Source organism: Lepisma saccharinum, chromosome 7 (genome assembly GCF_977018435.1).
Source record: "Lepisma saccharinum chromosome 7, izLepSacc3.1, whole genome shotgun sequence".
NCBI classification, from domain to species: domain Eukaryota; kingdom Metazoa; phylum Arthropoda; class Insecta; order Zygentoma; family Lepismatidae; genus Lepisma; species Lepisma saccharinum.
In genome coordinates this window covers 22,220,052-22,341,909 of record NC_139235.1, presented here as the reverse complement: position 1 = coordinate 22,341,909, position 121,858 = coordinate 22,220,052, and the positions used below count along the sequence as shown (strand labels likewise).

Genomic DNA, 121,858 nt, shown 5'->3' with positions numbered 1-121,858 from the left:
GCATTTATGTGGCATCAACTTAGGTCTATTCCTGTTCTGTCAGTGTGGTGGAGTAGTGTAAGTCCCATGTTCAACACCTATGTAAGGCATGGATATATCTTGGTGTTTGTTCCCATCATCTTTTCTGTTTGTCCATCATTCATTGTTGCATTAACAAAAGAAGAAGAAATGCAATGTATAATAACCAAAATATAAATAAAGTTCTACCATAACTCATCCTACACATCCCTGAAAGAAGAAAGAAAATGGAAATTTGGAAACTGATGAAGTAGAACATTTTCTTTGAACTTTCAGGTGCTTTCTGCAGGGTGATCCATTGAAGTGTAGACTGCTGTGTCGGTGTTTGTGCTATCGGCAAGTGAAGCACTCACGACTGTTTGTCTGCATCGTAGAGTGTCGATGAAGCAAGCACGCAACAGTTTCCATAATTATTTTTATTACCAGATTCATAAAAGGTGTTCAAACTAGTCGCCTTGGATGCACACACATTTTTTGATACATCGTTATTAAGACCCACTAACGTAAGCTGGCAAGCGGGGGCTAGAAACTGTTTTTTTTTACGGTGATCCTGAAAGTAGACCTCAGATTATGAAGTGATAAGGATCCTTGTTTTGTATTGTGTGGCCTTTTTATTAGTCTGGCAACTGTGAAGTGATAGGGTGCTTGTTACGTATTGTGTTTTTTCTAGTGTATTCAACGGCAAAGTGTGTTATGGCTCAGCAAATATTTTCTACTGCACACGGTGTATTTATTTATGATTTATATGTGTTAACAACTCAATCGGCATGTGAAGTTGAGAGGCGATTTGAAACAAGATTCCTGGGTGTAAAAGTCCCAATCACTCTTTAATCTAGTTACGGAAACTTGCACGCTTGATTCACGAATAGTCTACAGTGCCAACAAAGGGCCGCGAATGCCTTGCTTGCAAATAGCACAAACACTGATACAGTGGTTTACACTTAAATGGATCTCTCTGCATTTCTTATTTGGTGAAGTGTTTTTAATAATAAAACTGGAATTTGAAACAGGATGATAATTCTGCATCAACACAATGACTTTTGTCAATTTATTTAAAATGCAGGCACTGGTTCCAAGGTCTTAATTCAAACCTAGTTAGTCTAGTTGGAAGTTCATTTCAACTTTTCTGGTAATTTAACTTCCTGCCTGTGCCAAAGTTGATCCAGATATAAATCTTTGTCCTTTTGAGAAATTCAACTCTAAAGTCGTAATTTGAATTAACCATTTTACCATTTTTTAAGGTGAGGTTATACCTTACACTCAAGTACTCTTAATTCTGACATCCAACTGATCCACGTAGAAGTCCATGAATGCCTAAATTATGTTGTCATGAAAAGACTGCATTTCGTTGATTTTCTACTTGGGGAAACTGACTGTTTTGAGGTTTTCTATCCCATAACATCAAAGTGGGAAAATAGTGGTTTTACAGAAATATTTTTTTATGTGCACAAGATAATATCTTTGGCCTTGTGCTGGAAATTATATTTTATTAATTATTTAATATAAACAGCACATTCTTGATACAAACAATAAGTTATGAAACTTCATTGCCTGTGGTAAGTGATTTATTTTTCAAGAAATAGATAATTAAAAGAAATAAGCAAACGGAAGCACCTGGTTAGGGAAGTTTGTGACCAAGTGAACTAATTGTGTGTGCTTATAGCATAACATCACATTGCATACAGTGGTGAATGTCTTAAAGCATGTGGTGATTAATACATTTTGTTTATCATTGATAAAGAGTATGTTTTCTTAATACAAGTTGGGACAAACTTCTTGTTCGCATCTTCAGACCGTACGGAAACAGAATGATGATTGAAATAGACAGAAGTGCGAGAGGTGTAATATTGAGCCTTTCTGGTGACACCCAAAGATCAACACCTCTTCCATGTAGCACACCCTGGACTTCATTTTGAAGACTAATGAGGCTCTGGCCAGTGGCGTGCCCAGGATTTTTGAAAGGGAAGGGTTACGTACACTTTTTCTGGTAGTCTGCTCTCATTTTGTCGTCATTTCTTACCTTTGACGTTCCTTTTTTTTTTAGGAATACTGGGTCAAAAGAAGGGGGGCTATAACCCCCACCAACTACTCCCCCCCTTGGGCATGCCAGCAGTATAATTCTCTGTGGGACTTGTGTTGTGGCCTGTGTATGTCATTCTTATTTCATTATTTGCACTTTTACACCATTTATCCTCATCTTCAGAAATAAATCAAAACCAATTCTGTGTTCAAGTAATTAGACATTAAGCCTTATACACGTATGTGGTGAACAAATAGAATTTCAGTACAAATTCAGATGTGCCATTTTGTGTTAAAAAAAAATATAACACCATTAAGCCTTGTTTCCATGATATGAAAAACTCAATCTGAGTAAGGCAGAAATTTATTTTATTATAAAACAAACTAAACGTAACATTTCAACCTTCTAGCAAGGTCTTCTTCAGACTCTGCACCAAGTACAAATGTAACAAGGTACAAAAACAGGATGATATATATACACAAACATTACTCACATCCAGACTAATAGAAAGTTGTTCTGGAACATTCTAGCAGGTGGCTTTCCCATGTCAACTGTACTTTCACCTAAAAGGATAAACATATTTTCTTCCATCTAGAATGTGTGTAATAAACAAAGAATGGAAGAAGGTGTTAGAAAGAGTGGAAAGGACAAGAGAGAAAGAGGAGAGAGGAAGAATGAAGGAAAAAGAGCGTGAGATAAAAGAGTCCAACCATATTCTAGATGGAAGAAATTATGTTTGGCCTTTTAGGTGAAAGTACAGTTAAGAAGGGAAAGCCACCTGCTAGAATGTTCCGGAACAACTTTCTAATAGTCGGGAGGGGAGTAATGTTTGTGTATATATATCGTCCTATTTTTGTACCTTGTTACATTTGTACTCGGTGCAGAGTCTGAAGAAGACCTTGCTAGAAGGTTGAAACGTTACGTTTAGTTTGTTTTATAATAAAATAAATTTCTGCATTGGTCAGCATATTCAGTTTTTTTTTAAAAAAATGTATAAAGTTAGATTATGATAACAATATTCTAATGCACATAGTTATTACGAATGATTGTATAAAGTTGTTACACATGATCATATTAGTGTACAAGTTTTGTTCTAGTTTAGTTGTAAAAATAAAAAATATATACATATATATACCTTTTTTGGAAGGGCCCATCACACATTTTTCAGTTGAAGTGAAATAACTTGATTACATCACATAGCATTGACAAATAAACTTGAAATTTAAGTGTCTCATTTTTCATTTTTTTCTCATGGTGGATAAAACCTTTTGCACTTCATGTTTTGTCAAAACAAATTGGGCTACCTTGTACGTTAGTATTAACAGTGATCAATGAATCATTTGTACAATGCGCATTGTATTTACCAAGTCTTGACTTTACTGTTCACAAACTTTGAAATTAACTCTGCAAGTATTCAATTCCAAATAACTGCATGGGAATATATATGTTTTAATGTATGTTAATCCAGTATGGCTTTGTCAGGAATGTATTTTACCATGTTTTTCAAATGTTGATATGTTTTTCCAGTCAATGAAGTGTATGATTTAGAAAAAAAGAGTTATGTACATTTTTAACCACTGCAGTATCTTCCAATGTCTTGTGAACCTGTTTTGTCAACCACCTTTTTTGTCCAGCTTGTAATTCAGTTCCACCTGGCCTCCCCGATGGTGCAGTGGTAGCTTCGTTCTCTTGTAATCGAGGGGTCCCGGGTACAATACCCTGTGGAGGCACATAGTGGTTCAGATCCCACTTCAAACTATAGGTCCAGTCCCAATTAGCCTTAATGTGCATAAAGTGGACTTTTAAAACATCAAATCAAATCTCGATTCCACCTTCCCTGAATTGATCCATCTTAATGGTCTTCCCACCATTTTTGACCCTTCAATACTTGTAAATAGAGGTTTATATACTGTATTAAGAACCTTTCTGTAGCTTTTTATTAAATTACTTATTATTATTACCACCCTGTTGACCAAGCACATTGAATGTATAACTGACGAACTCCACTTCGACATTCATTGTTCAAGTCATGACCAGGGCTTGCATATTTTTTTGCATTCATTCTGGCATCTGTTTCATCTTCATCATTTACAATTAACCCCGAATTCATGTCGCGACATACTGCTAACATGATCATCAATTGTATTATTTTTCTTTCATGTTTTTTTTATTATTAATTTTTGTTTCTTTCTTATTTCAACAAGGATTGGTTTCGCTGTATGAGCCAAACAGATATTTTGGTTTTCAGCTAGTAGTGCTAGAGTTCCATTAAGAATGTCAGGAATTTGGACGTGCAAAAGTCACCAACTCGCCCTGAAGAAATGAGGAATTTACAAAATGTTGCAAGAAACCATAAGGAGCACCATGACACTGAGGGAATACCATCGGATGTTTCAAAACGATACAGGCATGACAACTAAGTTTTAAGTATATGTGTAATATTTTTTTACTTTGAAAAAAGCCTTTTGCATTCTTAAATCATCCCAGAACAATTGTGCCAACCAGTTTTAAATGTTTAATAGAAACAATTGTGTATTTTTTATTATTTTCGTCACCAATATTTCGAGTACATTGCTTGGCTTGTCATCTCAGGATGCAAATTGTATGCATTACTCCAATATTCATGAGTATTTTCAAGTCTTTGGTAAATTGCTTTTTAACCTTGAGCAGCCGGGAGCCTATCCTGCCTGTTAGCCTCTTCAGACGGGAACTTTTCACGCATCCATTTTTCAAAGTGTACAAAAACTGTACAAAGAGAACTAATCATCGTAGAAATGAAATCCCTGTTTTATTTTTGCGGAATGAAAGGACTCTTAGCAAAGGTTACATTTATAAATTTTACCTCCAAATAATGAAAGTTAAAGAAGGAAAATTTTATTAAAAAAATCACATTTGGTACCTTCTCTCCCCCATGGTGCCACAATAGACTTAAAGTGAATAGGAGAATATAGTCTGTAGCTGTGGTATTTTCATACAATCGTGCCAAGTTGCATTGAAAATAGGTGGATATTTCTTGGGAAAAATATGGCCCAGACTGTTGGCTGCATGCTGCAATATGTGTGATGATATGGGGGAGGGGTGAATCAGAAAATATTTCGTTAGTAATTCATTTATTTTAGCTGGTTCCATCCAAGCCATTTTTGCTACTAGGTGTAACATGTTTAGTCAGTCAGATGAAGAAAAGGAAGAAGAGTTGTAATAAAATACATTATGGGGAATTATGACATGATCTGGAGGGAGGGGGTACCATTATGGCATCCCTAACTTATGAACCATGGAGCCAAAAAGCTTTAATTTATAATTTTGGTAGCAAAAATATTGCATTCAATAGTAAGAAAATAATATTTATTATTTATGAAAAGTTACTTTTCAAAAAATAAGGCTGCACGATGGTTTAACTATACTTCAAATAACCTGTCAGATATCAGTCAGTCAGTTGTAATGGGTAAAATCATGTTTCGAATCAGGCATGTATCTAGAAATATGTTTCGGGGAGGGTCCGAACCAAGTGTCTCAGGAATAATAATAATAATGTTTAAATTAAAATAATTATATTAAATCAAATTAATACTAATTACAATACATAAATTAATATTATATTATTATTACATGATTAGGTAAAAAGACTGTAGCTATAATAATAGATATAACAACGTATATTCATTACGTAGCTTACCTGTAGTTAAAATCGGAATAATTTACATAAAAACAAGTGCCCTGGCAATGAAATTAATGTCAAATAAATGAATAATTGAATATTTATCGAATAACTTGGAGAAAAGTAAGTTTCTGTGATTAAAACAAGTTCAGAGGAAATTAATAACCATTGATTATGCAACAAACGCTAATATTTTCAGTACTTGGTAAGTCTTTAGGGGGTTCCGGACTCGTGGACCCCTCCTAAGTACGTCCTTCCTGTACTTCAAAGCCGTATGATCCCAATATAATCCATGTCTTCCAATAAGTTCAGAGGAAATTATACAACAAATGATAAACGAGTATATTTTCATTATTTAATTTTTGTACTTAATAAATGTCTCGGGTGTGTGTGTGGGGGTGGGGTCCGGACCCCCTAAATACGTCCTTCCTGTTTTTCAAAGCTCTATGATCCCAATATAATCCTTGTCTTCCTATAACTTCAGAGAAAATTATACAACAGCTAAACGAATATATTTTTCATTATTTAATTTTAATACTTGATAAATCTTTCGTGGGGGTCCGGACCCCTTGGGCCCCCCTAAATACGTCCTTGTTTCGAATGTATTATTCTGCTTGAATATCTATCTTAAAAAAGGAAGAAAATTGGATATAAAAAATAAAATTAGAAATATTTTATGAAAGCACAGAACCCCGTGTACTAAATGAAGATCAGGTGCTTTATTTCTTTTCCCGGCGGAATGTTGTTAATTTCTTGCTTGCCGATAATTTGTAAAAGTTGCATTAATTGTACAAATAAAGCAACTTGCGTCTCCTAGATAATGCTGATGGACGAAGAGCTTGTGCAAAACCTCAATAGATGGCAGCTCGAGTTCGAATGAATACCTTGCCGCCAAATGGATGGTTGGGCGTCGGCTCGCTGCCATGCCGGCGATATACGAAAGAACGCCAGCTTATAAAATGTGTCTTTAACTTTGTCAAAAAATTTTAATGTGTCACTTCAGTTCGTATACATTAAATTTTTTATGAAAATAAATTTGTAGTTTATTCTAAAAGACTATATAATTGCACATTTCCTCTCATCGAAACTACAGACATCTAAATATGTGAGGTTGACTATCACTATTCAATGAGTATTCATTAATAAAGTCAGCGAATTTCACCACCCACTGCATGCAACTTTTCGGGGGAGGGAGGGAACATAATGAAGCAGACGAGAAAAATATGTAATGTTCATGCTTTCAATGTATAATTAGTGTCAACACCCGGTTCTTAATTAGTCGCCAGACTTCCTGTATTCGGCTGTTTGTTCTTGTGTCGTCTGTCTGATGAAAATTTGTATTAGTCATTAAACTATATGTCACTGTTGTCAGTTAGTGTTCTATTAAAGTTGGTTAATATAACCTGGTTGTGTGTAATCTGTGTTGGTAAAGGATGAATATGGTAACTTTATCCTTAACGTACTATATCATATCGACTCGGTTTATATTTGTTACTAGTAGTCTACTTATTGAAATTAAATATTTCATCTGAAGGCTAAAACACTGTTTTGTTATACATTTTCAATCTTCTCATCATCTGATTTTTTTAACGTTTTCGAATTGTTTCTCTTTTTAAAAAAATCGTATTATCTTGAAAGTAAGGATTTGAACATATCAGCATGTTATACATTGCTTATCTATATATGGAAAGTATTGTGTGTGATTTATCGTTGTAAAAATCCAAGTTACTGCCTGTGATGTGTCGATTATCAATCAATTTTTGCAGCTTATTTTTTTTTGTACGGATGCATTTCAGTACAAGGAAAACATTACCAATTTATAAGTGCCTACAATAAGCAGTACGTCACATGGTTACTTCTTTTGATTGACAAGTTCACGGGAGGGAATTCGTAGGTGAAACTGGAGTACACGTGAAAGGCCGCTAGTGTAGTAGAGCATTCATTGAGAATCTCGCTCTTTGTGTTAGTTGAAAAATACCTTTTCCGAACGTTTTATGTTGCAATTTCAGATGTCAATACTTGAGAAAATGTAAATTATGCCATTGTACCGATATTCATTAGCGAAGTGCTTAACGGATATAAGAAATAATAAAGTTCTTGCATGTACGGTACGATTCGTTTCCAAATTCTCCTTGCCGGGAAACCTGCGTAAAGGGGACACAGCTGGCAGATGTGTATCTGCAGCTTCCCGCGCGTCGGCCGCCTTACCAGATACGCGTTGTTCATCACTCGACAAAAATATAGTCCGCCATTATTGAGAAAATAGTACTGGAAATACCAAAATTAGTAAATTATGACACTCAATTACGTTTCGTACACATATTTTGGGGACACATCATACACAAGACGCTTTTGAACGTGAAAGAACATGTTTCGTGAAACCCTACCTTCGCGGAAGGATATGATGTACGTGGTCCAACTGTTCAGCTGTTTCCCGCCAAAGAACGCCATTACGAAACGCTTGGAGGGGTTGTATGTGTGATTCGCCCGGACAATTGAACTTTAAAAAGTGTTAAATTTGTGTGTTTTAACGAGGTTGGTAACCTTGCGTTAGTAGTACTGATAGAGAAGATATGTCAGTATTTAGTAGAAGTGGAGAGAAGCGTCGTATAGAAGAATTACAACACCAGGATCAGGAAGTTATCGGAAGCTTGTGCAGGTAAGCGAACTAACCGCCGCATGACGCTACAACTGCGAGTGTTTTTTTCTGTGTGTGTGTGTGTGTGGAAAATGTGTACGTTTGTGGGGAACTTGTAAGGTTTTACGTTGAGTACTGGTGTGATTTCCTGTGTGTCGAGGTGATAACAAGTGTACAGATCTGAGTTAGAAGTGAGTATTGATTCAACGTTTGGAGAATAAAGCGCAGTTTTGTTTTTGGTGAGCCGGTGGGAGGTGCCCCGTCGAAAGTAGCCACACAGCCGGGGTGGGTCAGCTGTTCGCTCGCGCCATGTTGACATTTATACACGGTCACATGTTTTGATTGTGACTAAATGCGATACTTTGGTGCACGATAGTGCATAGGATGAGTCAGTAGATAAACATTGGGTGATGAATAAGTCCCATGGCAACCGAATCGCCACGATAGTTGGGTTTTAGCTTGGCGTTTTATTGTTCTCGAAATGTTGAACCACGTGGCTCAATGTTCGCATCTTATCATTTCGTATCTTACATAATATGTTTCGTAGGCTTTTTAATTTGAAATATCCGTGTGATACTGTGTTCATGGTGGAATACATAGTGTGCAGTGGATATTATACCGTTTTGAATCAGCTCTGACGTTAGATAAATTTAAACTGGTAAAGGATTCGAGCGCACACCATTGTTTTTAGAGCGTTGATGGGGTTGGGATATGGAAACCGAAAAGCGGTTACAGTTGGTTAAAAATGTAAAGAAGGTAGTTTTGTTTTTGCTTTTCCGATGTTGTGATGCGGCGATAAAATAGGTACCGTAGAAGAGATTTTTTTTGCAAGGATCCCTTTTAAATCGTAGCTGTGGATAACGTGTTTTGGTCTAGATGTTTTAGATGAGGATTGCAGAGTATGCTAGTTACTTATTGCATCTCTTTTGTCGAGAACTATAATGTGTGCATTTTTATTAGTTAATGCTTGCTTGCGTTGTATCATGCATTTTCCGAGACGGGATGATTATTCGAAAAGTGATAACAAAACGAACTATATAGTAGAAGAAAGTTGTAAAAATCTTAGTGCCATCCTTCGGGTGATCATATTATTCGAAAATTAGACGTAGGGTTTGGTGCGTGTATTCATTCAGGTACGCCCGTTGATTCACCGGCTTGTGATGCCTACGTCAGCGCCACGCCTTTATTGCTATGGCTACGATTGTATAGATGCCGAGACTTGTAATGTCGAGTGAATTTTTTTTTGGGCAGGTTATGCTTGTATAATTCAACACGAGACAACGAAGTAGATGGGATGTTTACTCAAATTATCCCAACTGCGGGGTTGCTTTAGGCATATTTTCTTGAGTGGGGTGGGGAACAGCATTCAACGTCTCCTTACTTCGAACACTGCACATACTTTAGTTGATGTTCGCTACATTGGCATGATTGAACTTTGCTTATATATTTTTAAAAATGTGTTGTGGACTTCCTTCACGAACTTTAAATCCCATATGGTAGTTGCACTTGGATGATTTGGCTTTTGAGGTTTTTGTTTGGAAATTTTTTTTTTTTGACAGCTATTGCTATTTTACAGTGAAGCATTGCATAGCAAGTCATAGTATATTAAACTGTGTTGATCTTGTGCAGTGATGAAAGACAATATTTTCATGATTAAATGCCATTTGTGCCTAAAATTAATAACAACTTGAGATTTGGTTTTTCACTGGTCATTATAATACTGCTGTGGGGCAGTGTAAGGTATCTGAAATGGTGTTTGAGTAATCTCGGTTGCAAGTAAAACTGCCCTGTCTGAGACATGAGCCTTTCCAAATGTTTTTTTATCTTATCCGTCCCCACGTTATTAGTTATTTTGATGATATGACCATATGCAGTCAGTCCTTGCTGTGCTTGCATGTATTCACAGTGACGCATATATGTAGATAAAACTTGCCTGACAGTTGTTGCATTGGTAATGCTAATGACTCTGGCTTGGATTTTATGTATATATAGCAAAATATGTAATGTAATATTTTCATAGCCTTTGGTCATTTCCTTACTTCTTATTCAATTTTTTAGGTTTCTGACAGTAAAGTAATTATTCGAAATTAATTTGTCAAATTTTTAATTATTACAAGTTACTTTGCTCCGAACTGAAATAATGAAATTATAATGAGCTTAAAGCTTCGTGATCATATTAAATTGGAAATGTGGATGGCAAACATTTTTGTGTACAGTCCAGTAGCCTGATCTGGCTTCATGCGACATGCATCGAAATTTCCACATTATGTAAGAATATTCTCGTTGAATGATACAACGATAAGCACACCACAATCAGATAAAAATTACAGAATATTTGGGAAAATGGTATCTTCAATTTTTCTTGTACACATATGTCTGCTCAATGAAAGCCAGAGAAGTGGACCAAATACCACATTATGCACGAACATATGTAGTATGATATTCCTACATATTATTCCTTATGTAATATGCCAGCATTTGTTTTTAGACTACATAACGAAGGGGAAAATATGTAATATGATAAGAAATTGGACCCTAGTAACGAATTAACAGGATTGTAATAAAAAAAATTGTAGGGTAGTTCGTTTGTGTATATTTGCTGAAACTTTAACTGTAATTGTTTTCTAAGTTTGTGTAAACAAATTAGTTGCGAGATGTACGGGAGATTTCATTGACTTCACTGTGTCAGACTCTAGGCTTGCAATTCAATCAAGTTTTGAAGAACACAATAGTCACAAGTGACTGTACACAGAAATGTGGATTTTGGAGGTCTGCGAACTAGGACATTCTAACAGCAGCATTAATCAATCAAATTATGATTGTTTTATTTTCGTTATTTTTTTCCATGCATTCAGGCTTTATCATTTTTTTTTTATTTGTTAACAAGTACCAGGTACTTTGTAATTCTGCAATTCATTATGCATATTTTTAATCACTCTCTTGTTTAGAATCAGGGTTTGATACCTGGTGGAGGCACATAGGTATTCAGATCCCACTTGAAACTGTAGGTCCAGTCGCGGTTAACCTTACTGTGCATAAGTGTAGCAGATATGTTTAAACACGCCTAATAATATTGCGTACATATGTATGTTGAAAGGGTCTCTTAGCTTCAGTTTATTTGTATTTTCTGCGAGCTACAATTCTAAATGATGCTAAATGTCTACAACATTTATCAATATTAGTTGAGTAGGATTTACCTGTGACCATATTGTCATTCATTACCCCAATTCTCATCGTGTGATACTCGATATTCTTGGGAAATTTTCCACTTTGTGTTGGCCATTTGACGAAATTAGAGTATTTGTTCTAGATCGAGGTGTCTTACTAGCATCTGGCGATTAATTCTGAGCATCCGTTCATTCATTCATGAGAGTCGATCCATTGCATACCTAAGCCTTTCAGCCTGAAATCTTTTCTTATTTTCTTCCTAACCATTCCGCCGGGGGATCTTTCTTCCAGCCAGGTTTGGGGCATTGAATCTTGGCAGTCTGGTTTTCAATGGAATAAAGCTTCCCCTCCAGGATTCAGTTTTTTTCCCCGTCTTCTTTTCTCGTCTGGACTTGAAGGAAAGGATGGGGGAGGGGAATTCAGGTGTGGATGAGTGTCGTGTTCAATGGAAGAGTACGGCAGGGTAGGTCCGTCCGCCCGAGAGGAAAAAAGGATCAAACAAGACAGAAACTCGCCCGTTAACGGACAGACGGTCGGCTTTGGTAGATAGGAAACTACTTTCGTGTTGGAATGCTGATCATGTTTGAAATTCCATGGCAGAAATTGCACGGGATTGTTCATATTCTGTTTCCCGATTATCGTGGCTTATTTCCTTGGGTTAATACGTAAACAGGGTTTGCGCCAACATGCGTATTTTGCGCGGAATTTTGACGTGCACCAGTAGAAAATAAAAAGGTACATAACACGTTTTTTTCAGTATGCTCTTAGTGTGAGTAGTTGCAATATTTCGCTCAGACTGTATAGTCTAAGATAAGGTTAATATTTTCGATTTGACCTTGATGTAAGTGAAAGTAGGTGCAAGAACCTCATCATGAAGGTTATTGGCCACTAAATTATGCATCATTCATCCTCATCGTCGGGGTTGGCACAAAGAAACGCGCTGCAAAGTTTTCCTAGCGCACAAAACACTGTTTTTGTCGTTCAACTGAATAAACGGCACAAGTTGAGTTCCTCTTGGGAGCGAGTAGATGATCCTAACGTCAGTTTGCGAGGGAAAGGAACTTCTTATCTGCCAACTGGATAACGCGTGATATAACCCGATGAGTGCTGCACTTTGTTTACATGTGATCTGTCTTTGCTGCGTCAGCTGCATCCTTCCCTGTTTGCAATTTATTTGTTAATCATGATCACATGTACAGTCAACCGCAAATATAATTGTAGGCGAATTGCCCACCACTATCTTCCTTACTTTTTTATTCTACATCCTGTGTTGTTTTAAGGAATAAAAGTACGTTTGTTCGAAGCAGGCATTGCCCTCTGTTTATTGATGTCATTATTTCAATTAATTATATCACTTTGTGTAATACAGACCAAATGAAGAACATGATGGACAATTCGTCTACTGATTTGCTGTTGGGTGTACATCGCACTTAATTCGAGAATTTAAACAAAATCTCAAGTTTCGCTGCACATCATCATTTGATAGTCCGATGCGATTTTAACATTATAAGAATTCGCTCATTATAAAAGACCCACGTAGAGAAACTGTGATGGAACAGAATATACTAAGGATGAAACCATGAAAATAGTTTTACTGACCTCTTTTGCACTGTCATTGCAGTATTCTAAAGGGGTAACTTTTCCGAAGACACTCAAATGTCAACCCCCTTTTCACCTACGTCTAGCGAGGCTTGGGCGTCTGGACACACCCAGTATAATCTTCTGTGGGGTCCGTGTTGGTGTTGTCCTAACATATTTCTGATCCATCTCATCTTATCACCAGTCACCCCATCTTCAAAGTAGGGCTTCCACGATGGCGTAGTGGTAACGTAGTCGCCTTGTAATGAAGGGGTCCCGGGTTTGATACCCAGTGGAGACACAGTGGTTCGGATCCCATTAAACTGTAGGTCCAGTCCTGATTAGCCGTCTGTGCATAAAGCAAACTTATAAGAAACTCATCCTCAAACTGGCAGAAAAGGGCAGTAAAATAAACTAAATCAATCACATTTCATTCTATCGTGTTCGCTTCATGGAATAAACTACGTATATCCGTTATTGAAGAGGAAAATAAGTTTTAGATGACGGGAGCGTGGAAGTTAAAAAGTTGTGATTTCTCTTTAGTAACGTACTCTTTGTCTAGGAATTGAATAAAATAAGGCAAGACTCACGTGTCTACCGACGATTTCTCAGATCGGTCAGTGATGAACACGTGCGCCAACCAACAAGTACAATTTCACGATAGTGATGAACACGTGCGCCAACCAACAAGTACAATTTCACGATAGGTTAACCATTAGTTGGGCCGATCCCGGCGGGTACATTGTTAAGAATGAGTCGTTGCTATGGCCACGCCCAGTCAGTGTAGTAGGATTCCAGACGATCACGTAGGAATGCAGCTTTGGTGCAGGTCGTAGGCGGTCGATCCGGCGCTAGGCTCACTTCGCACCAATTGTGGAGAGCACTGCCTCTTATGGCGTGGAACTTGTCCATGAATCACCGAGCGGCGCACTTGTACCTGGCCGCAGGGGGTGCATTGTTTTTTTTATAACTGTACCGTACATACGTTGTGCACCAAGGTTGTTGCATAATGGTTCTTTCCTACCCTTTTTAAAAGTCTGCTTCGTCTTCATGTCCTAGCTTATGTATTTTGTTTTTCCAGCAGTACTTGTAAAGAACTGCTATTGCGTGAGCCGGCCTATCTGGCGAGTGGTTAGCATAGCACACAGCGAAGCCAGGGGTCAGCAACATATATTCTAAGCCAGCTGGACTATCTGTGAATCCCTAATCCCAAACTAAAATAGATTAGGAAATTTTCATAAAATTGTTTATTTCGGCAAATTCTCCATGACCATTTTTTCTCCTGCATCCTACATGTTTTTACGGAATGGACAGCAGCTGTGCGGTTTTGTTTTATATTTTAAGTGAACACGGTGATGGAAAGTTTGCTTGCTAATATTTATGCATCCTACTTCGTAATGAACTGCTCAGTTTTTTCCTGTGTGCAATATATTTGTACAATATGTATCAATATTGCACTGTTTATGTAACCCACTGCTAATTCTTTGCGGTGCATGAATATTACCAGACAATTTTGTCGATCGTTATGTTCATGTACTTTGCTTTGCCGAATGCAATGTGTCACAGTGTTACTTCTTCGAAAAATGTTCGTTGTAAGAGAAAAATTAATTAAAATAGTACAGGGTAACTTTGCATTCAATCATACTTGATTAATTTTGTATTTTATTTCTCGCCTGACAACGCGAGCCTTTATCAGTCATGACCAAATGTATGATATACAGGGGGGGGGGGAAACTACAGTTCATTCATAAGTGAAAGTCGCGGCGGTCTGTTCGTAAGACGTTTCGCTGCACACGGTAGATCTGGTTTCGATTCTCGGACCTCATCCAATTCATGCGTACCAGGGAGGGGACGATCGGAGCCTGGTGGTGGTCGCATCAACTCGAGTAGAGTTTTACTCCAGACCCGTCGTATGTGGTTTTTGGCACGGTGGTATGCACATGCGATAAGTTTTAATATTTAACCGTTCTCTTGTGAAAACGAACCGTAGCCGTATCGTTATTTATTTTTTTATATTAGGTCGTCATGCGGCTCGAATATATCATCGGGTATTTTTCTGTGTTCCGTAATTCGTAACGATAATGTGGATAGCGACAGTTGCTCGCCAGAAACTGCAGGTATTTGTCGGAAACGTGCGTAAGCCGGTAGTGTTTGGTTGCGGGTTTGTACTTTCCCTCAGTTGATGTGAGATTCTAAAGTCCGCATTTCCCTATCAGCTGTGTTGTGCAATCCTTCATGCCTGCTTTGCTAGTCTGATAGCGGCTATAACTGACTGATTTCGGAGCCTTGGGAGTCTCGGTATCTGCCTCTCGTTGGCCTTCCTAAGTTATCGACACCCGAGCAGCTGGGACTTGGCGGGCGGCCAAGCGTCTGGGGCACCGTGCTCATGGACGAAAGCGAGGACATTTCGTGTTGAATGTTTTGTCACATCGGGTGCGTTCGATCCTGCTATCAGTGTACTTGTGCAAAATTGTCAGTCGCTCACTTATTGACTTTATTTTTAAATTCTCTTGTATATTTGTCGCTTTTCTGTCATTTGGGGGGGGGGGGTCTCCCTGGTGGCGCAATGGTAGCGTCGTCGCCTTGTAATCCAGGTGTCCCGGGTTCGATACCCGGTGGAGGCACATAGGGGTTCGGATCCCACTTTAAACTGTAGGACCAGTCCCCATTAGTCTTACTGTGCAAAAAGTAGACTTACAACCCCAAGTCAATCTGTTACTTTTGGTTAATCGCGACAATGCTGGTTAGATGAAATTGTAGGGGTACTCAAAATTACCTTCTGCAAGGTCTTAAATGTTGCTTTTAAGTCCATTTTATGCACAGGAAGCTAAATAATCAGGTTTGGACCTGTGAGATCCGAACTACTATATGCCTCCGCCGGGTATCGAACCCGGGACCTCTTAATTACAAGGCGACGGCGTTACCACTACGGCGTCGGGAGGCCCAAAAAGGCATTTTTTATGCAATGGAGCACTATCAGACTCCGAATATGATGAAACGTATTTAAGACAATGGAGCCACAATTTTAATACATGAATAGCAAAGGGCATATAGCCTAAAATCTCTCCCTAACTATTGACTTTCAATAAGGTTACACCCCTGGCATGATTTTTTTTTTTTGTACTCATCCCCATCTTCGCAAATTAGCCAAGAGGCACAAAACGCGAAGTAAAATAAACTAAATCAAATCAAATGATTTTTTTTGTAACAAAAAGTGAAAGTACTTACTTTCTCGATTGAAATCTGTGCAGATACCGGAATACAGTATTTAATAGCAATGTTCATTCTGAAGATCCGTGGTATATGACTTGTCAAGCCCTGAAAACACTTCCCAAATTACGTCTCTTGGCTACACGTTTGTAGAACACATGATTGAAACCTGATTACTGAAATCAATAGTGAGTAATTTGTTACACTCTTTAACGTAGAATCACAAAAAAATGTAATTACTTGTGAAATGGATGTTGGTAATTATTAGCAGGATTTTTTGTGTGCTAAAAACTTCAGAAATTGGGACTAGGAAAAGTAAAAAAAGGCACGGTATAATCTCCGCATTACCAACCATTATATGTTGACGAGTGTAGAACTTCCAACTAAGACGATATCGAATAATAAATCATATATTTGTGCACATCTTTGTTTAGTTATCAGAATAAAACCGATCTTTTCCAACCTCTCATTGCATATCAACATCATGGTAGACATTTTGTCTATTCTTACATTTGTCAAAAGTATTGATGTCGGTGGTTGTACCGTAGGATCCATAAATATTACGAGGAAAGTTGCCCATGGCAGTGTTCATTCATATTGTTTCACTTAGTGTAAGGTTCAAGATTTTAAAAAAGAATATCCCAAAATTGTAGAATGCTCATGCACTCGCACAGTTTCATTCCATTAAAAGGTAAGATTTACGAAAAAATAATGCACATAGTGTTGGACAATTTGCGTGTTGTTATTTATGCAGCCGACTGTGCATAGGTTAAGCAGTTGTTTCTTTGTGTTATTATTATAATAGGCGTGGTAGTCGGAAGTTCCTAGGTTTGTGTTCTGCATGCACGTTGGTAATTGGTTTACTGGGTAACTGGATATGTTGATGTTTCAGGTATCAATTAACCATCATCATGATAGCGTTTTGTTGTTATCGTTGTTTGTGGATAATCTGCATATTTATTTCACACAGTAAAACGATTAATTTCACGTCTGCTTCTGCCACTACCACCGTGCCATAGCTCATAAAGCTGTATATGGAAGATCATACATTCCAGTGTAACATACCGGTTCTCGATCAGCTGGAGTTCCTCAAGGTCACCCTGGTGCAGAAAAAAAGACACAAATGGAAACGACGCCTCCATACTGAACGTGTGCGTCAGGTCATGCTGTCCTTTTTTCCTCCTGACGGAACAGCTGGATACGCTGGCGCGTTCGGCTGCCGAGAAGCATGTTCCGCCGACATCCTTGCACCAGACGATCCCAATATAGACACACTCGGAGAAACCCTTCGAGATACGGGAGGATCGTCCTACTCGACGCCCATGGTCGAGCCTTATTTTGCTTCGTGCCATGCTGACAGATATTCTGGGACCGTTCCAGACGCTATCGAGCCGATGTACTTCTCGCGACACTTTCTCTCGTGGAAAGGACACGCCCAGTTCGTACCTTATGTCAAATTGCTCAAAGCAACATTGGGGACGACGTTTGATAGAGGTGGTGGACAGGCACCAAGGACGTATTGAGGGGGGTGTCGTACCCCCCAAAAGACGTACTAATTACAAAAAATAACTAATATTAAATAATGAAAATATACTTGTTCTTTAATCGAGGGTTCCGCCAAACTTATCGGAAAGCAAGGGATTATAATTGTATTGTAATCATACTGCTTTTAATGACAGTGGCAAAGTAGATTTATGTTAGATTTATTACTACTTACAGCATAACATTCATAAAGTATCACCAGGAACTTTCGTCAACCGGATCTAACAACCTTTTTTTACATTTAATAAGTATTAAATTCTCTATTTGACATTAATTTCCTTGCCAGAACATTTTTTTGTACAAATTTTGCCGACCTTAATTACACGTAAACTATATAATGGATACGTGCTGTGATATCACTATACTTATACCTATTCATGTAATATTAATTAATTTGAATATTTTAGTTAATTTAATATAATTATTATTTTTGTTTAAACATTATTATTATTACTATTATTTTGAGACACTTGGTTCGGACACCCCCCCCCCCCCCGGAACATATCCAGGCACGTATCTAGAAATATATTTGGGGGGTGTCCGACCAAGTGTCTCAATATAATAATTTCAATAATATTAATTGAATATGCAAATTAATTAGTATTATTACTTGAACAGGTACAAATAAGGTATAGGAATACAGATATAACAGCACGTATCCATTAGCGTACGTGTACTTATGTAGATAAGATCGCAAAAATTTATATACAAACAACTGCCCTGGCAAAGAAATTAATGTCGAATAGAAAAAAAAATATTGAATAACAAAAAAGAAGTTTGATTCAATTCATGAAGAATAAAGTTCCTCATTAATATTTTATGCATATTATCATAAATAGTAGTGTGCACAAATCTTTGGCGGAGGATATAAATAACCATAGATTATATAACAAAGGCTAAAACAATTACATTTTCATTATTTAATTTTAATACTTTGTAAGTCTTTCGGGGAGTCCGGATCCCCTGGACCCCTTAAATACATCCTTGGTGGTGGGTTTACTCTTGAAGGGTGCCTTCACACCGAGTTATTTTTCATTGTAATTTTCATTTTGCTGAAACGTGCTTTTTATTGTTTGTTGAATATTTATCACTGGAGCCCGGATTCTTACGTATTTAACACCTAGTCACACGAAAACTTAAAATTTCGCCAACCTCCGTGGCGGAGTGGTTATAACACCGTGCTATGACATTAGGGATCCTGGGTTCGAATCCCGGCCTGGGTATGGATGTTATTTGTGAGCGTCCCTTCGTCATATCATCACTCATCTTCATCTTTCTGATTGTGTAGTGGTAAATTTGTCACCTTGTAATCAAGAGGTCCCGGGTTCGATGGGAGCACATGACAGTGATTTGGATCCCACTTTAAGCTGTAGGTCCAGTCCCGATTAGCCTTTCTGTGCATAAAGTGGCTTAAAACAACAATTCAATTAATCTTATTTCTGATTAGCCCAAATTGGCAGAAAAGCAACGTAAAACAAACCAAATCAACCAGAGAACTTGTACATATCGTCATTGCTATGGTTGCACAAGTCGTGACGATTAACCACCTCTCATTTTGAACTCTCCGGCAGATGACAGGGCGATCGACTAAACAAATAATTGTGTCATTACTGATATTCTGGTCAGAAGGAATTAGGTAGTTTGGTTTCTGCGTCGAATCAGAATTTATTGTAGGTATTGTACACCAAGTAACAATGCTAATGATATTGGTTTCCTTAATTAATTGTGTAATCCCATCAAACGTGGCTGACTGTTCCCATAACTGCATTTCAAGTAATGTATTAGTTGGGAACGATTTGGGTAGGTGGCACTAGTGAACTGTTTACATGGTAATATTTCATGTATCCTATTTACTAGATAGGTAAATTGGATTCCAGACATCGTCCGATATATTCCTCTTTGGATTAATTCTCCTGTACGAGTTGACATTCGAAACATTAAAACTTCCTCATGTTGTTTTGTAATTTGTCACCAAATTAGATGCGAGGTACACGGTTTTCATTCCATAAGAATTTTTCTTTTTTGTCAGATCATTTATCTAAGCAGTTGTTTTACACTTGCATGCCCCAAAGTTTTTTTGTTTGCGTAACTGACGAGGTTAGGGACAGTGCAGCCAACAAAATCGCATGTAAAAATCTAATTAAAGAAGCGTTGTTATAATCCAGATTTTCTAGAAGTTTTATTTTTACATTTTTAAAAGTCCTGTGGCAATTTGGGTTCCCTTTAGTTCGTTGCACGAGAAAAGAATTGATCATTATCTTACATCCAGTTGATGGCAACCAATAAATTAAATACTATTGGTTGTGTTTTTCAAGAAGAATCGCTAATCATATTCGAATTACGATTAACATTCTGCATAGTTTAAACTTTTCTGAAAGTGTATGTAGTTGATTACTTGAAATAAGCATATTGTATCAACGCAAAGAAAAGCCTAAATTAGTCGATTAATTTTGAATGATTTCCCGCCACTAGCTACTATTTTAGTCGATGTTGACAATTTAAATTTTTTCACACGAAGAATTTAGAAGATCCTTTTTCGCTCGGCACTTGCCATAAATGTCATCGCCACCTACCGTTACATATCCTCCAAAATCAGCGACTTATCTCTACAGTTGGCTACCATGATTAGGGACTGACTGACTGGCTTCTAAACAGCTGACTACTACTCCTTTGAAATGCGTATCACCTTCATGTTACAAGTACCATTCGCTTGGCATGCTGGGAGCAGCGTTGGCGTATTCGTGGGCGGCTTCCTTATCGTAGGCTGCAGATATGTGTGGCGCCAGATTGACGCCTCAGGTGTTCAGTGTTTGTTGCGATAACTCCACCGAAGGTCTGGCACGTGATCACGTACAGTTTGTTTTGCCTTTGAAATGCTCTGCGGTTCTTTCCCGTACGACAAACGTTTGTTATTGCAGAATATCAGCAGAACTTCCTTTACTCTTCACAGTTTGCCACGAACATTTAATGACGGACTGTTTGTAATCTGGTGATGTAGTGCTAAATGTGTTTCGCCTTGTAATCAAGTTGTGCTGGGTTCGATTCCTGCTTGAGACACGTAGCACATTGGTTCGGATCCCACATTAAACTTTAGTTCCAGTCCCTATTAGTCAAATGATCATATAGTGTAGTTATGGCAAGCGTTTCGGCTGCCACAAAATGTAATGTCCGAATAACTTTAAGAAATGAGTGGATGCCCGAAGATATTTTTGACCTTATTTACATTTTTGAAGAAAAGGAAATGTCATGCTTCAAAAAAGATAATTTGTGTATTCCACCATTGCTTTGTATTCAGTATAGGCAGCCTTATTTTTAAACTATTTCCGGACTGTTGCTAATGTTTGTGACATTCACAATGTCACGAAAAATACAAACTGCTCTTTTCCGATATATAATTCAACGTTAGTTATCGTGTACAGTGGGATCCATGAGTATTACCTTGCAAATTGTCCATCACCATGTTCGTGCAATTTATTTGACCCAATAACAGCTTCAAGAATTAAAAGAAAACTCAAAACAAGCTGTTGACAACTTCTTCACCAGCATACATAAAAATTCATCGCTGAAAAACACACAGGATGTAAGAGAAAAAATAATGAAAATAGTCATGGACAATTTGCACGATAATACTCATGGATCCCACTGTACATAAATGGTGCAAAGATCAATTTAAGTTTGTGGGCAACACATATAGATGGATTGCAGAATTTAAATCTAAAGTCCCTTGGTTCAATTCATACACACTCCCACGGCAAGTCATAGTTTTTATTAATAGATTAAGAACAGGACACGTACGTACACCAGCACATTTAGCAAAAATAAAAATTAAAACTCAAGAAAATTGTAAATGTGGCAATAATAATCCTGATGCTCAACATTTAATTCTAGAATGTCCAATCTATTCAGATCAACAAATCATACTCTACAAAGGTTTTCAACGTTTAAAAATTCCATTTCCAATATCACTATCATCCATTTTAACAGATTTATCCCCTTCATTAATATGGATGCTGTATGCATATTCTCGAAAATGTAGACTTGAAATATAAAGTGATTTTTAAGAAACAGCAAAATGGACAAAAAAAAGTGAATTATTTATAATAATTGTTATATATTTGTGATTCCGATTAATTTGTGAGACTAACTGCCAACTTTAGAAGAAAACATTAAAAGAAATAAAAAAAAACAATAACGATGTCCAAAGTCGACAAGATAATGCTGACAGGGACAAAAAAAAAGAAGAAGAAGAAGAAGAACCACTGTACATTTTCGCCTTTCGCCTTGATCGTTTCTGATACTCGATGCCAGTGTATTATCTTCGAGTACAGAAACCTTGGTCAGGTCTTGTTGATTTCGAATGTGTTTTGTTATTGACACTGTCGAGGAAATGGATTTATTGTGACTAGGTAAGTTAAAGTTCATTCTGTGTGTAATAATATAAATAGAATTGTATACAAGTTGATGAATGTCACAATTTTTGTGCCCCGATTAGAAATGTACAAAAGGTATCAGTATTTTGTAGCAAATATATTTCTCTTCAAGCACCATCATTTCCCAGCCCAAGGGGCAGTTATAGTTTGAGAATTAAAAGAATTTGAAAATGAAGTGAATGTTGGATGTTGTAATTTATATTGGGACGAAATAGTATTTGTCGTTAGTACACATGCCAAGGAACATAAGTAACACACTTTTCACTCCATATTTTTGTAACGTTTATTATGTATAAATAGTTATTTTGTACGTTATCTATGTTGACAGCAAAGTTCTTCTCTCCCCTCTAGAGTAACTTAATGCTTTGGGATCTTAGGATATATTTACATTGATAGTTTGAACGTTTCGACGTGGCAGAGTGCATATAAAGTGCTCGCTCACTAAAGGCCCTTGGTTCGAACACCAGTCTGTCATTGGTTTCACCTAATCCGAGTGTAAGGGGTGACCCTGTTACCAAGACGCCAAAATGTCAACCTCTCGACCATGTAGCACACCTTGCACTGAAATTTGCAGACTAGCGAGGCACTGCCAGTTGGGCTCGTGTTATGTCGTAGTATTGTACCAGGTATGAAATTGGTGGTAAAATCAAAATGCACCGAGCATCAGAACTGTGGGTTACTGGTACTGTGATTTAGAGGGGAGAACTACTGGTAGCATAAGCCAACCTCTGACCCAGTGACGTGCCAAGGCGGGGATACATATCCCCCGCCCCCCTATGCACCAGTATTCTTAAAAAAAGAAAGAAAGAACGTCAAAAGCAGGAAAATGTAGCAAACTGAGGGCTGGCTACTAAGAAAAGTATGCGTAAGTACGTACCTCGTTTCGTAAAACCTGAGCATGCCACTTATTTGACCAATGGAAATATATACAAGTTTGAACATAAAATTACAGAATTAAGTTTCAGAACGTATGTAGCGATGTTACTTTGTCGCCTTTAATAATTTTGAATTGTTGCAAATGTTAAATATCCAAACTCCACAAGAGAGACATAGACAGGCTGACCAAATATTTCTACATAAAATAGTGAATGGCAACCTCAGAAGTGACCACCTTCTTCAGGAAATTCACTTTCGTGTGCCTGCCCGTTCAACAAGAAGCACTCAACTTTTTGCCTCTCAGAAGCCGAGATTGTGTCTCATCCAGCGCTCTCTGTTCCATAGACTGCCCAGTGAATATAATAATCTAGGAAGCCAAATAGAAATTTTTGAAAATCTGGACAGTTTTAGAAGAAAGTTAGCAAAAAAATATGTAAGTCTTTTAACCACATGTGATTTTTTTTTATGTTATTATTTTTGATGTATTATGTTATTATTTTTTTTGTCCTTATGTTCTATAAAAACGTTCCAATGTAAAATGGCTAACGCTGTATTTGGAATCTTCTATTAAATAAATAAATAAATAAAATTCTGAAAACTTGAATATGAAGTCTTTGTTAGTGTGGGCGGCAACTTTTTGGTTGATGATCTGCGCATAAAATATATATTTATCTGACAGTCTGTCGACTCGACGATTTTGTGCAGAGCGCACTCAACGTGACACAAATGGTAGCAGATTTAGATAGATGCACGCTACGAGGAAGTGTCGGTGAAGATAACATCCCTGCGGAAGAAGCTTAGCAGCGGCAACACTGTAGCCTGGGGAAGGGCTGCATTTCGGCCACTCCTTCAATCATCCTACGAGGAGGACCGACAGCTTGCAGGAAGTCGTAGTAAGTGACTCGAATTACTTCACAGACCAGCTGCGCCGGCTTCCCGCGCGTCTTCCTCTCACATGTCGAGCCTCCCATGCTGTTTCCCGGCATGCAGTGCGGCAGCACCAGCTCCATCTACGTCAAAAATGGAATAATAATTTTTCACCAAGTGATTCCTTGAAGAAGGCGCGCAATATTCTTCAGGAAAGATCTACTTCCAAGATTACAGTTGTCGTTGTGCACATCACATTTTAGTTTTCTTTTTAATGTTTATTTGCAGTAAGGTTGCGCCTAACGGTTCAGTCATGAGCGACGCTGGAGAATGATCATCATAAAAGATGATATAATAAAACACTTCATTTTTTCAAAGTTGGCATTACGTGCAAATTACCCTTTATTTTACATGAAAGAAGTACAATATAGGGAATAAATAATACGTCGTGTGAGAACCAGATGGACTTACCTTCAATTTATCAAGTTTACAGCAGAGGAAACAGTGTATTCTTAGAAATATGTCCCAACCAAAGACGTAATTAGGAGGGTCCAGGGGTTCAGACCCCCCCGAATGACTTACCAAGTAGTAAAAGTATTATATATATATATATATATATATATATATATATATATATATATATATATATATATATCAAAATATAATTGTTTAGCATTTGTTATATAATCGATGGTTATTTCCGCTGAACTTACTGGAAGGCAAGGAATTTGGCTCATACGGCTTTGAAGGGTCCCCAAGATTTATGGACACTAATGATAATATCCATAAAATATTAATATGGAACTTTACTTTTCGTTAATTTGATCTAACTACCTTTTTTGCTATTCAATAAATATTCAATTATTTTTCTATTTGACATTAAATTCCTTGCCAAGCAAATCTTGGCCACTTAACTACACGTAAGCTAGATAATGAATACTTGTTGTTATATTTCTATTCTTTTACTTTCTTCTACATATTCATGTAATAATAATACAGTATTAATTAATTAGCGTCAAATAAAGTGCACAAACATGGGGATGGACAATTTGCACGGTAATACTCATGGATCCCACTGTACACCCAACAGTAAAAGACATAGTTGGCGAATTACCGATCACTATTTTCACTTTTTTTCCCGTAATGTGGTGATCTTGAATTGAAATAAAAACGTCAATGAGCAGACAACAATATCTGTTTAACATCAACATAATTCCATACTTTAAAACAACAGACGATGTGGAATAAAATATAATAAATATAGTGATGGACAATTTGCCTACTATTATCTCTGCCATCGGCTGTACGTGGCCATTCCTTTTGTCTTATCAAACCCTTCCCTCAGTCGAACCTATCATTTAATCTGCTGACATAGGATTGGAAGGATTCTGATCATCCTTGTCGCAATAGCCTAAAGAAAGAAAAGCAAAATGCAATTAAAAATGAAATCATGTCTATCCTGAACTTAGTAAATAGTGTGGGGTCTGCTTTAGAGTAGTATTTTGACAACGTGTTCGATTGACGTATTATCATATTACCTATTCTGTTGAGCTGGAATGTGTTGGCAAGGCCTGGCGTAAATGTAGACCCGCATCGCTGTTTACATGAAAAGAAAAAGTCTCGTAGAATACCTTTTCCCTTCCGCATTGCTCTTCCTGTTATATTTGGAAATTGACCACAGCGTGGCGCCACTTGCATTGTCTGTGCACGAGTTATTTTGGTCGCAAAATGTTTTCATCGTGTGTTTTGACGCGTGTCGCATCACCTTTGAATTGCATGTTAGCGTTGTGTAGGTAAGGGGAAAGTGAGCGAGGGGGCGCGTGTGTTGTGACCTCGTTATTGCTGCCCCCCTCCCAAACCCCCTTCTTTATGCCAGTGCACGCAAACCCACACATACACAGGCCTGGTTCGATGGCTTCCTTGTTATGCGCCGTTGTCAACAATAAAGGACAGTCACCATGATCGATATATTCCACCCGAAGCGGCCTCGAACGGCTTATTAACACAGGTAGGTCACTCAGCGCTTTATTTATATTTTGTAGGTCGCTTTCCTGCCTGGCGCGTGGTGTGGCCATCCTCGTGGAATCTGAAAGATAAACTCGGCGAAGGCGGGGAGGGGTTTGTTTTCCCCGAGTCTGCTATCCGCAAGGACTCGCTGCTATATCCCCTCCGTTTGTTTTTAGATTTTGCTCCAACGAGCGTGGAAATGAGAACTTTTCGTTTTTCCTATTATTTCTCCCGCTCCTCCCCACTGAATTCTCTATTTGCTGCGGCTGCATAAATGTTTCCAACTCATGGCACATCGAGTAACGCGACTTAATAACCCATATAAATAAATACGAAAAGCGTCGTGTAGAATGGGATACTTAAATACTACCATGCAAGTTGCTCTGTCCACTTTATGCACAGAAAGGCCAATCAGAACTTGACCTACAGATCAAAGTGGGATCTGAACCACTGTGCCATGTGCTTCCGGCGGGTGTCGAACCGGGAGCCCTCTTTACGTGTGTGCAAGGAATGGACTGCTCCTTCGGAGTTTTGTTTCAGTACGGTGGACGCACAAGTATAGTTTGCCGAATTGCCCATTACTATTGCCATTAAGCTTTTTCTTGGATCCCAAGTGTTTTTAAGAAACGGATTTTTGCGTATGCTTGTACAGAGGTGTCAGTACTTATTTAGTATTTTGTTTCAATTCTTGAAACACTTGTTGCGTAAACTAAAGTGAATTAACATGGAGATAGACAATTTGCTTGGTAATACTTATGCACCCCACTGTACATCCATTGCATTGATCATTATGTAAACGCTGATAACTTTAATCAGTAGCCGTTTCTTTGTGCATTCATTGTACCTGAACTTATGTCATCTTTCATTTTGCCCGTGCAGACGAATATGCTGACCTCAGGTAGCAACTTCTTCCATGTTGCTACAAAACGCTTCTCTTGCCCTGAGCGTGGATCCGCCTCGCCCATTGATGCCACCTTATGGTGGGAATTGTCGTGACAGCCATGTTCAGTTTTCTTTCTTAGTGCCTTTATCACCTGCTCACTTTCATTATCAGCAAGGTTCTATCTGGAAGCATTTCCGTTCCCAGATAAGGTTTCAAGAATCACTCGGCAAATATATTAATGATACATCACAATTGAAGGTGCAAATCTCAATTAATGCAGATAAGTAGAGACTAGCGAGTACATATGCTACTTTATTTACATGGTAATTGATAAAGCAATTTGCGAAATAAAATGTTAGGGAGATAGTTAACTATAGTATTTTTTTAGCTCAGATCTGTCGCATTTGATTATACACGAAAATGAACCCTCTTGACACAAAGGGCGAGATGAACTTTTTGTCCATAGATTATCATATTAAATGATTACAAGTTCTTAATCCCAATTTGTATTCCACTGTTGCTCATATAATTTTCCTGGTTATTTCTGGACCATGGTATTGATCTTATATACATTTTGATGACGGACACTTTCTGTAGAAAATGGTTGGAATTGACTGGTGGAAATATATTTATTCAACCGTATTCAGATTCTTCACAGATAAGTTTGACTTAGATGTTTGTACAGTGTCATGAAAGTACACTAATTAGACTAGGTAGGAAGTGTTGTAAAAATCTTACATAAGCAGTTCCTTGTGTTTGCCATGACCTCACTGTACTTTTTAAGACCTTTCAAGCTAGCTAACGTCGTCATCTGCCTGAGTAGGCCAGTGTGTGATCCGAGAACTAAACGACTTTCATCTGTGGCAATTCCAAAGACAAACTTTGTTCTGTCAGCAAGAGCGCAAGTAACTAGTTAGGATGTATATTGTGGCAAGAAAGATATAATAACCATGCTCTTTTTACAAGCATGGTGACTCAAAGAAGTGACGATTTCTGCTCGGTTAGCTAGTTTGGTGCCCTTGGCATTGCTTGCATCCGCTGCTGTGGCATGTTGTGCTGAAAATGGATTTATCCGCCAGCAAATCGCGGCAGCGTTTTCTCTCCGGAACTTGTCAGCATTCTCAAGTTTGTGAACTTGAAGCATGCGTGTCGACGAAGGAATTCGATGGCGTTGCACGCCTCTGTACATTACATAATGCACATGTGGGCTTGCAGCGAAGGTCAAGGTTTTGTTAGTAGTTGTCGCTAAAATGCATGCCAAAGCTTTTGTGTGACGCGGTGAAATCGTCCGACATTTATTTCAATACTTTTTTGTAACTCGTAATACCCGAGCTCTTTTTCTTGAAGATTACGTAGGTCCTTGAGAATGTGTTCAGCCCATGTATGTTGTATGATAAGAGTATTGTAGGGTGTGTAAATATTAACAGGTATATTCTTCGTTTTAATTCCCCCTCCCCTTACGTCCAATGTGCTTTTAAAGAATGGATTTTTTGACCGATATTGTTGCAGTTTGTCAACTATATAGTTCGTGGACTGTCAATTTTGGGAACTCGCAACTTCCGTGTATATTTATGCATTCCTCTGTACACAATTTTTTTGCTATTACGCTACACTGCAGGAAGTACTGCAATAAAGAAAATAAGCAAGATGTTTACGAATCGGATACGAAAACTCTTCTTTAAATCAGTAGTCATGGATAATTGAGCAAAAGTTGATTTGATAAAATAAGGGTATCTTCATGTGACGTAAATTCCGAATGTATTTATCTTACATATTCCACCTTGGTTTACAATTGAACGTTTGTTTGCATGCAAGGGTTTCTAAATGATTGCATTGGGATATCTGCAACAATCTACAGCACGGCGTCGCAATTAAACGTGTACTGAAAGCTGAGACTATGGTTAAGATTCGTCTGTTACACCACCATCTGCTTCCTGCCCAGTGTACTCCACTCGCGGCTGAGTCAGCTGTTCGCCACGTTGGAGTGAGTCACCCAGTTGTAGGGCCTTGAGCGGGAGACCAGTGGGGGACCGTTGCTACAACAGGAGGGAGGGGACCGAATGATGCGTTATCAGGGAGCGAGAGAGAAAAAATCGTTTCCCCCCACAGTGCCTCCCATCAACCCACACGTCTGGGGGATTACACAACCAGACGCAATGTTGTGAGCGCGTAGGCAGAGACGCATTTGAAACGAATGTGTTCGCGGCGTTAGTTCTGGAGGTTTTATTGTGCGCTTGTTGAAGTGTTTTTCGTGTGTTGGGAGTAAAAAAAACAAGAAGGTAAGTTAGGTCGTTACTGCTGCACGTGCATTTTATTGATACTATGAAGGTTGCGCGTTTCTGTCTACCCCAGTTCTTCAAAACTAGGTCACAACGGAGAATTTAGTATTGTTTACGTGTAGTACTAATCGATTATGTGCTGCTTCTGGGTGCATCGATGTTGTTGTTAGCTTCGTTCCGTCTGCATATAAGAGTTCCTCTGAAAGTTGTGAAATTTTGTTCAGCGGTTGTGTTTTGGTCACACCCACTCCACTCTAGCGCTGACGCTACTAACCTCTCAGCTGAACGAAAATAGAAGCATCGATTGTTAACCTGGGGGTCGCGAGTCCTCTAGATGTCCGCTCGGGGGTTCCACGCGAGGTTGAATTTTTACAATTTACCTATTTTGGACATGTTATACTGCTTCCAAGAGATAAAAAACGTGCCTTTATTGTTTTTAATAACGTTATTGTTTACAGTACGAAACTTCTCAATGTAAAATACACATTAGCATGCAATGTTAATTGAATATTATCCATTGCGGCTTTTAACTGTACGTATTCTAACACTATGTCCAGCATCGAATCTTCCGCGTATTTAAAGGGGGAAACAGTTGTCTGTCGCAAGCACAAGGACAACTGTCCTGCTGCCGTCTGGTTTGCCTACCGGCCTTGAACTTCAACAACAAAAATTTTGTTTCATCTTACAGACCAGTCTCCTTACTCTCTCCTTCTGTCCATCATCTGTGAAAAAGTAATCAAAGACAGACTGTACAAATTTGTTTCTCCGTACTTAAGCTCTAAGCAACATGGTTTTCTTCCTGGTAGCTCCTGTCTTACAAACCTGTCTGTTTTACTCTCACATGCTATGGAATGCATTTCAAATAATTCACAATTAGATGTAATATACTTTGATCTGGCCAAAGCCTTTGATACTGTTAGTCATCGTCTTCTGATTCACAAATTATGCAATAGATTCAACATTCATGGCAAATTTCTCACCCTTCTCACAGACTACGTTAGCGATCGCCAACAACGTGTTTTTCTTCCAGGAACTGTTTCTAACTTTCTTCCTGTCCTCTCTGGAGTTCCACAGGGTAGTGTTCTAGGACCTCTCTTGTTCATATTATTCGTCGATAACCTTGCCGACCATCTCACAGCTTCCTCTAGCAATTACCTTCTTTTCGCAGATGACTGTAAAATTTTCAGGGAAATCTCCACTTCCGACGATACTCATCTTCTTCAGAATGACATAGCAACATTTACTTCCTGGTGCCTGACATGGGACCTTACATTACATCCTGACAAGTGTACTACTCTCACTATCTCTCTCAAGAAGAATCTGTTAAAGTCATCTTACTCCATCTCTGGCAATAACATCAAAGCAGTATCCTCTCACAAAGACCTAGGCATTGTTTTCGACCAAAAGCTCCCATTTGAGGAACATATTTTATGCACCACAAAAAAGGCCATGCGTCTCTTAGGTTTACTCTACCGTTTCACTGAAATTAGTGACATCTCAGCCCTCACTTTGTACTTCACATCATTCATCTCCCCAATAATAGAATACTGCTCTCCCGTCTGGTCCATGGCATGTCCCACTCACCTCTCCAGATTCGATTCAGTCTTTCACTTCTTCCTAGCTATAGTCCGTCACAGGGTTCCCTCATTACGCAATTTTTCATCTCCGCATCTCTTGTCTTTTCTAAACTTACAAACTGCTTATCAGCGACGTTTGCAGAATGATTTCAGTTACTTATACAAAATTGTGAATGGCAAAATCCGCTGCAACACACTCCTTGAGGAATTCCACTTTAGAGTACCTATGCGCACAACTCGCAATACAAGGTTATTTTATACTAAAAAACCTAGACTAGAAATTCAAAAAAGATCTCTCTTTTATAGACTTGCAGCACAATACAATGATCTCCCCTCAAGTATTGATATATTTTCCTCCGAGTTTGCCTTTCGGTCTTCTATCAGAAGAAATACTTGTAATTAATATCACATAGTGCCATCTCTTACTTATTTTTTTGTTCATTTGCTATTCACTTTTATGTTGTTTTGTTACTCTTAATTATTTCTTATTTATTTTTATTTATTTCTTTTATTTTATTTTTTATTTTTATGCTTATTATAATTATTGCTTTCTCATTGTTGACAATTTCAGTGTAAAATGGCCACCTGTGCTGTATCTGAAATTTTCTCAAATAAATAAATAAATAAATAAAAGTGTATGAGCTTGAGTGTTCTGTGTTTTGAAGCAAAAGTGTGTTGGCATGGTGCAAGTTTGTCCTCGTAAGCAGATATAAAGTTGATGTTGACATAAACGGTTTTCTGTTTCTCAAATCTCACATGTCACTTCGCTGATTATGTGTGATCTGTTGATGTTCCTGTTGGAAGTAGAACCAAATTATTTTAAAATTAAAATGTCGTTAGGTGGATGTCATAATATTGTGCCAGACCAAATAGTGTCAATAGGATATTTAACTAATAATCTTACTAAAGTGGAACTAAGTTGTGTTCTAATTCGGTTCTTTGAGAATTTGAAAATCTCTCTTACTCGTTTTATGGGCAATTGCTTCGATTGAGTTCACATATTTATTAACTTTAGAACAGTAGGTTTTTCTGTTTTTATGTGCTGGGATACAAATGAAATTTTCAGAAATGCTTCCAGATCAGACTCTTGAAAATCTTACAGCGTTACGTGTGAGACGTTTCACACAAAATTTAAGGTTCTAGACATGTGATTGGATTACAATATTCGTAATGAACTAATTTCATAGAATTATGGATTACTTTGTGTGTGTGCTAGCAAATGAGAAAAATTTGAGTATGGTGACACACTGTGAATTCATGAAAATCATTAACGAAAATGTGTTACGTGTGTGTGACTTCATTTGTCTGTGAAGCATACAGGCTACAGATGCTAATAATTTTTGTTGATCAAATGTGAAAATTATATTCATTCACAAACATTTAAACCTTAATGCAAATAATAATTTTCAGATTAATTAATTTTGTTACATACATGGATTAGGACCCCTTCTGTCTCGAAATATCTTCGCTTTAAGCAGCAACAATAAGGCTGATTTTACCTATTCACTTTTCAGATTGAGCAACAGGCCCATATCCCCGAAAAGCCAAATGGAGCAGGAGAAAAGAATCAGGCGGGAGATCGCAAACTCCAACGAGCGACGGCGAATGCAGAGCATCAACGCGGGATTTCAGTCCCTGCGCACTCTTTTGCCTCACCATGAAGGCGAGAAGCTCAGCAAGGTGAGTACCAAAGCATTTTAATAGTGAACCGAATGCCCTCTTTGCTTGTTGCTGGATGCCTCTAAGCTTGGTCAAAATCCTTCAAATGTCATTGCCGATCGTTGAGAACAGTTTATTAGTTCGTCAACCAAGACCTTATTTACAGGTGGGTCAAGCACTGGTATCAAGTAGCCATTGGTTGAAGGGAAATGACGTCAGGAATGGTCAGAGCTAATGGAACGAGATAGAAACATAGTTTGTACCCGGTCGAACTTTCCGGGCTGATGCACTTACAGGGCAGGGTGTCTACCACAATAACAAATCCCAAATTCTGGACCTTTCTTTACTTTTTCTTAACATTTATTTAATCGCCCCCTACTTAGGGAAGTTAAGAAAATATTTTTTTTTTATTCAATGAAAACCCCTACCACAAGGGAAAAATGAAGCTGTACTTTAAAGAGAGATTTAGACTTGCTTATTAATGCATGTAAAAATTAATGCGTTAGACTTCATCCTGGATGGGGAATGGCCGCATTACTTTATTTAATATTTTTACAAAACTTCACGCATGCAATAATGTAATTCTTAAGATACAAAATGAGTAAATCTTGACCACAGCTCAATACAATTTTAGATTTCCAAATATGTATTCAATTTTAACAAATCCAAGTACAGGTACATAACAATGTAAATTCACTATAATGTTAAATATAGCAAGAATTCTTGACCACCAGCACAATTTCTTGACTTCCTTGACTGGTAGACTTAGCCAAAAATGAATTAAATAACTTATTTCTCTTTTAACAGAAGGCAGTTCTAAAACATTTTCATTAAAATTATGCTGAAGATATTGTTAAATTTTAAACTCCTAGTTGTCTTTAACTGATATGTCAGTCTGTCAAATCAGGAGTTATCGAGAATTTTTTTCCTCTGGGAGGGAGGAAGGAACAAGGGTAAATTTAGCGCCGCAATTGCCATGAATTTAGTTGGTGCCAGGAATTGCATTTGGTTAAATCGCTCAAATTCTTGTTGAAAAGCGCGTGTATCGGTTTTTCTTGTGCACTCCTCCTGTTTACATAAAATCGCACACTTTATAGTGTTGAACAGCTGTGCCACTTTATGTGAACAGGAGTGTACAACGATGTAGTTCAAAACGAGGGCTTCTTGAGTTACTAACAGTGGAAAAATGTGACTTCATTCAGAATACGTTGTTCTTGCTATCGTAGCGTCACGTGCAATAGGTTTTACGTTTTGGCGGGAGCATTATAATCCTTCAAGGATTGTCGCGTGCGCCACCATCTCATCTAGAAAATAGGACGCGAAGCTGAAAATGACAGGTGGTGTTTTTCGCTCCACCTGTAATCTTTTATTTCCTGTAAATCCGACGTTGCCACGTCAACTTCTCTGTGGCGGCACCACGTTGCTTGTGCCGGCGAGGTAGACAGCTGGCATGAGTCAGCTCCTGTAGGTAGGTTACGTCTCCCAATCGATAACTTCCCGGGAAGAGGAAATCCATTGGCGAATTGGTGACTCGATTGACTGGTTGTTCTCATCGGCGATCAGTTGTCACGATAGCTGAGCTGTTTTCCTTGGCTGCATTGCTGATGGTCATGTCATGCCCTTTTCTGCGAAACAGGCGAGGGGTATAACCAAAAATGCTTAGATGCTAGTCACAGTTAACGATACGGAATATTACTACTGCAGTTGATTTGCTTTTATTTTTGCATGTGAACTAACATTTTCATGTCATGATTGAAGTTTTTAGATCCATTTGTAACTAATACTAGGATACAGTATGATTTCTGGGAACTGAAATGAATATGGATTTGCCCATGCACGTATCATTTGATTCTCGCTCTTTTTCCACTTCCTGTGGCTCTATCTTTGCTTCTCTTTTTAATTTTCTTTCTCTAGTTTCTTTGTATATTTTCCCTTTCTCTCTCTCTCTCTCTCTCTCTCTCTCTCTCTCTCTCTCTCTCTCTCTCTCTCTCTCTCTCTCTCTCTCTCTCTCCCCCCTTGTACTTTTCTTGCCTGTATATTCCCTTTCTCTCTCTTTCCTTGTACTTTTCTTTCGCTTTTTCCTTCCTTGCCCCTCTTTATTTCCTTGTATCTTTCTTGCACTCTCGCTCTTTCCGTGTTTCCTTTCTCACTCTTTATCTCCCCTCACTTTTTCTGTCTCTGTCTCTTTCATGTTGAAACGGAAGGTAAGATCACAAAGAATAGACATGTTTCATATATAAACTTTATTTCCTCAACGTTTTGGTACAGTGGAGTGCATTTATTCTCCTGCAGGCCCGTTGTTACAGACTTGTTGATAAAACAAACACACAGAAGTTCATACAACTTGCATCTTAACCTGTTAAGAACTTTTGCTATTTGACTTATACGAGGGTGGTTCAATAATTATTGTCCCTGACATATAAGCAGTATTATTTTTCCACAAAGTCCCCCTTCACAGTAAGGCACTTCTTCCACCTATGCTGTAAAGCCACTATGCCACCTTCAAAGAATGTCTGTGGCTGAGCCGTGAGCCATTCTTCCGCAGCGTCCATAACAGCAGCATTTGAGGGAAAATGCGTCCCCTTGAGGTGCTCCTTCACCTTCGGGAACAAATGAGTCACTAAGGGCGAGGTCGGGTGAGTAGGGAGGGTGTTATCGTGGTGAAACAGCACTTTTCGCCGCAACCACGCCGTTTCTCCTTGATTGCTTCGCGTAACTTAGGGATTAGAGCTGCATAATAGTCCCCAGTAACAGTGTGTCCCACCAGGTAGTCAATAAGGAGCACACCCTTCGCATCCCAAAAAATTGTGGCCATAACCTTGCGTGCTGATGCTTGCACCCTGAATTTGCGGAGGGGGGAGGTGAATTGCTGTGCCGCCACTCCATACTCTGTCGTTTGGACTCGGGATCATAGTGGTGGAGCCATGTCTCATCCACTGTCACAAATCTATCACAGAACTGCTTCAGGTCTGCCCCCATCAGCTCCAAACCAGCCCTTGAACATTGAACTCGTGTCTTTCTGTTGTTCACGGGATAACATTATGGGGACTCATCGCGCTGACACCTTTCTGAATCCCAAGTGTTGATGCACAATGGTTTCCACTGAGCCTACAGAGATGTGCATGATGTCTGCTAACTGTTGCACCGTGATTCTTCTGTCAGCCTTAATCATGTCATGCGCAGCATCAATGTTTTCTGGGGTGGATGCTGTTGTTGGAGGACCAGCACCAGGGGCCTGTTGACAGCTTTCCCTGCCGCAACGGAAATCGCGGCACCCTGTTTTTACCACCTGGTAGGTAGGAGCCCCATCACCCAATACACTGACCATGTCCTCATGAATCTCCTTTGGGCTTAGCCCCTTTTTCTGGAGGTACTTGATGACAGCTCGTTATTCGGTTTTCTCCATTTTTCAAACTAAGTGCCACCTCTCACACCTAAAACGAGAAAAACAAATTTACTATAGCACCTACAGTTCTGAAATTTTGCATATAGGCATCTAAGACATTAGGCTACAATATCCCCATCATTCATTGCAATTCATATACTTTAAGTATGCCGGGGACAATAATTATTAAATCGCCCTCGTACTATCTCCTGTCTTGTCGCCAAGGGAATATTATTAATATTACAGGAATTTTAGGGTATTTTAACGATCCCATGGATATTTCTGCAGACTGTACACTCTAGTTCACATAAAGTCGCAATTTATATAACGTTTAACGATTAAAATATATGCCACTTTATGAAGGAAGGAAAGTACACTTTTTCTCTGCATTTATAGAACTACCAACAACATATCGTTCGTTACCCAACCCGTATAACTTTTTTTCTTTTCTAAAGTTGAAATTAATGTTGAATTGTGTTTGGAGGATAAAGTGGATGAGACCTCCAGACACTCAGGATTTCTGTTATCTCACCTGTTTTCTTATTTTTATTGGGTATATTACACACATTATACAGGGTGTCATTTTAATGGCGCCCAGGGACCACAGATTCGTATAGAGGACATCAAAACAAACAACTTTTCTCAGTAATATTTTTCTCGTTCGTCGATTCGACGCTACAGCTGTTCCAAAAATACCATTTTGCCGCCTAGATGCTGGCAACCCAACAAACCCAACACAACATTTTATCGTATCTGTTACGTAATTTCCTGCGACGAGCAAGGAACACCCAAATTTTGTGAAAATTACAAACTACAAACCACATTATTAGCTGTAAAACGAAGCGAGAAAGCGTCCAGTAGACCGAACATCATAGCCTACCAGCCAGAAGATCAGCAGTCATCTCGGGGGAAGGGGGAAGTGAACCAACGATATGAGAAATTTTAAAAAAAGGTACTCACAATGAAGTGTCAATATCGGATTTTATCTCAGCCTACATGTCAAATATCAACAACAAATAATTTTATTGGATTTACAGCTTACATGTCAATGTGGCTGTTTATGCCCAGCTACATGTCAATTATATCGTTGCACGGTTGATATCTACAGGTTTGTGTCCAGATGCCATGTGGTACTTTTGTGCTGATAACGAAAGTATCCTAGGTTCACTTTGTTAAATTACGGCTAAAACACCTACAACCACAGTAACAATCTAATTATGAATCAGTAGCGAATATACTGCCCTGTTCACAGTTGGAAACAATTACATGTGTATCCGGTGCATAGATATACACAGTCGTTGGGGAGTTTGTATTACTACTACTTATATCCCTGTATTTTAAACCATACTTGTCACTTGCCTCATAATGCCCTGAATATACATTATATTATGTGTTGCTTACCTTTGGAATTTTGAGTTCTTTCATTTCTATTTTGTCATCTGTTCAGTGTGTCACAGAGAACTAGTATCAGAAGGAAGAAGTGGATAGACTGCATTGTAGATGTCAACTTGGTAACTAGATTTGCAAATATTTGACATGAAAGCCGAGACAAAATGCGATATGACCACTTCCACTTGAATTCTATTTTCATTCTACCATTTTTCGTATCGTTTGTCTACTTCCTGTTAGGTTACAGAACGTGTTTTGTCGTTTTGTTTTACGGTACATTATGTGGCTGATTGTAGCTGTCATTGTTCACAATGAGTGTTCCTGGCAACCCTGGAATACATCGCTTCACGACGGGATATGACGTCACAAATGCAATCAAATGTGTGTGGTTGCCAGTATTCAGGCGGCAAAACGGGCTTTTTTGAACAACTGTAGCGCCGAAACGATGCACCAACGAGAAAAATGTTACTGAGAAAAGTTGTTTGTTTTGATGTATTCTATACGTTTCCGTGGTCCGTGGGCACCATTAAAATGAAACCCTGTATAGGTATATGTATACAAACGTATGTTCATTTATCTAATCAAGTGTCGACTAGTATTTTTGTCCATGGTACAGCGATTAAAATATAGAAATTAGTGCAATGATGCGATAGCAAGTAATAATCAGATTTGTAATTTACGAGGAAGGGATGTACCTTTGCCTGTGGAGCTTTGTTATATAATCTAGACCGGTTGTACTAAGTCTTGATTGGGCAGTACATTTCGCTGGTTTCAAATGGCCGTAATTGACTTGCAATTGATAACAAATAAAGTGCAGTTGGTATTGGAATATAATAAAGAAAATCTTCGTTAGATCTAAAAAGTAGTGTAAAATACAGGAGCCGTCCTTTCCTATTCTACTGTTTAATTCAAAGAATAAATGGTTCCAGAGTTTTCAAAATTTCAGAAATTATTATTATTTTTGCTTGACTAAAATTTTCCCATAACTTTTGTGTGTAAAAGTTAGTAACAATATGGAATGTTAATTCTTCTTTCTGCTATTCAGAACTGATTCAGTTGGCTGATACCCCCTAAAAGAATAATTGTGACGACGCCAACAGTGCTGATTTACTTCGCACAGTTTGGAAATTTCGTACAAAATTGGGTGGAGTGAGGTTGCTTTCAATAGCTTCTTCGATGCTCCGATTGGAAGGGGCGGTGGGGAATGAGCCCAGAATTCCTAAACCAATTTGCGACGTGGTATATTGCCGTGGCCATAGGTGATGATCCGACCTTGACCTGACTGGAAGCGAAGGTAAGGTTTACGAGTTTGAGAAAGTGGGGGGAGCGGGGGATGCTGCTGCTGCATCTACAGAATGGGTTGTCGACCCGGCGGAGCTTTTCAGGGTTGGAGGGGGTTTTCCTGCAGTCGCGGGTCGATAGCATCGGGAGCGGAAGGCTCCCCCCACCACTTTTTTTTCTCCTTAAATAAGCACTGGGTTGGTAGGGCTCGCTGGCTGGGTTTTGATAGGGGAGGACCGTCTGGGGATCTCAGACGAGCTGGTTGCCATGGCGACGGTTGGCGCAGTCTGCAGGATCAACGCCCCGCCACGACCACTGTCGCTCTGGGTGGATTTCGCGGTCGTCAAGCAATGGCTGGATCCAGGATGTTTCGCAGTCACCGCATGAATCAGGGGGGGAAAGGTAAAATATGTTCCGAGTATCACGAAAATGTCACTTGTGCCACTCGTGAATACATGGTATCCCTGATTTTGGCAGTACCGAGACGGTCTTGTAAACATTGAGATGAGACCAAGACCATTATACAAGGATTCCTTTCCAGAGAGGGCTGAAAGTGTAAAGGCAGATATTACATAGCTGCGTTGTCAGGTGGGAACAAGATACACAGTCAAATACGTCGTGATTACCATTTTTAACCTTCCTTTTAAAATTTTGTTCAAAAACAAAATTGATAATCTGAGATAATTTTAAGGGTATTTGCATTTACCGTTTTCATTCGAAAATTTTTGATTCTCAAGATTTCTGGAAGGGTTGTAGCCCCACCAATTTCCCCCTGCTTACGGCAGTTATTCAGTATTATTGAGAAATTTACCGAACTTCCTTTACTACACAACTTCTTCAGACATACTTAGCGGTTGTCTGCGTGATTGATTTATGTGTAAGTCGTATATTTTGTTTATAATAAATGCAAAGTCAATGTATTATTGGCAAATGTGTACCTGTATGTATGTGGTTGCATACATTTAGGATGAAATTTCTATGTTTTGTAGCCCCGAGACGAAAGCAGAGAGACAGTTTTTCCTTCATGATCAGTGTGCCAAAAGTTGTTCGATGACACGCTGTTGATTACTAGACCGAGACATGCATTCACAACTCCAGGCTCACCCAGCCTGAGTTCCATTCCCCGAGATATTGTATTTCAGGTGGGAACAGAGACTTCCTAGTATCGTCTCGTGTGGATACCATCCCCATACCTTATCCATTGCACGAATAAAGTTAATTACACAATATATTTGGTATTATTTTCCCCATGAATACACTGGTCGTAGTTGTGCAACTTTTAACACAAGGTCCCACCACTTAAGTATAGCAGCTACGTTGAGTGTTGCGGCTTCATCGCATGCAGTGTATTCCTACACGTAAGATGGCCTGCATAGCTACAACCAGTAGCATTTCTCCTAAGCCAAGTGTATTTATTTACACCGACTTGTTCTTAGAGCGGACAGACAATAGTCTTGGCCAATCGCGACACGAATCCAAGGTATAGAGCGACCACAAGGAAAAAAAAAACTTGAACGAAAACTCCCCGTTCAGCTCGGGCAATACGGAAACATGATCCACTCTCCCCCTACCCTCCTCGCGGGAGTACGGTGCACAGGAGTCGCGGATCTGCGAAGGTTTCTTTGCTTCTTTCGGCCTCCCGATGGCGGAACGTGGGGTCCGATACCCGGTGGAGCCACATTTCACGGTGGTTAGGATTGCACTTTGAACAGTATGGCCAGTCCCGATGAGCCTATGTGTGCATAAAGTGGACTCAAAACAACTCGAAGCAGCTTGCTCTGAGTTTCGTTTCAATTCTTGACCCTCTCATTCCATAAAGCCAATAGAATAGACATGGTGATGGACAGTTTGCTTGATAATACTTATGCATCCCACTATACTATCAGGCGCAGAATGTCTTAATAGGAATGTCGACTGGTGTGTGTAGTGGAACCACAAGCAAAACAACCTGCTCAGACCCGCGACTCCTGTGTACCGTACTCCCGCGAGGAGGGGAGGGGGAGAGTGGACCATGCTTCCTTGTGGCCCGAGCTGAACGGAAGAAGGGAAAGCTACGCGGGGACTTTTCGTCCAAGGTTTTTTCCCTTGTGCTCGCTCTATAATATGAAACTATTTTTGGGAGGGTACATGACCTTCCGTTTTATGGAACGTACTTAGTGTCCATCAGGTTTATTAAACCCTGAATTTCGCGCGGATCTCCTCTCCCCCCTACATTTACCTCTAAGGCATCAAAAGAAGGCATAAAAAAATCGTGCAATGGCTTTCAACGTCGTAAACCGGATGATGGCGGTGTTAACCAACTGCGCGCCGCCCTCCCCCCAACCTGCCAAGTAATGCAAAGGGGGAGGAGGTAATGCTTGCTTCGTTATTGTGGTTTCTTACAGCCAGGTCACGTGATCGGTAGGTGCTAAAAGAGATGTTGACGTGGTAGAGTACTTGCAAACTTCTGGGTTGTGTGTTGTTGGTGCCTGCGTGGCATCAACGATGTCATTTCGTGATTACAGTTTCTTCTCCTTCCTTCGCTTACGATTCTGGTAAAATAGCCCTTGAAATTTATTGATTTTTGATTATTTTTTTTACTTCGCTTTTCTGCCTATTTTGGCTAATCGCGAAGATGAGGTTGAGTGATGAAATGATGAAATAGATTAAAGCAGGGGTGCCCACAGGGGTGTTTCATGAAGCGCCTGCGTTATGGTAATTTTGGGGCGACAAAATTTTATACCAATTCTATATATCTTGACACAAAAATGGGGGGGGAGTAGTTTCGTTTGACTGACTTGTTATTGATTTTTAGTTTTGATTATTGTTCATCAGTTTTTCTTCCTGCCTGTGGGTGATCGCGCCGATAGGGTTAAAATGAAACACCACCTCTTTTGCCTTTAAAATCGGTTTGGATGGTGGTGAGGAGGGGCGTGCTGTTCGCATTAATACAAGGTTAGTCGAGTAGACAAACTATGAAGAATAAGGTTCAGTACACTAACAATGGCCGTGAGCCTGAGTATTTTTGTACGTTTTATGTTAGCAAACATGAAAGTGAGCCTAAAGCATATTATATTGTACTTGCAATCCGCCACTAGGCTTCAAGTATACCAGACGACGAGGCGAATTATACCCGAACAATAAACTTGTCAAGTTTAGTTCTGCGACACTAATATTTCAACTAGATTTTGAAATGTACAAGTATGTTCATGATACAATTATCAATATCGTCAGTGTAATCGATGACAACACATCTGGCTTTGTGAAACTGGTAGAAGTATTACCAAGTAAATTTTCCCATCAGAATGTTTATTTTGTTTCTTTTGACGCAATGAGAACTGAAACAAAACACCAGAGTTGTTAAAGGTCCAGGAGCCCATAAATTCTAAAGGGTTGAGTTGGGTTCCGCTGCAGGAGTGGAACCTTTTTTCTCACAATTTAAGTTCGGTCCAAGTTGGGTATTGTTTCATTGCAAAAGGTTCCTGGACCGTATTTAAATTGATCTGGTAAAAAGGTTCCTGGACCGAATTGGAATACAGATAAAAGGCTTCGTTACGGTCCATAACCCATTTACGCTTCCTGATTTTCTCTCCTGGACCGGAAATGAATTTATTTAAAATTTCCTGTACCTTTAACAACCTCTGCATCGTCATATGTAAAATCCATCAGTGTGCAAGACAAAAAATAATTAAATATAATCGTGTACAATTTCCCGTGCAATAATCTTGAAATGTAGAACTTTTATTATCTGGATAGATTGCTTCGGCTAGACACGCTGCACTGCTGACACGTAAGCTACTACTGGTAGCAGCTAATCTGGTTCGCCCAACGCTGCCAGTCAGCTGATAGCTGGGGGAGTGTCTAGCTGCAAGCACTACGGTGCCACGTTGTTGTTAGGGGGGAATGAGCAGGCTACGTGTCGCGTCTCACAAACGCGCCGGGCAGGGAAGGTATTTTTAATCCCACTTTCCTTGGAGGGTTTGGCTCGGCGGTGGAATGGACGCTTGGCGCGGCTTCAAGAACTGAAAATAGTCCGGATCACGCCCCAGACGGGGGATTTAAAAATAAAACGCCGGCTGGTATTCTTTTTCCGTGGTGTTGGGTTACGGTTTCCCGTTCCGGATGGGAAGGAAAGTCCGCACGTCCGACATCTTGAATCACGTCGTGCGGAATATCGTTTCGTGTCAAGGTCATTCCTTGTTTTTTTTCACTATTGTTGTTGCATACTTGGCTGGAACTGGTTGATGCGACACTAAAAAATACACGAGCTAAAACATCCGTAGTGATTTAACAATACATGCAGCCAATGGCGTGCCCAGGATTTTCGAAAGGGAGGGGGTTACGTAGACTTTTTCTGTTAGCCTACATTTTGCCATATTTTCCTACTTTTGTGATGTTCTTTTTTTTAGTAGTACTGGACCAAAGGGGTGGGTTTGACCCCACCAAACCCCCCTCTTGGCACGCCACTGGATGGAGCAATCTTAGCAATAGTTGGAACACTATGAAGAAGAACACAGTACACCATAGAAAAATTGTTCTCGCGTGTCCTATGCTTCAAAATCTTTAGTTTTGGGAAAAAACACGGAAGGATCTTCCCATGATATTCACCGAAAACACTAGATAACGTCATCGCATAGATTTCCTTTCCTATAAATAACCCCGCCTGAATGTATATAACTTGGTTTTGTGCAAGGGGATTTTGGAATTGATATCTCAACAGAGTAGAAAGGAGAAATGTCTTATAAATACATATACGTTTTTCTGTTATGATTATATTTGCACAATATTTGTTAAAAATTATTATCGCTCCACATCTCGTTTTGCTTTGACAGTTTTTGCCAGGGGAATGAAAAGTTTTGCTAATGCATTTTAATAATATCTATCTAAGTCCTTAATAATCAGTACGAGGCAATAGATTTTGATTTGCTTTATTTTACTTCGCTTTTTGTGCCACCTTTGGCTAATTTGCGAAGATGGGGATGAGTGGTGATATGATTAAATTGATGAATGGACACCCACAAATATCCATGCCCATGTCAGGATTCAAACCCGGGACCCCTAGCGCCGTAGCGCGATGTGCTAACCACTCCGCCACAGGGGCCGGCTTTATGAGGCAATAGAACTTGCTGCAATAAGTTAGTAAGTAAAAGTTTTGTTTGTAGCTATACAAATCAAGGTTCAAGAAATGAAAACAAGTAGCGCGGATACTTGTTTCAGAAAATAGGTGTAATTTTTACCCTTGAAAGATTCAATTACATACATTGACTCGTGTTTTCAAAATAAGTATGCATTTACAGTAATGAGTACTCGCTTGAGTTGAGAGGGTAATTCACATATATAAACATTTCATGCTTACCACTTTTCCTGTGCACACATCGTGCAAAGGTTAAAGAGTAATTGTGATAGTGTGGGAAGACATGTTTGTGCGTAACAGTAGTTGGAGGAAAGTGAAATGAAACCGCTATACATTGGTATAAACGACGGCGGGAAGGCCAAGCGTACGTTTCCACGACCGGTTAACTAAAAGGCGACCGTAGTTAGAATCTTACGACGTAATATGCCACAAGGTTTCGTCTACCACAGTCTTTTTCTTCAAGGTCGTACAGGGCGATGTACGTACGATACACACCTCCATTTTCTTCAGCCTGCCAAGCCTCCACCTCTCCTCGCGCGTACGTAAGCGTGACGTCACGGACTCCTCTGACTTTCGTTTGTTTTAGTGTAGATAAGACCTTGTTTATCGTCAGATTTGTGGTGAATGTTGAGTCTGTAATGGTGCCTCTCAATATACTTCATCAGACGTGATCACCTTACATAACACGAATGTAATGCTTTGTGGCGTTAGAAGATACTGCTATATTCCAGGACTGCAACTTTTCGCTAATCGCAACGATGATGATGCATAATGATCAGATGCAATTGATGAAAGTATGCAAACAAAGAAATGTCCAGGCCAGGATTCGAATCCAGAACCTACCGTGACTACGTATTTTCCTATTTGAATACACCTGTCCGATATCCTGGTCTACAAAAGTTAAAACAAAAGTTAACTTTAAGCGAAATATCACGGGACTGGAGGGATATAAATACAAGAAGTTCACGGGACTGGAGGGATATAAATACAAGAAGTTCACAAACACTTAAGGCCACCTGTGAAAAAAAAAGTTAAATATGCTATGATACAGGGTGTCCACAAAGTCCTGCTACCGTTACAATGAAACCTAACTCCTAAACCATATGAGATAAAGACATGCAGTGTTTTGCTACGTGTTCTACAACTCTGAGTTTTATTTACAATTACAACACTTGCACCTGCGCCCTGGTAGTTACCCTCAGGACGTCGAGACGATATTCGATCTCCATGCATACACGCTGCAGCATCAACCTGTTCGAGAACTTCTGCAATCCGTGTACGAAATGTGACAAGATCTAGAACAGGGGTTTCGTAGACACGATCCTTGACGTACCCCCAAAGGAAAAAAATCAATGGGTAATATCAGGGGAGCGCGGTGGCCAGGAGATTGGTCCATCGCGGCCAATCCATCTCCAGGGGGAATGTCTATCCAAAAGGTCCCTCATATCTAGAGGCCAATGAGGAGGCGCCCCATCTTGCTGGAAGATTATGTTTGGCTGCAGTTCCAACACCTGAGGGAGTAGGTATTCATGAATCATGTCGTAGTAATTAATTAGCCCCTGTAACCGTGTCCTCAGCAAAGATATTGGGACCGATTATCATGCATAAGAGCACACCAAATGTTCAGTTTTGGGATAGCTGAAACATGTTCACGAATGACGTGAGGATTTTCAGAACCCCATATCCGAACGTTATGGTGGTTAACATGTCCAGACACATGGAAAGTGGGTTCATCAGAGAACATCACCCTTTGCTGTCGTCATTGTCGCTCACAACATAATCTGCAAAAAAAACAATAAAAATTAAAATAATAATAATAAAATACCACTACTTATTAAAACTTTGAGAGCTGTAGAACACGTTGCAAAAAACCGCATGTCTTTATCTCATATAGTTTAGGAGCTATGTTTCATTGTAATGGTAGCAGGACTGTGTGGACACCCTGTAGTTCTTAAAGAGGGCACATGCCTGTTTATTTTATTAGACAGCTTGGCGGAGTGATTATCACAGCGCGCTACGGTGCCAGGAGTCTCGGGTTCGAATCCCGGCCTGGGCGTGGGTGTTCTTTGTGTATGTGTGTGTGTGTGTGTGTGTTCCTTCATCATATCGTCATTCATCGTCTTCGCGATTAGCCTAAAGTAGCAGAAAAGCGAAGTAATATAAACCCAATCAATCAATAATTTATTAGATAGTTCTGTTGCATATTTCGATTAATAGTTAAACAGTTCGTGTTTATTGGTGAATGTTAAAGTTGTTAAAAAAAAAGAATCTAGAGAATGTTGCTTGCAATTCTAGTTAAGAGATTTAGTTTTTGTAAACCACTTATGTGAAACTACCACATCAACTTATGACTTGATGAGTGTATCAATGTTTGGCGAATCGTCGTGATCAACTTGAGACGCAAAGTTTACTCAACTCCATTCTGTTAGAAAAGAAGATAATTAGCTTGTTACATAACTGATAAGGGCATGAAAGTAATTCGCTGCTCAGCGTTGATAATGATAAACATTGCTAGGCTACGCTTTGCTTGAGGACATTTGTTCCCGTTTATGTTTATTTATTGATAAGATGCCCATTAGCCAGTGTCGCCTGTCTTGACTAAACGACTACTTGAATGCAGCAGCCATCATGCGTATTGTACGAAACGTCCAGAATCATGGGCGTCGCCAGAAATTTTCCTAGGGGGTGTAGAATCGAAGTAGTCAAAGGTGGTTCATTTTTAAAAGTATTGCATAATCTGTATTTTAAATTATTATGTTGTTAATAATAATAATCATAATATTAGTAGCAGTTTTAGTTTAGTTTTTAGCATCCAATACATTCATTATATGAATAATATAGTACTTCTTACAACCAAGATTACATAATAGTTACTTCTAACATTAGTAGCAGCAACAAACGCAGTAGTATAAGAAATTTCGGAACGTGTGAAAGTCACAAATTAGCAGAGTTTCAGTGTTGCAAATTATGGAAGTTTCGTACCAAATTCGATATCTCAAGACCATTTTTAAACAATGACGCAAAATGAAGTGCTTCGTTTATAAATTGCCATAAATTGGAAAAGTAAATGAAAATTTCCAATAAATCACTGCATAAGGAAGAAAATGGTAGAAACTGAACGACGTTGTATGAAGAATGTGATTTGGACAAATTACTTGGAAGCACAATCTCGAATTTGATTTTCTCAGTTTCGATAGAAATTATTTTACAATGATGATATAAACAGTATCAAACAGGTAAATATTATTAACATAATAATTTTGAGATCGAGGCAGTCATTGCAGCTTCTACGATTCAAATTATCCATAAATACGTTAACTTACGTTCGATTCCGAAAAATTATAATCAAAATACTATGGCCTCCCCGATGGCGTAGTGGTAACGTCGCCGCCTTGTAATCAAGGGGTCCCGGGTTCGATACCAGGTGGAGGCACAAGTGTCCCACTTTAAACTGTAGTCCCTGTACCGATTAGCCTTTCTATGCATAAAGTGGACTTAAAACAACGTCTTATCCCGTATGCTGTGTTCGTAAATTTTCTTGTGCTTTATGTTGGAGTTTTCTCACAAACTTTCACAAAACGCTCGAGTTCCGGATTGACTTGGTTCGTCATCCACGGCATGACGTCACATAATTGTGCTGCTTGAGCATCAGGACGGTCTCACCTGTACAAACTCCGCCTTGACCGGCACGAATTCATTTTACTGCTTCGAAAGGCTGTAAAAACAAAACAGGAATCTACGAGAAGTTCTAATACGTACGTTCATGGTTCTTGTGTTTGCAGCTAAACGTGCAGTTTGTGCAGGTCGTCACGATAAGAACGAAGGACGAGGATAAGTAGTAATGCTGTGTGCACCCGGAAACACCAAACCAAATCACGCGAAGATATTATCGGTGCATTTTGCAACATCCCCGCGCCATTCTTTTCTTCTCTGATAGTGTGCGTGGTGGGAAACAGGGTCTTTGCATGTTGAACTTTGCTCGTGTAGAACATTGAGAGACTTTATGGATTGTGTTGGTTTGTTAACTTGACGATTTGAAACCCATATTGAGCAGTTTTCCCTTCGCGGTATTAATAACTAACTTATTGCGACGTAATTGTTCTTTGAGATTTTTGATAAAGAACAGATTATATAATTTACCATGATTTTTAACGGGCCAATTGTACGTGGTGTGCCTAAATTCATTGGGTATTTCAATGAGTGCAGGTCGTAATTGTAAAGTTTTAATTCGACACCGATATCCATGAATGAATGTGGCCTCCCGATAGCGTAGTGATAACCACCTCGCCTTGTAATCGCCACAGAGTTCGATAACCGGTGGAGGGACATAGGGATGTCAGGGTGCCTGCCAGTCAAGAATGTCAAGAAATCAACAGGTAGGTCAAGAAAGTCCAGAAATTATGCTTGTCAAGAATTTTTGCTTTTTGTACAGTTAGTGAATTTATATTGTTATATATGTGTACTGGGTTTTGATAAAATTGAATATTTGATAATCTAAAATTGCATTGAGTGGTGGTTAAGATTTGTTCATTTGTTTCTTAAGAATTAAATTCTTGTATGCATGAAATTTTGTAAAAATATTGAAGTAATGCGGCCATTTCTTATCCAGGATGAGGTCAGAAGGATTAATTTTTACAGGCATTACTAATAAAGCAAGTCTAGATCACTTGTTAAAGTACAGCTTCAGTTTTCATCTTAACTGACCTTGCAGTAGGGGTTTTTCATTAAAAATATATATTTTCTTAAGAAGGAAAGAAAGGTCAAGGATTTTGGTTTTGTTATTTTGGTAGACACCCTGGATTCGTATCCCACTTTAAATTGTAGGTCCAGTCACGGTTAGCCTTTCTGTGCATAAAGTGGACTTAATCAAAGCAAGTCATGAATGAATGCAAGGACGTGTATTGCAGTCTAATGTAACCCCACATGGCCGGCGTCCTTGACAAGAAACACACTCCATCGTTTAATCGTGGCTCCAATGGTAGACTAGTAAGCTTCGGCGTTCCCCTGATACGATCACGTGATGTCATTAGACCCTTACGTTAGTAAACTTAGGATGTGTGAATTAACATACAAAGATATAAAATGGGTTTATGTCGGATGACTGAGGTTCCCCATTCTTGATGACACCTTCCTACATGTTCGTCTTTCGAGGAAGGTTTTGTTCACTTATTCACGAGCAAACATTTAAATGCATAATTTGCATTGAAGTGAATAGTGATGGTGTGTAACTGGTAAAGTTATCCTTATTTTGTGCTAAAGTTACAAGTTGACAACTCGGCACAAAGTACAATATATTTAGTAAACTTCATCTTGTGCTTTTTAAAAGTACTCGGTAGTGTATACTTACAGAGAAATTTTCGTAAATGTGTGAAAAATCAGCGAAATCACGTTCTCACTAAATAAGAATTACATTTATCAGTATAATTTCGTCAAAGTTTTATGAAATAATTTTGTGTATGTATGAAACTTAAATGGTTTAAAAGCCCAGTTAGCAAGAAGACAAGGCGAACGAATAATGCAATGAAGGTTTCAAAAAACTAATATTATTGTTTGTATTGAATTAAGAGCTCCCGCGTAGCCACTTGAGAGACCTTGACAATGAAGCGGCCGTTGCCCTACGTAGTTTGTACGGTGATGGCTACGTGGATGTAGTGTGCGTACATTGAAAATCCATTCACCGATCTCACGGTAGAAACGCTTGTAGTAGAACACACTGTCCACTGCGAATGAAAGTCGCACGCGTATAGTATCAGCCTACGCTAACGTAGGTTTGCAACACTGTGTCTCCCTTTCCCTCCATTTCGCCTCGTTCCGCTGTCTTCCCTCGCGGTTCCTGGCAGACAACCAGTTTCGATTTTTCAATAATTTTGGTGACGTTTAATGGTTGCTATAGCGACGTTATCGACCGCACCGCATTGTGAGGGGCCCCCTCGGAAGTTCTTGCGAACTCGGCTCAGCTTCGTGTGGCGTAATCGAGAATGCATTAACGGTGGTTTCAAGGCGACGGTGCCCGAACGATTTGAGATGCTTCCCGATCGGACCTTGCGTGCTAATTTTGTCTTGACTGCTGCCATAATCGAAGCTCGGTACGGGCAATTTTCACTTTTTTTTATTTTTTTTAATCTTCCTTCCCGCTTTGCTCTGCGTTTTCCTTCGTTTTTCGCGTGGCAAGCGTTATGAGGTCAGGGGCACCGTGCTCCCCGTCCTTTTACCACACAATGTTGGAGGAACCGTGGTAGCAGCGTTGCCACCTTCCCGGAAGAGTTACCCTCGTGTTGTAAATTGTGCAAGGACAGGGCGAAATGTGTGAATCCTGTATATAATCTCCTGATAAACATGCAGCTCAGTTGCGCCCTGAGACCTTCTGTAAACAAACACTCACCGATTCGATGTATCACTGAACACGGAGACCTTCCCTACCTTACGTAATGAATCCTGTAACAACGCTGGATTTTCGTGTGGATTATTTTATTTCCGAGTTTGCAATGCTTTCTGCGTGCACGTGGTTTTGTTTACAGAAGGTCTCAGGGTTGGTGATTTGAACTTTAGTGAGGGTCACAAAATCCGGATTTCAAATTATCCTATATCCACTTTCGGTTGAAACAGATAATCTGGATATCTGAATGTCGAGATAATCAGAATGGAACAGATTTGATGAACGATTTGTAGTTAATCCGTACAGTTAAGTACGAAAATGACGAATAAAAGGATATGTTGATAGCCTGGATAAACAATAAAACTGACCAAATAATGCTTACATTCGGATATCCGCACATTTCGGATAATTCAGACAATCCGGATGTCGGAATATTTAAAATCCGGATTTGGCCGTCCCTAAACTATACGCGACTCCGTTCACTGTACAGTATATGAATGGATCCCACCCTCTCGTTAGATTTCGAATTAGTGTTGTCCACGAGACGAGACTTTGGCCTGTCTCGTCTCGTGGAATTGCTGTCTCGTCTCGAAAATATTCCTTTGTCTTATGACACATGGTCAATCTCGTCTCGTCTAGAATTTTTAAAAGCCTGTCCCGTCTCGTCCCGTGGGCAACACTATTTCGAATCTTAACTGAGTTTGGCTCAATTGTGCTAAGGTTGGCACCACTGATCGGTGGGTAGATGTTCTGCAAACGCATGCTCGGGGCGGTTTGACTACTCGATGCTGTTTTACGCCAAACCTTGACCCCTTTACAGGTTGTTACGTTGCATGAGCTGTTTTACGGTTCGCTGAAACCAATTTTCAGAATAACTGAAACTGTAATTTGTTTTTCATTGTTCGCCCTCCCCCCCCCCTTTTTTTCATGCTGGGTATTAGTGGTGTTTATCCAGAATTGGCTCCCTCGATTTTTATTGGGTGCTGCTCGCACTGACCTAGAAATTCAGGAAATTTTGTGAAAACGTTCAAATGGGAAATTATCATCTCTTTATTTGACTCAACATAAATGTTTGTGTTTTCGCTGTGTTGTGCAGTCACGTCGTCGCCTTGTAATCAAGGGGTCCCGGGTTTGATACCCTGTGGAGGCACGTAGCACTGTGGTTCGGATCCCACTTTAAACTGTAGGCCTAGTGTAGATTAGCCTTTCTGTGCATAAAGTGGATGGACTTCACAATTCAAACAAAACACTCTGTTACACCTGCTCATAAATGAGATTTGTGTTTCGTCAACAACCAGCAATCAACCATAGTGAGTCTGATGCAAATGAGAATGTGCTCTTGTTACCATACTTTTAAAATAGCAAATGTCAGAGAATTTGTCAGATGCGGAGAAACTCCCGATTTAGTTTACCGGTAGGGAAAGGTGTCGACAGCTTTTTTTTTTTTTCTTTTTTTTTTCCCCCAGAACAACTAGTCTACTACCTTCGGTCATCTCCTTTCCTCTCTCTCGCACTGGCTGGGTGGTTAATGTTCGACAAGAAAGAGTCCGGGTGTCACCTCATCCTCCTCCGTATCGAACACGCTAAAAATGATATAACTGCAATACATTTCTCACTTACGATGTTTTGCAATGGAATTTTATAAAAAATGAGGAAATTTTGCAACATTCATTCTGCTGTCCACACTTTACAGTCTGCACAGCGACTATACGGCAAGCATTTGAGAGCTGACTTTGTGTTTTGTCGCCGGGTGAAGCATAATTATAGGAATAGGTTGATGGGCTACTGTCATGGTTTGGAACTTTTACTTTTCCATCTCGATGCGACCATCGATTACCGCACGATTTAAAAAAAAAAACGCATCGCCTCGTTTTCGCGCCACTGCAAGGAGGAGGCGGAGGGAGGAGCGTACACCTCGTCTTCCAGAGAGAAGCAATTTCCGAGCTTTTTCGTACACCGAGCAGAGAACGAGAGAGAGAGGGGGGAGATCTCATTTGTTTCCATGGCTACCGCCCATCTTTACCTTCCTCACGTTCCCGTTGCCGTGGTAACCGTCGTCGCTCGCGAGAAAAACGGGTTGGAGAGGGAGCCCCTGTGTGGGAGTATGACCTTTACAAGCTGGGAGGGATGCTTCGTGGACCAGACGCAGACCTCGGCCGGCCGGGCACCGCATCGATCGGATCACGTGACGTCGGGGTACCCCCCTTCCCCCTCTCCTCCCCCGATCCCGAATCTGCCCCCCTCTCCCCCCGCAGTCTGGAGGTCGAGGAACCTATTCGCGAGCTGCTGCAAGGACATCTTCCACAGATGAGCCGGGGGGAGGGAAGGGCCGCCGCTTTTCGCTGGTGCGTGAATGTGGCAGTGAAGTCTCCCAAGCCTGCGTTTCATACGCAAGCTGTTCAGTCGACAATTTAGAACTATACTTGCAAAAGGTACCTGCCATTGGTTATGGTAGAAACTCGATGAGAAATTCAGCATTCGTCGTTGCACTAGCAAACTCGTCCTCTGATCCAGGCTCGATTTTTCGCATGGTTTCTAGAATAGCGCATCTCCCGTGTGTGCGAAAACATTACGTAAATGCATTTATTACTCTGAATGTCTTCCTGTGTAGAATCCATTTTCACTGACAAATCTCTGAAACAGTTGTTTTCTGCATTTTCCTGACACAAACGATTCGTTTACAGGCAATAGTTTCCGTGTCCGAATTGATGCGTTCTAAAAGTACGAAGACGTCTCATTTCTTTGTTGTTCTTATGAAATTGTGCAATCTTGAGGCTTGTTGTACTTGAACGAATGTTACGAAATCTCGCGCGTTTCGCTTTTTTTACACGCAAGTTTAGCACAAGCTGACCCCCCTCAACCCAACCTAGTCAAAACGCATGTCATTGCTATGGCAACCCTGCAAGAAAGCTTTCATCCACGCTCAGTGCTGTGCCTTGGTTTAGATTGAGCGGCATTAGTAGGCTACTTGACCGTAGACCACAACGCAGATCCTTGACCATGGTTCTCGTAATTGTGCTGAAATGTCGTAAAAGTATTGTCATATTTGACTAATCGCGACGGTTAGGGTAAAAGGTGATTACATATGATATATAACGGGACAATTGGACACAGAAAACAAGCGCTCCAGAGGATAGTAGGTGGGTTCAGACGCCAGAGCCTCGTTTACCTGCAAGAACCAGAGTTTCCAAGTTGTGCTACATGGAGAAAATGTCATCCCTATAATTGTGCTCATCAGTGGTGAACAAATGTGTTAAGCAATCTTGTGGAATGTATAATTTCGCCTACCAATGATGACGTCACATCTGTGCGCAGGCTCTGTTGTAAAAAATGGGTATTGCCCACAGTGCCGTACGCGCGCAACCAGACGACTCGCAGGGGAGATTGCGGGCCGCAGACATCCTCTCGGGAGAAACCCGATCAATACAAGTCGCTAGTTGTACTATATAAATGGCCAGATTTACGGCAGCCATAAGAATACGCGCGGTTGACGTAAAATTGGCGCCAGCCTTTGACTCGTAGCGTAATACGCTCGGAGTCCCCGAGTCAGGAATTGTTTGAGTTTCTTTTAGAGGTCGCTGTAAGTGTGTTTTTCTATTGCCGTGAGTTTTTTTTTCTTCAAACAACTGCCTGAAATTACTTCTCTTACCTCTCCATTTTAGGCGGTAAAGATATCTTTCTTATTCTCTTGCTTTGGTACGTGCGGTGTCCCCCAGTTAAATATATATCCCTTGTTCGAACTCTGATTCTTCGATTTGACTCACCTATGAAACTTGCTTGGATAGGCATGTAGCCACGGAGCTAGTGTCAGTCTTAGAGTACTTCCGCTTTGTATTCAATGCATCTCCGGGTTCGAAACGCGATGAGATTATTCTGAACCACTGTCCGAAAGTCTCGCTCCGCTTTCCTTTTTATTAGTTGGCGTCGCTTTTCTTCCACTTTGACTAACGGCACTTTTGGAAATTATCGTAAAGGGACCTTCGCTAAGGAACGCGTAGGCTTCCCTAACCCAGAACCTTCAGTCATTAGTTAAAATGCGTTCGGCAGCAGGCTGTTTGTTTCGTTCGAGAATTTATCTACATGAGAAACATTGCCTATATCAAATTGCCTCTACATAAGTGTAACATTACATCTTTGTACCCCTTATTTCGATAAGAAGCCTAGAACGTGGCAGACCTTCTCATTCATGCCAAATTCTTATCTTTCTCCGTGTAGTGGTCCGCCCTTGTCCTATTTCGTAAATGGCCAGGGCGGAACTCGAGCCTGGTGACTGTGGTAAGCCGATTGCTCATCGAGGCGTCTTCAGTTACATATAAAAACACTTATTGTATTGGTGTCTACAGGCCTATTTGAACATTTACTTTAGCACACCTGTAAAAGTCGGGGAAATGATTATCACAATGAGCTGGAACCTCGGCGTGCAAACGTCCCCTCCCCCGTCATATATTTTTCAGAACCCGAAACCACACAGGGGAAGGGGCTGAATGAATTTGGTCACTCCTTTTTTGTCCACAAAGGGATGAGCGAGGAAGTTACTTCTCGACCATTTCCTCTTTTCTTTTCCCCGTCCTCCGCAGTTCTCGGTTTCCTGGCCGTATCGATGACTTGAACGAATCTGGCGCCAACCGTTTGGGCCTTCATTCTCGCGGGTGACACCCCAGCTGTTTGTAGTACGTAGCGACCGACGGGAAGGGGCTGATCCAAAAATGGTAATGAACCGAAGCTCGCGAGCGTAGCCGCCGGGCGTGGACGGACATTTCTCTTTTTTCCTTCCTGGAACGGCCCTCGTCCGTTTCGTTTCGCCTGATGAATGAATTCGAAGGGAGAAGACTGGAATGAAGATGATAAAAAAAGAGGAAAAAAGAATGGTATGTGTGTCCCATCGCTTCCCCCTCCCCTTTTCTCCCTCCGATGTAACCGTTTCCGGTCTCCGTGAATAAAAATATTCATCCCGTGTGGGTTTTGCTTCCATCCTATGTTCGCACCGTGACTCATAAAACTTCAATTCCCGCCGAAACACAAAATTTACTTTTTGGCATCCCACTTGGAACAACTTGTCCCAACTAGGGAAAGTCACAAAATCCGGATTTCAAATTATCCGTTTCCGGTGCAACGGATAATCCGATTATCCGCACAATAAGGATAATTCGATAAAGAAAATGCTGAGAATCCGTAAGGAAGAAATGCGAATATGACCCAAAAATAAATTAAGTGCGGAGAACCCGTAAAATGGATAAACGATAAAATTACCCGGATAATGTACACACGAATATTTCTGATAATCCGGTTATCAGAATATCCGGTATCCGGATATTTTATCCAGACTTGGCAGTCCGAGTCATGAGCGCCTTCAAACTTGCGGTTCCCAAACTGTGGTCCGGAAAAGATTGGATAGAAAGATAAATGTGGCAAGATCACAAAATTGCGAATTTGTACGACCCTGAACTGTACACACATTATTAAAATTTAGCTCCTGCAGCGCGATGTAGAGCAGTGTAGATAGCAAGACCGAAGTCCATGCCATGCGTCACCTTAGCCAGGGTTGATGCAGGGTGGCTACTCACCTGGAATTATGCGTTAATTCTGCTTGAATTTTTCTCTGTAGAGATCCCAATTTCATTGAATTTATACATATATACTGAGGCAAGTTTTTCACAGTTTAGCTTTTATTTTTATCGAGGAAGGAAAAGCAAAATAAAATAAAAGAGAATTCTCTCAATGCGTTTGCTTCGTTAGTGTCCTTCGCAGAACAAGCTACAATTGTATCTGACAGACGGAAGATTATTACAAAATAAAATATCTTGAAGTTGATTAGGTAAATTTGAAATTCTTTTACAAGTAACAATTTTTCATAGATTACTATATCCCGTAACATTTGTGACTTGTGTTCTTAAGATGTGTTTCTAGTCTGTGTATGTGAAATAGCAAACTCCGCACCTTAAATTAAATACACATACCGCTCAATTCAATTGAATTAGAATTTTTTGATACAAAGGAATCGCACAGACCATTTATATTGTTAATGTATTTGTGTGTGGATGGTGAGATATTGTAATACCTAAGTTGGAAATAGAAAAAACACCTGCTTGTGCATTTGAATTTTTGGAAAGTTTGCCTTGGGAAAACCGGGAATTATACTTAAATTTTATCATGGTCCTAGAGTGGCCACCCTGTGATGTGTTATGGCTTTCAACGGAGAAAATAAGTTTAGTTGATAATTTAAGCCATCTAGAATCCGTACAGTGACCCATTTGTTTTTTGATGCTATAATTGATCGACAAACATCGTGAAAATCACAGTTAAAAACTGAAAAAATCCATATACGTCACTCTGGCATAAGGGTGACAACACTGCTCCATGACTAATAAACAGAAAAAGTATTTGGTTGTGATTCGTGTAAATTTTTTATGGGTTGTAATATTGTGCACAGAATGTGAACGCAAAATGATTGTACAGTGGAAACATAACATTTCCAGACAAATCAATGAAGTCTTCTCTTAAATCGTACGTGTTTTTAAGGAATATGATTGTACTGGTGCTTCTGCAGAGGTTGTCAGTTGCTACATTGCCGATTTGATTCAATTCTTGGTAATCGCCTTTCTTGGAACAGAGAGAATGGACATGGCGAAAGACAACACAATTCGAAGAAATTTCACCATCAGTGAGTAGAACGGGCGTTACATTGTACGTACAGTAACGTACAGGCTGGGTTGTAACAACACAATAAAAAGTCAAATAGTTCGTTACAACCCAGAACTGTCCGTGACTGTACAAAGGAATAGAAACGATGACTTTGAATGCAATCCATACTCTTGAACCTTTTGCAAACGCGCTGTATAAAGTTGAATATCTGCTTCAGCTGTGTAGCTGCGAACATGTTGACTTCTTTTTACTAATGGAAGCGTCGCTTGGGAAGAATAAAGAAGTGAAAATGATGCTAAACGAACACTACTCGTTCTACCTCCCACATTCCGAAGAACCTGTTTTGGCCTCTACGCCGGCGAGCTGTTACCAAATGGGGGCAGCACTGTTGCGTGTTTGTCTTCTGGCGGTATGCTTTTAGATTCGTTCCCTTCGCATCTTAAGTATGCGTCCAGGTGTAGGGTGGATTATCAGGCTCTTCACTGGGAAGTTCTTTCTTTTAAAACTGAATATTTTTTTCATTTTGCTTTCCTCCGTACATTACAGAACTTGTCCACATTTCAGGAACGCAAGCGTTAGTCGATGCTTCCTTGTAATAATTCATAGATTAGCATGGATGGTAAACCTGAGGCTCTTGGGCGTACGATAGGGCCTTTCATTGACAACTCTCCGCCAGATGGCAGGTCAGTCGATTAAACGAATCATGATACTGAATGCTAATATCCAACACTGTCTTTAAATAGAATTGGTAAGATTATTAGTTTCTTATCGGGTCAGAAGTGTGTTACTGTAATTTTTACACCAAATAACGCGTGTAAATAAAAAAAATGCTCTGTTTAATTGCTGTCGTTAAAAGTTTTGGGCAAGAGAGTTTCCATTGGAATACTTGGTAACCAGGGGTTTGGAACGATTCGATAGGAGGCTCATACTTAAAGATTACATTTACTAGATCTAAGTTTATTCTTGTGTTAGGGGATTTTTGTTTGACGTAAGTTGGACACTCGCAAATTTGGATTGAGCAACAACTCTAATGTACCTTTTTATTCAAAGTAAGGTTGTGCAAGGATAAGTTTACACGTAAATTGGAAATTAATAGCTTGAAAGTATTAAAATTATGAACATTTTGGAAATTTCACTCCTGTCCAAACTAGCCTTTGCTTATTCTGAAATATTAATAAGACATCTACTTTCCTTGAACATAAAAGCTTAACCAGTGAAGGTACGACCGATATATAAATTAAAGGGTATCTCAGCAATATTTTAGTTTTTAAAACTATTAAAATAACTACTTAATTTTTTGTATAAAGATAAATTTATTACCAAAAGAAAGCTTAAACATTAAATTTTTATTTGTGGAAAAGAGTATTGGACAAATGGTGACTGTTCATGTTTTCACATTCAATTATTCTTGAACTAAAGTTTTCGATCACTCGACGAAGCATTGCACGAGGAATAGCATTGATTCCGTCTGTAATTCTTTGCTTCAATTTTGTTCGCTCTTGATGACCTTGGACGTTCCGGTGGTTTACTCGTCATAGTGCGTCCAGTGTTTTCAAACTTTCTCACCCAATATTTAATTAAATTTGCGCTTGGGACGTCTCTCATTCCTGCCAGGTTATGATGATGCCGGTACAAACGACGCACAAATACAAAAAGAACTTCGCTGCCCGTAAAGCCCTCCATGGCAACTAAATATTAACAATGTTGCCAAACATTTGCGATCTAGCTCATTTCTCCGTAATGTGCGAATTGCCCCAGAGGGCAGATTCAAAAACGATAATATTTCTGATACACCCTTTATATATAATTATTATGTGTTTGATCAATACTCGACTGGGATTTCATGAGTCGTGCTGACTTGACGTTCTCTGTTCAGTATTTACGACACGATTTCAATTCACGCAAAGGAATTTGAAAGTTTGGCGAGGGAAGTAACGAAAAGTAAGCCTTATGGAGGTAACCCTTACGGCTACTCTTACCGGGCATGTACCAAGTACTTGCGTTAACTTGTTTCTGCACTTCAGTGAGGGACACGTGGACGAGGATAATGCACCGCGGATGGTCACTTTGCATAAAGGTCAGGTATGAATATCTTTCACGCTTTGTGAGTCCGCTACGGGATTCGGCGAACGTGCTACGAGTTCAAGGCCCCAGCGGGACATTTTGTTCGTTCCACCATCTCCTCATCCTCACCTCTGTATGGAAAGAGTCAGGTGCTTTATGTGTAACTGTATCTCGTTTCGAATGACAGTGTTGATAATGTCAATTGTAAATGTTGTAGAATATCTCCATTTTCGTTGTTACCTTCATGCCCGCCTAATCTCAATTCATCATTTCTCTTCTAATTTAGTGACTAATTTAGGACCTTTCTCGAGATACCCAAATGTCAACCCCCGACCCACGTAGTACACCCTGGACAAAATTTGCAGACTAACGAGGGTCTGGCGTCTGGACACTCAGTCAGCATAATCCTCTGTGCGACTCGTGTGCTGTCCATGTGTTTGTGTGTTCCTCCATCTCATCGAAATCCCCATTCATCCTCATCTTCGCGATTAGCCAAAAGTAGCAGAAAAGCGAAATAAAAAATCAGTAGTAAACTGTTAAGCGAACAGCATTGTGCATAGAAGTAAGGTAAAAATATTTAAAAATTATGTGATTACTTGTTTTTAAACAGCTCGGTCAGAAAATAGATCCTAGAATAGTAGTGGTTCTCGGCTTCTTTTCATCTCCCGGCGATCATAACAATGAGCTGTTCCAACAGTTTAGATTTTTTTATTTATTCCTTTATCTATTATTTGGGAGTACTCATAAGTATGCACGTTAGTGTTGCTCACGGGACGGGACATGTCCCGTCTCGTCTGTTGTCTCGTTTCGAGACGGGACAAGCCTTTTGAAATTCGAGACGGGACGAGACGGAATGCCTTTCTCGTCTCGTTTTCGAGACGGGACGGGACGGCTTTTGAAAAGTCTCGTCTCGTCTCGAATGTCTCGAAAAAATGAAAGCAAAATATTTGATCAGTTGCAAATACTTGTTTGCTTGGAATAAAGTATTTCAATTAGAAACGTTGATAAGCGTGTTTTAAGTCAAAATTGAATACCTGAACTTATTTTCTATACTCTTTCGAATCACAACGTTCTCCCCATTTTTTTCAATTTATTCCAGGTTAATAACTTTGTTACGATAGTACTCCAGATACTAATACAATTCTGAATAACATCAAGTAAAAGGGCAGGTAGAGAAGGTGGAAGGAAGGATCAAAACATCGTGGAGTGTCTGAGTCCGAGATTTATCTTGTATAAATAGTCTCAGCTTTATAGGTTGGAAAGATAAACGGACCGACGAATAGGGTTTATTATTATTATTTAATTTTTACATCAAAGGATGTACAGAAGTGAATGTTATTAGGATGTAGGAAAAACATTGTGGGAAACATGGCAGTACAAATTGATAAGGAGTTGTTGGGAAAGTTATTAAGGAGTCCAAGATATAAGGAAGACTAAGAGAAGGAGATAATTAGGGACAAATAATCTTGCATTATCCCACTCCGAACAGCTGAGAGCTAAAGAGGAGGAGAAAATACGGGAAATATGGAAATAACTAATTTGGTGATTTTAGTGTTTACAGGGAACCATGACCAGATTTTACCACATGATTATTTGCACGGGTTGCGAAATTATTAGAATGTTATGGAAATTTCGGAAATGTCTTTGTTCAGAAAATTCTTGTTGTTTCCCTCAGGCAATCTACAGGTGGTTGGATTCGATTTCTTTACGTCCGTTTGAAGATTATTTCCAATGCTTTTTTATTTCTTTATTTCTTATTTAAGGAGAATACTATTCCTTGGATTGTAATAACGAAATACCGAGTCTGATATAGAATAGATTTCAAATGAAGAAGAGCACAGAGTTCTGTATAATCGCCGTAGAAGGAAACGTTGTTCTACGAGGGGACTCCCCGATGGTGCAGTGTTAGCGTCGTCGCCTTGTAATCAAGGGGTCCCGGGTGTGATACCCGGTGAAGGCACATAGTGATTTGAATCCCACTTTAAACTGTGGGTCCAGTCCCGATTAGCCTTTCTGTAAATCAGATGAAGGAATGTGTAGCTGTTATTTTAATTCTGTGAATTTAGCCTTCAAAACAAATTTCACAAAGTAGTTTTATCAAATTTCAGAGGGAAGCTGACAGCAATGTCAGGGTGGCGGGAACCTGTTTATGGCCAGGGTGTATTCCGAGACTATTTTTCGCCGTTCCCCACTGACAGAGGTTTCGCTTTGAACAATGGACACCGTTGCTTCAGGGGGCAATCACCAAACATAGGGGCGAGGTTGACCTGCAGGAGCGGGTAACTGCCATAAATCCAGGCCTGAAGTAGGAAGAAAGGTTGATGCAAGGGAGGGCAATAAAAATTCTGTAATTTGGTTTGCTTGCTGAGGAAGTTTTGCAGGAAAAACTGAAAAGGAAAACAGCAGACTTTGAATGAAAGAGGGACAGTGAACACAAGTGCTTTGTATTATTCGCCGACACACAAGCTTCCATTTCGAAGGTGAGGCTATCAGCAGCGAAGTTAAAAGAGGGTTGGAAGCAGTGACGACGCCAGAGGAGGCAGAGAGACGCCCCATGTCAGACACTTCGCCACCCCCCTCCCGGGCCCTCCAACTGAAGTTAATTAAATATCGAATAATAAGAGAGTTCATTTATAAGAGTATGACGATTTTCACCTTTTCAAAGTGGTGTATTCTGCATGATATCACTCTCCTGCTTATAATACCAACTTGATTAACAAATATTAATTTGTTTAGTATATATATAGCTACGTGTATGTGACTTTCGTTCAAGATTCGAGCGCCGACCTGGGCATAGGTGATTTCTCATTCATTTATGTCCTGTAATAGCCGAGATTAACCTAAGTTTTAACCAGCCATTTTCATAGTGCTCGGAAGTTCGACATTCAGAAGGTCTAGTGGAAAACACTTGAAGACTTCCAAAAGGTATAGCAGTAATGAAAAAGAGCACTCACTTATGTACGATGCATAGACAGTTGTATGGAAGCGAGAAAAAACACAAGGTAGATTTCATAAGATACCTAGCAATCAGTAACCAACAAACTGCATTTTTAATATTAATGTCCTCGTGATTAACGAACCTTATTTATTCTCATCACGCAATGGGTAAACTATTTGGAGCTTTATCCCACTTTCCGGAAAAAATTTGTTTCTGCTACTTTTGACTTTTGTTGGCATGATATCCCGGATCACTTTTACGAGACGAGAGGAGACAGAACCCTTCGAGACGGGACAAACGAATATTTTCGAGACAAGACAGCATTTTCACGAGACGGGACGGGACAGACCAAAGTCTCGTCTCGTGGGCAACACTAATGCACGTACAGGTGGGTGGTTTCATGTCACGACAGGATTTGTCACAGTCGCCATTTCCGCAGCCAATTTTGTTTGTCGTGTGCAAAGAAATATCGTGAGCTTCTGTTTGAATAACCGGGTCCTGCACAATATACCATCGTAAACTAGGTTCAAATTTCCCGCCCACCCGCTGGAATTCCGTATGCTTACAAGAACTGGCTGACCTCTATCATGGCTCGAAGCCACAATGCAACAGTTTGTGACGTAGGTGAAACGCACCTATTGGTTAAAAAAAAAATAATTCAAGAGTAATTCATCCTAAACCGATGACAGAGAATGTCCCTTTACAATTTCACCTTGAATTGTGCGTAGTGACGTAGAGGTTATGTTCGTTTTATTGGGCGTGGTCTTTAAGAAGTGAATGAAAGTTACGGTCACCGTTACTTCGATGAAGTACGCCTTCATCTATCGTAGAAGTCCTTGAGTAACCACGCACAAGACTGTGTAAAATGCCCTGACAGGATGAACATTGTGTCTCAAGTACGTTTCCCTGCGCGTCTTAAAAAAAGATATCCGCTTCCTCTCGCCTATTGAGAATAACCTGATGATTGTCTTAGTGGCTAGGAACTGATCATTGTTCGTCAAGGAAGCCTTCAACATGACTACGCCAGAAGCCAAACAGTTTCCTGGAAATGGGCATTTATGTATCGCACGTCTTCAGGACAGGAATTGTTGGGAGACGTCCACTGGTACATTGAGCAACACCTCGCATGACTCTGCTTTCAAGAGAAGAAAGATTACTTCAAATGTAACGTACTTGCAGTGTAACAAAAAACACTTTGCATTGGAACTGCAAGAATTATACTGTTGAAAAAAGCAATGAAGTGTTTGCGGACTCACAAATAGCATCGTTTTATCTACCTTTTATCTGATCTATTCATAATTTTATGGCAAAACTTAAAATTTCCATCTGATAATATACGGTATAACGGTCAAATATTGAGTGACAAGTAATTAATCTAATTGCCCGTTAGTAGGAATTAATTGCAATTGGTAATATTAATATCCGTCGCGAATACAGGTGTCTAGCGAACTGTCTTAGCCAGCACTAGCTTGCTCAACCACCGTTTTTCGCCCGAATTCGGATTTACATGCATTCTTATGGGAATATCAAGAAAAATGCAACTTCTAAACCAATGGACCGAATTGGATGAGATTTTAACCAGCGGAAGACCACATCATGAAAGTACTGATTCCAAGATTTGAGCCTAATCAGAACAGAAATACGGGAGTTATGATTTATTAAAGATTCATCGCTGGATTGAATAGAAGACGGAACCCTACTGAGTTGGCCTCTCTGAACGTGTCGAATACAAAAGAGGAAGAGTTAGCCTAATCTCTGCGCGAGGGGTTGCTACCAGAGGTTAAGGACCGGAGTGAGCATTGACGAGGATAGGAGGACAACGGTCAAAGCACCAGAAACAATAAACAAGCACCTGATCATAGAGGGTAGCGCGTCACTACGTTCAAATCTGGAATAAAAGGGATGATTTGGAATAGCGAGACACAGTTTTGCCTAGAATCGCCACCGGAGTGTGAGCTACGCGCGACCTAGCTGCGAGGTCTGGATTTGTTTTCCTCGAGTGAGTGTTTTAGAGCCATGGAGTAGAGCAAAGTAGAACCAGGGGGTCCTTCTCCCCCTCGCCGTCAACGCATCCGTGCACATACGTGTGGTTATGTGAGAATAACGCCAGACACGTCCACCCGTGTCAATCGTCCGAAACAACGTCCAAAGTAGTGAAAGTTAATAACATTTGATATCCATGTGAAACTGCGAATGGCTAATCGCGTATGTTCGTCTCATCGCCCAAGTCACGTATCTGTACTTACGAGTGACCGCGACGAACTGACCAATTATTGCGCAAGTTGTCGTATGGAGTCGACAGTGAACGTGTACCGTCCTGGCCGTCCCTGCGAAGTGCACGAGTGAAGCCAGGATCCGATGATGCCAGATGGAGCTGCCGACTGATCCACTTTCGCCAACCAGGATAACCGTGAAGTGCAACACTGGAGTGCGGATGTCTTCCAGAACTGTAGGACCACTTTCACCCAACCCAGGTCAGAGGGAATGCAGCGAAGGTAAGATCCAACCATGCGCGTGTGTGAGAGAGATGACGACTATCTACCGCGAATCTGCGTAAATCAAATCATTGCATAACTTAAATCAGTGCTATGGCATCCCTAGACATCTGTATTCCGGCGGACAATCAATGTTAAAGATCAGAGTTTATGTTAACAACAAACAATAGCTCATTGAAATATATTTATACCTTCAGAAAAGATAGAAGGGGTTCGCACAAGGAACAATTATTCACTTGATACTTAAAATCCTAAACGGTAAATTGTAATAGGCAATGTAGCCAAGACATAGCAAGAGTATGGTCAAAGTAGTAATTAATCTAACCTTTGTAATTGTCATATTGTCGCCATATGCCATGGAATGAGAGTATGAATGTGAGGTCGAGTGAAAGAGGGCAAGATGTACTGTCTATTTATATGTGCTTTAATATATGTGTATATTCAGAAACACCGTAGTATTATGTAACGTCATTTCAGGTATTTAAAATCAAATCCTCGTAGGTTTATTCTCGGTAACTCCGACTGTTAGGCACTTATCCTGACCGTATTATAATTCATGTAATGTTTAATTCGCCCAGCAGGTGAGGCGAGCGATTCTTCGTTGTTGCGTTGCTAAGCTCAGCTTAGTTGAGTTAGTCCAGTTGAGTTAATTGAGTTAGTTAGTTATTAAATTAGCAGCCCGTAACAACGGAGTAAAGAAATATGGCTGGAGGGAGAATTGTGAGCCGGAAGTACTTGTACAAGCTTGCGTGAGGTTAGCCCAGAACATTTAAATCACCATGAGGGAGTTGCACACATGTAATAAATGCAATTTGTCAAGAAATTGCGGCCTGTTCTGGCGTATAACCACTTCTGGAAGTTACAATGAGGAGGTACACCCAACCGCAAAAGTTATAGTAGGCGAATTGTCCATTATCATTTTTATTATATTTCTTCCACAGAGTGATGATCATGAATGGAAGTGAAAACGTCAATAAGCAGAAGACATCATGTACTTCGCATCCACAGAATTCCATTCATTCAAACAACACTGGATGATACAATAAACAAAAATGAAAAAAGCGATGGACAATTTGCCTACTCTTATCTTTGCCGTTGGCTGTACGTCTACAGTTTCTCTTGGTAATATTTCTCTGTGAAGACAGAACATAGATCAATCGGCAGTCTTTCGCTTTTACAATGTTTTGCACCGAGACTAAGTGCATTATAAACTTTACACGGCATAAAACCAGACTATGGAAAACATGACGTTTGACACCCTAACAATGGCGTCGTATTCGTGGAAAGTAGCAAACAAATTTAGCCCTTGCACATGGATCGAAACCTCGAGGCTCTGTTGCACAATCTTATCATTGCGAACATTCCGCCAGGTGGCAGATCAGTCGATTAAATGGATCATTTTTAAATACTACTATCCAGTAATCCAATTCCGTTAAAGTGAATTGGCAAGGTTAGTTTCTGTATCGAATTATAAATATATTGTATTTTGCACTAAATGCCCTGGTCAAGTAGAGAATTAGTTTCATGAATTGGGTCAAACAAATAAATCGGTGGGTAGCACCAGTCAACGTCTAGCATGCACAAAATTGTGTACCAGATGGGGAGTTTGACATCTTCAGCTTATTCTTAGCGTAAATACGGAACAGATTACAAGCAAGGTACAGTTCTGATCTAACAGAGGAAGCAAAATCGGCAAGAACTAGGCGTTTTGACCACGCAATCCTTGAGGAACACTTTGCGTAATATTCTTCATTCATGGGGTGCCCTTCTTCGTGACGTAACAACATAGTGGGTCCTTGCTGGTTCTCGCAAATTGCATGCTTCCGGCCCAGACGAGATCAAGGGGATCCGCCAAGCTGTCTTGGTCTTGTGCCGTGGCCTGGTAATTCTTGGCCAACGTTGCAAGAGACGTAGAGTTGGCAGAAGTTGTCTTCACAAGAAAGAGCACTTTCTTTCCTTCGCAGGCTGTGTTTACTATCCGGGAGAATTGTCCCATTTAAAACAGCATATGATTGTGAAGAGACGGGTGTTGTCAAGAATTCGTGGGTCTATAATCCACAACACACACTTTTTTTTTCATGTAAATGCTTGAATTCGCATTTTTTTATAAATGCTTGAATTCGCATTTTTTATGAATGCTTGAATTCGCATTTTTTCAATTAGATAGGGCTTGAATTGTGAATTAGGAAAGTAATTGTCAGTATGCAATTATTGTAAAAAAAAATAGTACCTTTGGGTAACTGCCAAGGACGTATTTAAGGGCGTCCAGGGGTCCGGACACCATCACCACCATACTTGTTGAGCATGTGTTGTATAATCGATAGTTATTTATTTCTACCGACCTTATTGGAAGACAAGGATTATAATGGGATCATATTGCCTGTCAAAGAAGATTTATGCACTACCACTTAAGTTATGATATATTTCTGAGATACTTGGTTCGGAACCCCCCGCGAAATATATTTCTAGATACGTGGTAACTGCTTATACAGTCACAACTACAATAATGATGATTTACATATCATCATATTATTCGTCAATTTCACAAGTATTTCTTTTATGATTCTTTTTACACCTTAGGCAGTACAGTAATATGATTTTTTTGGTATTGGGTTGATCCTCAAGTTAGCAGACTATAATTTTGTGCTCAGTCTCATATTTCTGAAGAATGTTCGTTTATCTACGCAAATATCACAAAAGATCTAACATTTTCATGGTGGGATGGTATAGTTTGATCTTCACATAGAAACGAAACATATAAAAAAGAAAATAACTTTTTTTAATGGTGATTACCTAGCCTGGTTGTAAATTTGTAATATTTACACTTTTCATTGTAATGTATATGGGGTCAATTTAATCGCACTAATGCAACTAATACTTTTCACAAAATTGAATCAATGGGCAATGTTTTAATGAACATAGTTATGTCCCAAGGAGACTTACAAGTTGTGACACCTTAAATTTGTTTGATTTCCATAGAAAAAGAACTTTGGTAAGCCAAAATGTGGTAAAATACAAAATTGAAGACCATGGGAAAACAACTGCACCAAGTTGCCAGTAACGTTTATCCCTCTTAGATCTTAGTGCTCGTAAGTACATCTGCGGTTGGGACAGCCATTTCTTTATATAAAAAAGTGACGCTTACTTGATGTCCTTGGTAGGTCATACGCCTGAAGGAGCGAAGTCGGGAGAGTGACTCTTGGCATTCTAAGCAGCGGACACTTTTATCCCTCCTCCAGTTTCCCACCAACCATTGATGGTAGGTCGCGGGAAATTTTGCTCGGCGGAGGGAAATGTCGGATGAATGTTGAACGAGTGGGTAATTTCAATCCTACCTTCACGTGTCGCGTGCTTTGCTTGTAAAAGTAAATCGCGCGTATTGATATATTTGCAACATAATTAGTGGTTTATTTTTAAGCTTTTCGCCGGAATTATTCGTAGATATTAAATGTATGCCGGTTGAAATTGTAATGATTAATATTTCAATTAAAGCATTTGTTTCGGTTCTATTTCATATGCTTTGGCGTAGCTAGTTAGAATAGTTGCAATCTTTTTAATAAGCGAATAAACAGTCACCAGTTATTTTCTCCAAGCTGGTAGAATAAGGAACGAATTATGTAATACGCCTTTTACTTTTAAAAAAATGGCATACGTAGTAAATTATCAACCGTTCGCTAATTGGGGTGAATTTTTGCCTTGTGTGAAGCTAAGCAAAAACAGGTGAAATATTTTAAGTTTTATATCAATATAGAATTGTCTTAATTTACGTTGAGGGCCTATCCAATGGCATAGTGGCAACGTTGTCACCCTTTAATCAAGGAGCCCCTATTTCGATCCCCGGTGGAGGCACATAGTGGTTCGGATCCCACTTTAATCTGTGGGTCCAGTCTTGATTAACCTATCTGAGCATGAAGTGGACTTGAAACACTTTAAAAAAATAATAAACGATATGAGTTAACCTTAATTGGAATTAAATACTCGAAAACGTTCATTTTCTGCAGCTCCGTGAAGGCCTCCAACCTACGTTGCACAAAAATTCCAGAACACGCACAAAAAAGCGTGGGACATTCATATCTGTTCTGACGGGAATTACTGCGGCATGTAGTTGCCACCACTGCATCGAACAGCAAGCTTCGTAGCCGGGTCGGGGAGTGAGGCAGCAGGATGGAACAGCCCGGGTGAATGAGCGAGGCGACGTGAGGGAATGTTCAGTGGGCGGGAAAGAACGTTTTCGTGTGGAATGCATCGCCGGCAGCACAAGAGGGGCCAACCAGGGTGGGAAAAAGGATTTTTTCCCCTCCCTCAAAGCGTTCCGACATTGAAAAGTGTAAGTCCTTTCAGGTCACCCAGCCGACACAGGATATGTGTTGTGTATGCGTGAACATGTGCTTGTCAAATATAAGCTGTTCCAGTTGTGATGATGAAGTGGGGATTTAATTCGTTCTGGAAGTAGGGTTCCATTGAAAATTGTCCAAGGCTAAGACAAAAAAAGATGCATGAAATATTTTTCACCACAGCCGAGCAGAAATCAAACAAGGAGCTCACTTATTACAAGATAATAGCTTTAACTCATTCGATATCGGCCATGTCTTTCAAAAAAGTAGTCTGCATGACGGAAATTTCTCAACCGTAATGCACAGACTACAAAATAAATACTCAAAACTTTACAAATAAATAACATTTTTTTTCTTTAATAAGAAATAATTTTCGCACCGTACCCTGTCTAGTCTAGTCTTGTCCTGTTCCATCTCTTTTTTTATCAGTATTGCATAGGTTATTCTTTCCACCTTGTTTAGTTTTCTCACTGCTTGGGTTTTTAATTTTAGACAACCTGGTCATTATTGGTCTGTGAATATTCCCCCTCTCCCACTGTTAAACATAAATGTACTGCTGTGTGCAGATAATCCGTAGTTCCATAATCACGGTGTCTACCAGTCAGCAAATTTGTATTTTTTTATTTATTTATTTTTTTTTTTTTTTGAAATATCACGGAAATTACTGCATTTCTCGAAAAATCAAGATTTTTTGTGTATCAGTGTACTAAAAGTCGGTTTTTGAACAGAGAGCAATTCATTTTAAATTCGTTATGGACAAACTGTGCTTCAGTTTTGTATACTATGCATTATTAGTAGTCATAGGAGGAATTGCATATTAAATATTCGGGGAAACGGGGTCATGTTTGAACTATTTTCAAGTCTAGAACTACTACAGTAAGTGGCTATTGATATTTGCCACCTTCTTGTTGCAATTTATTACTAAATTTGACCATAATTATGTATGCTATAAAATTATGATTTTTTATCTATAAAAAGAATTCTTACTTTTCCATTAGAAAGTTACGTGGAAAGTAACACGTAATAGCTCACCCTGATCTAAGTCATTTTTTTTTCAGGTTCCCTTCTTGTTACTACTAAATATTCTAATAAAATGAACTTTGTGTGGAATTCTAAGTCTAGTGTTTAGCTACAATACAAGTGACCTTCTTGCACACATCCATAAATACATGAATTGCCGTAATGACTTAGTCTAGAAAATTTTGGTTCATGGTCTGGAAAGTCAGGGATTGTTTTTCCTCAAAATTGTAGACACTGTTAATATCTTAGTATTGTAGTGAAATGTTGAGATTTATTGCATATAAATTTTGACGTGCGTCGATAGCCTTGTCGAAGCAAAAATTCATCCAACCGAACATAGTCAGTCAATGGTTTTTCATATTAGATGCTTAATTATGTGCGGCCATAATTAATTTTAAAAACCTAGGCCATAAACCACGCGTGCCTTGTGTCCTTGACCCGCGAGGAGGCACGGTGTTTCTCCACCAGGTCGTTGGTGGCGCTAGTGAACAACTCTGCAGTCACTGAGCGAGATTCGCATCGTGTCCTGTGTGAAGGTCACACAAGAACCACGCCGATGCCAAATCTCACGCCCACGCCGGAGTACGTACCCAGGGGAACTTCCTATTGTAATGGAATACGGCGGGAGTTAAAAATAAAAGCTGTCATTATGCTCGTTTCGGCCCACTCGCGGCACGCAAGCGGGCATTTGCTTGAATGACTCGGGCGGTTAATTGATCTGTTGTAACGGCGCGGGATACGCGTGTTTTGTTTTCTCGGTAGACTTCGCAGTTTCACTTTCGTTGTGGACAGAAAGATGAATGCATAAAGGTGGAATAATTATAGGTGGTGAACAAATGACGAAATGATGCTAAATTCTTAAGTACAAATTTGTAGTATATATTAGTGTACATAACATGTATCAAGAACAAGCAACGAAAATGCCATCTTGCAAATTGGAAAGAGTAATTTTAACACGTTGTAGACAAGTTTCTGAAACCAGTGATTGACTAACCTATATGTAATCAACTTCGAATTATGACGCCAATTTTGTCGAGAGGGTCTTCCTAGAGGAGCGGTCGCAACGCTATTGCCTTTTATCGAAGGGGCCCCGAGTTCGATGCTCTGTAAAGTCACACAATGGTTCGGATCTGAACTGTAGGTCCAGTCCCGATTAGCCTATCTGTCGAGAGGTGCGAATGTTACTTGACCTATTTAATGTGCCTCAGTGTCTCAAGAAACAATTAAACTTTATTAAATATTTACAGCATTATTTCCGACGTTGATTCATATCACAAAATAACTCTTCGACCGTGTCCGTGAATTACTCTTAAATCAAAATTCGTCCAATGTTTTCATTTAGAATTAAACACTGTCTATTTCAATTTGATGTACAGTAACATTGCACTACTTACTACCTATATGTGTAAAAGGGAAAAACAAGGTTTATGAATCTATGTTTTCAACACGTCTGCATCTTTCTATGATTATAATGTACATCAATCTTCAATGTATTGCCGTTGTTAGGTTACACCGAAATATACATGGTCAAAAGATCTTCTTCATAACTGGTATGCTGCCTTGTGCATCGGCATTCATTCTACTATAATTTATCTCCCACGCACAGAATTCTAGTTACGCAAAGAAAAACCACGCCTGTGCGTACTCGTCTGTTTTGTTTACATTCCACCCCCGTCATTGACCACACGCAAGCGAATCCATCTCCTGCAGAGTCTGAAGCATGTAGGGGTAACGGGCTTTAAAAAAACAACACTCCTTCATCGCCATCCTGCGCTACATGCATGTAGGGCTGTGGGACGGACGCCACGGGTGCTGACTTGACAACGCCGCTCGAGGCGAGGCAGCTGATCGCATCGCATCGCACAGGATGCGGGCAGGTGAAAGAACCCTTGTCCTTCTGGGAGTGTCCTGCGCAGCGGCAATTAAATCGCTTCAACCGAAACGACTTGAGGAAAACCTTGTTATATTCAAGGGGAGAGCAGTTCCAAGACCCCGTTAAAAGATTTTTCAAGCGGCGTCCATACTTTTTTACTCCCACTGGTTATGTTATGGTAATGTGCGAAGTTGAAAAGTCGGCAAGACATATATATCCCGTGGCCTGGTTTAATAGTAGAGAAGGTAAGTGACGCACCCCCCCGGGGTACCAAATTGTTAGCGCCAGTGTTCGAAAAGGAAATTTTCACGAAACAGAACGTTTTACTTTTCCCCCGATGACTACAGCGACGAGATTAACGAGTAGTAAAACGACGTGCTGTATTAAAATTAATAATAGTTAATATTTACATAAATATCACTAACTTACTCTCTACTCTTCTTAAACCCGAAGGTTTATGGCTACAGCAACACAAACCTTCCATCTCTTCCTATCGTGCGCAAGATCAATCCAATCTTTTCCAACCTTACCGATTTCCGTTAGGTCCATCTCAACGTTAACCCTCCATCTTTGTCTTGGCAACAAGAATACTGTAATTTCTTCTTTTAGGTCCAATTTTTTTTTAAGGATTTTATTTTCAAATACTCTTAATTGCATAAATATCAAATAATGCAAAATACATTGGACACGAGGCTTCTAGAATTTATTCTTTTTAAAATTTAAACAGGTGGAAATAGTGAATAATAGTCAGCTCGCCCAAAAGGGAAAAATTTTCTATTTTATAATGTAGATATTTTTAATACTCTGTCCGGATCCGGAACGCCGCCCGGATCCATTTCGAACCTTGGTTAGCGCTCTCGCCTTTGGTGCGAGCTGTTCCGGGTTCGATTCTTGGTGGAATCCTCCAAAAATTTCGGCGTTGACCCAGCCTTGTGAGGAGAATTAGGGAGCTACTTGAAAATAAGAAATTGCGGGCCCCGGTCTCGAAAGATAGAAAACTGGCTATGGGACTCGGAATGCGCTGACCACGCGTCACCCAATGAAAGCAGCTTGGGCAGGCTGTGACCCTTACAGGGCTGTTGCACCATGGAGTCCTCTCCCCTACCAGTCTTTATATCACACCCATGCAGAGACCCAATAGTTTCTGTGATTTTACCCTCAGTGGCATGTGTATTTTTGTTGGTAAAAAGGTTACCACATTGCTCATTCTCCTTGTTCTATGCGATGCGAAGCTCGGTAATTGGAAGAAATATAATTTCCCTTACGGGTGCGTTACGTCCTCTTTCACTCATATTTAAGCCACGGATTCAGCTTCAGTGGTTCTCACGCTGAATATTTTACACCTGCCACTTTTTGTTTCATTGCGAGCTGTTCCGGAAGGTCATATGCGATCCACAAAAGCCAAACCACTCTCTCCTGCTTTTCTTCATCCTTTCTAGCCAACTTTATAAGAGTTCTGGCAACATTGCTTGGCAGATGAGAACTGTCAAAGTGCATTTCGATATTTTAACTCTCGAATGTCTTCCCCAGAACAAAACCTTATTGGTACAAATGAAGTGGTGCTTGCTTCTCTCTTGCACATGAAATACATTGATGTTATCATGTCTATGTTGTATTGTAAAGTAGCGGATTACTTTTAATGACTTACCAGTTCTGATAGGTCCACATTTGCTTTTTACTGTACCAATAAATAGCAACCTATTGTATCGCGTTATAGTAGAAATGGATTACTTTTTCTCGGGCGCACACATTCACATAAGAATATGAACAGAACGCCAGCCCACCTCTGCACCAGCATCAGTACAGTTTCTTTCATTCCTTGCAAACACGTAGGATGTAATGGAAATAACTTAGAACAACCTGCCTGGCAACATTTATGCTTCCCACTATACCACGAGTTTTTTTTTTTTCAGCATAAAGAGTTCATTATCATTCGTTTACTTAAAATACATAATATTCAATGAGGATCATAATAATACAAGTTCCCAGCAGCGATATTATTTTCATTTTTCACGATGAGAATTGCTGGCAGTTAGAATCTTCTATTTTTTTAGTCCTCGGCAGGGTACGTGAATCAAGTGACATAGTTGGGTGGAAAAGTTGTAACTTCGTTCGTCCCATTCTGCGAAAACTTAGCTGGTTGTGCATCTTGACTTTTCCCTTCGACTTTCCACCGAACAAGGCAAGAATTGGAAAATAATAAAGGTGGCCTGTTATTGTCTGCTCGCATTACAATATGCGATTTGACGTTTTCATGTGATGTGATTAATATTCCCTCTGTACTGATGAATAATGTCGGGTACCTACCTACATGTTTAAAACGTAAAGGGTCGCGCACCCGTGTGACACGTGAATATTATACATACAGTTGGACGTTCAAAATTAAGTTGATTTAGTTTATTTCTCTTTAGTGGCTTATCGAGAAGATGAGGATGAATGATGATGAGATAATTAATAAGATACAATCACGAACACATAAGGACAGCACACAACACGGGTCCCATGGAGTCCAGACGCCAGAACCTCGCTAGTCTGCAAAATGCAGTCCATGGTGTAGGATAACATCATTTGCCCGAAACAGGGAAGGGGACGCCAAATTTATTCTCGCCCTACCGAGCGCCAAAACCTCGAGTTATGGCTCTGCAAGGCCCTGACAGCATGATCTGAGAAAATGACTGTTCCCATCGTCGCTAATACAAAAGGCGTAATTTCGTGCAGACCTGAGCCGCTACTAATAAACTTCCCGCCCACGCCTGGAAGTGGCAGTACCCGCTTGAAGGTCAAACGGCGGACATTGTTGACTCACAGCTCCGCTCGTGGTGGGTGTTGGAAGCTCTCGGGATTGTGGTGAGCGTGGGTGGAAGAGGGAGCGCGCTGGGATACTCTCCATCCAGGTCACGTGATTTTCCCGCGCTTCGGCCCAATCGAGCGGAAGTTGTGACGTCACGTCGCGCCGGCTTCTGGTCGATTTGGTAATGGCGTCTTGAATAAGGTGACGTCACGGTGAAATTTTGGGAGGGGTTGTCTTGTCTCTTCTCTGCATCCGCATTGAGGAAAGGGTACTCAAGATCGTGAATTTTTATCACCTCGTGATGGCGTACTTGAAATGAGACTGCACTATTTGTTCCCAGGGGATAAATGGTGACATTGAAACACGTTATCCCTCCCTTTCCCCGTACAAGGTTTCTGTTGCCCTTTCTGACTCTAGGATAGCGTGTCGTGGGAGAAAATCTTCAGCGTAAATTACTTCCTTTTCTGATTATGATCTACGACGAACCTCTTCTTGGTGGTTTTTACCAAGATAATTGTTCGAAAACACAACCTAACCACTAATAAGTAGTAACTTGCTTAAAATTATAGGATTTTTATTGTTTAGACTAAGACGGATACACAAAAGGTAAAGTTAATGAACGGTACTGAACGAACATTGGCTGACGGTGCACTCCATTTAACACATGAACTTCCAAGAAGGTGTGCTTATGTGTAGTCTCGACTGTAAAACATCGTAGCGATAGTTGACCCCAATTTTTATAGCTCCTTGCTGCAGTGAAATTTTGAACATTTTATTGCAATCCTAACAATTTATTTTAAATTCACCATCTCTGCACGTTGTGAATGAAATTTGAAGTTTAACCTGTAACCGAGAAATTGGATGTCAACTTGTTTACATCGCCTCTCTGCAGGATGAATAAAAGGAAGTCGCATAGTCCATCCGGTGTCTCGACTAGCGGTTGAGCACAGAAGACAAGAGCTCTTTCATGACGCATATCTCTCACGCTACGTACACAAAAGGCATGTTCTTCCTGTCGTAATGTTGTCATGACGACGGAGTGCCTCACACACTTCCAAGGGCTTGTTCCCATCGCCTTGATCCCGTGTGACCGACGGCAACTAGGTGTGGTGCTCTCGACCTGATGAAGAAAAACACTGTGAGAATGCAAACTCGAAGCTTCTTACATGAGAATATCCTGTCACTGGAGATTAAAGTTCAGTGTTATGCAACTACTCGTTGATGCAAGGGAATTCTTAAACTATGGCTAGACACGTGCGACAATTTGTACCAACTTGCAGCAAACCGAAAACTAATTCACGCATTGGAAAGTAAACATTCCATTCGGACATTGCAATCGGTGCGCCGCCACCGTTGAAAAGCAAAAGTAACAAGTTCAAGATGCCAGCAAGATGGGTCACAGTAATTATATACTAACCTGTCATGGAAAAACATGTCTTCTCGAGTGGACCAAGGTAAGTGAATACATCAAGACTGGCCCGTTAGGATATTCCATAGACCTCGCTTGGAGAAGAATAATTTGGTTGTAACAGTTTTATAATATTGATTTCGCCACAAACTTAACTTGCATTGCATTGTATCGTTCTTGTGTAATTTCTTGGATCTACATCACACGGAAATTCTCTTTAACACAAAATGTGTTCACCAAGGACGTATTTAGGGAGGGTGCAGGTCCGCCCCCCCCCGAAAGACTTACCAAGTACTAAAATAAAACAAAGAAAATTTACTTTCTAGCATTTGTTGTACTATAATCCATTGTTATTTATTTCCAATGAACTTGGAAGACGAGGGTTATTAATATTGGGATCATACTGCTTTGAAGAACAGTGCCAAAAGAAGATTTATGCACACTGCTACTTACGAAAATATGCATAAAATATTAATTAATCAGGAACATCCGTTTTTATATATAAATTTAACGATCTTCAGTACACGTAAACTAGATAATGAAGATGCAATATTAATACATTTACCTATTTTAATTAATATTTAATTTTATATTATTATTTCTGGGACACTTGGTTCGGACCCCCCCCCCCAAATATATTTGTAGATACGCGCCTGGTGTTCAACTAAGGATGGTACCGAAGCGGCCTTATAATGCAAAAATCGAGACTTCTGTACGATATTGGAAATTTTAAATAAAATCAAATTTACTTTTCTATGCAACTTCTTCAGAAACAATGAGGGGATATCTACCTGGTTATTTATACTAAGGCACATGTTTTGTTTATTGTAATTGCAGTCACTCCATGGAAGTGACAAACGGAAGAATGAGTTGCGTCGTTGCATATAGACCCTACAAGTCTCGTCTCTATACCATTCCTACTCCCACTAAATATCCTTCCACCTTGTCGAATGATGGTCTTGATTCGTTGACATCAATGGATGTTTTCAGTTTGTTTTGATTATTTGTGGGGAGTCTGTTTAAAGTGACGGGGATCGACCCATTCCTCCACATTACCAATCGTTGGTAGGTTAGAAAGATGTTGCGTAATATGGGTCCGATAATTTGTTGTTCACAGTGGGGCAGAAAATCTTTACATCTTTGGATCTAATAAGAGAACGAAGATACGAGAGAAACGCCTGTGTCTCTGTTATAGCCATCAATGTATTTTTTTTCCATCCAGAATTTCGTCTCGTCCCGGTTGGGTCTCCCGACATAATCCAGCGCCATTGGAAATGAATGAAGCCAGCGCCCACCCGGTGGGATGGTTATTTACCGCCGCAGTTACCATTGCGTCCAAATCCCCCTCGCCCGCCTACCCTCCCTCTTTGGCCGTGACCTACCCTCAGAGCGCAAGACCGCGTCGACATTTTAAATTCCCGTTCGCTGGGGCAACAACCTTCACCTCGGAAGGGTTGATGGGATCTGAAGATAGATGCACGCACCATTTCATCGAAGGCGAGGGGGGGGATCTACAGATGCCGTACACTTCTCTAACGGTACCACCCCAGCAGTACCCGGGAAGGCTCAGGATGGGGTGGGTACACAGGACGAGTTGCAAGCAAAGATTTGAACTATAAAAAAATAGTGTTGTCCCATGAAGGGAAATCCAGGCAGAATTTTCGTTTAAAATGTCACGAAAATATCAAGATTAAAAGTAAAAGGATGTTCAAGGACAATAATAAAAGTTAAGCTGGTTGAAGTGTGAAATGCATTTTCTATTATTTCACCTCATAATGCAGTTTCATCTTTCAAAATTACTTTACTAACCTCAAATTTTCATATTTTGTATTATTTTCTTGCGAAGCGTAAAATATGCTATAAGTAATCTTCATTATTCCCTTATTATTCTCGTCCATGCAATAAACTTAATTAATGTTTTCTTTGTCAGTAGAGATAGTTGATTAATCTTTCATGATAGCTCGTTCTAGAATGCAGAATGTGGTGGTAATTTTGGCGTTTACAAATCGGTGCATCTAAAATGAGAAATTGATGTACCCGGATGAGGTTAGGATGGGACACATTCCCCCACTATTTGCAGAAAATGTCATTGGAAGGATACAAGACTTGTTTTTTGCAAATGTAGAGTAATATCAAGCAGAACGTTGGCTATGTGTTATTAGGAATGGAATTCTCGTGGTGTTGGAACAAATTCACGTGGGACTTCGGGACCAAAGTATAAAACAGTTTGAATGTCGAATTTGCTGTTATCTTAGGTTAGGTAATGCAACCATCATCCACTTACGAACTTCTAAAATATGTATATTTGCTTTGCCCGTAAATCTCGCATCTCCAAATAAAGATGCTATATTGTGTTCTGCTTTTTTTTTTTTTTTTTTTTTTTTTTTTTTTTTTTTAAGTGCACTTCATGCACAGATTGGCTGGGCTAATCGAGACTGGACGTACCCTTTGAAATGGGATCCAAATCACTTGTGTGCTTGTCAGTACGCCATCGGGAGACCCTATTAGCGTTTGTTCTTCTTTAAATCCCTATAAACCAAGTTGTGAAAGTAGATTTGCATATTATTATAGTTGATATCGACGGTACTTTGCAGTCTCTGCTCACGAGAGGAAGGATTGATTCTGCTTGAGTTAAAATTAGCCCGGTATTTTTTTTAATTCTTCGTTTCAAAAGGAAGATGAAAAAGAGTGAGAAAACTTGCATCCGGTGCTGACCGCCATGAATGCCTTGCAGCAAGACGCTGTTAGTAGTACGTCGTAAAGTCGAGCTGTTGCCGCCAAAAATCGTTTTTGTGCCTCCCCTCACCCCCCTTTGCCCATCTGGCTGAGAACGAAAACAATGGCGTTTGTTCTGCGAATGTTGTTTTTTCCCAGCGTGCCTCAGGAGCGCGGCGGTGGAATGTCCGCGACCCTGAAACCCAGGGGTGTCCAATAGGTGTAGTCGGTGCTCTCTCGCGTGAGACTTCGGGAAAGGTATTCTGTTGTGCTCGAGGCGACGAAGGTTACGCCGCTGGAGGAAGAGAAGGCGGAGGGAGCGGGGGGGGGTCGACCATGGCTCAAGCTCTGATCGTTCCGTTACATGGACGCAGAGGGGTTTGCTTGCCGCTACAATTTACATTTTTTACACCAATATATCGCGCGCTGGTTTCCGAGCCACAACACACATTCTTCATTCATCATTATCCATCGTTACGTTGGCGATTCGGAGCTACAGAAGTTGCTGTGAGATATATATATATTGTGCAGGCTTTTCTGCTTTCGTGTAATGTTTCTGATCGATCTGCACGTGCAATAAGCGCATCTTGGTATTTTCTCCGTACAGTGTTGCCTACTGCATTAGAGAAATTTCCCTACGCCAAGCAACGATCGAAAAAAATCTCTGGCGACCAACACATCACAAATAGTAATTATAATATTTTATTTTAATCATCTGAACAGATTTGGCGCCGTTTAAAAAATGTACTGAATATTAGCAAGCCTCCATGGTGGAATGAATGACTCGGCCAGCATTACTGGGTTAGAATCCTGTGCATGTGTCATTGTGTTCGTTCCATCATCTATTTCAACTATTTGTCATATGTCCTCATTGTCACGTAAACCCTGGTAGGAGTAAAAGAGAACAAAATGCTGCAAGACAAAACCACGGAAAGTAACAACTTGTAATCCATCGTATAAATAGCTAGTCTACTGTTCCACGGTATACATGTAAAATCATTGTGAACTGATATATAAATTACTTTGAAGCACATGGTCGGTAAACATTGGTCTGTTCTCGAACTATGTTAACATTTTTTAAATATATTAATAGCTTTAATCATTTTTCGATCTAACTGAAAAAGTTTGTCGGTAACTCAACTTTGACTGAACAGTTTATTTCATAGATAACGTTAAAATAGCACAGTACGTTTTTACTATGCCAACCCTTACAACAACAGCCTACTTTCGTTCATATCTACCCGTACGGAATAACTTCCAAGGGCAGTCACAACGTTCCTATTTACTGCAGTGTGTGCAGACAGCAGCGTGGTTTCGCACGTGTGCGGTTGGCAACCCTGATTCTTACAGACGTGGCAACATTGCTCCGTGCAACGAGGTCGGCTGCAGGGTTGGATACACAGAATAAGGTCGAGCGTGGACTATTTTTGGGCATGCGCAGTAAGTAGCCGTCGCACGGGATGGAGTCGGCTTGGCTTTCCATTTCCATGAAACAAGGTTTCTCCCAGTGTAAACCACGTGGCCAGGCATCTATTTTGAATGAAGCCCGATCGTCGACTTTTATTCTCGCCGTCGGTCGCATCTCGTAACTCGAATTACATAAGCTGGGAAGGTGGTCTAATTTTCTGTAACCACACGTTTCTACCTTCTTGGTACTCCGTTGTTGAAGGATTTTTTTTTTTATTTTTTTTTTAATACCAGTAAGAATCTTGTCCCTGGCCGTTTTCTCGCTGCGTATGCATAGAATGGCGTGCCCTGCACAAATATTGCCTAGCATCACCGAAGAAGTACTTAGGGGCTCTAGGACCCCCCTCCAGAAAGATTTGCCGTGTACTCAAATTTAATAATGAAAATATACTTGTTTAGCATTTGTTGTATCATCTATGAATACGTATTTTTTTTGTCTCCGAACTTACTGAAAGGCAAGGATTATATTTGGTTCACACGGCTTTGAATGACCGGACGAAAGATTTATGCATACTGCTACTTATGATAATATGCATAAAATATTAATCAGGAACTTTACTTTTCGTCAACTGGATCTAACATTCTCTTTTTGTTATTCAATAAATATTCAATTATATATCTATTTGACAGTAATTTAGCTGCCTAGCGCTTTGTTTCTGTACAATTTTTTGGCGATCTTAACCACACGTAATGCCGTCTTTTTACCTATTCATCCAATAATAATAATACAATATTAATTTAACATTTTAATTAAAACATTTATTATATTATTATGAGACACTTGATTCGCACTAGATACGTGCCTGTCCATCACTACGGTAATTCACTTCCCTTTATATTAAGCCGTTCAATATAATCGTTCCAATGTAAAATGGCTAACGCTGTATTTGGAATCTTCTATTAAATAAATATATAAATAGATGCAACAATTGAAAGAGAACCCCAACGCAGTAGCTACAGTAGTAGATTTCTGCAGAAGCATCAGTAACATCCCATTCCTTATAAACACGCATGAAGTGAGGAAGAAGAGATTGAAATTCTTGATGGGCAATTTGCCTCAGTATGTTATGCGACCTACTGCACTATGTTTTTTATTTGACAAGTTAAATTTAAATAATATTGATTGTACTACACCCTGTTGTAGAGCTTCCGCGTAGCATGAAGTTAGCGTTTTCACCTTTGTGTGAACTCTTCTTTTGTTGAGTATATAAGCGCAGTTATTTATTAATTATACCTAATAATTACAAAAATTACCATCATTAATAAAAGATAACCAATTATTACATGAATGTGACAACTAATTTTTCATACTTTGTCTATTTAGACGCAGTTATATATTAATTATAATAATTACAAATCATTACCAGCCAATTGTATGTACACTGTCACTGACATGAGTGTCTTCAATAACATGCATCCGAAAGGGGTGCCTGATAGGCCCACCAAGTGAATTTGGCCGGTACGTTACATATTATATTTTTATGAACAAGAGTAATACAGAAATATCGGAACACCTTAGGAAACCGTGTAATTGAGCAGATTATGGGGTGATATTGCCCGGAAAAGTTCTTTTAAGAGTAAGTAATGAGCAGGGAACTGATTTATATGTAAATACGTACATATTTACGTATACAGGTGAAATCAGTTATATTTTGTATTATCTTTGCGCATCATGACATGCAGACTCGAAAAATTCAGTTTTTGTTTTACATGTTATTTCCATGTTCCAGAAAATTTCTCAACATATACTCCATATTCGCGCAATAACTACATGTCCCTGCGTGACCGACTGAGCTGGGTTAATTTCTTGGTAATAACGACAAATTCGAAATACATCCCCATTACTTCTTGTGATATTGAACACAGTTTTAGTCAATATAAATCCATCTAAAGAGACAACAGAAGGAAATTCACGTTCGAACACTCACAACAAAATTTTGTTATTGATTGTTGTGGAAACAGATAATGAAAAAAATATATGTTGTGTTGATTGATGTCAATGTAAGTGTACTGTATTTTATGTAGCTCGTGTAGTGTCTTATACAGGGTGGCTACTCACCGGGAATTCCCTGAATTCCAGGAATTATGCGTGAATTATTGGCTCCGGGAATTATGTGTGAATTCTACTTGGACTTGAATTTTTCTCCATTTGATGTGAAAAATTACAACTTTTAAAATACAAATCCTATTCACATTTTATGCAAATAAAAATTATTTTCGTAAAATTTTCTTAGTCTTAACAAGTTTATAACCATAGCTAGAGTTGTTTTCACGTTCAGAAGACACAACGGCGCTTATGGAGAAACCGCACAGTGTTACCAATACAGCGCTAGCTCATGTCGCCGGGAAATGATGACCTTCCTTCACAATGAAGGTGTTACATATTTTGTATATATAATGATAATTATATGTAAGTATTAATATTATACTGTGGACGTTACAGTTACCCTTTTTACTATGATCCATTGCGATCACTACACACGCGAGTGTAATGCACGAATATGACACTTCAGAAATCACTTAAAAAAGTAAAAATCACAGAGCTCACACAACTGAAAACACTTTTTCGGGAGAGGGAAAAAGTCTAAACAGACCAAAGTAGATCTCTCACTGAAGTAAGGGGAACCTGGCACATGGGTTAGATTAAGTTGCAACCCAAACAAACAAATGAGTTATGGCCCACGTGAACTGATAAGACGTGAATGACTCAAGCAAGGCATGTCATATTTCTATCTTGAAGCCCCATATTTTGTCACGTGTTGGAAAGCCTTTCAAGGGTTAATATGGTGTCTATGAATTTATGTGTACGTTGGAAACTGAAAGGTGATCTTCATTTCAGTATTAATGTCGACAGTAATGTAAACGAAAACAACGTGTATTTGCGACAGCACTAATGTTGATCACAACAGCAACATTGGAAATAATTGTCAATTATTAAATTTAAGTAATTTCAATTCTATTATAACAAACAGCATGAAGTTCATATTTTTACTGAATGGAAATAAAATAACTCGAAAACTTGGTGGTGATTAGCCGGAATGCTGCGGTGAGTCAGCTCAAGATGGCCAGACAACGTCTCCTTACTTCGCACGCGGTTCGGGTTAAAAAGAAACTCCAAATGCATGGAAGTAATATTTCTGGGAACCTTTGAGTGGTTATAAAAAAATAATTTCATTATTTTCTCCACAACTTTGTCGCTGGAAGTTTTTACTTGGAATTGCAGAACAAAAAATGGCCAGCGACGACATTTTCTACTGCACGAATATAAAAAATCTCCACATACTTTATTTGAATATTTTTTAATGCAAATATGCTTTAAAGTATTGATAAATTCTGAGTACCACCGTCACCTATGACAATTAAAAAACAGTGTCAATTTTTTTAATAATGAATGCTTCAATTTTACGGCATGTTTCAACGTTAGGAATGAAAACAATGTAAAAATTGTGTTTTCACAGAAAATTTGCGTTTTTAATTTATCTAAAATTATGTAAGCAAGTTACCAGTTTCTTGTGTTCACCATCGTATTCTCTAAAAAATTTCCTGCAAAACTGCAGCTACCGATTTTACTTAAGCTAAATTAATTAATGTAAAATTGATTTATTGATTTGTGGTTTTAAAGTCCACTTTATGCACAGAAAGGCTAATCGGGACTGGACGTACAGTTTAAAGTGGGATCCGAACTACTGTGCTGTGTGTTGAAAAAATAATTGAAATACGTAGTTTTTTCGTACACAAATGCTTTAGCACCAACTTCTACCCCATTTTTTACATAATTTTCAAGGATAATAACGTCTTTGATACTACTACTAATAATAATAATAACAACAACAACAACAGCAATGTTGGTCCCGGCGGGTTCGAATCCCGTCTTGGGCATGAATGTTTGTGACTGTCCATTCATCAATTTCATCATATCACATTCATCCCCATCTTCGCAAATTAGCCAAACGTGGCACAAGAAGCGAAGTAAAATAAAACAAATCAATAATAATAATGTTATAATAATATTTTTATTAACACTATTATTATTAGTACGTTTATCCTGGCATTTTCTCCCCGCCTGCGCAGGCAAAAATTCCTGGTTGCGCCTCTGTTTGTAAATAGACACTCGGAAATAATTTTTGGATGTTGGAATCACATAGACCCTTTATATTATGAAGATATTTTATGTGTGGATGTTGAGAGGCGGTAATACGTAAGGTGGAAATAGAGAAAACATCTACTTGAATTTTTGGAAAGTTCGCCTTGAAAACCGGGAATTATACTTGAATTTTATCATGGTCCTAGAGTAGCCACCCTCTTATATTATTAAAAATGTAAATTTTACAATTTTAAGTCCATATTTTGGTGAAAATAACTACATTTTTACTACATTTAAAATCCGATCCAGTGATCGGTAAAATATTGCTTTGATACTGTAGACGAGACACGCAGAACTTTCGAGTCTTCAGAATTCTCTTCCTGCCAGTCTGCCCTTTTTCTTGTATCGCTGAAAGATCCCCGGCGTATGGCTAGTCAGTAATTATCATGGCAATCCTATAAATCAACTGAAGGCGCGTCATCTGGTGGCCAAGCATGGGCGCTGCCAGCTGACAGAAGCACCCGCGCGCCACCTGCCCGCAGGTTCCAAACTCCGTTGCACCTGTAAGCATCATGCCAAGAAAAACAATGGGCTCGCAGCTGGAATCGTCTCCTACAATATTTCTTGCCTTTTTGGAATATGGCAGCGTCGTCAAGTTTTGTACAGCTTTTCTGTGTTCCTCTACTTCACGGGCAAAATGGTGGAAATAATAATAATAATAAAACATCTTGAGACAGAGTACACAATGCTGCAAGGGTACTTGCCATAATTTTAGGTAGGTTAGTTGGCTGTGATAAATTTATTTGGCATTCGGCGTTAAGTGTTTGTTTAGACTATTTTATTTTCTATATCGGCTAACGCTTTCTTAGTGTAAAGTTAAGCTCAAGTTGGTTGGTTTTGCCTCGATCGTCATGTGTACAATATTCGGTTCTTATGTACAGGGTTTCTATAAATTAGTTATACAGAAGTAACCGTTAATTGTGAAGAAAGTGTATGTGTAACAGAAATGCTTTATACATCAATTAATACAGCATTTCTTCAAGTTTATTGTCGCATGTTGTTAGTTTCAGACGCCGCCACTGGAGGCGTGAGTGTTTGTTTATCTTACACAAGTACCCACTTGGATTGGTCGTGGTGGAACGATTCCGTGGCCACCTCGTCGACGTTGCTGGGAAGAGGGGGAACAAACACATGCCCTTTAATGTAACCCCAGATAGAGAAATCCATGGTACCAATCGGGCGAATGAGGTGGCCACGGAATAAAATGTTTACAAATGTACCACTGATATGAATAAGTGCGACGGCGACCATTTTGCCACCAAGTTTCAGGGATGATAAATCTCAAACATTATTGCGATGGGATCCACGAATATTACCGTGCATATTATCTATTACCATGTCCGTCCACTTAATTTGACCCAATAAGAGCTTCAGTAATTAAAAGAAAACTCAAAAACAAGCTGTTGACAACTTCTGCACCAGCATACATAAGAATCCATCGCTTAAAAGCACACAGGATGTAAGAGAAAATTTAATGAAAATAGTCATGGACAACTTGCACGGTAATACTCATGGATCCCACTGTACCAACCATTTTACTTTCAGATTCGCCGACCACCAAGCAACGAGAGTACTCGGTTAATAACCTCGAAGCAGGTGACTCTTGACAAAATTGAGTGGGTCAAATGGTACGAGGTCACACTATGGGATGCAGAAACTTTGCACCAGCTGTGGTTCCTGTTGTGCCGCGACACGTTTTCACTTTCTAATGTTAATTCCTTTGCCATAAAAGGCAAGTCGTGTTTACTGTAGGTTGATTGACCGCCAGCAGCCTCTATCGCCCGTGTACAAACAGCTGAAATGTTGCAGTGCCATGACTGTTTTGAGGCTTGTACGTTTCTGGGATCGCGATGATGTTTAGCGAGAGAAACCGAGAGATGTTAAGTTTCCCAGTATCTACGATATGACTTGGGGTCACTTCTTTTTGACTGGTATTACAAATACGTATAGGGTTTGGATGACTCGCAGATCACGATTGTTGTCTTTAAATAATTTCAGCATGCTGATTCCAAAAATGAAATCCATTTTTACCCATCACGTCTGGTTTTTCTCAGAAAATAATATATCAACTGCCTTAATTTCACAATAGAATGTGTAGTTCCATCATTTCCTCAATAGATGGATGGCTCTGTTTAGGTGATGGTAAAATATTGGTTTTCTAGAATACAAATCCTCCAATTTTGAATTATAAATGCACATAGAATAGTATGCATTTATTCCACCTTCTATCTTCACAAGACACACTGACATGAAAATTGTAAACTTTGATAACGTAAGTTCCATTTTCGATATCCCTCATAAAAAAATTCATTCACAAAATGTCCAAAACTCAATGTTATAATGTAGTGGGTTGATTGAACTTAATGACGTGCAGATAAATCCTGATCTAGGGGAAAATGACGTGATGGGAAGTAATTTTTGTCATATCCGTCATCAGCATTCAAAATACTTCCAGAATCGCCTATTAGTTTGTAAACAACCGAAATATCATTTGTTTAAATTTATTTTATTGCGTTGTGTAATAGGCGTAATGGAATGGCGAATATGAGAATTTTGATTGTGAAATTGTGACAAATCCTGACGTAATGGGAAAAAAATGATGTCATTTCCGTGATCAGCATTCAAAATACTTTGAGAATCACCTATTGATTTGAAACCACCCTATTTTTTTTTTATTTTTTTTAATGCAGGGTGGTGATTTATTCGTATTTGAAACTTTCTTTACACAGAGTTAAACGTACGGAAGAAACTGTCTTAATGTTAGTGATTTAATTATGGTCTGATATTTTATTTCGTTATGCAGAGCCACATACATCTAAACATGAAGAGCAGAAAAATATTGGTTCACACGGCCATCACTACTTCTTGTGATGTGCAGAAATCAGTCTATGAACCAATGTTTTCCAGTCTAGTACATAAACAGTGTCGACCAGTCAAGAAAATCATACAAGGATAAGAAATCAACAAATAGGTCAAGAAGTCGATCAAAAGTCAAGAAATTACACTTGTGGTCAAGAATTTTTGCTCTCACAATGACTGATTGATTTAGTTTATTATACTTCAATTTTCTACCACTTTGGCTAATCGCGAAGATGAGGATGAAGGGACAATCACAACACACGGACGACAACACGAGCACCACATAAGATTATACTAGCTGTGAGTCCAGACGCCAGAGCCTCGCTAGTCTGCCAAATGCAGTCCAGGATGCATTAATGGTTAAAGCAAGTCTAATTGTTAAATGCAGCTTTAGTTTTCGTCTTAACTAGCCTTTTAGTAGTTTTTCAATAAATAAATATTTATTGTCTTAATTGCTAATTTCGGCTTTACATAAGTACGGGTCGTATGAATAAAGCTTGAGAAAAACTAAAAAAAAAAGGTCAAGAGAAGACAAGAATTTCGGATTTCTTATTTTGGTAGACACATGCCTGTGTAGAACCAATTTTGTATTTTACTACGATAATGCTTTCCGCGAATTCGCGGCCAAGAAATTAATTGGGTTTTTAAAACCGCTTCGGCGATAACAGTAATATAGAAAAAAAGCTTTCCTGCTATTTGAAAAACATGAAACTACGTCAAGGTTATGGAGCGAAAGAGTGCAAGGTGGTAGTTTGGCCCAGCACCTGCCGCGGACCGACTTACTATTGGCCGACTTAATGTTGACGATTCCTACACCTGCTTCGCGTGCAGTTCACCTTCACCTGCAAAGTAACGCCTGCCACAGCAATTATATCTAGTAGCTCTGCCTAGTTGTGGATTCGGATAGTCACAAGATCACAGGCGAAGAGAACTCCCAAATTATTTAAAATATTGGCCAGCAACAGTTTTAACACAGCAGTAATGCGGTGTTGTGAATTACCCCAGTAAGATAAAGCACTTAAACATGCAAATAATTCATTTTCAAGACCTAGATTGTTCCTGTATCATCTTGATGAACATATTATCATTGAAATAGTGTTTTTGACAGTTGAACTTCGCATTCGAATCGTCCTTTCAGAACAAATTGAACAAAAGTTAAATTGTTGCGTTACATTTTTTTATATACGGGAGCACAACGAAAGAAATGACATATTACATAATACTAGCCTAGGATACACTTGCACTAAATAGTGTGTGCTCTTGTATAGTCACGGATACTTCTGGATTGTAATGATTACATTGAAAGACCCCGCTGGAGGTACGTAGTGGTTCGGATCCCACTTTAAACTGTAGGTCCAGTCCCGATTAGCCTTACTGTGCATAAAGTGGACTTAAAACACTAAATCAACAACAACATTGAAAGACAATGGAGTTGTAACAACCCATAAGTGTCCGTAACTGTACAAAGACTGTCATCAAATTTGCAATATGCAAGTTATACTGTAGTGATCAGTGGCGTACGCAAGGGGGGGGTTACGGGGTTTAAACCCCCCCCCCCCTTGAGCTTGTGAAATGGTATGAAAAATGCTGTGGAAAAAAATAATTAAATGGCCAACTTACCATAGTCAAAGATCTAGGACAATACTATTATCTACTACTACTATTATTAATAATAATAATAAAAATAATAATAATTTGAATTATTATTTCCATGCAACACGAAGAAAAAAGCACAGCATTCCAAACACATGCGTCTTTCAGAGAGAGAGCCTTGAAAATTAACATGTATTCTTGAAAATGAAACATGAGGGCAACTATGATTTAAAAGAGAGAAAGCTTGTTTTGTATCTCAGTTGCAACAATGTTCAATACACTGGCGTATGCAGAATTTTTTTTTCGGGATGGGCTGGAATAGTAAATGTGGATAGCACGTGGCTTCGTTTTGGAAGGCAGGATGCATAATAAAATATTTCGAATTTTTGGAGCTTTTCAGTCTATTAAAATTATATTCAAAGACAAAAATGGTAATCGGGACTCACTTTAAAAAGAGGTTTCGCATTTACACATTTTGATTCTTTAAAGTTCTTAATGGATTTTTATTTGAAAATTCTGATTTTCTCAAAATTTTGGTAGGGGCTGTAACCCCTTCAGCCACCCCTCTACGTACGTTGTAAGCGGCTAATGTATAGACAAAGGCTAGGCGGACAAAAACAGTCACCAGTCCGCCTTCCCATTGTTTACCGCAGCATGTTTGAATGTCTCTTTTAAAATGTCTCACCTTGTTGACTAGACAATTATTCAAATGACAATAAGCTTAACTATTGCAAAATGTTTTGTTGGCAAGAACAGAGAGACAATCCAGATGTGAATTATCGGGGACATTTATGCGGGGAAGAAGCCGGAAAAATTCCAACCAATTCCGGGAATCGAACCCGGATCTCACGCGTGCCTGTCAGACGCTCTACCGACCAGACTACCGCAGATCCTTGGATGAGTTCCATACTTTGATTATTTTAATTTATTTTAATATATTTTCTTCCTTTTATGGATTTTCTTCACACTTAAAATGTCTCACCTCGTTGACCAGACAATTATTTCGTAGCAAAGAAACAAAAAAATGCTCCCAGAATTTGATAAAAATCGAATGACTAGAAAGTGATATTGTTCTATTGCTTTCGTAAATACTATATTTATGTAGATCTCTAGTACTTAATAGTAGTGGTATTATTAGTAGTAATTCAGCTAATTAATTAATTATAAGTATTATTAATTAATTGTGATTATTATTATTTAATTAAAGTATAATAAAACAATGGTAATGTGAATTTGGAGGAAGTTTTAGAAATAACCCCCCCCCCCTTGATAAAATCCTGCGTACGCTACTGGTAGTGATTATTTAAGAAGAAGCATTGTATTCATCTCACGTGTTGTGCAGTTGATACTAAGGTGGTGACGGACAAATTCAAGTGCCTAACGGAAACTGCCCACCAAGAAATATTGTTGCTGTATTGTGAGAAGATAAAATTGAACAGTGAGAATTATAAATGCCACAACTGTTTCATTAAAGTTTACTTGACACATTCCGCCGATACGGGAAATGTCGATGTCTTCATGCACAACTTCTTAGATTTTCTTTAAGAAAACTCTCAAGATTCGGCAACGCTGCCGAGACGTCCAGGTGTTTGTCAGTCCTGAGGCCAGGTGGCCGATTTTCTAAGACCAGTCGGGAAGATGTTTTAAGAACAGCGTGCGCGTGCCCACAAAAGACTTCCTGAGCGGCCTGCCCCAGACTTTTCCTCGAGGAAATCTTTAATTGTTGATTTCATAATCCTTACTGCGCCTGCTGCTAGAAGAGTTTTTTTTTTTTTAAAAAAAAAAAAAAGTTTGTGAGACTGCCATCACTGCTTCGTTTAATATTCATGGATTACTGTGGCTCTCACGTTAATGTGAATAATGTCAATGAAAGGTACGGGAAACATTGATGCTCCAGTGACGAGTCGATTACCACATGGATTTAAAACAAGAAGCTTTTGCTCATAGTGTCTCATTGAGAATGCCCCGCTAGATGGCATGGTAAAAAGGTAAAAAGGTAAAGTGTTCCCCTGTGCTTAGCACCACGCCATGAAGGCGTATAGGGGGTGTGGGGGTAACGCCCCACACTTTCTTGATCCGGTCGTGAGTGGGGGTGATGTGATCAGCATCACGCCCCTGACCGCCTTTACCCCCCAGGGTTTCCCCCAGGTACCCATGTTATTCGACGCTGGGTAGGCGCCGGGGCCGCTTCCACCGTTAGAAAAGTTCCCGGATTTGAACCGGCCGGGGATCGAACCCGGGACCTTTAGCATGGTAGTCAGACGCGTTACCGACTGAGCCACCGCGGCAGGGTAGTTCATTAATCACTCTGTAGATTAGTTTCTGTACGTAATTATAGTTTTGCAGCTATTTTTACACTTACACTAGCTGAAATATTGATGAGAATGAAGATGACTGGATGCCCTACGTGACAGAGTGGCTGAGAACTATTCGGTACATGGCTCTAGTCAACGTTTCGGAAGCACATCTACTGGAAAAGGATTTCCAGTTCATTCGTGTTATTCGTGTTATTAGTTTAATCCAATCCAAGGTAGAATAAATTCAACTTGCTTGGTAATTTCAGTAAATTAGCCGCTGAGCTTTACGAGCGGCTAGGGACAGCCTTAGCAACTTGGAAATACATGCTAACAGCACCATACATGACCTACCTAACCTATCCACGATTACATATAATAGCTTAAATAAACAAAATTTAAACTGCCTAATATATTTACATGTTTATTTATGGTATTATATGCCTACTTGGATAGGTAGGGCAGGTCAGGTTTGGTTAGAATTTATTTCCAGTTTGCTAAGGCTGTCCCTAGCCGCTCCTCTGGGCTTTACGGAAAGTACAGGGAAATTTGTCTAGGGTGTTTATCGTTTTGTTGGGTGATAATTTTCTTTCAGTTATAATTGCAAATAAACACAACGTAGCCATTGTTAATTGAACACAGTGAACTAGCAAGAGATGTGTAAAAGTATCCCAGCTTGTGGTAATTATATTTGAGGGGGGGGGTGAAATGTTATTCTGTTACTTGACACTCTTCCGGTTTTTTATTCTTCATAAATAGTTCGCGTCATGAATTATGCTATACGAGTCTACACATAAATTAGAATTTTATATTGCTGTTAGGACATATATGTGCAAATTTAGTCACAAGTGCATTTCTATTTTGCATATTATGGTGATATAAAATCCTAGTCCCAATACTCACTGTTTGAATGGTTATCGTGAACAATTTTCATTGCCTGTTGTTTGATTGACGCCCCCTCGTCCCGTTGGGCACAATGGTATCGTTTTATTATGTGACAACAGATAAGGTATTTTATCAAGCCAGCTTAAAACTTTGCAGAAAATTCCCAGTTTCGGAACTTGGTCAACTCCACCAGGTGGGGTTGCTGTTGAGCAATACAGGGAGGGGAGAGTTGTATGTGCGACGTAAATGTGGACTACTAAACCAACCATCCTTACAAAGCTGGGGCGGTACGAAGAAAAATAAATTTGAAAGTGAAGACGAAGGGGGGAGAACAAAAACGCAAACCAGATGCCGAAGACATTTTCAATGCCGTAATATTGGGTTTGCACATGCGTGAATTCAATCCACCCCAGGTAACAGATGGTGTCCTCTACCTTCTCGCGATTCTTGGACGATAACGGAAATTTCCTCGGCTTTGTCCTGCACAAGAACCGTTGGTTATATCCTTGGTGAGCGGGTATAAAGGAGGCAGAAGGCTACGAAAGGAATGGGAGAAGAGGTAGGGGTGGGGGAAGGAGATGTGGTGTACAAAGGAAGCTCGGATTCAGATCTTCGCGGGATTTACACATGAATGGACAGTGCCCTGCATCTTGAATCGGGTCATTACAGGAAAGGGGAGGGTGTGAACCGAAACGTTATGCCATGATATCGGGCATTTGCTTTTGAAAAGTGTTAACCGGGTTGCATCACCATTGCATAATTGTCGCAGAAAAAGCAGGCCATTTTGATACACTGAAGTTGAGTAGCTTGCTGGTGGTACGTAAGCGTATGTGCCGTGGTGAAACTATATCTTGGATTGAATTCACGGATAGGGAAAAGACCGTACGCATATAAGCGACCTACAATCACCGTTTTCGCATTTAGCGTCACCTTTCTGTTACTTCAGCTATTGACCACGTAGATAATCAATGATCAGGACTTGAACCCGGAACCATCGGTGACGTGGTCCGAATCGAGTTCTCGATGCGCTCTGTCATCTTTAGACTGCTGTAAAATAACTGCAACAGACCAAATCATTGGCTATTATTTGCACATTTTTATTTTGCGTGAAGATTTTGATAATCGCAGAGTTGATGAAATTATTAGATTGTGTTGTTTGGACGTTAAAAAATGTCAAAAAATGTTTTGATTGATTGATTGAATTGTTATTTGTCGCTTTTCTGCAACCTTGGGCTAATCACGACGATGAGGATGAATTATGATATGGTGAAATTTATAACACAAAGAATGTCCATACCCAGGCCTGGATTCGAACCCAAGACCTCTGGCGTCGTAGCGCGCTGTACTAACTACTCCGCCAGGGAAATCGACTCCGAATGTTGTTGTGTAAGTTATGATTTTTAAAACTTCAGTATCTGGTGTCCAGGTAAATTCTGCTGAAATTTAGTTTCTTCAGACCGATCTTCATCCTTATTTCGTAGAGTCGTTCTTTTAACGAAGGTTGTTGACGTGGTATGAGTAATGCCGAACGTGCTTGCTGCCGACACGTCAATTTGAACTGGCAACAGTGTAGGAAAATATGATTGGCCTGGCAGCATTACAACGTGTAATAGTTATGTTGCCTCAGTCAAGGTCATCTATAAATATAGGAAGAAGAAAGGTTTCTGTTTTTTTGTTCCCTCTCTCTTCTCGACTCGATGTTATAATTATTTGCGGCAGCCAGGCGAAGCTAGTATTTTTAATGTTTCCTGTTACACGTATTATCAGAATGGTGATACTTGATGGGAGATTTTAAAAACAACAACAACAGTGCAACAGTACTCCCATGAAACAAGGGGTCTTAGGTTCAAAGATAGGGTAAGGCATATTTAATTGTGTGCCTTCTGTCGGTAGATTGAGTTATCATCTCGTAATCAAGGGGGGGGACATAGTACTGAGGTGTTGTCCCACTTTAAACTGAAGTTTATGTATCTATTGGCATATCTGAACATCGTGTGGACTTCTTTTAAAAATCAACTATACCCAGAATTTTAAAAGGCGCAGTAAAATATTTTTTAAAAAAATACAAATAGCAGCGAGAATTAATGCGAGTTGTTCATGCACGCCAGAAATTTCAAGAATTACTGACGTAAAACAAGAATCATATTGAGAGACGAGTGCAAATGTTATTAGTTTTAAAAATTTAAAAAAAATGCCTACGAAACGGACGTAAAACGTATTACCCTCGGTTTTTTTATTCAAAGTATTTTCTTTCCAACTACAGTCATATTACGTAACCGAGTTTCTTTACGAAGCCGTGAATTCATCCAGTTTTCCGAAATAGGCCATGTTACTAGTGTGAGGACGCTATTGGCAGATGGTTTTGAGAGATAAAGGGTGGTTGCCTTCAGTAGTAGACCGACCAATCATGTGGCGCTTTGTTGTGTCCTCAGCTGTGCGTTTGTAGGGGAACAGGCGGTCAGGGCTGTCCATTGGAGATGTCTCGTGCATCCTTTGGTTAGATAAGCAAACGGCCGCACATACCATAGTGGCGCTGACATCGCGTTTCAGCTGTTGGAAAACATCCAGACCGGCGTAAATATGCGAGTACGCGTCATGAGCTGAATCATGGTATGCAACGAAGGGGCGAGTACATTATCAGCATCCAAATGTATACGTCGCCTCTGAATTATGTTCTATAACGGACCTTTGACTTTTAACCCTTTCAGTGTTACTGACGGAAATTATTTTTCCTTACGCTAACAAGAATATCTGAAGAAAAAAATACAGATTTGTTGGAGAAAGGGAACACTGATTCTCTTAGCATCTTTCATGTAGTATTTTAGTAAACTCGCGATACGATTGTTTATTGGAATCTTGTTTGCTTTTCTTATGGTTAAGCAGCTAAGAGAATATACTGGAAAGTTTTCAGTGTAGGATTGGGGCACCATATGATTTTATAATAAAATAGGAGGAAACGTAGACATCCGGTTGGGAAATTAGTGCCAATCAAAAATTATTTCACACACAGTTCAATATTGGTTGCGATAATTTGCATTTATTATTATAAATTACATGGCAAATATGGCTGGTAGAGATTGCTGCAGAATTTCAAACTGAAGCTGGAATTGAGGTGGAAATGTCTTGCTTGCACCCTCTGAAAATAATTATAATCCTTTGTTCGCCCATGAGATTAATAATTATATTACTCTAAACTTGAACATTTTTCAGTGTAGACATCCATTCAATAGAAACAAACACAGTTATTTGCATGCGAGACGTAGTTTGGAACATATTTTCAAGTATTCTGCGAGTCATCTATTAATCAGAATATTAAAACACATTTGACATGCGATGAACCAATTAAATCAGTAAGGAGGAATATAAGTATGTATTTGCTGCTGCAAATCATGACGTTGAGTTGCATGTATGAATGTCTGTCTAATCATATAAATATTTCATTTTTTTTCTGCTAACACTGAAGTTATTTGCTTACTCCAATTTCTTTCGTATGAATTATATTTCAATTCTAATTAAAACTTGGTTTCTGTTTCTTTGTAGGCCGCTATTCTACAACAGACAGCAGAATACATTTATCAGCTCGAACAGGAAAAGACCAGATTGTTGTCACAGAACTGTCAGTTGAAGCGCCTCTTAAACCAACATGAAGGGGAGGCTAGCAACACCAAAAAGCGCAAAACGGACCCAGGTAATTCAACAGTTCATTATATTATGAAAGTTCGAAATTGTGGGCACTTGTTGCCATTTATTTGTCATATTTAAAATATGCGCATGGAAACTCAATTACAATTACGCATCAAAGTACAGAAAATCATACCACTACGGATTTATATATATATAACTGCTAACACTGGCGTTTGGTGAAATGTAGGAAGTTTCTATATGGAGACAACATGTGTGAGGTCCAGTTTATAGTTTATGTGAATTAAAGTTCACTGGCTTTGATGGTACACATTTCTCTCGTGTCCTACTGTAGGATTTAAGTTTTGACAATTATTAAGGTTTCATCCTTTTATGTATCGTGGGGATACTGAGGTGTAAATAAAAAAAATCTTATCAGGTTGAATTGGCACTGCCAAAGGGGGTGGTTGACACACAAACATGTGTCGATTGATTGATTTATATTGTGTTTTTAAGTCCAGGTTATGCACAGTGAGGCTAATCGGGACTGGACCTACAGTTTAGAGTGGGATCCGAACCAATATGTACCTCCACCAGGTATTGAACCCGGGACCTCTTGATTGCACACAAGCATCTATAGATGGATTTCATGGTCACTAAGCCTTAGGGAGGATCAGCTTCGTCTTCCTATGAATCAATCTGAGCAGCTAAAAACATAGTAAGCACCGAAGGTAAATCACTCTCGGTCATTGGTTAGTCTGTACCTTTCCTCCTAGAAATGTATAACCTCATGAAGACATCAAGCTGTGGATTTTATGGTAATGTGTTCACTTGTTTGAATGCTTTCAGAGCTCCACAAGGGAATCCATAGTGACAATCCTAAGAGATAATCACCTCGAAACAAATCTTCATTGATTACACCTAGCAGGGGATAGTGGGAGTTGAACTCTCACCTTTTATGCAAATTTCCTTTATAATATAGCATTGACTACTGATAAAGAATATCCCCTGTGTATTTGCGAAATAGAATAGAAATTTTCTGAGAAACAAGAAACATTTTACTATATGTGTTGCAGTAACAATATGCAAATTCAGAAACAGCAAGCAGTAGAACAGTGGACACCCGAGAAAGATATTCATGTAAGGAAATGAATGTGTAGTTTATTTTCAAGTTTTCTTCTAGTTATTGTTGCTATTTTGTTATTACCATTTATATTATGTCTTTATTCTCTGTCAGTATATGTTGTTCTTCATGTACGGCATTTTTTCTAAACTGCACTTGAAAGGAATGTTCTGGCAAAGAACGAAATGTCATTAGAGAAGGTCCCTTTCTATTTTTCACAAAAATGGCTCTGCCTTTTGTAATTTTTTTCTTGCATTATCAGTTTTAATACTAAAAATAGTACCACTGTTCTGAGTATTGAAACTGCAAAGGATAGATTCCAGGCAACTGTATGTAAATGTAAGGGAGACAAAAATATTTTAGTGTTCTGATTCAATTATTCGTTTGTTCCCAGGACCCTTGCCCATCTTAGATGAGGGGTGTGAACCCTCAAAGAGTGTCGTGCGAGGAAACTGGGAGAAGGTTGCCGTGCCTCTCATTAAAGAACCACCTCTACTTTTTGCTGGGGATGTCGAGGGTTATGTCGGAAACGCACCTGACCCTGGAGCTCAACCAAGGCTTGCCAGAAGCAAGAACTGTGCAGAACCACCATGCCATCCTGGTCAGTAGTAGTAGTGTAATGATGATGTGGGGCATTTTAGTTTCTAAGGTGGTGTGGTTTGTGTTTGTGTCGCTGCTGCTACCATTCGACCCAATTGCAAATGACCAACACAGAAGTTGTTTTTCAGGTTTGAATAGTCCTTAGTACTGTCTCACTGCGGACGTTAAAAATACTTCAGAAATCCGTTTTGGTTTCAAGAAAAATGTATGTGTACAGGGTGTTCAAAAGCTCTCGCACATCAGAGCTGAATTTACAGTATGACCTCTTTTCACACTGCACTTGCATGTGTTGTTTGTCACCTGAGGATTTCACCATTCAAATGCAGACCTGTGCAGCCTTTCATGGTACTACAGTGTGGAACGTTGCTGTCAATTGTTTTGACATACATTTCTTGTCGCTTTGATGTGAAATCTCCTCAGGATATGGAACATCATAACAACCTACTTAATATTAAATATTGACATGAATATTAAATATTGACATAAACCATATCCAGTTTTCACACATACTCTCATTTCCCTATGCTGCAAGAAATTTGGGACATCTGTATTTAGAATCCCCCCAAGGAACAATTGGGACAATTCTAGGTGTCACTCTTGCCTGAGTGAACCTCATCACACTGGTTAATTTCGCTCGAAAATTATTCCTAACTGCAACAACCAAAGTTTCCAGGTGTGAGCCCCGAGTGCTGTTTCTTTTTTAACAAGTGTTCATCACCTTTATCTTATCATTGAAGTAGAGAAGCAGTACAGAGTAATAATATTAAACAATGTACACAGTGTTACAGATTTATTTCTGAAGCATGTATGCATGCGAGCTTTTTCAGTAAAAGTTCCTTGATATACCGCATGACTCATTTTTCTCTCCATGCCTGTAGCTTGATTGGCATGTGAAAACATCATAAGTAAAATGAAACTGCCATTATAGCACGGGCCCCCCCCCCCCCCAAAAAAAAAATAAGCATATATATTTGCACATAATATTTCATTTTAGTCACAGTACTACAAGGTTTTGCAGGAACATGACAACTTCTAACTGAACGATTGTTGCCTCTCCTGTAAAAATTGCTGCGGATGTTCATGACTGGGTCATTTGGAATTTGATAAAATTATAGTAGCAATGTGGACAAACAGAATGCACCATCAAGGAATTACTCAACTGATAAGGCTGCTTGTGTGTTGATTTGCTTTCTTTCCTTAACAAACCAATATCAACATAACCCCCCTCCCCCAAAAAATAAGTACTGTATCTGTTGTAATGTTTCCCAAATACTTCACGTACAGTTTCAGATGTTGCAATGACAACTTTATTGATTTTGCATGAGTGGCAACCAAATTTATATTAAAAGTTTGTAAAATAATCGCACACTGCAGCATTCTTAAAGACCAGGAATATACTTGTATGATATGAAATGTGTGTTCTGCATGTGTAATATATAGTAACTTGAGCTTCAAGGAATCACATACAGGTGGGGGACAAAATAATACGAACACCTGTGAAATTAGAGAAAATCTTTATTAATATGGAGTTGAACCACCCTGTGACTGAGTACACTTTGTATGTGATGTGGGATGGACGCATAGAGGGCATGCACAATGTTTAATGGAATATGGAGCCATTCTTCCTCCAGAGCAGTCTCCAATTCTGAGAGAGTGGCTGGAGGCGGACTTTCAGCATGCAGTTTGGACTCCAAATATCCCCAAAAATGTTCTATAATGTTCAAGTCAGGAGAATGTGGGGGGCCATTCAAGATGTCCTACTTCATCGTCATGTTATTCGAACCATGTTTTGACATACCCAGCAGTGTGGATAGGAGCATTGTAGTCTTGAAAGGCGGCCGCTCCCCAGGAAATAGTCTGGTCAAATGGATGGAGATGATCCCCCAGAATGCTCCGATAGTGGTTGGCATTGATCTTCCCATGCAGAAAAACAAGTGGTCCCACACTGTGCCAAGATATCGCACCCCATACCATAATGGTCCCACCTCCATCCTTCACAGTCGGCAAGAGGCAGTCAATATGAAATGTATCTCAGTGCGTTCTCCACACATAAACGTGCCCGGTGGTCTGAAATAACGTGAATGTTGATTCATCAGACCAGATGACTTGTTGCCACTGCTGTGGGGACCAACTTCTGTGAGCTCTGCACCATTGGCATCTTTTGACAGTTTTTTTTGAAATGGGGTCCTGGAGATGCCTGTTCATTTCAGATGTTATCTTGGATAACGATTGCTTGTGCTTTCGGGCCACTATGCACTTCAACACCATCCTATCCCAAGCAGCAAGCTTTGTCTTTCGTCCACTGTTGTGCTTTGAAGATGCCATCTAACCTTGTGTTGTGTACAGTTTCATAACGGCTGATACTGTGCTCCTTGCACACCCCACAAGGTTTGCAGTTTCTGTCACCGTGACTCCAGCTGAACGTGCTCCAACAATCATGCCTCTTTGGAACTCTTCAGGTCTGACATTGCAACGTCTCTTGAGAGCGTACGATATACGAAAGCACATCCAATGACTGCTGTTGACAGATTAATACCTTCCAGGTGGTGCTGCTGTACTGCCGGTGTGAAATGTGGCATACTTTTTCACAGGTGTTCGTATTATTTTGTCCCCATCTGTATTTCTCCCTTGTATCCCATGATTGTTAATTTGACTTTTTTTTCTGACATATGAAACTACCTACCGTTGTGTTTCAAATAGTTAAATTACATTAAAATGCATGCTATACAGCCCCACAAAGCTGTTACTCTTCATCCATATCGACAAAAGTTTACAGTTATTGTGGCTAAGTTCCATGATGCAATGCCTATATAGAAAAATGGAAGTAAATCCTCTGTAAAGAAGTTGAGTTTTATTCTTTAAATTTAATTGTTAAAATGTCCATGAAGACCACATTGTTTACTATAAATAATTATGTATACTGATGTTTTACTGATCTACACAGCAGAATAATGATGCAAATTTTTGGACAAAAGAATTCATCCAAGGGTAGATGGGCTAGTTCCAATGTAAATTTCCAAGGGTCCCGGTCGGGCTTGGTTGTTTGTGAATGTCCATTCATCAATTTCATCACTCATCCCCATCTTCGCAAATTAGCCAAGAGGCACAAAACGCGAAGTAAAATAAACTAAATCAAATCAAAATCAAAATCCAATGTAAATTTGCCTGTATTAGTGCTACTTTCAGTTAACTGTAACTGTGTATCACGTAGCAAATTAACTGCCTTTTCAATGGTACCGGAACTTTTCTCCCCAGAAAAAAGAAGCGCTGTGTATAAAACTGATTGAAATAGAGTGTTATTATAATTATGTTGTTTTCCATATTAATATTATTAGTACTTAAATGCTGCTGGTCCTCATCTCTTCGGTGCTTATTAACCATGAAAATGTGTTTTTACTTCCTCAGGTGTGGTTGTGTGTGTGAATGAATCTTCGGATGAGGGCATTGGCAGCATGTCCCCAGAGCCCCTTGAAGACCACGGCCCAGAACTCCTTCGCCGCGAGATGATAGAGCTCCGCGTGCAGTTGGACCGTGAGCGAAGACTGCGGATGCGACTGGAAGACCAAGTCCGAAACTTGGAGGCTCAACTTTACCCAGAGAGGATCCGCGAAATCACGCAGCAAGTTCAGCTGCAGTACCAGCATCACCCACATAATGAGGTAAGGGGAGGAAACATGTTAAAATGTTAGTCTCTCTCTAGTAGCCCACATTTTGATTTTCACCTCTTGATTTTTCAGGACAGAACGCCTTGAAATTTTGGGTAGGAAATTAAATGTATATTGTCACATGTACTTTATTTATTTTTATTTTTGTGTGTGTGAAAAATGAACGGTTGGTTGTCCATGCTAACCCCCGTGGCAGCATGCTACAATGCAAGGAGTCCTAGGTTCAAACCCCTGTCTGGGCATTGGTATTCTTTGTCTCGCTTCATCAATATCATCGCAGGGTGGCTACTCCCAGGGAATTCTGGTGAATTTTTGTTTCTGGGAATTATGCGTGAATTCTGCTTGAATTTTTATTAATCCAAATTCCATTCAATTTATACTAATTTATAAATGCCCTGAGGCAAATTTTCACTGTTTACCTTTTATTTTTTATCGAGGAAGGAAAAAATAAAGACTTCTGCAATTTGAGTTCGAAATTCTCATACAATTCTAACATTTTCATAGATAGTATATATCCCGTAACATTTGTGACTTGTGTTTGGGGTATGTGAAATAGCAAATGTAAATTATGCACCTTAAATTATTTTAAATGTATATAAACCATTTAATTGAATTAGACTTTTTGGATAAGTTTTAATCACATGGACTCTTTGTATTGTTAATATATTTGTGTGGATGGTGAGAGGAAGTAATACGTAAGGTTGAAATAGAGAAAACATCTTCTTGTATACCCTTGAATTTTTGGAAAGTTCGTCTTGAAAACCGGGAATTAGACTTGAATTTTATTATGTTCCTAGAGTACCCAACCTGCATCACTCATCCTTACCTTCACAATTTGCCAAAAGTGGCAGAAAACTGAAGTAAAATCAATCAACCAATTGTATGGTTCGTTTCTTGTAGCAAATACATAACATTTCTTGCAGAAATTTAGCATTACGAGTTCCTTTCCCTTTTTCTGTCTTTCTCAGTACCTAGAACTTAACCTATTCACCTCCCAAGTTGTTGTCACCATGCTTCATCTAATTAGAAATTAAATTAATGTACACTTTGTTATCAAATTTTGCATTAAATGAGAATGTACATTCTTAGAAAACATGGTATTTCAAAATATAGATAGAGTGCCAGAAGAGCGGATAAACAAAAATGGCGTAGGAGACAGTAAACACTTACCACAATTGAAGAAAAGTTTGATATTTCGAAGTCATGACCTCATTTACACAGTAGGTAGAAAGTATGGAGTACAAAAGCATAGAGGCACAAATGATATTTGTGCATTGTACATCTCAAAACATTTCGAGACATGGAGAGGAGACAAACATCTTTTGTACTACCATGTAGTCTCACTTCTTTTTCTTCTTCTTCTTGATTAGCTTTGTCTCATTATCCGAAGCTGGGGAAAATGTGCAGTCGTAGGGATGTTATTCCTGGTATTGAATCAAAACAGTTCAAGAAAAAGAAAGGAAGAAATGATCTATCTCAGAGAAGCACCATATATATATGATCTAGACAATAAGCACCATATGTACGCTTTCATCTTGGATATGTTAAATGAGGTGAGGGCCAAACTGAGTAATACATTAAAAAGATTTCAAAAGAGGCATACTACAGGTCAAATGTGTTATGTAAATGTTGATCACTAACTCTGAATGGTTCTCTATAATTGTAAGACTATAATGATCTCGTCAAGGCACCGCTGAACCTTCGACATGTCACAGGAGAAAGTTTTTTAAACTGTAAATTCCTTCTAGATCATCGGAGTGAATCTTTGTGTGCTTGTGCTATTGACCATATATTTGTGATGCTTCATGCAGCTATTATGGATATCTAAACAATACCAAATGCAAATGACACAAGGACTTGAATGCTTTAGAGGGAATTTTTTGGAATAGTGTAGCAATTTTTCAATAGGAGAGAATTTTTTAAAAAACTCTGATTAAACATGCCAAATGTTCAGCAGTGCCTAAATATATCTTTGTTTTGTGAATTAACTCCTCCTCTTCTCTCATTTTGCACAGCAACCAGTCATTGAACACACACGCCGCGAACAGCCAGTCCCAAAGTCACAACCAGAGAGCTTCGTCAAGCAGGAGGGATACCTGAAGCAGGAAGCGTTTGTAAAACAGGAAGGCCTGAAAGTGATGCCTGCAGTCACAACCTTGGTCGCCGCAGCGCCCATGCACCCTTCTCCACCCCTACACGTGAGCCCCATCCCTTCGCCCGTGATGGAGACGATCAGCGTTAGCACGAGTCCTGCACCAATCGTGATGCCCGAGAGAAGCCAATCTCCCATCATCATCTCCGAACGCCTACCGAGCGTCCTGGAGGCGGCCATCAAGGCGGAACCAAAAGTGGAAGTCGAACCAGCACCCAGGATTCCGTCGCCGACCCAACATACGGCCACAGCGAACGAAGACGCTAATCCTCAGTTAAGGTATGTTTTCTTTTTTTTATCCCAAAAGTGTTGCATTTACTTTATCTGCTTTTGGAACATTTCAAAATTTTATGTAGTTATTTTAATTTGCCAGTTATTGGTGATACAGATGTATTTGTGATAAGTATATTATTGCACATTGACTAGTGTAACGGCTGTCAACTCACTGCAGAGCTTGCTTTCTTTTCTCCCTTTCCATTCTGTTGGCATGCCTACATCTTGACGCAGTGTATAGCTTGTGAGGAGTTTCAAGATTTTCGTTGCCGAGTCTGTGGCAGCATACAAATTGGTTGTGCATTACAGCTTTTAGCACATATCAAGTCTAGTTTGCAGCCACGTGCGATAGTCGAAAGGGGATAAATTATTTGTCAGCAACGAAGATCAGCATCCCAAAATCTTGGGATTAGTGAATCTACTCAGGATTGTTTTCCCTAGTCAGTATCATGTTTATCTGCCTCAATGCTGCGAAAGTTGTTCAAGGATATTCGATGTGATTTCCAATTTAAGTCATTGTCCTTGTGAAAATCTAAATTCTCCATCCATACGCCTTCATGGCGTGGTGCTAAGCACAGGGGAACACTTTACCTTTACCATCCAGAGGTTGTCCCACTCTATACATCTGAAAAGTATAGCCATATGTTTTAGATGCAGGTAGATTCTGTGCATTAGAAGGTTCGTTGCACCATCCACAGTGGAACCTTGATTTTACATTCTTTAGGGGACTAGGCTGAAAAAAACTTAAAATGTAGGAAAAGGTAAATTCCAGGAATGTAAAATTGGAGTTCCACTGTATTTAGTTTTACTAAATAGTGTCAGCTGATGATAAAAAGGAAATATTTATAAATAAATCATGCTATTTTCAGTAGCTCTGATTAATTTTGCCTGTTTTTCATAGAGAAAAAATTGTCGCTGTAGCAAACCTGCCAGTACTGGGAGGACTTGAAAAACAAAACTTTCTTTTTTCTTTCTTCCCCGCATATATATAAGTTTATCTTTTCCATTGGATTATTTATTAGGAAGGGCCTATTGTGGTTCATCTGGGTTTATGCATTTGGGGAAGGTATGACACAAAATCTTATCTCCATGTATCATTTCTTTCCAGGCCCTACCTGGCCAGCAAAAACTTGGACACAATTGTGGAAGCTATCAGACACCTCGAAGGAGACCACTTCTTGAATGATGACCCACCTCACACACACCCTCAGGATGCTCCCCTGGCTCTGACGACCACTGCCAGCCGGGTAACTTGCACCACGCCGCCACACCAGCAGCTTGGAACGACGAGTCTACTGAAGGTGGAAGTGAACCCAATCGACTTGGGGTACAGGGCGTTGTCAACTTCCACGGCACCCATGGTGGCGTCGAACCAGAGTCACATCGCACTCACTTCCTCATTACAGCAGCAACAGCAGGTGCGACCGGGAGTGATAGTAGTGAAGCACTCATGAACAGACTTGGACTAAATCGCGTTGAAAAGAAAAATGAAAAATAGTCACCGTGTGTACGGACTAATTGGGCAGCTGGCTCAAATTTATATATAAAAAAATAAGTCTGTAAGAAAATAAGTTGTCACGTCAACTCATTTTTTGCATCATATCTTGTTCTCACTTTCTTCCTTCGTTCTTTTGTTCCTTTTGAAAATTTTCCACATTTTTTTTTCGTAGTGCTCCATCATCATGCTTAGTGGAAAAAAGGGAGCGAGCATGTGTTCATTCCCTTCCTCGAATCATTATTATTATTATTTTGTATGTAAACATGAAGTAGAAAGAATGTTTCTTTAAAGTGAAGTATATGTGTGTTTCGATTATTTGTAAATACGGATTCTGAACAGAAAAACAAAACAGCTTAAGCATGAAGGTATGTGTGTGTCTGTACGTACACACATCATGGTTCATGCTGTTTAAGATTTATAGAGTTGGCCTTATGTTCACTTCTTTTCGTGCTGTCTTATTCATATATGTGACGTGTGAATGCAAGTATGTGTATGTATTGTGGATGTGTGCATGAGCGCTGAAGTGTTAGCGGGCTGGCAAATTCATGTAATGTCATCTCTCCTTTCTGGTTATGCGTTTTCTTCTACAGTACGCCTACGTGGCGGACGAAGAGATGAAACCTCTTTTGAATGCTTGAGGAAAGAGAATGCATGTGCATGCCCCATGGCGGTCGAATGTGTCCATGGGGGTGTTAAAAAAAGTTCCCTCTAGGGACAGTACTGATAACGTTAAGAAAAAAGGAAGATATTCATGAACTTCAGAATTCCTTTTTTTTTTCTTTTTAATTGAAGATAAAAAAGTAGTACCCTGCGTCACATGCACCAAACTGTCTGCCGATGGTTTCTGGAACGTGTATTGTAGCAGGATTGTATCATTGTAGAAAATACAAGCAGGTATTACTAGATTCAGTGTTAATTGAGAGGCAGTGGTAAGAATAGGAGTCGGAATAAGTCTGCAGATGTTATACTGTATGAACATTAAGAAAAAAAGTAGGTGAGGAGTTGTTACGTCCTTATTCTAGCTGACTGCCTTTCATGATAGCAAGCAGAAGAATCTGTTCTATGAAGACTGAGATTACCGTAGACCAAATCCATGAATCCAGCACGTAAGTTGGAGCTAGATAGGTAGGAATGTTCATATTAGTTCTAGACCAACAATGAGGCACATAGCAATGGGCTTTGTTCATTCTGAACCATACTTTTCCCCCACCCAACTTTAAAAATCATTGCATTTCATGAAATGAAGATCATTGTGCGAGAAAAATAGTATTATTTTATTTACAAGTAGACTAAGAACTCATTTATCATTTTCCGATAAATGAAATTTCCAACAATCCAGAGTATATTGTATTAAATATTTACTGTACATCAAAAACTTTACAGGAATGTGACAAAATAGAATAATAATATTGAAATTACGGTATATTTTACATGTACAATCCCTGACTTTAAGTTTTATAAAATTTACTAAAGATTGTTTCAGATAAACTAGTATTTAGTGTAGTACCTACCTTCAGTACAATAGTAGACTGAATTTGTTTCCTATTTATCTACTACATTCCAAATCGAACAGGTGTGTGCATGTTCATTTTTTTTAATCCATGTCTGAGCTTCTTTGTGTACAAAAATAAATATTGAAGCATTTCCATGTAAAAGTGGAACATTCATCACGCTTTTTGTAATAAAAGGATGTTTTTTAAATAAAGTTCATTGCATTAAGATCAATTTTCACAATATTTAATATATATGGTTCAGATGAACAGTGCTTATTGTGCTACTGTTGGCAATTTCTGAAGAAATTTTTTGAAAAAGAAAAAGGGGGCAAGGATCTTATCTTCCATTTGTACCTGTGTGTTGACTTGGCAAAAAAAACGTTCATTTGTAATTGTTTTTGTATTTTTAAAGAAAATAATTCAGAAAACAAGATCACAGATTGTGTTGCTATTGTTGGTGTTCCTGCAAGAAGGGTACCACTATATGGTCACCTGTTCCAAGGTTGTTTTTATTATTATTTCTTGAGTGTTTTTCACTGTGTATGTCGACAACACTTCTCCTATCTCCGGAAACTTTTTTTTTTTAATATTTTATTGTTGCATAAGGAAATTTCTAGCTCGGGATGTGTGTTTCTCGGTTTTCTTTTTAAGTGGTGGTGCATTGATGAGTATTCAATAAAAACCAGTTTTTCATACAGTACAGTTGGGTAATGGAAATACAGACATTTATATACTTTATTTTTTTTTGGTCTGCATCTTTTGATGCCCAAATCAATTGGTTCGTCTTCAAGTTTTAGCTGTGATTTACATCAATGGTATGTTGCTCAAGCTGCCAGCATTAGAATTAGTAATTCTAATTCTACAATGGGCGTTAGTTCAGATTGAATTTTTAAAAGTATATAAAAAACTAAATGCTGTAAAGCGTCTACTGAGAAAAAAAATTGTCAGCTTGACTGCTGCTACCTTCACATTGAAGTATCTTGTTTTACGCAAATATAGTTTTTTTTGTATGTTCATAGACTTTGTAGAAATGTTATAGTTGCCAGGAGCTCTGCCATAATCAATGTTGCAAACTTTGCTGTTAAAAAAACCCATCAAAATTGTAATGAATTTGATCATTCTGATTACACCAAAAAACTAACAATACTTTGTGGTGGAAAAATGGAGACATTTGCCTATTTGAAAGTAACATTAATTTTGGCAGAGATGTACTGGCTGTAAATACGAGCTCCAACTTTTTTCATGAATTGGTAAACTCAGTATGCAAAACTCTAATCTAGAAAGTAGAAACGAAGAGAAAAGAAAATGTATCCAAACCTGAAAGTTTCTTCTGTAATCCAATTCTCAAAAAAAAAGTTTTTCTGCCCAAAATATGTGTATTTATATAAATATATATATATATATATAATTCAATATATTATACATATGTATACATAACATGGTAACCACATTAAATTTGAAGTGAGGTTCATGTTTTTTTTCCCTTCGAAATTCTCTTTCAGAGTGGCAGTTTTTTTTTCACTTTTTGTTATCCTGTTTTATTTTTATTGTGTAAGTGTGTCCTTGCTTTCTTCAAAGCAAGGAAGCCAAAGACTTTTTTTTTCGTATTGGTTTTCATCACATTTGTTTTGTAGCTTCCTCCTTTTTTTGTATTCCAGTGTAAAAACAGATGTCTGATGGCAGTTTTAAACCTCGCATTTATCCAGCTGCTTTGGGTTAACACAATTAGATACTAAGACAGTTATAATGGGAAGTACAAAACTACATAGCGTTCACAATCTTCACTTCATGTTTTTTTTTAATGGCTTTCATTTCTTGCATTGCTTGTAAAGACATCTGAGCATCATAAATAAATCAACAATTAGAAATATGTGTTATTATTTAATACCTCGTAATATAGTGTTTTCAGCCTAAAAGTACAGGTGGTGGACATTGAAACTGAACGCATACACTAACCTTTATTAGTATGGTGCTGGGCCACCTTTTGCGGCCTGTACAGCAGCAACACGTCTGAGAAAGGACCAATAGCAGTCGTTCACAGTGGTGAGAGGGATTTGAAGCCATTCCTCCAAAAGACTCCATAAGGGCTCAATAATATTCAACCTCACGTTCATGCTCATCGAGCCACTCTGTGACCTGTTTAGCATTGTGTATCGGTGCATTATCATCCTGGAACACTGCACCACCATCTGGGAATAATATTTGCACCATAGGGTGGAGGTGGTCCTCCAGATTGGCCCTATAGTCCTTGGCAGTGACATGTCCCTCTAGAACAATGAATAGTCTCAAGGACTGCCACGATATTGCACCCCACACCTCTGGACACTAAGCTGTCTGGTTAGTATTCTTTGAATGGACTTCTCCACACGTAAACTCTTCCAGATGTCAGAAAAACAGTGAGGGTGGACTCGCCCGAGAACACATGTTTCAGGTCACCTAATGTCCACAATTTGCACTGCTTGCACCAAATGGCTTTTTAGCATTGGTGCCAGTGGCCCAAAAGTTTCATGCCATGAATGTTGGCCCTATTAATTTCTTGACAGATGGTTCTGGTAGAAACAGGTTCAGTCAAGTGTGTAATCAATTTAGCAGTGGTTTTACGCTTTTTGGACACAATACTCTGACGTCCTGATGAGACAGCTTCTACTTCCCCCGACAGTTACTCCTCCTGGATGTGGTTCATCCTTTATTCTGGTATGCTGCCATTACCTTTGATACCCTACAAATATTTGCAGTCTCCGTTACTGCCTCTTTGGAACTCTTGATATATCCCCCATTCAACTGCATGAAACAATATATGACTTTCAGTCCAGCTACTCCTGTGCCAATGTGACTGGCAGTCAGGCACACACCTACGTGCTCGAATGCCAGCTACGCTGTGCATGACCAACAGGTGGAGCAGGTAAGTCCTCCAGTGGCATATTCACCTGTGTTTCAGTTTCAATGTCCACCACCTGTAGACTGTGCATGTTATAGTGGAACCACAAGCAAGAAAGCTTGCACAGACTCCTGTGCATCATCCTCCTGCATGGAAGGGAGGGGCAGAGTGAAGTATGATTCCTTATGGCCTGAGTTGAACTGATGGGAGGGGAAGGTACACAGATACTTTTGTCCGACGGATCTTTTCCTCGTGGTTTCACTAACCTTTAGCAGATGGCTGGTTTCAAACCAAACCACCACAATGTGGCAGTAATTAAAATGTCATTTCTTGACAACTACAGAGAATGCATTTGTCGTCTTTGCTCATGTACCAGGCTGTCCCAGAAGTCCTGCACCATACAAGGGCGAAAATGAAACACAGAATATCAGAAACAAAGACAGACTTTATTTAGCAAAGTATAGGCCTCCATGTTCAAATACCTTCACCCATCTCTGCAACAACAGTTCAATCTGATGGCGATACCAGGTGGCAGCTTTAGAATTGAAAAACTCACGACAGGCAGAATTTACCTCAGCATATAAATTGAAGTGCCGACCACACAGTAAATGTGAGAGAGAGCGAAACAAACCGTAATCCGATGGTTCAACTTCCAGACTATAGGCGGGATGAGGTAACAACTCAAATCAGTCAAGCTCAGCTAGTGTGTTGGTCACTCTTCGAGACCGGTGACAAGGAGAATTGTCATTTTGCAGCAGTAACCTCTTCCTCCTCGTTAATGCCGGTTATTTCCTGTTCAGAATGGCTTACACTCGGCGTAATTGTTCAGAATACAGTTCACCTGTTACAGCATGACCTTCTGGAACAACTCATAATGGACAATCCCGTCAATATTCCACCACACATGGGCGATGGCCTCCTGCCTTCTTTTCACCCATTATGTACGTGTATCAGGGTTTTCAGAAACGCCCACTTCTCGTCTCCTCAGAATTCTCCTCCAAAAACGAAATCGTGCGAGTTTTGTAGCAATATCTGGCAAATTGCAACTCTGCACTGGGCCTGCACCTCTGTCAGCTCGTGCGGACTTTGTCGGGGCTGTTTATTGGTATAATCCATGTCATGCAAGCGACGGTTTACTTTCGATTTGGATGCCCCAACCACTCTTGCTAACACACGTGTGCTGGATTGTGGTGTAGCATTCACAGCATCCTGCAGAGACTCGTTAATGTGCATCGGAGGTCACCCGTGCGGGCCTTGTCTGCGAGGCGTAGATCACCTGAAGCGAATTTTTTAAACCAACGGGAAGCTGTCGATCGATTCACCACTTCTTCGTTCTCCACACGAAAAATTTCCTCCTCTTCCGCTTTTGCTGTTTGTCGTTTTTTCCATAAAAAACGTAGCACTGCACGAAGTGCAATTTGGTCCTCACTCATTGTGCCCACTTTATCTTCGCGGGAACACTCGCTACACATGCTGTGCGTGCCTTCACTTTATCCCACAAACCTGTCCTCTATGCTTGCAAACAGGCTTTTACCGGTAGTGCCACCTACCCTTGCAAACATCACCTCTTGGAGCTCAGTGTGCTGATGGTGCAGGACTTCTGGAATATATATACATCTGACATACTGGAATGACAAAACTATATTTACTGTTACTATTTTAAACAAACCCATTTTGAAAATATTTTTTCCCACCAAAAATTATGTAACTTAGTGGGTCATTCCTTTTCAAATCAACCAATAAAAAAAATATTTTTGAATCTAGGATTCAGATTTTTAATTTTTTTGTTTATTCAAAGTGCTTATCAAGAGGACGAAAACTCAAATTTCAGATTTTTTGGGCTTATAGTTTTTGAGCTGTTGACGCAAAAATAGCAAAATTTGATGACATTTTGAAATCTTGAAACGGCTGTGGATCAAAAACTATTTGACCTAGAGAACTCAGATTGGTGTCATTCTCTTCTTTTAATGAGCTTTAATTGGAAATGAAACATGATTCTGTTGCTTCAATTTTTTAAATTTTTATAAACGAAAAAGTTTTTTTGAAAATATCAAAGGCACCCCTTTTAATTGTTTGAAAAATATATGTTTTGAAGACATCAATTGGCTATTTGTGTGCAAAATTTCATAATGGGATGGCAATGGGTTTCTATGGAAATATATATATTTTTTTTGTATTGTAAAGTCGCTAAAATTTGCTGTATTTCTTAACATCTATGTTAAAATCATAACTATAAGTTGACTGGTTGATGTGGAGGTCAAGATGACCGCCATGATTAATATTGGTCCCATCTGCTGTGTCCCATATCCGAAGTTTATTCTTCCATCAAGCTATTTTCAATTTAAAAGGGTGGTGCTGGACTTCTCACCCTGTAGTCTGACTATTAGGTCTGGAGACTAAAAATTCTTTTGTCCAAAAAAGTCTCAAAGTACATGCATAGTCATTGGCGAATTTAGCAGGAGAGATTGGTGCACGTGTCCCTCCCAAAAAGCATGACTATGCATTGTAAAAAGTGATTGTATCATTATTTCCCAGCAATCAAAGAATGTTTGAACATAAAGCACAAGTATGCTAATAATGACTGGATGTTGAAATTTTTAGATGCCAGAAATAGAATTCTGGACTTCTCGAGGTCATCAAATAATATTGTAATGCATTGAATGGAGACAAAATGGAAGTATTTTCGAATGTCAAATCATTCCAATGTTACTGAAAGTTTTGTCTGAGGAAGTGAATTGCAAAACTTCCTTCTTTAATTTTTTCACTCACTGTTAAGAGGGAGGTGGAGTTTGGCGAAGGCCGCCGTGGAAAGCGCTTAAATTTAACATGGGCTTTTTTGCATTTTGTTGAATATAACGTTTTAGGACAAAAAATTGCCGGAAAACACGCAGTGGATGTGAACTTAGTTTATGAAACTTTGAGTACATGACACATTCATGCAATTTCAGTTCGTTAAATGTGCACAAATTCCATTACTTTTTTTCAATTTCCAATAAGGAAATACGTAAATAAGCACAGAATGGTTATAGGATTTGTGGGTAGCACCAACGAAAATGGCCATTATGATGCATACTAACGTAATGCTCAATCCTTTTATGACTAAGCTAGGGAGGGCTTTTCTTTCAAAAGTCACTTGCACATCCCAAAATGATTGTTTAAAAATGTCATGTATTATCGACGGCGAAAGATACGGTCGCTTCAGCCGAATTTCATTCATCATAGTTCGCCACTTGGCCACTAGATGTCTCTGCTCTAAAATTGCCCCAGGGTGACGGGGAGGGCTAGTTCGCGCGGGTGTTTGAATCCTCTGCACAGCTGGGTTCCGTCCCCTCGTCAGAAAGTCCCGTAGCTGTCACAGCTTGATTTATTGCCTCTTTCCCAGGCAAGAAACCAAGAAAGCAGGAAGGCCATGAGTTTGTGTATGTTTGAGTGTAGAGAAGCAGAGCATATTGACCGTGAATTGGAACCAGTGACACAGTAACTTTATCTCGATCCCTACCGCGAAGGACGTATTCAGGGGGGTCTAGGAGTCCCAACCTCCCCCCGAAAGACTTACCAAGTACAAAAATTAAATAATGAGATCACAAAATAACTTCAATTAAGTAATGAAAATAAGGTTGTTGTCTAATCGCAATTTGTTTATTTCCGCAAAAATATTGGAAAGCAATACGACTTTGAATGACAGTACCAAAGAAGATTTATGCAAGAATTATTACTACTTATAATAACATGCAAAATATTACCAGGAATTTTGCTTTCGTCAACTGGATCTAACATCATTTTTTCATACTAAATAAATATTATATTCTTTATCTATTTGGCATTAATTTCCTTGCCAGGGCAGTTTCTATTTATTTACAAATTTTGCCGACCTTACCTACACGTAAGCTAGATAATGAATACGTAATGTTATACTGTATCACTGTTGTTATATCGCCTTCTTATCTATTAATGTAATAAAAATATATTAATTAATTTAATATAATTATACTTATTTTAATTTAACATTATTAATATTATTATTTTGAGACATTACGTTAGGACGCCCCTCCGAAATATATATCTCGATACGTGCCTGGTGTTCGATTTGAATAAAATGTAGAAAAGGCGGGGAGGGTGGTAGCGCTTCCTGTTTTTACATTTCGATAGTTTTACCTCACATGTAGTACTTTGTGAGTCAACGGTGCAGATAGAAAATACGTGTACACACAAACACACACACATAATTGGTGATTCATTCGCAAAGGAACTTCCTTAAATTCCCATGCTTGTTCCGCTCACAAATCACATCCTCTCCAAATTACAATAGCCTACTATCGTTGTTGCTTACATATATGTGTGTGTGGTTCCTAGAACTTCACTATTTCCAAACATAAACTTGATGTGACTCTTACAAAACATTTGTTTTTGGAGTGGAAGGATCATGAAAAGGTCTACTGTTTCTTTGCAAATCTTCAATTAATCTAAAATTTAGTATAAAAACATAATTTTGGCTGACTTGCTTACTTGAGATTTAAAGACAAATTATTAATTTGAATTCTCCATAACAATAACAAAAGTGACATAAAATGTAGAAGGACAAGACTAGTGTTGCCCACGGGACGAGACGGGACAGGCTTTCAAAAATTCGAGACGAGACGAGATTGATCATGTGTCCCGAGACAAACGAATATTTTCGAGACGAGACAGCATTTCACAGCATTTCCACGAGACGAGACAGGCCAAAGTCTCGTCTCGTGGGCAACACTAGACAAGACTCTTGGCTTGGTTGAGAATTACATTAGAGATGTACAGGTTAGGAAAGGGGAGGGAGAATTCCGTCTTCTTCCTCTTCAGCGCGAACCCTGCCTCCTACATTCTACATGTCCATTCAAAATGTCTTCTTAGTTTCAGATATTTTTGCCTCCCCTATAGCGTAATGGTAAAGATGACCCTCGTAATGTCAAAAGGTCCCGAGTTTACTACCTGGTGGACGCCGAATAGTTCAATCCATGGGCGTCCGGAAGGGGGGGCAAGGGGGGCCGTGGCCCCCCCCCCTGGAAAATGAAAGTGAACCAAAAATTATGTATTTCACACATAAAATTTCATTTTAGCCACAATAATATGTGTTAATTATTGCATGAACACCATAAATTCAAATTTAAGCAATGTTTTTTTAGGGAACAACACTCTTTTGGGGGAAAATGTGATTTTTTTGCCCCCCCTGGAAAAAAATACCTTCCTTGCCCCTCCCTGGAAAAAATCCTGCGGACGTCCATGGTTCAATCCCACTATAAATGTAGGTCCAGTCCCGATTAGCCTATCTATACATAAAGAGACTTAAAGAAACTCAAACTCAAGATACTCAAACGACCGGCATAGGGTTGACGGCGCTTGGTGCAGTGAGAGAGCTCCCCTTTGCCAAATCAAAATTAGGAAACAAAAACTCATCTTCAGGGGTTCCCTCACTTTTTCGCCCTTAGATGGCAGCTGCTGATAAGGGATGAGCACCCCCCCCCAAAAATAAACAGAGAGAGAAATTCTGCCTACGGGCCTGCTGTCCTGCATCGTGACCGTCCGGTCTAAGGCGTCATGCTTTGGGCTCTCCAGCTACGGGACGCGCGCAGGTTCGAGTCTCCTGGAAGAAGCATAACAACTTTTCTCCTGATATTTCGGCCAGTCAAACTCGCGGCCCGCGGGCCGCATGTAGGCCCCAGCATCCGTTAATGCGGCCCGCCTTGGTCCCACTTAACACTTCATGCTTGAAATTATCTGTACATTTGTAGTTATCCCATTTTCTCTTTTCTCGTGATACAAGACCAGACTCATCCAAACTTCAACACATTGACCAATTTTCCATACACAGGTATACATTCCATTATAGAGTAGGTGTTGTGTCAACTAAGAAAGCTGATGGACATGTTACTTCTGAAGTACGAAAATATCTTGCCAGCTGGGGGAGGGCAGCGTGCATACTTTCTGTCGCCTATGAGTTTGTTTCTTGATTTTCAAGGATTTGCCTGGAAGAAAAGTCAGTTTCTGTTAAAGTTTCAGAGAACCATATGGCTGGCCAAACTTCGTGCGAGTAAGAAAAGGACTATAGAAGAGGAATGTAGATTTTTCAAGTGAAATGCTTGCTTTTGTTGTGAAGTGAATAGTGAAAAGCGTAGAAAATTTGTACCCTGATAAAGTTTATTCATTCAGAAGTATTTCTATATCACGAAATAAATTTGCCAACCTCTGTGGCAGAGTGGTTAGCACAGCCCGTTGCGACACCAGAGGTTCCGGGTTCGAATCCTGGCCTGAGCATGGGTGTTCTTTGTATGTGTCTCTTCATCAATTTCATCATACCATTACTCATCCTCATCGTCGCCATTAGCCAAACGTGGCAGAAAAGCAACGCTAATAAAAAAAATATATAAAAATCAGAAATGCAGTTGAGGAGAGGATTGGTGACTTAGTCAACGAACAATTGAAAGTAAAAATTGTTCGTGTTGTTGCCTTTTCGCTCACAATATGTGAAATTACGAACGTCTGCGAGCTAGCTCGGTTAGCTACCTTCATTCGCGGATGCGATTCTCATCTCGATATGACAGTAAACTACTTGAATGATTCCTCCCCGTGACACAAGGGCTGATATTTTGAAGGAAGTGGAGGCCCTTTTGCAAAGTTACAGTCTTCCGTTATATTAAACTTTTTTAATAAAGTTATAATTTGTCCTTCTCAACTTCTCAGGAATACCAGGAATGGCAGGAATATTTGTCCACAGTAAAAATACTACGTGATGAATTTGGAAACAGGTTTCAAGACTTCAGAGGGTGCGAAGGGCAATATTCTTGTTCTGCTCTCTCCCTTTTCTTTTGATGATGCGTGCGCAAGTCCTGCCTTCGAATGGAACTTATTGAATTGCAGTGCAACTCGTATTGAAAAATAAATGTCGCGAGGTGGGTTATCCTTGATTTTTCTCATATCTCCCATAGCAGTATCCTCGAATAAGCTATTTTGCTGTAGAAATTTTATTAATTTTGGTTTCACTTGCCTTGGTGAAAAGTTGTTTTCCATAATGAAAATTAATGAAACAGCCGAGCCGAATGATCAAGAATGACTGACAAAATATTTGTTGTCTGCATTAAGAGTTTCATGCTCACCAAAAAACTTATTGCAGACTTTTGAGAAGCTTGTTTAAAGAAAAACTGTCAAATCTGTGTGAAACGAAACTATAATTGCACACAGTTTCTTGCAAAAAGTTTTGCACAATTGTAACCAATTTATACTCGAAATAACATGTAAAATACTATAACCATGAAAAAATATGGGGGGAGGTCTATATATAATTTACATATCGATGCTGCAATAATAATCACTAGAATCCCGGCACCGTTGGGTCGAACCACTTAGTTCTGGACTTCAAGGTGTTGGGGTTCTAGATGTGTGACCCGGATAGTTTTGACATTATCGTTGTGCGGCCCTACCCACGAATTGAGTTTGACATGGCTGGTCTTTAGGACCTGTTGAGGAATTGGGGAAACCTTCAAAAACGACTGGGGGGTTCGTCGTGCTGACCACACGTCACCCTGTAACTGATTGGCGTGTGAGTGAGGCCGGCCCTTGTGAGTGAGTGAGTAGGCCCTTGCCTTCACGGGCTGTTGCGCCACGGGTTTACTTTCGTATATTGGCGTAAGGTGTGGTCTTACAGCGGCTCGACCCCTCCTCGGAATTCTGTTAATTTATTTTGACCAATTCACTGGGGATTTTTTAAGAGTACTTTGTAACACGTATAGTGCTCATCTCGAAGATCATACTATCGTTAGTTGGACTGAAATTTCAGTTTGAAACCAATCAATCGAATCCAGGTCTGGGCATGGGGGGGGGGGTGTTCTTTCATCAATTTCATATCATCACTCATTCCCTCCCATCTTCGCGAATAGTAAGAAGTGGCAGAAAGGCGAAGTAAAATAGACCAAACAGATCAACCTTGGCCCATTATATCTGCTGTGAACTCAACGATGAGAACTGCACAAAGGGACTTGAAGGTTATAAGAAAGGAAACTGTGGCCGAGCGCGCTCAGCAGTTGCCCGATGGTCTGACCATGGAAGGTTCCACGTTCCAGCCGTGGCATCAGCCTGGACATAGTGTGTTAGAGTGTAAAAGAGAGAGAGAGAGTGAGAGTGAGTGCGTGCGTGCGTGCGTGCGTGTCTTCATTCATCCTCCTCGTCGCTAATTGTCAAATGTGGCAGAAGCAGAAATAAAATACAAATACAGACGTGTCAAACGTGTAATTTTCAACTACGAAAATGTATAATTAGAAACATATGCAGAGGATAAACGCTGTATGAAATTAACAATATATTATTCACGCAAGATGGTATATTTCCTCTGCTTTACATACATATAAAATTTAATACACTAAAGCATGCAAGAAATATCCATTTCTCATTGAAGCAGAGGAACTTAGTGCTAGCTGTCAACGACAGAGCTATTGCTTGTTATTTATTCAGTTTATTTTCTCTTTAGGAAAAAAGTTCATGTACCTTCATAAGCATGGGAGTCCGGAAGGGAGGGCAAGAGGGGCCATGTCCCCCCTACGGGAGAATGAATGTCCACATAATAATTATATATATATATATCTTTCACAGATAATTTAATTTCCATCACAGTAATTTATGTTACTCATTATAATTGTGTTTAAGGAGCGTGATAATTTCAGACTGTAATAATGTTTTTTTGAGCGGGCATCACTATCATGGGGAAAATCTGCCTTCTTTGCCCCCCCCCCCCCACCCCCCGTCCTGGAAAAGATCATGCGGTGACGGGAAAGCGACGCTAAATAACAAAAATCAACTCAAATCAGTAAAGAAAATTTATGTCGAGTTAACAGCTATTGAAAAATACTGTAAAATATATTCACTCATGATAGTAATGGAGAGGTGCGTATTATCAATTGAAAGAAATGGGGAGGTGGGGATTATAAGTTGCCAGGGCACGGATGTTCTTTGCGAGTATCCCTTCATCAATTCCATGTAATCACCATTTTATGTCGTGATTAGCCAAAAGTGACAGAAAGCGACGAAAAATAGTCAACCAATCAATCAACGTATCTACACTCTCGGTGGTGTTACATTTCAATTGCTCGGATTCCAGTAAACATTCCATCTTGACGTCATCCGTAAGACTGCCATTGTGACCGTAATACTTGTAGTTATTTCGGAGCAAGATGACCAGATATGATACGTGACTTATCCTGAGGGGTGCGAGAGCCAAAGCTAAAAACTAAACACAGTCCATAATTACCATAGCATCAGGTCTTACAAGATATATACATACAGGTGAGTCACTATTCTGTGACATCATCAGTAATAGGTCTTAATATTAAATAACACAAAAATCACTCAGCAAATTAAAGGTATTACGAATAACATTAAAAATATTTCTAGAATTGGAAAGAGCAATAAACATTTGTGCAACGAGAAAGGAAATTAACAACAATAAATATTAGTTCGAGGGGAAGCACTTGTCATAATGATACAAAATGATAACATGTAGAAAGTTTCAAATACGTTTGAGCTGTTTTTAAAATGGGTAATACATAAAGTGTATTGAGATTTATAATCTCAACCGCACAAAGAGAAATTCCACATAATTATAGCAGCCACTGTAATCAACAAAATTTATTCAATTCAAATCTCATTTGTGAAGGTTCTGACTGTTTGCCGTGGCCACTTCCCTTGCAGTGAATATATTGCCAGTGGAGAAATCTTGAAAGAAGCCGGAACCAGAATGAAATGAAACAGGTGGTGCCCTTTCGCAGCGGTCACGAAGGGGAGGGGGTGGTGAAGGCAGGGGGGAGACATGGTGGCAAGTCTTTCCACCATGGGGGGAGGTCCTCTGCCCCCCGGCCTGTGCTCTTCCTCTAGTTTAGGACACAACAGAGAAGAATTGCTAGTTCCCTGATATGTCGCTAGGTGTCTTTGTATCGCGCCGGGGCAGAAAAACTCTTTTCATGCCAACCTCCAGGCCACTCTTAATACAAGACTTCACATAAACTGCTAATGATTTCTCCATGCAATCAAGGAATTCCAATGGATAGTTCCTCAGATTCTACTTTAAGGTGGAGGTCATTCCCAATTAGCTTATCGAGCATAAACAGATCTAACAAACATTGCTAAGCTGGAAAAATGACAAGATACAATAGTTGGTCTAATACAGAGGTTGTTCCGCCTACATTTGGCCAATTTCGTTCCTCCCGCCCTGCACTCAGAATGAACTCACCCAACCTTGGTCAGGCATGTTTGTCAGTGTAGTGTGTGAGCTGTAAAAGTGTGGTTGTGTTTTCTCACTGGGCCAAAAATCCCGCCAAAACTGAGCCGCTTTTGGGGAGGAGTGCGTTGTATAACTTTCCAAGTGTTTGCATTTTCTCGCTTGGCCGAAAATGCTGCCAAAACAGTTGCTTTTGGGAAGGTTTTGTTGTAGCCTTTTATGACGCAAAGTTCAGTGTGTCAATGATCAGGAAGTAGTGTAAGAGCAAGAATTGTGACGTTAGTTTGACTTTATTCAAGAATGTGATCGGCAAGTATAAGGATTGCATGGCCCCAGCGTTCGGTTCTCCAGCAAAGGGGACGAGAACACGGCCGTGCACACAAGCAAACCACCAGTATGCAGGCGAAACTTCGCAGAATGGGCATGCAAGAGAATCCACCGACCCAAAGACACATGGAAAATCATCTAAATATGTCTTTGGAAACTGTTAACAGCACCTTGCACTTGCATACTGGTGGTGGCTTGTGTGCACGGCCGTGTTCTCGTCCCCTTTGTTGGAGAACCGAACGCTGGGGCCATGCAATCCTTATACTTGCCGATCACATTCTTGAATAAAGTCAAACTAACATCACAATTCTTGCTCTTACACTACTTCCTGATCATTGACACACTGAACTTTGCGTCATAAAAGGCTACAACATAACCTTCCCAAAAGCAACTGTTTTGGCAACATTTTCGGCCAAGCGAGAAAATGCAAACACTTGGAAAGTTATACAACGCACTCCTCCCAAAAAGCGTCTCAGTTTTGGCGGGATTTTTGGCCCAGTGAGAAAACACAACCACTCTTTTACAGCTCACACACTACACTGACAAACATGCCTGACCAAGGTTGGGTGAGTTCATTCTGAGTGCAGGGGGGGAGGAACGAAATTGGCCAAACGTAGACGGAACAACCTCTGTATAAGGGTGTATATGAGCTACATTGTTTCATATGTAGACAAATGTAGATTTAAGTTATGCACAGAAAGGCTAACTGGGACTGGACCTAAAATGTGATCCAAACCACTATGTGCCTACGTGGGGTATGAAACCCAAGACCCCTTGATTACAAGGCGATGTCCTTGATCTGCCAATGTCTTGCTGAAACCAACTTTCACATTCATGCTTTTCAGCTCAGTGAGGATACGAACCCAATACAAATGTATTTTTTTTTCGTATGGAAACTTAAATATTAGGGTTGGTAGAGCACACTCCGAAACAGAGATTCAGGGTTCAAATCTAGGGATTCTCACTGTAATCTATATACTTTCATTTCATTTTTATTGCAAAATTTGTCTATTTAATTTTGACAAGGCTGATCGTCAAGAGGGGTGTTCTTTTCAAATTACAAAAAAGCAGAGCGCCTGTTATTTTTATGCTTAAGTTTAGTCAGTCAGTACCAGTGCTCGATAGTATCCTCCCTGGTAGTGTCAAGTCTCGAACAAACTTCCCCCAGATAGGAATTTCTGCTTCAAGTGCTGGTTATAGTACTTGAACGGCCATAACCAAACTGCACCTAGATCCATAGAATAGATCTAAGGAAATGACGAGTCAAATACAGAATCAGACTATTTTTTAATGTTTCTAGAATGTAATCCAAGGAATAAATGGGTCCACATTTTTCAAAATGCCAAAAATGCGATTTTTGTGTGGTAGGTCACAACATAAACTTATTATTAAAATGTTTCCATAACATTTTAGAACTTTTTCTTGAACGAGTTGAAATGTAACAGGAAAGTTATTTACTAATTTGGCGGGACTAGTCAGTGCTCGAATGCATGGGCGGAGTTGGAGCTTTTGCTTTGGGGGGCAGGCTCTGGGAGAAGCATATGATGTACCTGAGGGTTATTGAATATCCCCTAGTTTATAAGGGGTCCGGAGGCCTTCCCCCCCCCAAAAAAAACACTGAGTTCTATGCCTTTTAGATTTGAAAATGTTAAATTTCCTCGCTTAGCCTAAGTAAACAATTATTAATTAGAATATTGGTTGTCAGTTTTAAAAGAAGCAAAACAGTACGATTATTGCATTTTGCATTTCATTAATTTTTTATTGATTCAATACTCGTATTACTTTAAAAAGTTAAGGTACAATAGTAAGCTTCAGAAATTTTAGAAAAATTAAATTGAAAAGTTCTTTTGATGCCTCAGCAGTAACTGTTGACTCAAGACAAAGTCATTTTACGTTTTTCTTTCTTCAAACTGTACACATCAATCAAATCATCTAAGACCCGCTATTGCGGCGCAATTACCGCACATGACATCACGCCAAACTTCAAGATTTGCGGTATGGCTTCATAACTAGGGTTACCAGACGTCCGGTTTTTACCGGACATGTCCTACATTTTAGCCTTATGTCCGGCGTCCGGGAGGAATTTGAAAAATATCATAAATGTCCTACATTTTGAGCGTCACATAATGTGAATTTGTTCAGTTGAACAAAGAAAATCATGCAAGTTATAAAATAAACTTCAATAGTGAAATTTATTTTCATTCAGTCATTGCACAAAAAGAAAATACAAGTTTGTCCTGCTATAACAAAAACGGAAGCAATTTATGAATAAGTTTTGGGGCCACATTCTGATGATGTCACTGTTCGGTGCATGAGCGAAATTTCTTTCCTTGGGGTTTTTACTGATGGAACACGGTGTTTCCTATTGTTATTCAATACTTTGATTGTAAAGCATCGGGTATAGAGAACAAAGTTATTGAACTAAAAAACTACCCCGGATGAAACTTCTGGAACCATTTCAAGTTACGGTAATTGCTGAGTCATGATGCAAATGTTTATAGTACTTTCATTACAA

General features: G+C 39.5%; 1 protein-coding gene across 4 annotated transcripts; it reads left to right on the top strand.

Annotated features, from left to right (window-relative positions):
- The first annotated feature begins 8,144 nt into the window (after nucleotides 1–8,144).
- Nucleotides 8,145–107,769, top strand: crp (transcription factor cropped). 4 transcript variants are annotated; one of them, XM_083125070.1, is made up of 7 exons: nucleotides 8,145–8,355; nucleotides 32,266–32,431; nucleotides 95,017–95,164; nucleotides 96,615–96,821; nucleotides 100,226–100,479; nucleotides 102,501–102,916; nucleotides 104,019–107,769. In XM_083125070.1, the coding sequence occupies exons 1-7, from the start codon at nucleotides 8,270–8,272 to the stop codon at nucleotides 104,362–104,364; spliced, it is 1,623 nt and encodes a 540-aa protein (XP_082981196.1). In that variant the 5' UTR covers nucleotides 8,145–8,269; the 3' UTR covers nucleotides 104,365–107,769. The 4 variants fall into 4 exon arrangements, with proteins under 4 accessions (XP_082981196.1, XP_082981198.1, XP_082981199.1 ...); XM_083125072.1 differs by lacking the exon at nucleotides 8,145–8,355 and adding an exon at nucleotides 8,409–8,525; XM_083125073.1 differs by lacking the exon at nucleotides 8,145–8,355 and adding an exon at nucleotides 25,964–26,013.
- The last annotated feature ends 14,089 nt before the right edge of the window (nucleotides 107,770–121,858 follow it).

What these genes read in the sequence shown, in the direction of transcription:
- crp (XM_083125070.1), top strand. Translation starts at nt 8,270, where the DNA reads ATGTCAGTATTTAGTAGAAGTGGAGAGAAGCGTCGTATAGAAGAATTA. An exon ending in GTTATCGGAAGCTTGTGCAG is followed by an intron (nt 8,356 to 32,265) that starts GTAAGCGAACTA and finishes TTCACTTTTCAG; the next exon opens with ATTGAGCAACAGGCCCATAT. An exon ending in AGAACCACCATGCCATCCTG is followed by an intron (nt 96,822 to 100,225) that starts GTCAGTAGTAGT and finishes TTACTTCCTCAG; the next exon opens with GTGTGGTTGTGTGTGTGAAT.